Here is a 110,293-nt window from a genome sequence, read left to right as displayed (position 1 = left end):
CTGTGCATAAAGTAACAAATATTTCAGTTATGCAGCAAATTTGAGCCAAGCATGAAGTATACATAATCCAACATAAGTCAATAAAAACATGCCTTTATGCAACTCTTAAACTTTCTCAGCACCAAGAAATACTACATTACAAAAATCAGTGTGCATTAATAAACACACTTCAGAAAGAAAACATTCTCTCTATTGATTTATTTTCAAGGTCTGATTTACGTAACAGTCTGCTATCAAATACCCATGTTCTCAATGAGATTTGAGGGCATGAGATACTTGGCATCTTTGAGTCCAGGCCTTGGAAACACAGTTCTGGCTCATTTCATCATTTTAATATATACACAGAAGTTTCTTGCAGAGCTTTTGTGCAACTTAAATACGAATACTGGCACATATGTAGACTATATTTCCATTCACACAAAGTATCAAGGGAATTCATCTATCCTTATGAACTTGGCTTCCTAGCAACACTGCCCAACAGAGCCAGAGTCGTGTTGAAGATTTCTTATTGATTCCCTTTCTTATATACCAGCTGACCTTCTCTCCATTTATGGAATACCAAGCCGAAAAAGATTAAAGTATTTTAAAAGCAATTTCTAGATAATTTTAATGCATTTGATAGGTTGAAATATTTTTCTCTATCTTTAATTAAAAAAGATCTTAAAGTTTACTGTCACCATCATTACTGACTACATCCTACTGCAGATTGAAAATTAATTCTAAGATCTTAACTTAAAAGTTACAGATAGTATCTAATGTCTGTCTGCACTAATCAGTGGAACATTGCTGTAAATAGCTGGGGAAAAAAAGGCTGCTTTTTAGTGCTTTCAAGCATACAGTATCACAAATTATCATTCTTCTGAATGCCACTTATCTTCAGATTGTTAAGCTGCCAACTAAATTACTTTTACAATAAAGTTGATTTCCTTCAGTAAGTTTCATTCTACCTTTTTGGATATGTCTAACTTAGAGAAAAGATTTCAGTACAGATGTGGAATCATTACATAATACTAAAAACAGATGCTGCACAAGATCTTCAGTACCAAACTTGTTTGTATGCAGAGCACACTAAAAATTAAATAACTAATATATTAGGTTTTAATACTCTCAGTCACACAAGACAGCTTTAAATGCACTTGCCTGTCATGATGTTCTCTGCTTGTTTTACTATTTACAAAAAACCCTGTTTTCCTGAAAGGGGTTTCTTCAAGCTAAAGACATGACTTGAACAGAAAATGCTTAGATTTCAACCTGTGCCTTTTTGGATAAAACATAATTACTATAAACTGCAAAGAAACCACTGTATTTTTATTCTGAGGACAAGGAAGGGAGCGTATAGCATTGCTTTATAATAACCTTTGCAAAAAATATAACACTACATGAAATTATTAAGCACCAACCTTTAATAAAATCACGTTTACAAAAAAAAACCAAAACACAACAACAAAAAAATCAGAGAGAAAAGAACAAAAAAACACGCTGAAAGCCCACAATAATAGAGAGAGGGCAGAAGGGCATAATCCCTCCCCAGTAAACAGGCTCAGAAACAACTCCTCTGAACTGTTCCCTACATTCATGCTGTATCTCTTGCCAACCACCTTTTCCACTGCTTGCCTGCAGTGCTTACAATACTGAAATTGTGAAATCACCATTATTTCCATGGCAACTGCCTGCAATATCAAAACCACAGGATTATAGCTTGACTACAGAAGAGGGTAAAGAAGCAGCTGGAGTGTGAGAAAGAAAATGCTTACACTCAGAAATCTCAGTCAAGAAAGGTAGAAAGGGGCTTACAAAAAGCATATTGTATAAGCAAGACCTAGGTCAAATCCATGTCTGAGCCCACTGAAATTGTGGCTACAGAAATTGTGAAGTTCCAGGTCCAAAAAACCTCACCCATAACTGCATCGCAAGGCAAAGCTAATAGCTGCAATCATCACTGGTGTTCAGACTGTCAGAGAGCAAGAACTAATTTCATAGCCTGAGATGATTTCCAGACAAAAGCCCTTTTGTCAGGCAATGCCTTCTGCAGTATGCCACACAGTGACTAGGTGACTAACACATATCTTGCACATCAGTAAGTCATTGCAGACAGCAAGAGCCTCAATAGCCAGACCTATTTACAGCTACTAGCAGAAACAAATGGTTTTCACACCAAAGGGTTTTTAAGTTTGCTTGCATTTAGCACAACTGACACTTGCACCAAGTGTCACAACCTGGCAGCAGCAAAGCCATTTCATTAAGAATATTCATGTAAATTACCATAAAAAATGAGTCACAGAAAGTGGCACACAGGTTAGCTCTACACTGAGCTAGCTGATGAAGATAAGGCAAAGTATGGAATACTGCAGAACCTGAGTATCGCAACACCTGAAGAAGGCATAGCTATCCATTATATATATTTAGTATCACTGTTGCCCAATTTTTGTTCTGAATCTCTTCTAGGAAGATTATCATGAAGGTTGTTTGACAAAGTAGTCACAATAATATTTAGGCTATGCCACTTGCCTGAGATCTGTCGATTCTAGGCTTCTGCTCTCAAGTCTCCCCAGAAAACGCTCCACAGGGGAAAGCAGACACTTCATTACTCAAGAGCTTGGCTATCACAGAGACAGACTGAAGAGTAACTAAAACTGTTTGTACACAGTGTGTACCAGCTGGAGATCCCTTTAGAACAACATCTGTAGAAACAGCTGCCACTCCACAAGCCAGAATTCTTCCGAAAGAGGCACATCTGCACAGTAGCGCATGAGTCAAGTTCTGTACATTTAATCAACGCCTTGTTTACACAGGCATCCTGTAGCACCTGCGTGAGAGCCACATCTCCAGGAACTAGGAGGTAAGTGTGGTCACACACAACCTGATAGTGTTTATTAAATAAAGTGTTATTTTAAACGCTCTGTTGATTATGTCATATATCCCAATGTAAGACGGAGATGAACAGGAGTAATCAACAGTCAAACTTCTAACAGCAGTGAGGCCAGGAAGTTTCTAGTATTTCTGAAGGTTCCCAGAATCAGGGAACCAGGACAGGGAACTCAGATTGAGTTGTTATTCTTTTTCCTGCACAACAGCTACAACTGAATCAGTAATTTCAGATTTTAGGGAAACAAACTGAAACAACTGCAGTCACAAAGAAATCCAAATCCAACCTCATCCAAATTTAAGGCTCTGCAGGTTTAGGGGACAAGGCACCAAAGTCTTACATAAATCAGATTTTCAATTCATGAATGGAAAGTAAAACTATAAATAAACCCTGCATCTCATAAAAAGAATCATAAGGGTAATATAACTGCACAGTGGTACAGTTTGCTAAGGCAAAAGTCACTTATAGAAGACAGTTTATTCCCATCCTCTATGATTTACTCAAACACACAGAAGTACTATAGCAATATGTATATTCTGAAGAAAAACAAGAACATGTGCATATTTGTGCATATAATCTAGTACACAGAGGTCCATGACTGACTAAAGGAACCAAATGACATCTCGTGACTAAGAAAAACAAATGCACAGAGAGATAAATCAATATTCTTGGATTTCTAATATGACCCAGTGAGGTTCAGCCTTCAGAGGCAAACACTGGAAGACAACCACCAGCTACAGTTAGAGGTCTGCTCCATCAAACTGTCAGTTTAGGTGAAAAAGGGAGAAAGTTGGCTTGAAAAGTTCAATTAGACACAGACCTTCATAGATTATTATTAAATATCTGTCTAGTCGTTCAGATTGATTTGGAGCAGCATCCTGCCAATTCACACAACTGAGGAACAAGCAGACACTGGAAGCTTTCCTGTTTGTTGATGTATTCTTCACAACAAAAAGTCCTCATACAGCAAATGTGATATATCATCCTCTGCCATGCTCCTCAGCATTCTAACATGGCATTAATCCACAGCAAAGCAAGACCAAGTTGAAACAGAGGGAGAAGTATTAAAACAAAGAAAATCAGCAACACAAATTATTCTGAGCTCTAGGTTAAATACGCATTGCCTGACAAAGTTAAGGATTATTCAAGGAAATTACAGTACCATATGATAAATGTGGGCTGGAAGAAAGATGTATCTTTCTTAAACAAGCACCCCTGCCATCCATTTTTCCTCCTTTATTTCCTAGTTTTCCTCCACCCTGAAGAAACTACTCCCACAAAGAGATCATTTAACCACTTCTCTAGCTGCAGGTATTTTTACTGGCCAAGCAAGTCCTCAAAGCTCCGTGGCAACAGGCTCTGCCTTGCTACAATGCTAGATAATTGGCAGGCACCATAAATTAAAAAAGTTCAAAGGCAACATATTACTAGAAGACAAAAATCCCATGTAAATGTGGGACATGAGCTTAAGACAGTTACAATACTACCTGGAACCTACAAAGTAAAATAATATAAAAACCTGGCTGGATTAATTTTCTCCTGTACCTGAAAAGGCTGGAAATTTTAGAAAACCGTAGTAACAATCTCATTGCATCAGTCCTTTAGGAAGCAGGTATTTCCAAATCCCAGTGAAAAGCCCAAAAAGATCAGTGTTAGAAATACTGAGTGAGTTGAGGGATAACAGTGCATTCATTACCTGTGCTCCCAAAAGAAGCTTTTTCTCTGTTACATACACTGCCAAAATTGCTCTACAAAACCTAACTTTAAGTTGCCACATCCCCAGTGTTTCAGACATCCAAGGACAGAGAACATAAAACAAAAAATAATCCACAGTAGCACCAGGATCATATTGGACAGACACTATAGGGAGAGATATAAGCATTTCTCATAACTTGCACTTCAGCTATTGCTTTGAAACATGCTAAAAGGTACTAATAAAAGTCAACAAGCTGCAATATGGAAATAGGGAATTAACAAAATCTTTGTGCACTGACAAAGACAAATCCCAAAGTAATTTTCATCCTAGTCATAATATTCAAATAAATTACTCTTTTGCAAAATTCAGCACTAGAGTATACAGCTCATACAACATCACATGGGAAATTGAACAAGGAAGGAACATACAGTGAAGACATAAACATCAAGTATGTACCATATGCAGTAAGCATAATAAAACAAATAAGAAATAATAAAACAGGACCCTGCCTCAGATTATATATCCTCATGATTTAGAGAAAAGCCTCGCTATAGGAATCAGTTATTGACTAAAGCTCTGGAAAAAGTCCAAGAACACACTGGTATTAAGAGGGGGAAAAATCCAAATAATTGCTTCTTCCATTCACATATTAAACTCATTTTGTAGTAATTTCTTCCTGTGAACTGATCACATACCATGGCAAAATTTACCTGGATAGAAATTCTTATCTGAAAAGAACAATAAAAATAAAAAGGCAGGCATCAAAAAAAGACTTGACCTATAAGTCACACTATGTTTTGCCTTGTCTCAAATTTATTAACTGAAAGAACAGAACACTTTAGACAGTAGCAATACAGATTTGCTTCCAAACAAAAAAAACACTTCTATACAAATGACTGCAAACTGAACAGGAGGATGCAAAAAACAGATGTTACACATAAAACATTACTGCAAAGTACTCATCACAAACAACTCCCACCCACTGGCCAGTCAGCATGTACTATAACATGCTAGGAAGACTTGGCAAATAATTTCACAGTTACATCATGAATATTGATGCTCACAAGCAGAGATGTTTGGATTATTTGTAGTGATTAATATTCTTTTTGAATTTAGGTACTTTTCTTAGCTTGCAAACAAAGCTTGATTTTTTAAAAGACATTTTTCTTACCTGTTGAATAAATGTCAGCAGCAGACATGCTTGTAAACTAATCAAGGTGTTTGCTTGGTTTCACATACTGTATTTAATTAATCTGTCCTTTGTGTAACTCACAGTTTGAAATGGGGTGGGGGGGGTGTAGGGTGAGGGATGGGAAGACTCAAAACCAAAAGGCATCTACAGTGACAACATCACTCAAACTAAGAATATAATTTGCTTGTGAAAATTACTATTCATGTAAAGGACTGCATTAATGCAGTCAAAAATCCATTTGCATGAATGCTTGCAAACAGTGAACAACAGAGGTACACGAACATGATTCAAACAGCTGTTCAAAATTCAAATTAATGTTTGCAATACATGTTTTGCTGTATTTGGCAGCTCTAATTACAAGCACCAGTTGCCAGAGGTAGGCTCTGGTAGTTTCACTACTACAATCTGTAAAAAAATAAAAACACATGACAAGCTAACTCCACTTAAGAGACTGCTCAGTATAGGCACAGGGAATACCATTAGTATTAATATCACTTCTAAATTTGTGCTTAGAGCAGTGGTCAAGCTATACAGACAAACTAGGAAAAGTCTTTCTCTGCTTGTTTGCTTCAGGCTAGCTAAATCCATAGCACTAAGTAAATCCTGGAGGATAAGGCTGTGCAATTCAAACTGGGGGATCTGTTCTGGCATTGCAAGCCAAATCCTGCCAAGTCTGCTCTTTGCAGGGTTTCTATACCATCACTTTACAGCACTTCTGATTTCACACTTGACTAGTAATCCACTAATCTTCTAGACTGCCTACACATTGTTGTACACTCTTAACACATGCCAAGTGGCTTCACTGGCAATGAATTTAGAATGCAGAAAGGATGTTAGCATATGCTCACCTCCTGTCTCTACATGCAGTTCAGATGCAATGGTGGTAGATCTGGCTCCTTTAGTCCTTCAGATGCATCTCATAAGGTTCTGCATAAACCAAGCATGTAAATATCCCCCTCTCCATCATCCAAATATAAAATTCCTGCATAGAGCAGCAGTGATCCAACCTTTGGATGCCTGACTTCAATTCTTAGCTACATCAACTGATGCCAGCAGTTTAACAAAACACTTGTATAAATCAGCCATCAGAAGAAAATTCTAAGCTAGTCCTCCTAAGTCTTCTCTTGGCACGCTCCCCAGAGAACAAAATGAGATAAGAGGCAGTGATAATTCAACTAGGCATCCCAGAGATTAGCATTCAGATCTCCAAAGACAAAAGCACAATCTGGTAGAAGAGGATTCAGAGGCATTCAACAAGAAGACTTTCCTGTCAAGATGAGATGTGCCCACACAAGCTGTTTAGTTTGAGCTTGTGATTAATTTATAATAATTTTCTAAGCTTGCTGCAGCAAGAACTGCTTCTTCCACAAGAGTCAAAGAGTGAATGACACCAAGTCCTAGAGGCAAACAGGAGATCCAAGGGAAAACTTTGATGAAGCTGGGTCACCAACTCAGGTTCATAATGCCTAACCTCCCTTCTGTGTAATCTAGAACACTTTTAGCTGGGTCTGTCATGAAGTGCTTTCCAGAGTCTCTAGGTAACATGGTTGAAGACCTGGCATTGGCCACTTCTAAGTTTTAAGCTTTGATGATGAAATTTCATAAATTAAAACCTCTTCACCCAAACCCTCTGTGGAAGACTTCTTGCTTCTGTTTGGAAAAAAAAAAAGTTCTTGGCTTCTACTACAAAAGTATCTGTATCCCAGAGCAAGCATATGCAGGTGAGGGGAAGAACCGGTCCATCTGCTGACAGCATACTGACAACACTGCACCTCTTTGCAAAAAAAGGCCAGAGAACATTTGGCTTTCTTAGCCCCTCCCCAGCAATTGGAGTGAGGTTCTGAGACTAGCAGTAGTGGGTTTTGGCACAGCAGCTTTGCATTATGCTGCTCTCAGAATGGCAGTAGGGTCCAGCTCCGCAGTGAAGACTGGAAATGCCATCAGAGTGCAGGAAATAAATGCTCTTTCAAAGAAGTTTTGCCCAGATTATCTCAGGCAGTAATACTAACTGGTGTTCTGCAACCTGTCTTTGTACTTTTCAGTACTGATCTTCCACATTGTTCTTTCATTAACATCTATCTTGTGCTCTGCCCACAGATTAACAGCACAACATGGTAGGTATCTTGTATACCTCAGTATGCTTCTGCCAAACTACAGCATGGTCAAAATTGGTATATGCCAGAGGGGCCTGCACACTGTTACAAGCATGATACATGCTACTTAGCTCCCTGTTGCATGGTGCTTAACACACAGCCTGGCTGCTCATTCACCATTACCAGCAAAGACAGTGTGAATTTAACAGCTATCCCCTTCTGCCCCGTGATCTCTGCATCTTGACACAGGGGTTAGCCATCCTCTCCTCTGAAATCTGTAGTGTTTTACAGAGTTTTGAAAACAAACAAAACACAACCAAAAATCCACAGAAAAAAACCTACAAAGAAAACCCAACACCCTCAAAACCAGAACACCTGAACTCCAAGAAGTGATATGAGCTTATGACACAAAAACATACTGGAACACTTGCTCTTGTACTTGCAAAAGTAACTCTGAACAAGGTTTTCCTCTTCTATCTGAAAAGACAGGACCAAACTCTTCCAGCTTAATGGTTTAAGTGTGGAAGGGTGTGTGTGCGTGTCTGAGTGGCGAAAGTGGAGTGTACATGCAAATGTTACATAACAAATCCTTCATATCTTCATATCTTGCTTTTGCCATAATTATTGACAGTACTCCTTATATGTGACAAGATTAAAAGTGTCTGGTTGTAGGAAATCAGAGTTTAGAAACCAAGACAAATGGATAGCTTGGAGCTTTTCTGGGAGAGTGACAAATGTGTTAAGATAGCCTGTCTTCACCTACATTAGCTGTATTGCACAAATCTCTCTCTTCAGGCATGTAGAAATAATGCTGAAAGAACCTAGTCTGGAAGAAACCTGAGCTTATTTGCTTGCAACATGTTATAAAACCCCAAACCAAACAAAAAAGCAGTACTTCGTGTTACCAACACTATCTTCCACAACCTAGGACATAATGACAGGAAACGTTCTGAGACACTGCAGAAAGGGGAAAAAAAGCCCATTCAATAATGGAAAAATAATCACCAATTTTGATCCATGCTACAACAAATCACATATGTTCTAACAAAAAGGAAAAAAACTACTAAGAGGTACATTTAGCCCACCATGCAGCACTAAGGAAATGTTTGGCATTAGTTCTGTTTTCTGGGCCCAAGCAGGAAGCCATCCAATAGAAATGAAGGAGAGATCAAAAAACCATAAGTAGTATTTTTCATATATACTGAATACCAGCTGAAAACAAAATAAATTGTCATATATGGTAGGAATAAATAATAAAGAATTAGATAAGAAAAAAAAAAAAGTAGGAGCTACACTTAATTGAAAATAATTAGTTTTTTAAAGGATGACATTTCTTAGTAATGCTAAGTAATGTAATGCTATTTCCTGCTCACAACAAGTTCTTCAGCAATTTAGGTTTTGGCTTTCCTTTGGAAACGCTTTTTTGTTTGGTTTTTGTCTTAAACTGGTTTGTGTGGTACTTAATTCACCTACACATACAACTCATAAGGAAACATTCACTGAAGAATCTGCAATTAAAAAATAGAAAAATACTTTTATTTACAAATCCTTAACTTACAAAGGCAGGGCTTAAGCAAACTCTCCCTACCATTGAATTAACTCGGAGTAAGCCTGTATACTCAAATATTACACAACACATAGTTGCTCCATCACCATGAGATTTTTTTTCCCAACTTTCTACCTGCTTTCAAACTCCTTGTCTATCCTACCTCCCACTCACATGCTCCCTTCTCAGTAGGGTCTGGAACCAGGGCTAATGAGCTTATCTCATTTCCACCGAGCTGGTGAATGCTGGCAGCAGCTGATAGGGACTGTTGGACAGAAAATGCAAATCTGTAGTTCACTTAGAATACCTGAATCATTAGGGTACTTCAGAACTAGTAACAACACAGTAGTTTTATTCTATATATTTCATGCTGTCATTATTAAGCAGATGATATTTTTAGCCACCAAAAGCCAAATCCATCTGCAGCAGTGGCGTTTCCAAGGAGACAGAATAATTTAAATACATGTGGAACTAGATCTGTATGTTTTCCTCAGCTCCTCTCTGTTACTGGAGCTGCTTTGAGTGAGATTTCTCATTTCAGAGGGAAAAGTGACTAGAATACGTAGACTGGAGATTGTAATTTAACAGTTGTACTTACGCTTTCAGATACACATCCATTCCCTACAAATAAGAAATGTTAGGATGCAACTCATCTGTTTTTCAGTCATATTTACCAGTGTCCACACACTCCAGTAAAAAGAAGATACAATTCATCAGTCTTTTAGAATAATTTTGTAAATTGCTGACATTTGCAGTAAATAATTAATTTTATGATTGACTGTTTGTTTAGCAAACGTATCAGGCTCCATTCTCTGAAGAAACAGCTAGGAGAAAAGAACACCACTCCAAATGCTTGCAGCTGGCAAGGTGTATAAATAAATGCCCTGATGACAAAGCTTCTTCCAGTCCTCTTTACTACTAAGAGTTGTAATGACTTTGTCCAGTTTTTGTTTAATAACACCACATTTTACTAATTTGGGTTTGCTCTAGGGAAATTAACTCTCATTGAACAAAAATAGATACATGCATTTACTGAAAGCTATTAAAACTAAATTCCAGTATTTTAGCTTTATAAATATATTTTAGTAATATATAGTCTCAAACCAAGCAGAAAGCTTCTAATCTTTTCCTTTATTTCAGTTCTATATAAATGGACTGTGACAACTAAATAATCCCAGTATTGTATTTTCACTGCAGTATAAAAATGAACAATTAATTAAAACTTGTTCAAAAAATAAAATTATATGTTTTTGTATCAATGAATGAATTTAAATACAGCATCCAAAAGATGTGGACAAGTATCATGAGAATAAATAACTGCTTTATATTATTTTAAAAAGAACCTTAAAAAGTATATAATGACTGCTTATAGATTAAATATTTCTTAATAATATATTATAATTTACTTCAACAAATTCCAGAAAAAAAGGTCACATTAGTTAAGTAACCACCATGTATTTCTATCTTAAAGGAACTACTGCAGATACTCAAGAGATTAAATACACCAAATATGTAGTTGTCTAAAATAAATTACTTCCCACCATAATGCTATTTCCATCACTGAAGTGAAATAATGTGAATGTCTGATTTCTTTAAAAACTTTATATATATATATACACACACACACACACACTCACATTAGCAACAATTTAGAACCACAATTCAGTTATTTCAGCAAAGATTTCCGCTTCATTGCAGCAAACCGGGTCCTGCAGTAAAGCAATTATTTGCTACAGGTAAAACATAGAAATAAGTCAACAGAGTGTTGACATGTTGAAATCTTTGCCCCAGTGAGGCCAGGATCAAAATCGCCAATTATTTCAGTGGGCCCAGGACTTCTGTCTGTAATCCTATATCCTCAAATCATGTGGCTTGATAAAACTGTTTTCTGTAGGAAGCAAGTTATTTGCTACTTGCCATCCCCAGCATCTGTGAATAAACAGCTGCTGATAACATGTAAATTGAGCAGAACAGGTTTCATACAAGATATTTCAACATTTTATTAAAATGGGCACACACAAAATACTGTAAGATTTCTCTATGTACACCATTTAATGATAAGCATCACGGTTCTTCTTTATGACAAAGAATTTTATGACTGAATTATAAACCACATGCACTCCAAACTTAAAAATATTGCAAAAATTCACAAGAAATCTTTTAAGATTTGCTCTGAGAAGCTATTCTTACTGTACATTCAAAACTAAATAAAACACATACTAGAAGTGCTTCATGTGTAAGTCCTTTTCCTATCCAAACTCAATAGATATTCCAGAATTATTTTCCTGCTGGTAGCATACACTGTATTTTCAACAGCAAGTATTTCCATCACACAAAAGACCTCTCCTTGCTACAGCTTACTGAACAACTTCAGCATCAATGAAATGTAATGCCTATGCTGTCACATCAGAAAGTTGTCAGATTGCATCAGGCATGCCTATGATTTCACTGTCTGTGGATCTCGTATCGGTTGAAACCTCCTAGGCAGGAGAAATAATACCCTGAAAAGCTTCTTCAAAGTAATTAATGAGGAACAAACAATAAAATGCTTGTACGTATACTTTTTCTATCCAATAAATGTCATAGTAAGGATCAAGAATAGCTATTCAGAACAGGATTTTTTTTCCACCCTTACCTGTAAATCGGGTTTCTGTGTTTTAGCTCCGTCAGTGCAGACTAAAAGGTTTACTCCTCCTTTTTCCATCCATCAGAAAGCAGTCATCCAATAACTGAAGTCATCCTGGCATCCTCTAGAACATGCTCTCTCCCTTATTTCCCACTCCCCACCCCCATCTGCATGCTAACAAAGTGAGAAAACAGTGAGAACAAAACAAAAAAGCACATCTAAAAAACAGCGTTAATGACCTTTTCAGTCATCAGTGAGCACACCCTGTACTAGAAGGTAATGACAAAATATAAAAATGAGAAAAAAGGTGTCTCTCTATTAATAACCTTCAGCTCCACTAATGAAAAGCAATTCTCCCTTTCAGCTGCTTTTGAAAATAAAAAACAAGCGAACAGCTGTAGGAACATAGTTATAACCTATGTTCTTTGAGACTGACTTTGCTATCCAGACTTTGTGAAGCCTGCTGTACATATTTACAAAATTTTGTGATTATCAAAATAACAGTGGTGCTTTTATACAAAGCAAGAATCTGAAATCTCAGTGCAAGTTAGAATAATTGAGAGAGAGATGCCAGTAATTTCCTGCTAAATACTTCTCTTTTTTTCCTGTTTAAGACAGTATGTATACAATACCTGAAAGAGGATAATTACTAGATACTTTTTCTTGGAGTTCTACCTATATAAAGCTCTACCTGTATAACTTATGAGTGTGCCTTTATTTTACTGTATTTATAATACAGTAGTCAAAATCCAATGTGCTGCATGAACTTTTTCTAAACAAAACTTTCTATCTAAATAAGCCTTCAAATGCAAAAAATGACTGTGAACAATTTTCAATTTGTGTGCCTCAAATACACTATGAAGTTTATTTGCAGCCTCTTAAATCTAGTTGAAAAAAATGTTTTCCAAGATCAGGGAATTTTTATTTTCTATATATACATAAAAATCAGGTATCAACTCAGCTGAAGACAACAGCATCTGATTTATTTTATGACAGGTTGAAATAAAAATAAAGAATGAGTCTTCAGTCTTAGCTAAGGAAACACTTACTGCCTCACCAAAGCATTTGTACTCCAGAATTTCCCATTGAAAAGAAAATGTTAAGTAGCAGAAACTGACAAATACTTGTGTGTTTACAAATTTCAGTCTTCAGCTATGGCTTTCCAATAAAACAAACTGTGAATTCCTTTAAATAAGAGCATCTATCCTCTTCACTGAATTATTGATCTTTAGCCACAGCACAGTAATAACTGTTTTAGCTTCTGAAAAAGTTAGCTGTCAGTCTTATCATAATGAACTGCCAATGTGTAACATTCAGACTCTGTCTTAACAAATAAAGCAGGAATCTTTTTAACCGAATTAACTCAGTTTAACATAAAAGCTCTTCCTAGATGAGAAATGGAAATCCATTCCTGCAAGCATTAAAAACTAAAATAACTATTAGGTTTCCAATCCAGACAATCAATAAAATTTTCTTTAGTGGGAAGAAACTGTGTGGAACACTGAGGAAAATCTAAACAGACACTTCACCATGATAAGCAACTGGCAGGAAGACATCTCCAACTTTATTTTCTTATTTATCTGCAGAGTGAAATTTGGAGTTGAGCACCAAAGGCTTCACCTCTAAACCAGCCTGACTGCTGAGGGCGATGCATTGACATACAAAATCGTAGTCTTATAACTGGTTTTAATAACAATCTTTTCAATAACGAGGCAAGGTGCAACACCGCTCCAGCCTTGAAGAACTATTAGAATAACTAAACACAGAGAAATGGTCAGTACAAACAAGTAAGTTGAAATGCCTTGCAAAATCTACTAAAAAAAAAAAAAGAGGTTATGAACAACAAAAAACCAAACATCTCTAAAATATTCCCAGAATGATGCCACTGTAATACAGGCAGTGTTTTTAAAATAAAACACATACAGCCTTCCTACAAAAAAGTGATCATCATTAAGTAGGCTGATGTTGCTCCCACACTTCACAACCCTGCATATACAAGCCGATCTCTGCAACCAACATTTGCCAGTTTCTTCAGAATTCCACATAAAATGACAGTCGATTTGAAATTTGCTCCACTTTGCACACCAAAAATTAAGCAAAGTCATTTACTTGATTAATGCATTGGACATTCCCCTGTGCAGGGTGAGTGGGTTTGGCTGCCTGGGCACAAGGCCAACCTACAGACAGCTCAGCTGGCAGCCATGGAAGATCTGTAGGCCTGCCCTCCATTTGCCAGGATGCTGCTTGCAATCTCCTCCTCTTGCCCTTGGCCCCTGCCTGAGCCATGCTGCCTTGCTGCTGCAGCCATGCCTGGGCCTGGCCACGCATCCCCTTGACTCAGACACTGACCACAGACCTGACCACCAGTCTCAGGGATTTGCAGACCTGCCTCTTCACCACATCCCAGGCCAGCGGGCTCCTGACGCAGCCTTGGCAGCTGTGCCAGGCCTGGCCCCTCAGTACTGGGCTGCTGTTAGCTGCTGGCTCACCTGCCCTCTCCAAGCCACCTGCTGCCCTGGCTGCCCCTGGCACCCTGCCTGAACCCAACCCTTCTTTTCCAGAGCCAGCACCTGCAAAATCTTAACAGTGCTTTCTGGCTCCAGAGTGCTATTATTGGACTAATTAGTAACATATACACAGAGATGGAGAATGGGAAATGGCATCCTTCTTGAATCCAGGTTTGTATCTAGTCCCTGCTATGACTCAAGTGATTAGTAGGTGTGCTTATATTCGTTTGGCTACTTCAGTTTGCTTATTTAACTTCTCTACACTTAATACTCCTTGCAACATGTATTTTATATTTTTCTTCAGAGCTATTATAAAGGAAGGCTCCATGAGGAAGCAGATTCCTGCAATTACAAGAAGGACACACTGAGGTGGTGGAGCATGTCCAAAGAAGGACAACAAAGCTGGTGAAGAGTACCGAGCACAAGTCTTGCAAGGAACAGCTGAGCAAACTGGGGTTGTTTAGCCTGGAGAAACAGAGGCTGAGGGGGGATCTTACTGCCCTCTGCAACTACCTCGAAGGTGGCTGTAGTCAGGTCTCTTCTCCCAGGTTAACAAGCAATAGAAGAGGAAATGGCCTCAAGTTGTGCCAGGGCATTAGAAAAAATTTATTCACTGAAGGGGTTGTCTAGCATTGGAAGAGGCTGTCCAGGGAAATGGTTGAGTTACCATCCCTGGAGGCATTTAGAAGACATGTAGCTGTGGTGCTCAAGGACATGGTTTAGTGGTAGACTTGACAGCAGTGGGTTAATGCTTGAACTTGGTCTTAAAGGTCCTTTCCAAACAAGATTATTCTATTTCTTTCTTACTTTTTCTTTCTCTGATTACATCTGTTGCTACTAAAATATTAGCTTCCATTTTCTCCGACTTTACAAAGAATGAAGCTTCTTTTGGCAATCCCTTTATGGAAGGATAATACGTCATAAGATCACCTCCTTCCTGAAAATGCTTCAGAGAAAAAACTTAGAAAGTACATATAAATTATATCTCAGTAATCCACTCAGGCCTACCATATAACAGTACTGACTGAGAAAATTAAAAGAATATAAATAAATTGAAATTGGAAACCACCAGGCTGCCAGTGTCCTTTGACTAAATCTCTACAGCTATACTATCAGGGCTGAGGGCCGCTCCAGCCTTGATTTGATTCATTACAAACCATTTACAGATCTCTGTTTAAGTTTCACTGGCAACTCATAGTTCTTTATAACATTCAGGCTTATCAGGCAAGATTTTTACTTCACACTTGAGAGTTAATGATAAGCTATAGTGGAAACAAAGTTGAAAGGTGCTGCACAGACCCACAGTTGAGAAAAAAAAAATATACTTGTATAGTGCAATTTATTTATGATGATGATCAAATCATACACACTTCCACACTCAAGAACGCTGGAAAAAAAACAAATAAAATCTGCATTTATCTTAACACTTTAGACAACCCTGACTGTAAAGATGAACTGACACAGCTTAGTAAATAATTAGAACAAACAAATCTCATGTCTTTTATAACATACGCCAAAACAAAACATGATTACTCCCATGATACCTGATTTCAGCCTCTCCTTTAGCAGAGGTAACTGTTCCACTCCCCTCCCTTGGTTGGCTCTATGTGTAGATCAGGTATCTTTCTCTGGAGGCTTTATGCTTTTTTAATTATTATTTTTGTAATAAAAAAGTATTTGTAGCTGTTTTATATTATCAAATTGTCTTCCTCTCTCTCCTTTTTTCTGTCCTATCTCTAGCCCATACTTGCTTCTTTAGTGCACATTCCAGTTTTCTTCCTTGAACCATGAAAAATTTGCTTACTACAAACAGAGAAGGTAAAATTCTGTAAAGCTAAAACATTAATAAAAACTGCAACAGTGTTTGGTATCAAAAAGGATCCTTGATTTGTTAAGTTCTGCACTGAGTTTCCTGTCAGCAGCCTTTATTTCACGTTTTGGGGGAAGGTCTATAGTAAGATAGGGATGATAACTCATCAGTAACTGTAGCTTCCTACAGATCACATGTACATTCACTTTAAAACTAGACCACTTTTTCTTCCTGCAGTCTAGTATAGAATGTACTAATACCTTGCCTGCTCTCATGTTCAGGATACGGGGTAGGACTGGAGTGTGCACTGAGGGCTGCTGCCTGGAAAAATTTTGCATGGTCAAAAGAACTGGAAGCCACTGAAATCTAATAATAATTAATAAGGTTTCCTTAATTTGTAGCTTTTGCCATTGCAAGAAAATTACTTATGATTTATGAATGAAAATAAATGGCTGAAAATAAATTGATGTGTCTTTCTCATAAATGGACAGATGCCATCACCTACTAGCCTCAGAAATTTTCTCAAGTCATGTAGGATTCCAGTAGTCCAAGGTTTAAATAGGGAGAAGCTATCAAATAGGAGGCGTGTAATACAGTTTCCATGAGTCTCGGAACAAACCAGAACTCCACAGCCCAAAATAGCAATGTATTAAAAGGCAGAAGCCATACAACAAGCTATATTGGCTTCAATGCCCCACTGACTACATTTAATGAAGCCTGAAGGGACGACAATTAAGGTTGAAGAAGCAGCTGGATAATTACAGGCGATGCACAGTGAAAACATCACCCTGTAGTTTGAAAATCGAAATTGCTTCAGGAAAGAACAGGATTACTTCAGCAGAGCATTCATACATTTTTACTCTTTAATAGAATCTAGGAGACTCTGCCATCACCAAAGCAGCTGTGCTGAACAGTTTGTTCCAACTCAGAACAGTAACAAACCAAGCCCTTTTTAAATGGCACACAAGGATGCTAGAAAGTGACCATACTAGTTGGTGGATCTGACACTTGAATACATGTGCCTTCAGAAGGAATTACATATCAAGGAGCTGTAAAAACTATTCTACTATGGTGAGGGAAAAGAAATTAAACAATTACTACACTGGTTGTTGTGCAGCTGAAGGCTGAAAGCAGAGTACATCAGTTCCTTCCTTAGTTTTAAGAAAAACAATACTGCAGCACCCCTGTTATAATAGTTACGTTTTTCTTTATACCTTGATAAACAAAATCAAGCAAAATGAAATTGTGTAAAAAAACCAAACAAAACAACAACAAAACAAAACACCAGAAACCTCCATGAAAACAGCACCACATGGGAGAAACTCTCAGGACAAAACTGAGAAACATATTCAAGGCAGACTACTTTTCACCTCTCAGAAATGCAAGTTACATAAATTTCAACTTCCCCAGCCTCCCACTCACTTACCAACATCCATTTATATTCCTTCTATCAACTCAAGAGTACAGTCATCTGCCTTGAGTGAAATCAAAAGTGGTATATTACATCACACGAATGAGAGAAAAGGTAAGCAACGAAACGTTGTACAAGAGTATACATGGATTTCCACTAATTCATCTGTGACTATCTTATAAAGCAGCTTTCTAGCATGGAAATTATTTCCAATTTTATTTACATACCAACAACTAAGTCAGTTAAGTTCTTTCCACAATCGGGAATTAAGTTTTCATGAAAAAGTAACAAACAGCACACAAGTCTAAAACATGAAACTTTTTATTAAAGTTTCTTTTAAACCAGAATCTAGACTGACTGGAAGACAAATTTAAGCTAATCTGAACAAGTTTACTAACCCTGGTTTTACTAGCTGTAAAAAAAAATAATCTTGGTCTTCAGCCGTATCTTCTCCAGTAAGGAGCATAATGCTGATACAGCACCTTTAGGAAAAAAACAAAAAGACAGACTTTCTTGGAAGTATGGTGTGGTTTTTTTTAAGTAATAGACATAGACTGACAGCTAGGTCAGGGAGCAATACCACTTCTCACTACTGGGACAGGCACCTTATGAGATCTTACTTAGTTACCACAGCAGAGTTCCTGAAAGACTAACAAGTGCTCTATTTCTTTTTGCGTATTTTGCAGGTAAGACAAGTTTCTTCTTTTATTTATATTCCTTCTTCCTCTACCAATGCATCAACCTGATGAGACCTTTAAGTTGATTTTGAGTCAAGCCAGTTCTGACCTAGCTGGCAATTATGCATAAAGATGCCTGAAAACAAAAATGTTTCCAAGTGTCCCAGGTTGCCTGGAAGGTTTTAATTTTAATTAATAATTACTTTAATAAATATATGAGACCATCCATATAAAGGGTAAGATACATTTCCCCCCTGTCCCTCTATTAGGGCCATGAATAAGGGATTTTAATTGATGAAGGAACTACATCAGTCCTTATTACCTGAAGTTCTCAAGGGATAGAAGTTCCTATCCAAAAAGCATAAAATCAGCATTTCTTATACATAGTTAAACCTTAGTTACAAACAATGTTTAACACAGTGACAGAAACTCTTTTGCATCGTTGTGAATACATAATAATTCTGGTGAAGTTAATGAGTAACTGAAGCTGAAGAATGGGCTTTCATTCAATGTTCAAAGACACCAAGTCAGAGAGTAATGAAATGAGAAGTCACTCAAGCTCTCCTGTATTTAGGACTTCTTATATATGTTTATTTTCAGTATGTCTATGTAAGGGAGAGGTGTATGTTAGCCAATGGTCTATTTTAATCTCTGCAATCTTCCTACCACATCTCTTATGGACTTCTTAGATGAACTAAATCAGAATTTGTCTTAAAAACTGGCCAGGCATGTAGCTGCATCCCATGATGAGAGATGCAGTGCTTAAATATAATTGCATGATACAACAAAAGGACAGTGGGGGAGGGGGAAGAAACATACCTTTGTATGATGATTTCTATCAGACATTTAAGGGGTATGAATAAACAAAGATGGCACCAAACATGGTCCTCTTATACAGCTACAACAATAGGGAACATATTGAAGGTTGGCCATTGAACAACCACATCAGTGTTTCTGCGGCATTCCAAATATGGAGTAATGTAATGTTAAGTATGAGTGAAAAAATGTGTATTTGTAACCAAACTAACATATATTAGCATGAGTATTAACACTTCCCTTAGGGTATCAAGGGATAGTGCTAAAGACGACCTCACTTGTAATTGGATTAGATATAAAAGGGTAAAATGTAAATAGTTTTACCTGTCACTAAAAGCTAATATATTAAAATATCACAGGAAAAGTTAAGTACGAACTGGGAGACATAGGAGAGCCATTTCAAATATTTGCATTTATCAAGTGAATTACTAGCTTTGCTATGTTAATCTACTAATGTACAATTCTCAACAAATACTGTCACATCCAAGACAGAAAGAAACCATAATGGAACAATATAAAATTCTAGACAAATGCTGATCACTCTACACAGATTGAAAAGATACATTCCCTAATCCCCTTATCATCTATTACTAAAACTAGGCTAAATAGTATGAATTTAAATCTGCTTAAATATAAAACAAAAATCTAATATTGAGATGCAAGTAATACAAGACATTCTAAGAAAAATGTTTCATCCTAGTAATATGATATGGCAAGAGCTCAAGATTTTGTTAACAGAAAACCAGGCAATTTTAGCTATATTTATGGGGTTCTCCTCCACTTCAACTGACATTTACAGACTTGATCTTTTAAATCCTTGGGGAAAACAATAGCTTTGCAAATAGCTAAGTGTATGTCTTCGTGTTACAGATCATGTATCACTATGAAAACTGTAATTTTTCCTCATCTTAATAAGAATTTTAGTCACACCCAAGATCAGCAGCAGTATCAGTGTCTCATTAGTAAGATACCAGACTATTGACAAGAAAGCTCAATAATGATCAACACAGGGGCTATTCCAAGTATTTAAATTACCTTTCTTAAGGCCAAAATCTGTTGGTTGATTGGTTTTTGTGTTGTTTGGTTGTGGTTTTTTGTTGTTTTGGTTGTTTGGGTTGTTGATGTTGTTGTTTTTAATTAGCGATTTGATCAGCCTGCTCCTACAAACAAGACTGAATTAATTACTTTTAATAATTTGATATTCTTAAATTTAATCCAAACTACATTCTGGAGACAAAAGTAGGAATTTTCTTTAAAACCCCTATTCATAAGGGAAGTAATACCACAATCATTAAAAAACTCAGCAGGAGCATCAGTTCAGTGTGATCAGGCACTGACACCTAGTGAATACTTGTAGATGATAAATCCTGTTGCTTACCTTCTCACTGCCCATGCAGGACAAATGTTACCAACATATTCATGCTGACAACGTGTTTAACATTTGGACTATGTTTCCCTTCTTCTAATTAGAGAGACAATAGGATGTGCAGTACACAAGCATGACAACACATGTACAGGATGCAGTATCTGACCTGCTTGAAAAATATATGTCCCTGTAAGTAAGTCACCATGTCATTTTGGTTTTCATCCATGACAGCCTAGTGACTAGTGCACAGTGTGTCAATGAGAGCAACCACACACAGCTTCTTAGAGACAACATGTATTTTGCAATCCTCTGTCTCCACGCAGGGAGTCAGCTGGCTCCACACACAGCACAATTGTTCTGTTTCCATTATGTAACAGATGGTGATGGAGATGATCTGAAAAGCCCTTAAACACGAAGAGCACATGCTGTGGAACAGTGGAGACTGCAACCAGAGGATTTATAGCTGAGAACAATCTGGGGTCAGTGATTATGTCATCGCATTGTCACTCCTCCTAATGCATCTCAACGGAGATGCAGAAGCTAGCTGTTTGACCTATTCATCCAGCTTCACACAGAATCACCAGCTCCACGTTCTTGCTATAGACACAATGGAAAATACTTGACATGGCAACTCACAACTATTCTTATTCTTTAATTGCATTTAAGGGATCCTTTCTCCTAAACTTTGCACAATGCTCAAACATTAAGCCCAAGCTAGCAACTATATTTTCCTCTTGAATTTTCAGGGAGCACTGGACAAATTATTCAGTGAAAAACAGCACTCTGTAGGATCACAAGCAAAATCAGAAACACAAATATCAAAATAAACCTTCAAGATCTTAAAACTGGGTTGAGGTTGTGTTGGAAGGTGGAAGAGGAGGTACACAACGCACTGCCAGATTCTATCAGACACTGTAAATCTCTGAAGAGTCATGTTAAAAATGCCAATTTTCATATACCAACTTGAATTCTCAAACATAAAGAGGCCCCAAAACACATGCAGCATTCTTAACGATACACTACTGCAGGCTATAAGCTTTTTTACAGCATAAGCACTGAACTGATTTGAAAGTTGTTTTTCATGAGAAGGGTGACTACTACACACACCTACCAAGTTCAATCCACCTCCTAGAAGCCACTATGGGAGGAGGTTCTGTGGAGAAAAAAATAAAATTAATTTCAGAGCTTCTAGATTCACATAAAAAACTGATACTGTTGCACACTTCAGTGTTTTCAGGGTATTCATGCCTGGGTATGGACGTGAAGCTCAATTTCTCTCTCATGCATCTGTAATTTATTTTGTCACAACTATGACATACACAGGTTATAACACTAGTGAAAAGTCCTTTACAAATAGGTACTTGGATGAAGTTATTACCTAAATACTAAGTTGCCCTACTCGTGTACAATACTTCTCCAGCAGACTTGCATGACTTTGCACGAGTAGTTTCAGTTGCAGAGAACAATAAGGGTTTTTTTCATTTTCATGACTCCGTAACAATCCTATGTGTGTGTATGGTGACAGTGGCAGGGGAAGACCGAGGGTCTCCCAGCCCTAGATCCATGAAGATCAGCAGGCCACTGGCAGCAGACTTTACTTTCCAAATTAATTTTTAATGCACCTCTAAATTGCCTTTCAGATGTCATTAAGATTTCTTTCTTAGTTGTACTATTCAGAGCCTTTTACAACATAAACAGTAGCTGCCTAGTTAACCTATGCTGTTGGTTTCAGTAACTACATCCTTCCCCCTTTCTTTTTTACCAGTTAAAAAAAGAAAAAAGAATAAACCCAACAAACTAACAGGGGATGCGTGGAGGCAATGTCACAAATCTGAACTGGCTTCTTTTTTTGGAAAGAGTTCTCTACAAGGAAAATAACAACACAGAAAATCTATCTAATTTAGAAAAAGTTACCCCTGCCCTAAGCGTAGTTACTCTATTGAGGCTTCTTCTGTAACAATTTGGCTTGTGATAAACATCCCATACCTCCCATCTGTTCATCTGAGAAGATGGGAGAGGGACATAGACAAAACTAGGTAAGATTATTGCCATTGTTAACGACTTTTCATTTCTGAATCAGGTACAGTGGTTTGAGAATCTTTAGATAAAATGTGTCAAACCTTTGCAAAAGTAACTATTTTATGAGTACATTTTCAAAACAAGTATAAGCCAAAGAAAACATTAGCAGAAGCCAACACAAATCCTGACCAACTTTAACTCTCATTACTTTTTATATGCATACACAAAGTTAACAAATGTATTCACATACAAATTTATATGCATAGACAACAATGGCCTGTTTGTAAAGGCTGCAACTGGAAGATGTTTTCCATGCTGTTGCTACAGTAAGCCTTTACAACTTTTCCACTGCCTCTTATACTGTCAGAAATTAGAACTAGTAACTGTATCCTTGTCAAATAGGAGTTTACCTTTATATATCCAATCTTACAGGCAAAACACAGATTATTAATGAGAGAGACAGGAGGGTGGGACAGCAGGGTGCCAGATCAGCTTTGGTCAATCAATATTTCTTGTGTAAAAAAAAGAAAATCTATACCCCCTCAAACCACGTACAGTATTCTGCTTTGCAGATCAAAAATCCTTGTTGCCATGGAAACTGCAAAAAAAAAAAAAGCCAGTCATGACATAGCAAGGCTGCAAGAGAAACATGTCTGCTGGGAAATTACCAGAAGTCCAGGTTTAATATAAAAAATGCTTGGGTATTTTCAACCAGAAAACAAGACATTCCACCAAATCCTACTTCCGAGCTTTCCTTCCACAGATATTTTGCAAATTTTCATTAAAACCTGCTCACGTGTATATATACATATTTAATACAAATTAAGGTTAAAAAAAAAAATAATCAGTGTTTAAGACGCACAATACGCAAAGCAAGAATACCAATTTCTGAATGTGTCTTTTTCAGATATTCTTGGTACAAAGTGCACACTAATGATTTACATTGCTCTGTTCATCTACACACCGGATAATAAACAGATCTTTCAAAAAACCCACAAACAATAAAGCACTCAATGAGAAGCACACACAAAAAATACTGCAAAAGACAGACTGTACAAAGCAAGATTTAAAGGCAATTGTTTAAAACAATATTTCAAGGTTAGTTACACATGCAATTTGCCCTTTGCAACTGTGTTCTCACCAGGTAAGAAAAAATAATGTTTGATGACTAAAACAGACTATCATGCCTTTTGAGAAGGCTGCTGGCACTTCAAAGCAAAGCGAAAAATCAGTGTCAAACCTAGAGTCACACAATATCCACTTGAACACAAACAGTTCCCAGATGTGTGAATAAAAAAACCCCACACTAACCAAAAGATCCATGTAATACCTTAGGATTCATGCTCTCAAACATATGCTTTTCAGTACCGCCATCATAATCTTACAGAAGTGCTAATTTATTTTCCCGTCAAGCATGTATATTATATAATAATATCTCAAGAATACCACATGAAAAGTACTACGTAGATGTGCTGTTAAAATGATGTGACCTCTTGGCCATATGCTAATTTGTAACTCAACAGTGAAGTTGGGAAGAACCCTGGAGAAAATAGTTTTGCAAAACAGTATAGGCAAAAATTGCTTTTGCTCATCAAAATACACATTTTGCAGTCTCAATACATATTTTAAATTTTTCTTTTAACATTACAACTAATTAAGTATCATATTACAACAAGCTACTTAAAAAAGAAACTGTGGAAAGCAAGTACAAATTTTATCTGTGGCCTGGTTCATGGTTCCTGATGGCTCTGCAGAAGAGTTAATTAGGAACCAGTATTTTTTATCTATTCTTATATATATTATTTTTTCTCTGTTCTAACAACACTTGCTTATCAGACAGCACATTGCACAGAACATCGTAACACCAAGACCAATTAGTTTTGATTAACTCTTCATTTGACTCTCCTCCCTGGGGAGCAGATGAGGGCAGCTACCTAAGAGCGAGCCATGCCCACTCTCCTTTTGGACCTAGCCTGCACAGAACTGTACAGGTCTTGTGAAATGCTTGGACAAATCACCAAATAACTGAGGATATTCAAAGTAATGAAAGGCACTTCCAGTGGAGAGAGTATTCATCTGGAAAATGCAACAGGCTTTTTTACCTGTCAGAGCCATACAGCAAACAGGATGATGGAGGTGTGTGTAGTACCTGGATATTTATTACAGCTTGCAAACATTGCAAGTATTTTTTTAAATTGGGCTCAAGTACTGAACCAATTTACAACAACAAAGTGAAAGAATTAAGTGTGCAATACTTCTATGGGGAAAAAAAAATAAATCTATATTTATAGTACTATGGCATAATTAATTTGACAAGTTTGTAGAACTAGCAAAAACACAAGTGTCTTTTCCTCAGAGGTAACCAAGAAGGACTGTGGAGTAAGAAAGGAACGAAATGAATACAATGAAGTATATTACAAATAATAAAAAGCAGGAAAATATTTCATCTTCTAGATAATTTTGTCAGCATATATATCAGTCCTTCACTTTACGCTTCACGTATTTGATGTGTCATTAGTTCAGTAATATGGATAGTCTGCATTTCTCAATTCATACAAACATTAGGCATATGCCTTTCCTGCCCGGGATGACCAATTCTCCTTTTCCCCCGGCTCACTGTTTCTCTAAACTGGTCCCCATCAACCACTTGTAGAAGATTCCCCTATTTATATTTAGCTGTTTAGAAAAGAAACCAAACCACAGTTCAGCTCCATTCACCCCTCTCTCCGCTTTGAGCAAACAAATTGATGTATTACATCAGTGCTGTAACGTCCATCTGTGGTGAATGCAAGCTGCTACTCCTACTACTGTACTATCAGTGTGACAAATACCAAACCAAGATGTATTCTGATCTGTAGCCTCTCTACAAGGACATTTGTTTCTCAAGTACAACAATTTACAGTAGCAGATGCATGTTGCAACAACACAGTTACACCCACCTGCCGTTGCTTCCCAGTTACTCCACTATCCCCGAGGATGACTGTGGATAGAGCAGCTATCACTAGCTGCCCTCACACCGTCCTGCCACCCCCTGCACGCCCACCCGGCACGGCACAGCACGGCACAGCAGACCCTCTTCCACCAAGGGGCCCTGAGCTGCTCAGCGCAGCTGGGAGCGAAGGTGCTAAAGCACCTGGAGCCTGGGGACAGCTAAAACCCAGAGCCCTGAAAGGTGCCACAGGCCACCCTGCCTCGCCCCTGGGCACCTCAGGTGTGTGAAACCCAGGAGGGGCAATTTTGCAGACGAGGATCCAGTAAATCTTCAATCTGCAGACACCTGCTCTCTCTAGACAACTTACAAACTCACCTACTAGCAGAGCTCCCTCTCTTCCTCACAAAGACAGCCCCAGCTCCCAGGCTCCTTAGGGACGCACCTTTTGCTCAACAGCCTCCGCTGCGGTTACACACCCCTAATGTGCTTACAGTTCTCACCTGAAAAAACTGGCATTTCAGGTAATCCTGCCACCACCCGGGTTACCCGGCCCCTCGTTGGCCGTTATGCGTAACACAGGTAACAGGAAGGCCCGGGCCCCCGCCCCCATCGCCAGGGGCGGGCCCTGCGCTCGCGGCTCCCGGAGGCCGCTGCCGCCGCGCGCCGCCCTCACCTGCCGCCGCCTCCGCTGGCGCAGCCCCCGCCACCCGCGGGGCCGGGCGCGGCCTCCGCCAGCCCCTGGGCCCGGGTCGCCGCCTTCCCGGGCCACCGTCGTCGTGCCGGGGCCGCTCGCAAGGCACCGCCCGGCCGGAGCTCGGCGGCTCCTCCGGGAGAGGAGCAGCCCCCGGCCTGCGGCCGGAACGCCCCGCGCGCCCCTCACCTGCCGCCGGCGCTGCGGCTCCCGAGGCGGCGATGGCGCCGGGCGCGGCCGCCCTACCTGCCCGCCGGGGAGGCAGCCCGCAGCCCTCGCTCCATCCGCGCCCGCCGCACGAGCGGGGGCTGGGGCGGTGCGGAGCGCGGCGCAGGGCGCGGAGCGGCCAGGGAGCGGCGCTGCGCGCACCTCGGCGAGGCCGCGCAGCCCCCGGTAGCTGGAGCTGCCTGCCGGGCCGCCGCGGGGGAGAGCCGGGGGGCGGGCGGCCGGTCCGGGCCGCTCCCCGCAGCCCGGGCTCCCTCCCTGAGGCAGGAAGGGCCGTACGGGGCGCTGGCTGCGGCTTCATAAACCGCAGGAGCGAGCAGGCTGCGGGGCTGCTCGGCCGCTCCTGTCCCCGCGCCGCGTTACCTGGTGGGTGACGTGCAGATGATTGCTGGATTGAATAAACCTGTGCCTAATTGGGTCTCAGTGTGTTAGCAGGTGTTCTTAGTAAATCTACAGCCAGCCATCGCTTTGGTCCTTTAATAACAGAGTTTCAGATTCTCTCCTGTCTTCCTTTCTTGGTCCCACCCTGAACAGTTTTTCCGTAAGCAGAGGTAAGAAAACCTAATTGCACCACGGGAGTCTAACAGCTTGCTGCATTAGTAGTAGAGCAAGACTCTTCTGGAGTAAACAATCTCAACAATCAGTGACTGAAAACTGGAGAAGGAGAAATGAAGGGCACCACCATTTCGAAGTGTTTCTCCAGGTCTGGGGGCTGCACCCAAAACTAGGACTTGCAGGTCACATGTATGATGGGGTACGTCTGGTTTTTCTGATGCGCTACAGGGATACACGCCTGCACATCTGTATTAGAGTTGGTGCATGTTTTCCTTATTTTTAATAATTTGTTCAGTGTGTCCTATTTCAAGGCTTTATTTACAGCAGGAAAAAAAAATATTTTTTAGAAATAGCACTCAATAGCAATGACTTTGGTCATTGCGACCTAAAAATTTGGCTTTACTGCTTCCACTGTCACAAATACTATTTTATTCAGAACCAATTTTCGCATGTTTTACAAGATCAGAGATTACTTTGCAATAATGTAAATGAAATATCATTTTAATGCATTGAGAAGATAGAAGACTGACACAATAAAAATTCATATTATTTTCCCCAAAATTCAGATTTCTTCCCAGTTCCATTGCCACCAGTCTTGCAGTGCCTGTTCTACACCTACCTCCTGTATTCTGGTATCAGCCCTTCCATGAGCACCACTCAACATATGTGCCAGATCTTTGGCAGTGAAAAGTACTGTCTGTAACTTCACTACAGAAGTTTAACATTACAGAATTTTTCACATTATAATTGCATTCAGCACCCCCAAGATTTAAAAAAAAATAATAATTTGATGCTTTACCAAAACTTCCAGCAAAGATTCTGCTGATTTCTACCCCTCATGTCTTAAGCAAAATAACATACCATAAATATTTTACAAATTGCGTAGTAAACAGGACTTTTCTTATAACAAAAGGATAATTCTTCACTTCAAATGTAAAATATCATTGAAACTATACATACTGGTTTGCAGCCTTGATAGCTAGTTTCTTTAACAATCTGCTTTTCTAGTTGTCCCAGAATACCTGACATGAAAAAGGGGCTTAAGCATCATGTACACATAAACTTCATCCTCCAATAGAATAGTTTTAAATAGGATTAGTAACCCAAAGAATGTAAGCGCAAATCATATTAAAAATATTTCTGACAGCATATGGCTTCATTTTTTTTTTTTACTTTTTTGCAAATCTAATACTATAATGAGTTTTAATCACTTCTCCTTATTTCTAACACTTTATATATTCATATTTTATTTTCATAGCACCTCTTGATAGCCAATAGTGATGAAAACAAAGACAGAACAATTAAATACAATAAAAAATGAAGTCTTTATTCTTTTGGCTCAACTGTAATGTGGTTTACTGTTCTTTATGGTAATAGCATTTTCCTGCATGCAGTTCACTGACACACAAGTCAATAGTTTTGTAAAAGGAGGATTCAACATCGAATTTTTGCTTGTGTAAGAAACACAAAAAATGTCCTGATGTGATCAATTATACAAGTTTTCGATTTAATTCCTGTGGAAAAAAAAACAAACAACAAACCTGAAACAAAACAGAAACCAAAAAACTAAAAACATTGTGGATCCCATATTATATTTAGAACAGTTCTAGTGCAGCATGAATCAACAAGAATAAGAATAGTCTATGTAAACAAACACTGGTCAAGATTTCATGAATAAAAATACTACTTTGAAACTTCTGATGCAGGCAGTGCTAGAGTTTTAAACAAATCTTCCCCACCACATTTCAATTACAAGTTATATCTATTTGGAAGCAAGTGCATTTTGGACTCAGTTTGAAACTTATTTCACATTAAAATATGTGCAAAAATACAGTACTAATAAAAAAGCAGAAACCTAAAGCTACCCCATTCTTTCCTTTGTTTCTTCTTTTGTGAAATTCTTGAATTAAAAAGTGCTATGGATAGAAAGTAACAAAAGTGACAGTGACATCAACCTGAAGATAATTCTCATTTCTTATTTTATGTACAAAATGCTGAAAAATAAAATAAAATGGTATTTTTTTTACAATATTTATATTTTCTTAGAAAATTCTATCTATGTATTTTTCAACAGATTAAGCAGTTTGCAACATACCCTGTACAGTCTGACTATACACCGTACAGTAGTCACTTAAAATGGTAAAATGCAAAGCAAGAAGCTCTTAAAATAGCTGCAAACTATTGCTTGATGTCATGAAAGAATGATGACCAATTAAACAACTTGTTTCACTTAACCACTGAGATATGGCTTCCCATATTAGACTTTTAACAGTGGAAGGAGGAAAATTACAGCAGCAAAGGCCAGAGAAACATGCATCAGTGATAGCTTCCAAACTATCTATAATGGTACAGAATACTTCATCTTAAGCTGTTGAAAGCTTGCAAACTACACTTATTGTGGTACATATTTGATGCAATAAATATTGTGCACGGGTCATTATTTGTTTGCTCAAACATGCACCACAGATAAAATAACTATTTACATAGACGGTACTTTTTTAATCAACACATACAATGTCAACCTTACTGAGAGCAGAAGATGGCTAAACAATACTGCAGGGTGAAGCAGAACAACTTCATAATCCTTAAGTTTTGCAAGTTTTTGGTAAATTCAGTTTCTGAAGTTCAGGTAAGCTCTTTTCTACAAAAGAATATTGAAACATGGACTTTATGTCCCTCAGTAATTATTTTTTTTTTTTATGCAGAGTTTGTTCAACTACAGTTAAATGACTTATGAAAAAATAAAACATCTGTTCTATTATTGTAGACTCTATGGGACTTTACAGGCACGTTAAGATTTGTCTGGATGAGATACTAGATGGATACTGTTATTAAGCACCTCAAAATATAGAGCCACCCTGAAACATGGAAGTAGTCAGACTCTGCTGCTTTGTGCGACGTCATGTTTCTCCATGCATGAACTACAAGTGCAGCATGCCTTCATGCACATCACTTCTGTCTGTACATTAGAGAGAATCCGAGAGTAGAACACCAGGTTCTCATACCCCCTTCCCCAACATAAAACCCATTTACAAAAATAGTCACATATAATAGTAAACAACCTGTGAATTAAAAAATGATACGTTCACCAACACTGATTTTTGTAAAAATATGGCAAATGTGACTGTTGAAATGCAAACAGTGGATACGATTTTTGTACTGTGTGTTTCATGTTAAACACAGAGATTCATAGGTTTGCACCTTTTTTTAAACTGGTCCCTACAGTCTGGCCATTTTATCTCCTCTTCAGCAGTGTCAGCTGGTATTAAAAACAACAACCTCCTGTCAAGATGTTACCCTGTTTTACAGAGTTGCAGTTTGATGACGAGGGGTCACTGTCTTGTTATAGGCACTGACCTTTTAGATATATATATATATATAATTATATATATATATTTATATACGTGAAAACTGTCAGTTTGGCGTGTACCTCCTACAGGAGTCCCGTTGACACAAATACATACTTTCTCAGGCTGTAAACAGTTTATAACAAACAGAATTCTGGGTTACTTTTTACTTTCCCTGCTGTCTTTACCTTTATCTTCTTTTTCTGATTTGTCTTTTTCATATTTATCCTTGTCTGGCTTTGTTACACTATCATAGGATGGTGGGGAGGTTGTGGATGGGGTCATATCTGTTTTTTCTGGAGTAGAATTCTCATTTAGTTTATCCATAATCATATCTTCTTTCATGGGCAGATCATCCTCCTCTTTACCTTTATCTTGATTAAATATACATGAAACCTTTTTGACTTTTTGCCTTAAAAGGTGACGTCTGTAAGCCCGTTGAATAATGACAGCAGATACTTCCTCCTGTTTCCGTTTTAATGTAGTTGTGATTGGTTCATAGGACACTTTTGAAGGATTGGCTGCCATAAACCGATCTTCCATCTGTATTCTGAGGGCATCCATCTCCCCACTTTCCCCCAAAACACGCTTTGTGAAAGCAAACAGGATGTCCAGGCAGTGAATTCTGTCACCGCTTACCATGGGCAGGTCCATTGCAATAAGCTGGACTTTGTTTGGCTTTGCTATAAGAAGAGGAGGATCTAATGAAGCTGCAAAGTCTGAGAGCTTACTGAACTCTATGAATTGTGTTGCATCAGGATCAAACTTCTCCCAAACTTCATAGAACATCTCAAAGTCATCCTCACTCAAAGGCTCAGCACTTTCTTCAGTAGCAACACTGAAGTTCTCCAAAATGACAGCAATGTACATGTTCACCACTACCAGAAATGATATGATAATGTAGCTGACAAAGAAGAAAATCCCAACGGAAGGGTTCCCACAGTCTCCTTTCACAGAGCTCCCTGGATGATCTCTATGCGGGTCACAGTCTGGCTCCCCACTGTTAAGAATTGGGGCCAGCAAACCATCCCAGCCAGCAGATGTGGTAATTTGAAAAAGGCAGATCATGCTGTTGCCAAATGTTTCAAAGTTGAACATGTCATCAATCCCAACTTCCCTCTTAACATAAGCAAAGTTGGACATGCCAAATATCGCATAGATAAACATGACCAGGAAGAGCAGCAGACCAATGTTGAACAAAGCAGGAAGAGACATCATCAAAGCAAAAAGAAGAGTGCGGATCCCCTTAGCGCCCTTAATGAGACGCAGGATTCGACCGATTCTGGCAAGTCGGATGACTCTGAAGAGTGTGGGGGATACAAAATATTTCTCAATCATCTCTGCTAAGAACATACCTGTTGAAAAATAAAAGCTAAATGAGTAAAGAATATGATGACATTCAAAAGCCACTGCTAAAGACCTATCCTACAAATGTTCTACAATTTTAAGAAGAATAGGATATTTGAACAGACTTTAGAAATCAGTCATTTAGTTGCCTTTACAAAACCTTAATGGTTTGGTTTATCCATAAATCCCAATAAAAATTCAAAATCACTTGTAGAATAATGAAAAACTCCATCAATGACATTTCCAAGTATTAATTGTATGACTACCTATGCAAACAGACACACAAATAAACTACAAACTGATAACTAGTGCATGCACACTAGCAAATGCTTAGACCAGAAGCATGACTTTCCATTTAATGATAAGAAAATTCATCTCAGTTAATCTGAAGAAAGATCATATTTACACTAGTACTAAAATGCCATGTAATCAAGGTAAGGTATTCAAAGGAAACAGGTATGTTTGGAAGAGAACTGCACCTTCTTAATCATGCATGAAATAACATGACCATAAGTTTAGAATTAATGACACAGCAATTCCAAACATAAACTGAAAATAAAAAGGCTTCTTAGAACTGACTGAAGAGGGAAAGAATTGAGAATTATATCACGTGTCTCAAAGCAGAAACATAACCACATCCTTTTTCCATACAAAAAAGGCAAAATCAATTTGCATATGAAGGAGTTCTGAGAAGTTAAGTGACATAATTTTTGCTCAAGCTTTTTCAGGTTTTCGGCCCTAGATAGCACAAAGACTAATGGAGCCATGTATGTGTTACTACATCTACTTCAGCTCTGCTCCTCCAATTGCTCACTCTAGCTCAGGCATAAAACCATAAACTGAGATTTTACCCTACTATCTGGGATGCTTGCATGCTACCTGAACAATAGTCCCACGTGGATTTTGCCCTTGGATTTTGGATTGCTGGTCTCTCTTCCTGCAGCTGCCACTGTTAGTTTATATCAAAATCGCCTTTCATGTATGGGTTTATTTTTATGCTGAGAAATTTCTACTGAATTCAGAATAAAGATCTGATTTCCACTAATATATAAGTGAGCATGTATGAAACCTATGACTAGAAAATTTGTTACCATACTGTTCAATTCTTTTATGGATAGTATGAAATCAGAAGAAAGAAAAATTGACAGACTTTCCAGGGACAATGCTGAACCAAAATACAAGTATGCGCCAAATAATTACATGCCAAAGTTTTTTAGTTTACACAGAATTAGCCATTTCATGAAAATGAATTGTTCTTACCTACTATGGAGAGAATCACAACCACAAAATCAAAAATGTTCCAGCCTATAGTGAAGTAGTAATGGCGAAGTGAAATCAATTTCAGGACACATTCTCCAGTGAAAAGGACAATGAACACCAGGTTAATCCAATATAAAATGTTTTCCATGTCTTCACTCTGATCATCTGTTTCTACCATCATTGTGACCATGTTAAGGCAGATAAGTATCATAATACTGATATCAAATGCTTGTTTTGTTACAAAATCAAAGACCATGCCTTGGAATTTGTTCTGGGGAGAGAAAAATAAGATTCATTATGATATGTATTGGATAAAATTTCTTTTTTGAAATCGCTACAAATTACTTACATCTAGTATCAAGGGGATTTGCTATCTTGCATGAAGTGCTCCGTTTGTATGAATTTTCCAGTTAATACATATAAACACAAATTAAATAGAAATACAACTACTGTGTTTATAAGCAATAAAGCAAGAATTTCAAAAGATGCACGGAGCAATTTTTTTCAAGTTTCAAAGGAGACTTTGCCACCCTCAGCCAGTTCACTGTAAGCTTTTGAGACACAAACTACTCACTGAACATTTAGCTTGGGAAAATTTTTTAAAAGTAAGGGGGGGGTATTTAAACAGGCCGAGAGTTACTAGTACTTTGTTTGCCAGAAACTTAAGAAGTTTTCAAGCACAGAGTTCAGTGTTCTTCAGGCTCTTTCAATAATCTTTAAAACATTAACTTTCATTTTTCAGCTATAGAGAATTTACTGATGCAGGTTTCACAATGCAAAGCTAGAATCACTCTCTGCTCAGCCAAACCTGGCTGGGTAGGTGGTACAGAAGCCCTGCTCATTATTTGGATTGTGCAACAGGAATGTGAGAGGCAAAGGACTTTTTTTCAGGCAATGATTCTGTAACTTGCCCCTGTACTTCAATTTCAGTCTTCCTTGACGATTGAAAAAGCCTGTACCCTAAAGCTTTAATGTATTTTGACAAATACATGGCCGCATTTAATCATTCTAGTCAAATCAGTGATTTGAAAAAAAGCCTCAGGAAATGTCGTTGCCATCAGCAGAGATAAAACAATGGAGGAAAAAAGGAAAGGGAAAAGTCCTCCATGTTCAGACTACAAAAGAGAAGAAAATTTATTTCAGATGAATAAGGCTTTTCTTGTACCACTTGTTATGACTTGTTCACAACTTAATCAGCCTAAGACCTCATTGAAACAATCAAATTTTTAAATAAATGTAAAAATAACAGATTTTTTTTTTTTTCTTACAGCTGGCCGAGGTATAGGCTTTTGTGGTTTCTTTGAACCCAACTTTTTCATTGCATTGTAGTATTTCTTCTGTTCTTCTGTCATAAAGATGTCTTGACCTCCAAAGTAAACAAAAGAGACAAAAACTGGTTACACTCATGTATCTCTATTGATTACTTATAAACAAAGATAGTGAATAGTAAACTTGTTCACATTCTCATCTGTGGGAAAAGTTAGGACAGACATAAAAATCCCTTTTTATCATGATTATCAGTACTTTAGTAACAGAAGAATTTGTTTACATATTCCGCTCGATGTTTAGTATGGTTTTTTGAAAACTTTCATTGTTTGTGGTATACCTCTGCTTCTCATTGGGAAGAGGGGAGGTACAGAGGAGGGAAGCCTTTAGGAAGGAGAGGTTATTTTTCTTTGTTCTACTAAATCCCATCAGTTATTACAGAGACACAAGCTGATAAAATATTCCAATCCTCTTCTTTTGTTTGTACTTTAGAGTAAATTTTGGCAAAATTTCAGAACTGACATGTATGATACCAAAGGAGAATTAGAAGGTATCCAGGCAGTCATATCTCACAATCTCTTCCCCCTCCACTGGGGCAGGATTTGAAGCAGGAGATCCTGGAACTACTATTTGAATGAGTAGGAAAAAAATTTCTATCTCAACCTGTTTCAGCACACGTATCCAATCGCACTTCCATCATTCCAATAATGCTTTGTGCAGCCAGATAATTTAGTTAAGTTCTGCAGCTGAAACACTGGTAACTTTTGAGGCAGTGTTGGCAAAATAAAAAGACCAAAAAGAGTACAAATAAAGATAATGCAATGTTTATTATTAGAATTCCAATATCTACACTGCTGAGCTCTAAAACTTGAAGGTTGTATAGCTAGGAGTTTTTATAGCTGCATTTAGGTATTTCAATGGGTAGCCTTTTTATGAGTTACTAGCGACTCCAGCCTCAAACCTACATCTTACAAAGATGACATTGGGTATTTCACTAACCATGGGCAGACATATTGTGTCATTTGTCCATCAAACCGTCAAGTCTAAGTGTAATCTTTAATAATTTAATATACTTATTATGCAGAGCACATGTTAATATATAATAAAAAAGAATATTTTATGAATAAAGATATTGTGTGTGGACCAAAAAAAAACATTTCTTTAGCTTTCTTTTCAGACTAATGATGAAGTACTTATCTTCTTTTTCTGCTGGTTGAAATTGTCTATGATGACACCAATGAAAAGGTTCAAGGTAAAGAATGATCCAAAGATTATAAAGATGACAAAATAAAGATACATGTACAGGTTATCTTCATACTTAGGCTGATCCAAAACCTGCAAAAGGCATAGAAACTCTTAGTTTAACTGTGAAGACAGAATCAAATATTTGCTGGACAGCTCTGTCACTGTGATCTTTGATCCTTATGGTCAAGTTCCCACATACCCATCCCACTGATCTTCACATTACGTAGTTACATTCTTAGGAAAGAACTTTGCTGTCAAACTTGACATTTCACATTAAATAAATGAAACTGGCCTATATGAGTGTAGAATAGATACTGAGGCCCCAACTGGTTTAATAGTAACATCTATCTGAATCTACAGACAACCAGAAACACCAGCTTGTGAAGCTGCAGACTTTTCTGTGTATCTGATGGAAGGCTCCCGAGGTGGACTTGTGGAGCTTTCACTGCTATGGTCTCTTAGGAAACTGCCCTAAATTATGGAAGAGAGAGGTATTCAAGCCATGTTTAGAGTAAGCATTATTTCCTTGATACAGCTATACACATTGACTATACTACAACAGGCCTCCTGCTGTGAGTGTAGCTTACCAGAAAAGCTGGAGCTTTACCGGTATAGTTTATTCAGTTGTCTACTCAGAAATAGAGGATAACTTGGATCAAGTCAGCAAGGGGAAGGCAAAAGAGTACAAAAATGCACAGGCTGAGTTAAGAATAAGAACTGTGCTCTGAAGAGGGCGCCAGGCAGCTTGCAGAGCACAGGGAATGTCTGAACTTTAAAAAAAGATCAGTGTTACAAAAAATAATCTCAAGGCTGTGTATCAGTACCTGTTTCCAAATGCAAATAATGCCTTAATGCACATAATGAGAAGAGGAAAAGGCATGCTATGGCAATAGTTAAGTCTGCTGTGGAATTAAGGATTTTTGGCTCAACTGCCCTGTAGAAAACATGAAAAGCTTCAGGACTGCTCCTCTGCTATCTTTGTCTCTTGTATTTTTCCTATGGCTTCTATTTTCCTTAAGTAAAAAATTATAACAACTCCTTCTTCTCTCATTTTTACTGTTGTTTCTGAAAGATGTTAAAATTACATTCTTAAATCTTGGAGCTCATACAGTAAAAAAATGGAGTCAAGGGACTATACTTACATTACGAGAATCCACAGCTGCATACATTATATCCATCCATCCTTTAAATGTAGCCTACAAACAGAACACTGGGGTTTATGTCATGCTTTTTCTGGAAAATGTTTTTTTAGAAGCACTGTTTAAGAGCCGAAGCCTAAGTGTCTTTAGGGCTCATCATAAACACTTGCACAGGGCAAAGTTAATAGGTAACTTGCCTTCTATCGTATGTTTTATTCATATACAAGAATTGCAAGCAACTTTTAATATCTGACTGTAGGGGAGACAGCATCTATTAAGGACTTTTCACAATTATGAGTAACAGCTGGTATAAAACTCATTAAGCAGGTGTTCTTGATACAGATTTCAATGGAGCTAAGGTGAATTAGGTTTGAATTGTGTATTTTTCTCCAGAGTCAGTGTAGTTTCTACACTTTGTATTATTTCTTTAGAGTCATGGATTTATTCCACACTTTATAATTCCAAACCAAGATGTGAGAGACAAGATTTCTATATGAAAGCAACAGTGAAAAATTACTTGTTTACTGTTACAAGTAAGTAATAGAGATACTGAAAAAGAAAGAGAAATAGAAATTAAGAAGTGATGACTTACCACTTGGAGTAGAGAAAGATAACCAAGGCCTACATTATCAAAGTTAACCTTCACATTCTTCCATCGGGCAGTTTCATTGTTTTTTATGAGCTGCTCACATTGACTATAATTGTTGATTTGGCTGATATCAAATCTCTCATCAGTTGTAGTGTTAACACAGTAGTAAAATTTTCCAGCAAACAGATTTACTCCCATGATACTGAAGATCAGCCAGAATATAAGGCAAACAAGAAGCACATTCATAATGGATGGGATTGCTCCTAAGAGGGCATTCACAACCACCTAGAGTATGAATGAAAGCAAAGAAAGACTGTGTAAGTACACAGGCACAGTACCTTACAAATGAAGAACACACAGTATCTTACAAATGCTTCATCAGCCTTTCTTACATTTCTTAAATTTAAATAACATTTTTAATTCTAATATCACGTGTTAAACTGTTGAGAGCAACAAGAAAAGCAGTATAGAGGAAAGATAAAAGGTCAACATAATTAGAAGGAAAAACATACAAACAGTAGTGAATGGTAGCTTTAAAGAATGAGAAAAAGATCAGGTAAAACCAACTAAAAAAAACCACAAACAGAAAAATCAGCCTTTTTTTTTTTTTTCAGAGCATTTACTTAATGTGTGTCTGCAAAACCATGTCCAAAATTTTACTATTAACTGCATCAAAAACAAAACACTTTTTCTATTACATGTTTACTGGATAAGCAGTCAAAATCAATATTACTAAGAAAAATTTTAATTAAAGTAATTTTAAGACCTCTTTTAAATAAATGAAAACTCAAGGATATATATACATGTTCGCTTGGATGGTTATATATAAAATCAGAAAAAGAGGTATGTTCAAATCAGGAAACCAGCTGAGTATCTGAACACAAAAAATCTGGAAGTGTTGAGGTGAGTGGCAAATAAGATCTGAAGAAGGAAAAGACTTGATTTAAATCCCAAATGAAGTTTTGGAAAAATCAGACATTAGGACAGAAAAATATGAAAATTAGTTCATGTATGATGATGAAAGATGATTAAAAACATGACAGAATAAAAACAAAATAGAGAATAAAACAAAATTAGGGAGAAAGTAGGTCCATTATGAATGAGAATGAGGTATTTAAAGATGAAATTGAGAACTGGTAAATTAGGTAACTCCTATTTTAAATCTGTTTGTAAGTCTAACTATATAAAATTTAATAACTATGGAGCACCATTAGCCATTTTGCCAAAAATTACTGAATCAGATCCTTAGAACCTAATAAAGATTTTTTTTTTAAAGTGCAGGACATCAGGTATTATGTAGATCAGATTTTTAAATAATTCTTTCAGTTTGTATGATGTAGGTACTACAACAGATCCTCTAGCACACAATGCAGTTTGTTTCTATTTAAAATACAAATGTATAGCTCAAGCCTGTAAAATATTTTGGCATTGCATTTATATATACAATTAATAGGTTTCATAGAATCAATAACTTGTAAAATTAGTCATCTAGTTAGATCACCTTTCATTTGCTGCCATTTTATGGAACAGATTAGAGTAGATGGTTAACCACCACCACACGTATCATATAGGAGACTTTGGCTGAAGGAAAGAAGTACTACTTGTTTTACTTTCAGGGCTCCATTCCTGTCAAAACAATCCTCTTTGGGTGATAGATGTGACAATATAAAAGATCCTATAGGACTTCAATGAAATTGTTATGTTACATTTAGAAACTGGAACAAATGAGGTTTCTTTCAATTTAAATTACTTTATGACTCTAAAAAAGCACAGAATGGTGGATGAAGTCAAAAGCTTCCATGCTTTTTTTGCCACACATTTTAAATCACATGTTGTAATAAGTGTTTATTTCTAATGAGGAAATAAAATTTAAAAAATCAGAATAGAATAATAGAATTATAGAATCTTAGAATGTCTTGTGTTGGAAGGGACCTCTAAAGGTCATCTAGTCCCCTTACAATAAGCAGTCACAGCTCACACTAGAACAGATTTTTCAGAGCCCCATCAAGCCCGACCTTCAGTGTCTCCAGGGATGGGGTCATCACCACCTCTCTAGGCAGCCCATTCCAGTGATCCACCACCCTCATATTAAAGAACTTTTTCCTAACCTCCAACCTAAATCTACCCCTCTCTAGCTTGAAACCATTATCCCTTGTCCTATTGTTACATGCCCTAGTGAACAGGTCTTCCCCAGCCTTCTTCTAGGCTCCTTTCAGGTATTGGAAGGTCACTATAAGGTCCCCCCAGAGTCTTCTCTTCTTCAGGCTGAACAATCCCACCTCTCTCAACCTGCCTTCGTAAGAGAGGTGCTCCAGCCCTCTGATCATTTTCCTTGCCCTCCTCTGGACATGCTCCAACAGGTCCACATCCTTCTTGTGTTGGGGGCTCCAGAGCTGGATGAGGTTCTCCAGGTGGGGTCTCACAAGGGCAGAGTAGAGGGGCAGAATCACCTCCCTTGATCTGCTGGCCACACTTGTTTTGATGCAGCCCAGGATGCAGTTGGCCTTCTGGGCTGTAATTGCACATTGATGGCTCATTTCCGACTTTTGATCCACTAGTACCCCCAGGTCTTTTTCCACAGGGTTGCTCTCTAGCATGTCTGCCCCCAGCCTGTATTGATGTCTGTGGTTGCCCCGGTCCAGGTGCAGGACCTCATGAGATTCAGCTGGGCCCACTTCCCCAGCTTGTCCAGGTCCCTCTGGATGGCATCCTGTCCTTCTGGCATATTGACCACACCACCCAGCTTGGTGCTGTCAGCAAACTTGCTGAGGGTGCTCTCAATGCCTCTGTCAATATTGTTAATTAAGATATTAAACAACAGTGGTCTCAGTATGGACCCCTGAGGGACACCATTTGTCATCATTTTGAATCTGGACATCAAGTAATTGACCACTACCCTCTGGATGTGACCATCCAGCCAATTCCTTATCCACTGAACAGTCCACCCATCAAAACTTATCTCTCTTCAACTTAGAGAGAAAGATGTTGTGGGGGGCCATGTCAAAGGCCTTGCAGAAGTCCAGGTAGATGACATCCAGAGGTCTCCCTTTGTCCACTGATGCAGTCACTCCATTGTAGAAAGCCACTAGGTTGGTCAGGCAGGATTTTCCCCTACTAAAGCCATGCTGGCTGTCTGGAATCACCTCCCTGTCCTCCTTGTGCCTTAGTATATTTTCTAGGAGGATACGTTCTGTGGTCTTCCCTGGCAGAGAGGTGAGGCTGACAGGTTGGTAGTTCCAGGACAGGTCCTCCTTTCCACACTTTTTAAAAATGGGTGTAATGTTTCCTTTCTTGCAGCCACCAGGGACTTCACCTGACTGCCATGAGTTTTCAAATATCATGGAGAGTGGCTTGGCAACTACATCAGCCAATAGTTTCTTAGTCATACTATAAAATCTCCTTGGCAATACCTCTTATAGATCAATAAGCAAAAATAATATAGCATTTTACCACTCATCAGCTAGGCAAAGAAGATTCCCTGACTAATGGATAAATCTCTTCTAGCTATTTCAACAGTTCTGTCTTATGTTGACAGACCTGTGCTCTCACCTTTGTTAAGGCCTGTGGAAGGCCCTGAGGAGTAGTTTAACTTAAACAAATGAATAGTTTATTAATAATGCTGAATTAGTTTAAATTGGAAATCCATGAACTCGCTGATTTTAGTGGGAAGTTTAACTGGAATAATAAATGGTAACATTTTTTTCCCAATTAAGGAATATTTTCCAAATATATTTTTAAAAAATTATTTTTATTTACAGTTGTCTCAATTCCTCTGCTTTAAAATATATTTTTAAAATGTAATAAAATAATCCATTAGAAATCATTGAGATATAAAAGTATTTTACAAAGAGATACAGTTAGAAGATAAATATCAAAACAGTTGGTAAATTTACATCACCATGGAGGTTATGGGATTAAAAATTACCTAAAACCTTCATGACAAAGTGATTGTTTTTTCCTCGCCACATTAAATTGCCATTAAGCAACTAACTGTGCATGTAACACTTATATTGTCTTCAGGTTTTTGCTAACCATTCTCATAAAAAAAAAACAGCTAATGTGTTTTTTTGCAAGATACTACTGAGATTTTAGATAGGCCTTATATCCGATATAAACATCCCAAAATTTCAAATTTGCTTCAGCAAAGTTCCAGAAATTTGTTGGAGGCAGGAAGTGGCACTTTCTGTTTGAATTTCTAACCTTTCATAAAAGCCCAATTCTTTTTGTTGAAGTGTCTTACTTTACACACAGAGCATCACATTTTCTTCAGAAGCTCTCCAATTGTGCTTTATTTCTAAGTTTCCTAATCAGCTTACATATCACAGGGGTGCCAAATACCAGTGATTGCAGTAGGGTGCTCAAACAAGGATCCCTCTCTATTACAGCAATAGGGTTTCAGCTCAGGTGCATCTGCCCATTAGGTCTGTGGCAATAAGTCCAAGGCAGACTGATGGGCCCTGAAGGTGTTAAGTCAGACATCTTGTGGCTGGAGCTACAAGTATCTGCCATCTCCAACTGTTGACTTCTGCCCCTAAAATAAACATTTCTAGAGCTTTGGTCTTTGACCATTTCAGTGCACTAAAGTGACCTAAACTAATCAGGCTGACTTTGCACTGCAGTAGACTGAGGAGAGCCCAATTGGACAGCTCAGGGTCTCAGCTGTGGTAACTGATACTGTGATAAAACACAGCTGGGGAAAGTAACAAATATACCCAACTCTGTCAGCAAAAGTCTTCTGATACGTTTTCAGGCTGCTTAGTGCTCTATAGATGATAAGCAACATTTTAAAATCAATATGGAAGCAGCCAATTTAGGCCAGAAATCATAATACAAGCTCCTTCTTTGATATTGTAGAAAGTTTTCTTAAATAAAAAACAAGAATTCTAACCTAAAAGAGAGAAGGTATTTTAACACTGCCAATTTACTTATTAATGTAGGATTTAATTACAAAACTTTTAAATTGTAACAGAAATTCCTAATTAACATTTAAAGAATAGATGGTTAAAAGATATTTGATAGACTATGCATTATATTCTATACTTGTAAGACCTACATATATCTATTTATATGTCTATATGTGCACTCACTTTTTCGTAGAATTACTGTTTTTTAAAAACTATTCTGACTATAGCAGGATTTATTTGTATGGGATAAATTCATTTTTGTAGTAACGTTGCATAGATCCATGCAGTTGATAAATCCTTGGGCCCTCCAGGAAAACATGAAATAGGGTGAAAGGCCAAGGAGCCTAAATAAGTGTAGCAGTATATGCAATATCACATGAATTCATATAAGCAGATGAAGCCTTTTGCTTATATGTTAATGATAAATGTAAAATATATAGGATGACAGTGTGGCATTTCTGCATGGATTTGTCATTGATTATTCTGCATGCATTGCTTCTGTCTATGCATGCATTATTTCAGATTCTTTCACGTTGTCTTACCCTCATCCCTTCAAATCGTGACAAGGCTCTTAGAGGTCTCAAAGCTCTTAGTGTCCTAAGGGATTTAATCGCACCAAGTTCTGAGTAGCCCAAGGCATTAGCAGTTAAGCTAACCAAAGAGACCTACACAAAAACAGAAAGGCAATATTGCTCATTCATCTTGTATATCTTTTTGATACATATGGTGGGAATGATGTGTGCCCTGAACTTCTCAAGAAGATTCAGGGCCGGACCTCTTTCTCCAGGAATCCCTCTATAATGCAGAAAGATCTTTCAAGTTAGACAAAGTAAAACAAAACTATATTCTAGGTACCTGTTGATGAAATCATGTTGGTAGAATGGTATAAAAATGCCTTCAAAATTCACATAAACCAGTGAATATATGGTGGTATTTAAAGACAAATGAAATCACATACAAAAAAGAAAACTCCTAAAAGCTGGGTGAATTAGAGTTGCCAATTTAGGTCAGAACTTCCCCTGATATCTTCAGAACTTGATGAGAATATAAAAACTCTAAAAAACCACATCCAGACCTCGCCTTTGGTCAAAACTTTCTATTGTCCAGAAAATCTTATCTGACAGCCATAGCTGTAGCCATAGCTACCAGTGCTGTTCAGATTTAACCAGGCTAATCAAGACTGCTAACCAACTGTTTGTTAGACATGGTAGAAGCTTCATTGTCAGGCATATCCACACTTCATTACATTCCCTGTGACTCCATTAAACACTTCATCAATCGTGGCTTGCATGATGCTGGTCTGGTCTGCAGGAAGATGCGTAAATAAGCTAGAATAGCAGTAAAATAATTATACAATTATCTTTCAACAATAGTTCTTGGAAATTTATTTACAATAAACCATTGGGAAGGAGTGGTCCCAGGAAAGAAAAAAACCCAAACCAAATCATCTTCTATTTCCCTCAATTTAATGCCCTTCCCTTCCATCCTTCCTGTTGCCTCTTAATTTTTTCATTTCCAAATTAATATTTTTACTTTGTTATCTCAATCTTGTGAATAAAGATTAAAAAATATATATATTCAGAGATTTTTTCCATGAAAAAATTGCACCAGAGTAAGGTTGCCATGAAAAACCAATGAAATATTTATGAAGTTCACAGCAGTTACTAAACCGTAGATTATCTAATAAGAATTAAATGTTGTTTGATAAATACAATAAACATGAAATGACAGTGTTAATTATTGTCCACAGGGTCTCTAGAAAGCTCTGCTGGTAATTTACACATCTGATGATTGAACCAATAATTGTTTTACAAGGATACAGACTCAATCACAGAATACTAGTGTGCATATAGTTATGTTTCATCACAGGATCTACAATGCTGGTATGAATTTAAAAAAGTTTTTCAAGCTCTTTATAGTAAAGACTTCATGGTATATCATAGCATTGTTTCAGGGAGATAGGTAGTGATTTCTATAATATTATGCTGCTTTTAGGAATGAATGAATGAGTGACTCAAGACACATTCTTACCTTGCATTCCATGGGAATTACAATATGTGGAATACATTACTGAGCGTGTAGACTTGAAATTATAAGTGCACTTCTCACAAGGTCTCTTTCAGACAGTGTGTATCTGCCCACTTGTGGTGCAGCCTTTTGAAAATCATTTGAGAATCCATTCTAAGGGAGCTCATCTACAGTTCTCCAAGTATCTCTTTAAGGTTGCCCATGTGATGCAGTGAAAAGTCCAAGAGTACTGAATAGTAAAATGGAACTGAAGAGTTCCTAGCAGTATTTTCCTTTCGTATTACATAGGGTAAGCATTACAACTTAAATAAAACCTACATAAAGCATTACAACTTCATAAGACCAGAAAATATCAGGAGAACACCTCTAGAGTAATAAATATAAATAAATATTTTTTCTTTTCTGAACAGAATTAAAAAGCATTCCACAAAATTAGTTAAAAATAGAATTTCCATTGAATAGAATAGATAGCATATCCTGAAAACATAATATTCTTATTTTTAGAGTCTGGACATGAAAAATAATACATACATCAACAATCAGGAAGTCCAGCCAGCACCACGCATTAGTGAAATAGGTTTGAAAGCCGTAAGCCACCCACTTTAAAAGCATTTCCAGAATGAAGATATAAGTAAAAACTTTGTCAGCATATTCCAACATGGTCTTGATAGTTTTACGTTGTTCTATGTATATATCTTCAAATGCCTGTAAAAAAGATTTTTGAAGATATAGTTAAATGTCTTGCAGTGTGGTATATATCATAGCCAAGAAAGAATTTGAATTGGTAAGATACATGTGATAAGGCATATATCATTCCCTCAAGCACAACTTTTGCTTTCACCCCATACTGTGGTCTTTTCATAAAGCAGGGTCTAAACACAATATTCAGCTTTCAGCCGAGCTGAACAGTGATCCATGTAACCTACTGAAATACCATTCTCCAAATCTCATTTTCATTCATTTCCATGGATAGCAATGGCTTATTGATACAAAGATTTCCTTTGTGGTTGCTGCAACATTTTATTAAAATTATATGAGGGTTTTAAGAATGACTCTGTGATACAGAATTTTTGAGGAACTAATAATTGAAACCAGACTATACACATTAACCCACAAAGCAATCCTGAACAGAGATTAATAACTCTTCTTTCAAATGAAAATTTCTGCATTGACAGCAAGTCCCTGTGCACTGACCCAAGTGCAGTGAGCACACTGTATTTTGTCTCTGCTTATGAGGAACTTAAGTACTTACACAGAGCACCTGATTTATCATCAACCTGGTAAAATACCTGACAGAATCAAGTTGGCACTTTACATCTCTGACAATTCAAGTTGCTGTTTGTATGTTTCTAGCTCAGCTGTGGTTTCTTTTTAAATGGGTATAACAAAAAAAACCCCACAACCCTATTATAATAAATACGAGGACATACAAATACTAGTCTTATATAACTAATTTCTTATTTCCATTAACACTACATTTTGACCTTGCAAAAAAATTAGTTTCATAGCCTGTGAGCAAACTGACATACCTACAACATATGCCAAATAGTTGTTGATATATGTTGACATTAGAACATTTATAAACTAGATATTAAACTCTGACATGTTACACACATCTATATTATAAACTGTAATTCTAAATGTTTGCTGTTTAAAATAGACACAATAGTTCCACATGGAATTTACCAGAGCGCCGCTGCTGAGAAGAATCATGAAGACAATGAAGGTCTCAAACCAGTTGTGTTCAACAATCTTATAGCATGTTTTCCTAAGATTCCACCAGATTTTCCCTTTCCCATCTTCTACACTAACTTGACAGCATTTGAATCTCCGCACACAGCCTAAGTGCAAGAATAGATTTTGAGATGTCAGAATAAGCTAAGTATTATGAATCACAATAAAGAGAGTCATTTGGCTTATTTCAGTATTACTGCAACAAATGCCTGAAAAGAAGTATCTCCTTTTTAAGATTTTCATTTCAATATTTGAAGTTAAAGCTTTGTAACTCTTATACCACCTTCTAAGGAGAGAGACAGAGCATGAGAACAGTACATCTGTGGCATCTGAAGGAGTTACTAATACAAACAGAAAATACAACTGAAATCACAAAACTGCTTCTTGATTTTTAATAAAAATAGAATCCAGCCCAAATCAACACAGCTGGAACTGACTATCTTGCATATATTTTCCGTCACTTACCTTCTGTAAAACAAGCCTCTGGCTCCAGAGCTTCTTCAGGTTCTGCTTCTGGCTGTTCCCCTTCTGGAGGCAATCCAATATCAACTGTGCTGCCTTCTGATGAACTGGACGCATTTAATTTCTGTGAATAAAACCCCACATAATTTTTTTTTTTAATTTATGTTGAATAAAAGTTCATGTTTGAAATGCATACTAATGTATTTTGCATGTATTCCATGCTCTGACATTAAAATAATTTTTTATCTACAATCTATAATGCCAAATTGCTCTAGTACAGGTGAGGTCACAAGATTAGAAACTGCATCGTGTGCATTTTCCCTATTGAAAATATTTTTATATTTTCATACAAGGAATTGCTGAAATTATTAGACTTCTATTCTGAGCCACACATAAGAATTCTGAAATAAAATTTCAGTAAGTTAGAAATGGGTGCCTTCCACCATTTGTACTGTTTAGTTATTCCAATCATGTGGCTGCATTTTCGATTTCACTTCAGATACGTGTTAATACAAATAATTTTCCAACGTCATGACCAAACCAACAGCAAGCTATATGGATGTCTTTTCATGTCTCAAGTAAATGTTATTCTATCAAGTCTGTAAAATCTAAAAAGTTTAATATAAACTTTTAATTATCACTGACATGAAAACACATGTTATGAGTTGTATAGTATAGTTTAATTCTCTTTATTTCCAAAAGAGCAGCACATTATTTTAAGAGCAGTAGCTGATAATTTGCATTCTCATTTGCCATTGCATTTTCTGAAATTATTGTGCATCTTGAAACTACTTATTACTTTGATACAGTACACATACATGTCCAATCACTATAAAAGCCTCCCAAAATTATTTTTTTGGAGGACTAAAGTGAAAACAAATGCTTTTAGAACAATATTGTCATAAAACAATACTGCACCAATGAACCATACTGATAATTCAAATTATCAAAATTATTATTTCATACCTTCACATTATGTTGGCAACAAATATGAGTACTATAATAAGTAAAAGTAGTTTGATCATGGCATTGTATGACTCCTCTAATGTTATCACTATGTGGAGTATAACATCAGTAAAATGGCTGCATTGATAAGTAGCTAATTTTTTAAAGGGAATGATGTAAGCAGATTTAGAATACAGTCTATAGGGAATTAATATTAGACAGAGAGGTGGTCCATGGCAAAATTAAAGATGTATCTTTGCTGACACTTAAAACTCAAGTTAGAGGCATTATTCCTTTAAAATATGTTTGAGAAGCTCCACATTCTATAAAGCTTTTTTTGTAAGGAACATATAAACAATATTGTATGTGAATACAGAAAGTACCATATAACTTCAATGGAATTTTACATTGCGGTCAATACTAAGTATGTTCTTTGAACAAAATAAAGATTAATTCCTTCCCCCCCTGCCCCCCCCCCCCATTTAATCAAATCACACTGACAATGTATCATGTTGTGATTTTGACATAGGCTTAACTTTGATTTTTGTATACCATGGTACAGTATAGCCCATATTTAAGAGGAAGATGAAACAAATGGAAACATTGATTGTAGGGTATATTATGCACATAATTTCAGTGATGATACCTGCACAACTATTTCCTTTACGTTTCTTTGAAAATCTCAGCTTACATATTTATGTCTCATGTTTGGGCATTTGGGCATCTATGAGGTTAGGTCCACTGTACAAAGTCATGGATGCACACTTTTCTGCAGATTATTATTTACAGACTTCCCATTGCAACATATTCAAATTATAGATCACACATGGCAGTTTGGTCACTGTGGAATACTGCCTCTAAAATGGATAAACTGGAAAGTATGGGGTAAATATTGTAGTCCTCAAGTAAGGACCACAGCATTTAAACATCAGTGAAAGTCAATCATCACTTTGAGGAAAGCCCATAAATACCAGGTATATTCCAAAGAAATGTATATATTATGTAAAAAAATAATGTTTATCAATACAGTAAATACTTTTTAAACTCAGAAGTTACTATCTGTGTTATGTAATGTTTTCTTAAAACGTTGCTTGCATCATTCCTATCTGGACAGCATTTCTAGCAGAATGCTGGAGTAGTAGCAGAGCGGAAAAAAAAATAAAATTATGAACTAGTTAAACCATAAGTTTGAAGGACCTACTGTCCATTATTTTAGTGGAAAACTAAGAGTTTGGTAACTCAGACATCACACAGTTAGTTTGATCAGCACATGCTAATTTTAAGATGTAATGAGTTCCTATTACTGAAATTGCTTAAGACTAACAGCTAACTTAAGATAGAAGATCAGAGATATCCAGTAACGAAAGATAAAAAAAATCAGGTAGAAAAGGTAGAAAATTATACAGTAGAACAGTCAATTATCAGGAACATCAGAAATCTGTATTTATGTGTGGCAGTATGTATGGTGAGTTGTATCTTCAAGTTTCTTCTCACTAAAAATCTGGTATGCTTCTTTTAAAGAGCTGCAATAATAATTACAGGAATTAAGCTAAACAGAAAAATCCTAAATTTAATGAACAGCAGTTGATACTTCAAACACAATTAAATGCCTTATCCCACTGAGAATTCATTTACTCTTCTGTAGTTGATGTAACAGAGTATTTCCTTAGCACGCTGTTCTATTATACCTGAATCTAGCTGCAAACTGATCAGTAAATGAAGAAGCATATTAAATTATTCAATAAATTTGATCTGTAGTAATTCAGCATCAATCAGGAAAGAAAAAAAAAATTAAACATAAAGAATTACTTTGTTTGTTTGTTTCTTTGTTGTTTTTAATACTGCATTTATTTTATGGCATTCTATACAATATTAATAAAATTTAATACACATTGCAAACAGCTAGGATGGTTTTATGATACAGCATCTTAAGAATTTACCGAATGAATTAAGTTCAATATGCTAGAAAAAATTTTCAGAAACAAGAACATATTTCCACAGCAAACTTTTGCTCTGGTATAAAGCAATTCACCCAGGGATTTTGTACTGATTTCTGTGTGTTCAACACAAAGTTACCTGAGAATGGACCATGCTATTGCTGATTATGTTTTGTCCATATCCTGTAATATATAGGAAGACTTTTTCTACCACTTACTGTGACTTGCCAGTGTTCAGAGATTTGGAATCCAACTGTATAGCCAGACTTTTGCAGACCCTGATACATAAAGTATGTAGCATATGTCCTAGTTCTTTTCATATATTTCTGAACATACCTCAGTTACCTTTGTACCTGATAAATTCTTCTCTGCTTATAAGCATTATAAAAACTGGATTTAGGCAATGCTATATATACTTAACATGTAAACAGTTTTTTTAAGAAAATGAACCTGTAGAAACAAGATAGTCATCAAACCAAAATGTTCTATTTGATATAATGGTAAGTCCTTTTTAAGCCTTTTTAATACCATGGTTCTAGGTTTTAAAAGTATTCAGTCACCCAGATGAGAAGAGATTTATCAGGATCAAGTATCAGTCACACTTGAAGAGTTATGATGCTAGATTTTTTCTGAATAGAATGCTAAGGAAATTGTTGTCAAAGACCTTTTCAAACCCTCAGAATGTACTCCATCTCCTTTTCAGAGAAGACAATAAATAAGGGGCCCAAAGTACTTACATGGTTCTAAAGCAGCAATATACCGATTACTATAGAGATATATCTCTTTTATGGTACACCTACAAACAGCACTGCAGTCATGCTTTAGTCAGCACTACATTACAGTATGGGATACAGATTTTAGTTTAGCTTTCAAGATAGAAACTGAAAGTGGAAAGCAGCTTGCCTATTACAGCAGCATTGCAAAAAGCAGCAGCCAAGATTAGGTCAGGAAGTTTTTAAAATAATTACTTTCTGAACCTTGACAACATCTCACAGATTCAAACAATTCTGCTTCACTTACAACCAGACCACTTTGAGCTTCTAACATTTATTTATTTGTTTGTTTCCAAGGTGATTATCTGAGAGTAGTTGAACAGCTCTTAGTTTAATTAACATTTTTAATAAACCCTGAAATTTTGTGATTGGCCAGGAGGCCACTAACAGCTGTTGAAATAAGAACTTAAAGGACAGAAGGAGCAAAGAGCAGAACAGACATAAGCAGGAATATGGCACCAAGAGAAACTGCCATTTTGGTTTTGCTTTTGATTTCCTTTTACTCCTACGTGTGAAAGTGTTAAATAATGGAAATGATATTGTTTTTACTTTCTCAGAGCTGCGTGGATGTCAGTATAAAAATGTTTTGTAATATAAAAGGAAATATTATATCCAAACATATCCATTATTTTTCAGTACAGCTATATCACCTAAAAAATCAACAAAGTGCTAAATATCATTTTAGTTCCACTAATTCAGTGGAATCTGGATGTAATTTTTTCTAGTGCATATGTAGTCAGGCACAATAAGTCAATCAGTTCAAAAAACAGAACGTTGTAAATCAAAGCAAAACAATCTGTGATGATTATTGTTTGCCAATACTGCAAAAAAAACCCAAACCAAAACAAGATCCTTAAATTTTAGTCTACTCTGTAGTTTATTGCTATTCATAATTCCTTTGATCTACTTATTTATGAGCATTTCATGAATGAAAAACACTTACAAGAATGTTGGATGAAAGCAAAAGCATCATAAATAGCAGTGGAAATATTTGCAAAAGCAGTCCCACTGGAAGCTACTTTAAAAGACCCTTTAATTTACAAAAGCAATAGTGAAAGGATATTTCTGAAACAGAGCAAAGGACTGCTGTATGTAAAGATTAATTAAGCAAACTCAAATTAACTCTAATATTAGCAGCTTAGTATCATCCACTATGAATCACAACATGCTGATACAATGGAACTTATTCACAAACAAGTCAAAGCCTAAATTCTGCAGAGTATCAAAGGACTTCGAATTATGAATATTTTAAAATAAATATATGACTTATCAAATAAATTTTTCCTTACAAAATATAAGACAGAATACTATGCATTAAAGTATATTTTTAACCTCAAAGCAGCATGATACCACTATGATGTTGTAAATACTATGGCAATATTCAATAGGTGAGAAGTAAATTATACCGAAGCTGGGGACTTTTTGGTCCAAAATCAGTACCTTATTTAATAGACTCCTGAACTTTGCTTATTACTGATAAGATGAGAATAAGTTTAAGTTTCTCAGGGCAGACAATCATAGATATCTAGGGAGGCAGTGAATTTCTGAGCATAAATTAAAGAGCTATGGTAAGATGGAGTTGGGACAGATCTTGTGGTTAGTTTTCTCTTTGCACCTCTATACTTGGAAGTGTGGGCGTAAGTAAAAGCAGAACTGATCTCTGAATGTTTCACCAGCCAAATACCAGGTTTGTATCAGCTTTTTTAACCAAATGATGCTCACATGCTTTGACTGTAGAAATTAAATTAATTTCATGCTTAATGGTGCTTCAAGTACTGCATATTAATCTCCAAAATAACTAAATACTTCTACAAGTAACGAAGAAAATAAGTTCTAAGAAAAAAATAAGAAGAACAAAAACATGATTATCATGAGCTTGCAAGTTACCTCCATTATAAGCTAAAATACAACAGTATGAAATTTATCCAAAACAGCTAGCAGCCTTTAATTATCAACACAATTTGCAGATGGACACATACATAAGCTTCTGCCGAGAATCATAGCTCCCATTACAGATTCTGTCTTTCTTCTAAAGGAAAGAAAACCCTTCAAAAATAGAATCCTGAAAACTTTACCATCAAGGCGGCTGAAAGGTACAAAGCATGCACTACAAAATATTATTACAGTATCATGGAAAAGCATCTGAACCACAGAAATCTTGGGGCTGCCGATCTCGCCTGACCATGCCGTGATGCGAGTCTTGTGACTCGGCAGAGAGCAGCTGTGCATGTTTGTACTTTATTGCAATGAATGGGACAGGATCATAGCTGAGGAGCATGCAGGCCAGTCAATATCCATTAAAAAGTGATTATATAGTATAAACATATAGATGTATAACTTGCTTAGGTAACCTGTGTAAAATTGGTGACACGATAATCTGCCTCGCCAAAAGGCACCAGAGCTGCCCGCTTGACTGATCCAGCTTGATTCTACTCCTGTGAGAAGTAAGAACGGTAGGAAATGAAGTTCAGGACACAGCACCTCTGCTTTTTTGCACTGAATACTGCTTAAAGTAAAATATATGTTATTAAGGTGACTGCAATAACATTAGGAGTTCCCATATTTTTCAAGGCACTTAAAACTGTTTTGTAACCTGGTATATCTCTGTGTAATTACTAACCTAGAAGTTATGCTTTGCATAAAAATCTCATTATTACACAGCTATACATGCACTACAAAATTTTCTACAGAAACCATCCCCATATTATTTAGGGACCTAAAAAGGAAAAAAAAAAGTTTATAGCTTCTATGCTGGATAGTAGTAATGCAGCTCAGGTCTAGGGACCTTTACATATAGGACAACAGGCTCAGCACAGTGGCCTCATATTTGTTTGTGACCCTACTTCCATGGTAAAATTTTATTTAGGGTTTGTTTTTGTTCTCTAATTCCCTTATTGCACTGTATATCCCCGCTACCATTTCACTGGACACAATTTTCCCATAACTAATTCTATTTAGGTTTCAGGCAATTTTCTAGAAAATTCCTTGTAAATTCACACCTACTAGCATGTACAATATTGTATGTATTGTTTCTAGAAAGGCATAATCTAGTTAACATTTGCATCAAAATACTGGAGAAGATGTATGTTATAAAAATAATTCACCAAACATCTATACAAAGAATTAAAACTTGCTAATAAATGATAACTATTTTGTAGAAAATCAGCTTATTCACCTATACCACAGTTAATACCTTAATGTATGGGTGTACATAGAGAAAAGCAAGAGGACACAGACACACACTTATTAACATCGGGCTATCTTGTCCGGGGTGTCCTCACAGAACATGGATGCCTAAGCTGCCTTTCAGATTGATTGACACATAATTGAATGTGGTTTTGTGGCAATCTCTAACTTCAGTTCTCTTGATTTATGGTATAAGCTATGAAGTGACTGGCAGATCAACACTTGGCAACAACAGAATCATATACATGGAAAAACATGAGAAGGCAGAAATACAAAGCATGTTATGGCATGACAAAAAAGAGGAAGTCTTGAACTAAAAGCCATTTGTACTCACTTTCTTAATTTAAAAAAATGCAGTCTTTTGCTATGGATCATTTTCAGTACAAGAGTGTTGGTCCTGTGACTAATAAGCTGTCACTCTTCTCTATATCAAAAACCACGGTGGATAAGAAAATTAGTAAAATTAGAAGAGTAGGAACTAGGACTAAGATTAAAAAAAAACTTTTGTGATTAAAATTTATTTGGCATTTAGGCACTTTAAGAAGTATGCTCACAACGTCTTTGCTTAACTCCTGTGTCTCTCTTGAAGGTGCCAGAAATTTGTAAACACTTCCCTTTAGTTGTTCAACTTCTGCAAAAGAAGAAATTTTCGTCCTGAATATGTTCAGAAGAGTTTCAGGTGCGACCAGCCAAAACTGCTTGGCACTAGCTCATTCCTGACTGAATATGCATTTCTTTGTCTTCTCGCCTGATCAGTTTGCAGTTCCTGAAGCATGATTAACACTCACATTTACATGATTAAGTGCCTCCAAGAATAAAATGAGAAAACTGTTTTCAATATTGTATCTGGAGGAAAAAGCCTTTCTTTTATGGTGGAAGCTTAATGAATGGAACCTATGTTTTGAATGTGGGATAATCTGCTTTAAAATTTTCCCTACAGGAATTCAAACTAATATTTTTGTCACCTTGCAGAATAACCAGTTAGGGTCCTTCCACCAGGAAAAAGAAAAAATTTGCTAAGGAAAACAGTCGGCAGTCATGTTATCCTATTATACACTGAAGAAATAGATGCACTGTTGTCATTGTGGTCATATTCAGTCCTGGTAACCACCAGCCTACAGGTTTGAATAATGTACTCCCTCCAGCTCTTCTACTGACATAAGGGTCTTGTGTGGGAAATAGCTTAAGACTGAATGGACTATAAAAAGTAGCAAAAGGGAGAGTCTTGGTGATCAGGAAATTCATATGGGAAATTCAAATTCCGTTCCCTATTTCAAGGCAGTTTCTGCATTTTAGCCACTGACTACTGACTGTTAAAAACTGTTATAAACAGGTTTTGTAGCAGGAAAACATTTTGTTCTCAGAACAGATGCCTTAATTGTTAGACACTACCAAAAGCCATGTTCCTTTTTGCTACCACTGTTCAGAGAATCACAAATTATTTTCTGCACAACAATTGTAGTTTCAGCATAAGAAGTGGAGAATACTCCACTAGTACAGAACAGCCCTGTGATTACATTTTTAAAAACAGACTTCATCAGCTAATTAATCTAATAATCACTAATGAAAATATTTAAATTACTTCTTTCTCGGTAATTTTAGTATTTAAACTAGTAGAATCCAATTACACTTTACAATTACTTTTTGCAGAGAAGTTGCCAATTAAAAATTATCAGACCTATAATGTATTTTGATAAAACTTCAATTAATATCTATATAACTTCATAACTTTTAAAAAAGAGCAAGCATGGGAAAAGTATATAGGACAATTTAAAGCCCTGTTTGCAACTACTGGAAGTAGTGGTAGTATCAGAATTGATAACACCATCAGAAAGAATCTGATATGGGTGGGAGTTCAAAATAAGAAGCAAAGACAGGAGAGTTCTCCTGAGTGCAAACTTGTGATTGTAGTGGGACCTCACAGTCAAGATCTCAGACTGTAGCTGTATCGGAAGATTTTCTTTTAGTGTTATTCATACATTAATATAACCTGAAACATCCCTGCCAGTTACAATATATCTGCAGAATAAACTTAACAGTATCTTCTTCACGCTTTTCAATTGAGACATTTAGAATGTTTTATGAAACATAATATTTTTAGGCTAACAGCACCCTTGAAACTGATAAAACCACTAACTTTATAGACAAACACAGAATGACAGATGGGCATTTCTTACTCCACCAAAATAGCACCAAATATTTTGTGAAGAACTACCAAGTATTCTGTTTCCTAGCACTGAATTTGAACTTCAGGCACTTTATTCCCAAACTGTCTGTATATCCTTTGGCTATCACTCATTGCTAAGCAGGGAAAAGACTCAAAGTGAGGGATGGACTTGAACATGTTCAGTGGAAAAAATGAACAAACCCAGCAGGACCAGGCCTCTACCAAGAAATGATAGAAAAAGACAGAAAAATAACCTGTGCCATGACTGTCATATGCAGTACTTATGGATGATCTCACTGAAAGGTGGAAGTTCATGAGATTAGCAGTAGAATTTGCTGCCCCTTTGGCAGCAGCAAGTTTTTAAACAGTTAAAAGAGGGATGCTAGAGCAATGGAACAGCAGAACAATGGAAGGGCAGAATAATGCACTAGCCCTGTGTGGTGTAAAGGTGCCTGAAGGGTACTTTTCTTATCCTATGCACAAAGACATAATAGAATCAACCAGAATCCTACATTCAGACCAAGAAACCTCTGTATAATCATCCTCTTCACTACGCAGAACAATTAAAGGTTAAACTACAACTTCTGCTTTGTTTTGCACCCAAGTCACGATTTTGAATTATAAGATAAAAACTAGTATAAACAAGCTGCAAAAAAGAACTCTTTTTAAAAGAACAATAAAGACATTTCTGATAAGAAACAAGAAAATATGACTAAATATGTGATGCAGTCTGTACAAAAAAGGATGCCAGGGTGAGAATTACTAGAATCTTAACCATATTTACAACCTCAGATTCAAGCATGAGGAAACCACTTAGGAAAGCCTTTGTGTTAGTTTATGTCTACACCGTGGCATGCAGTACTGATGAAAAATACCCACACTGATACAGAATGAATTAGCAACAGTACTAAGCATAGCACAGACTTAATCCACTTGAGGTGCTATGCCCCTGCCATGTACCACGTGCACTTGGGCAGGACAGAGCACTGGGTTAACACAACAATAATGGCTTTGGCATCCACTGTAACTCGCTAAGTGCTTGCTCAGATTTGTCCATTTGGCACCACATCGTGCCAGAAAGACGTGCATTTTATTACGGTCACAGTAGGGAAGAGATTGAAATATCTTAAAGCTTTAAAAATCACAATGGGCAGCTCTATGAAAGGAACTTATACTGAGATATGAAGTTCATAACCTTTTAACTATAAGGCTATTACTTCACTTCTTCAGCAGTTCTGCTTATACCAGGTGGATTAGTAGTGATTTATATAAAAATAGCTTAGTGATGCAGTATTCAAATGTACTTTTTATGTATCTAAATATATTTTTACCATATCAAAAAGGTGAAAAGCATCACAGTCAACTGTTAATTTGACAGGAGGCACTCCAGAAAGCATAAAGAGAGTAAATAAACTACACTGATGAAATAAGCATGGAGAAACTTGCACAATGCCCATGCATTTTCTAAGACTTTTGGTATCCAGGGCTATTAAATTGCTTCATTTTCTTCTTAAAGATTTAACTAAATAAAATAGAAAAACAGGTGTTAATTTTTCTAAAAAGTTGTGTTAGGCATCTCTGTTATTACTGAAAATGTACTACCACCTCATTCAAAACCCGCAACCTTACATTCATTTGCCTTAAATATTACAAGTTTGTATACACTGTTATACAGGAATTAAACAGAGATTTTCATTCAACATTAGTGACTGTTGGAAAACAAACAAACAAACATCAGAGTATTTTAAATCTAGAAAAAAATCTTACCTCTTTGCTTTCTTCCAGGTCTGACTCGCTGCTGAACTCCTCTGTATTTAAATTTTCAAAATCTGATTCCCCAACAGCAATGGGCACTGTCACAGTAAGACTCGGGTTGTTTATGAATGACATGTAATCACTTTCATCAACAACATATTTTTCCACACTGCTGCCTATGCCACTGGTAGTTCCATTCCCTTCTTTTAGATAGGCAAGGTTTTTACCTATTTCTACTATTGTGTGGTTGGAAATACAGCTGTCTTTTTTGTTGTTTAGGTCTTCAAGAGGTTTGATTTCATCTAAAACTTTCTGCTTTCTCACACAGGCTTTTTGGATAAATTCGCGGGCTTTTCTCTTCACATAATCTATTCCCTTCTGAATCCTTGCCACAGCAATCTGTAGATTGTTCATTTCATTATCATCATCTGTAGCAGCAAGGTTGTCTGAACTAAATGAGCTCAGCAACAAGGCCAAAAAGAGGTTGAGTACCTAAAAGACAGTAAAGAGAAAATGTACTGGATCTCTTATTTTTAAGTCACAAAAGTAATTAAATGCTTTTATGCTGGATTGTTCAATATGACAATTTTTATTTCACAGCTAGCACTTTATTTCAACCCACTTTACTGCTATTCTTTCCAGTCCATAATCCCTATCCCCCATATTACAACTTCCCAGACTCCTTTTTAGCTTAACTTGACTAATATAGGTGAAAATCTGAGCTGTTTCTTTACTTTGTCCTTCACACTAAAAGTAAAGCAGGTCTGCTCCTCAAAATGAAGAATGACGTAAGGAGGCAGTATAATATATGATGTAGTAATTTATGCAAGCTATATCACTGTTGTCGTCATAGGCAAAGGGAATGCAGACTCCAGCCTTCTACAGTTCAACAGGCCATAGTGTCAGTGTCTCTAATTCATAATATATCAGTCTATTTTTGTTTTGGGTAGGAAAAGTAGCTAAGAGATAAAGAGTCCACAGATGTGATACAACTCCATTTTAGGAAACTATTTTAGACTTTCTTGTGTGGCATTTTACAAACACAGAAGAGAAAATTGGACTATGTGTAATTATGACACATTACATGCAAAACTGATTTTAAATCATATTTAAATTACAATTGTCAAGACTTCCTGTTTAAACTTGCAGAGTCAATTAGAACGTATACCACAGGAGTCTCACATTAGTCCAGTTAAACTTGGTACTTACGCCTGCGGATAAGCGTATTTATAAAATTCGTGGATGACACCAAAACCAGAAGGGATGCTAGTACTCAACAAGAGCAAACTACAGTTAGGCATAACCATGGTAAATTGGTGAAGTGATTAAAAATCTATATGGCATTTAATTCTGCAGTGCTAGTATGGAAAGACTGGTTATGAAAAAATGCATATACAGAAGGTATGAAAACTGGCAAGGCAGAAACACTGCAGAAAAGGGCATATAGGCTGCATCAGGTAAGCAATGCTGGTACGGAAATTTAATGTGTAATATTAGAAGGGATGTGGAGTGTTAGACATGGAATTCTAACCCCCACATAATTATTCCTCATTATTCGGTACTTGTGTGTCTATCCAAAGTGATACTAAGAAGGAATTCAGAGGCCAGTAGCAAAAGGGATAAGTAGTTCAGAAATCATCACCTGTGCGAAAAAATTGAACAGCTAGGCTTCTTTTGGTTCAGAAAAAAAGAGACTGAAAGTGGAAAGAGCAAGGCTTGAAGTAATATAAAAGTTGCCATGGAGACCAACTGTGTTCCATCACCACTGAGACAAGTTTAATTGGCTATAATAGGTGATTTAAGTTGGAATTATTTTTAAAAGGTATTTTTTCTTATAAGCATAATCCAGCACTGAACTTACTAAAGAGCTTATCAGCTTACTGAAGATTTAAAAGAAAAAGTAGATAAACATTTCTCATAAATAATTAAAGGTATATTTGAACCTTGTTTAGAGAAAAGGCAAATTAATTACATTATCTCCTAAAGTCCTTCTCCAGCCTTCATCTCTGATTTCTACATCATTAAAAAATGGGAAATACTTTCTAATGGTTTTTGGAATTCCCCCCTGATTACATACCACTAGGTTTCCAATCACCATGACCATCATGAAGACCGTAAGGCACATGGTTTGGCCTGCAACCTCCATACAATCCCACATTGTTTCTATCCATTCTCCACACAGCACTCGGAATACAATCAAGAAAGAGTGGAAAAAGTCATGCATGTGCCAGCGTGGGAGTTCACAGTCGCTAGAGATCTTGCAGACACATTCCTTGTAGCTTTTCCCAAACAGCTGCATCCCAACCACAGCGAAAATGAACACAATGATGGCCAGAACCAGGGTCAGATTCCCCAGAGCTCCCACTGAGTTGCCAATAATCTTAATCAGCATATTTAGTGTTGGCCAAGATTTTGCCAATTTGAAAACTCGAAGCTGCAAAACAGAAGAATAGTATACAGTTATTCATGTCACTAACTGTAATGAAATTATTGCTATAGGTTTCATAGTTCATATGTCTAAATCATGTTTCATGTAACCTTTAGAAACTTTAGTTACAAAATTTATGTTTCGAGTTCTTTGTACAACACTAGACATCAGCAGTCTTAAGTCTTGATTCAAGTAATAACAAGCCAAAAATACTGTCTCTGTGCTCATTTCAATTACATTGCAATTATCACAAAGTTTTTAGTTTAGACTTCACTGCTTCTGGTGATTCCAGACATCTATAAGCCAATTTTACTTGCTTGGCAAGTTGGACAAAAGAGTCTTTCTCCTTTAGTTACCTCTATGAGAATATTACTAAAAATAAACCAGCACATATGAAATGTGATCAATTTAACAGGATTGTTAAATGTCTAGACACTTCCAGATCTCTTTCATCTTAACTGGCAGAGAGATGGAAGAAATGGTTTTCCTAGAAAGAGAAATTAGTTGAGTTGTTCATGATAGGCATAAAAGTTACAAGTATCTCTAACAATACCTTTTCTGTCATTTAAAATAAGCATAACGTGTATTGCAGCTTGTCATGCAACACTGAGAAAAACAGACAAAGGAAAGTGTTATATTTAAGTACAACTTGAAACACACAAAAAAAATTATTTTCAAAGTTTCAGCAAGTGTTCAGACAATTGAAAGAGGAGAATACTAAAAGCAATCTAAATCTAAATATTATTTCATGGGATGAGACATTAATGAAATATACAGATGCAAACTTAAAAACAGAATTCTATCACTGATGGAGAAGTAATTTCAGAAAGATATTAGACTTTAGGCAAAATACAATACGATGCTATACACAGAACCTGCAAACAGATTAATTTAAACCCCCCTTTTTCAAAGGGAGTTTATTTACCTTTTATTTAAAGTTAAATATTTTTTGCTTTATTTAAGGCAAAAGCTAGGAACTCTAGCTTCATGTCTCTTACTGTGTAGGTCCTTTTAGAAAGAGAATTTGCAAATCAACTTGCATGCTAGCCTAGTCTTCAGCAAGACCAAAGTTTTTCAAGTTCCTATTCATGACAGAGATATTTAATGACCGATGGAGATACTGTAGGGACTTGCAAACATAAAAAATGTAAGACAGTAGATGGACCCTTGAAGGCTGGTAGTGATGGAAAATCCCTATCCAAACCAAAATATTCTAAGCAAACCAATTTTAGCCAAATATATAATGTACAAATGAAAAATACACAACATACATGGACAAATACAAAATATAACATAGAAACTTATTTTATTTAGTGTATTTACCAATCGGAATGATCGAAGGACAGATAATCCTTCTACATTTGCAAGGCCAAGCTCCATTAAACTAAGACTCACAATAAAACCATCAAAAATATTCCATCCCTCTTGGAAATAATAATAAGGATCCATGGCAATTATCTTAAGAAACATTTCTGCTGTGAAAATTCCAGTAAACACCTGCAAGCAAAATACAATTTCTTATTCCAGTTAAATGAGATGATATTTTAAAAACAAAACTAACAGAGTAACTTTTGATACAATATCTTCAGCAAACAACCCACGATCAATCTGAATAGCTTCTCTATATTGTTATACATTTGGTTTAGGAATTAAATTCAGATTTGAAGCTTACATATGCATCACAATGTTTAGTCTTCAAACAAAAAAATGTAAATGGTATTTTTTCCTTTTATTTTTTTAATCTACCCTACTGATATGCATTCATAAATACTGAGCTTCAGAATGTCTTCTGACTTTAATGCTAGGTTTTTCCTCCTTAGATCTCATCTTTGCCCCTGGGACATCTTTTTGCTTCTTGGGATAAAGATACATTTATGAGAGGGATAATTATTTTATTAAGAAAAAAAATTATACTGAAAGCTGAGCAGAACTATTCTGCTTTATGATGACCCGTGGAAGGCACTGTCATGCCATTTCCCTATTTCCAGTGGAGTTGCAGGATATCTGACATGTTTACTGCATCTTTCCCCTCTACAATTCCCTGAACACCCAGGACCTCAGAAGGTGCTAGTGAGGAGCGAAACAGATGTGGGAAGGGAACTGAAAGTTCTTATAATTTTTAAGTATACATACGAGGAAAAGTATTAGATAGATTCCTTTAACCAGCTTCAATGATAGAAGCCAAAGTTTTTAAAAATCAAAATGTGTGTTGACTCAATAAATTTCACTATCTTTTGCTCCATAAAGAAAGAGTGTCAAAATCAATCCACAAATGTCAACAAAAATTGACTCCTCAGTACAGTTTAAATTCAACCATACCAAGCCTATAAATATCTAGTCAACATTTTCTTTAAAGCATACGTACATAGGTCATAGAAGAATTATTTAAGAAAAAATACATTTGACATAGATGGTACATCATGACAGACTTACAAGGTTTCCCACTGAAAGCACACCGCTAAACTGGTCCGTCATTGGATAGTGCTCCATAGCCATGAACAGGGTGTTCAGGACAATACAGATAGTAATGGCCAGATCCACAAATGGGTCCATCACAATCAAATTTACAATATGTTTAACTTTCAGCCAGGGAGTACAGCAGTCCCAGATCAAACAAGTGTTAGCAAATTTATACCAACATGGTGGGCATTTCTGTCTGGATTCTTCCAGTTCTAGAGAGAAAAATGAAAACATTTTAAACATATTTCTCTATTGCAGTATCAATGGGATGTTTCCTTGAGGCTTAAATGCTATTTTCCAAGATACTGTTGATAAACTTTGTTGATATTGTAGACCTTTTGAAACCAAAGCTACTATCATCAAAATAAATTACAAATAAAAGCAATCTGTCCCATTATGTTTTAAATTTTATTAAAAGTAATTCTAAATATTCAATTAATAAAATAACCATTCACAAGCAAATACTACATAGGATGCAAAGTAGAAATTAGTCTTGAAATTTTGTATAGAGGCTGGGGAATGAGTGATTTGAGATGAGCCCTGCAGAGAAAGAATTGAGGGTGTTGGTGGCTAAAATACTGAGTATGAGCCAGCAGTGGGCACTCAGAGCCCAGAAAGCCAGTCTCACCCTAGGCTTCATCAAAAGAGGTGTGGCTGGCAGGTTGAGGGAATTGATTGTCCCCCTCCACTCTGCTTTCACAAGACCCTCACCTGGAGTACTGTGTTAAAGACATATAACTGTAAGAGAAGGTCAAAGGAAGGCCATGAGGATGATTGGAGGGCTGGACCATCTCCGATATGAGGACAGGCTGAGAGGGTTGGTTTGTTTCAGCCTAGAGAAGGCTCTGGGGGAGATTTTACAGCAGCCTTCCAGTACCTGAAGAGGGCCTGATAGGATGAGGCATAATTGTTTTAAACTGAAAGAGGGCAGATTTAGATCAGATATTAGGAAGAAATCCTTTACTGTAAGGGTAGTGAGACACTGGAACATGTTGTCTAGAGAAGCTGTAGATGCCCCATCCCTGTAACTGTTCAAAGGCCAGGTTGGATGGGGCTTGTGCTACCTGGTCTAGTGGACAATGTCCTGCTCATGGCATGAGGGTTGGAAGTAGATGATCTTTAAGTTGCCTTCCAACCCAAACCATTCTGTGATTCTACACACAGAATGAATAAAATACTTGAAATTTTCCTCATGAAAGATAAACATTTAGAACAAAACTGAAGTCAGACAACTCTTTAGACAGTATTATGGTTCACATGTGGAAAACTGCTCATTATTACCTCTTCCCATTTGTTATTTTGGGCATAGCCCTTTAAGCCTCAAAGTACTGTTTTGCCCTTTCTTACAAGTAGTTGCTTAATTCTATGATTCAAATTAATTGTATTTAGCCTTACAGAAAGAACAACATGATCCTTCCTTTGTGAAACAGCATGTCTGGTGAATCTTTAGAAGGGAATTGTTCTGATGCAAGAAGCACAGCCATTTCAGTAATTTAAAAAGAGCTTTTACCCCAAAACATAACTTCTGTAGAGAAACTGCACAGATCAATTGCTTTCTGCTTGCATTTAACTTGGAAGTTTGCTGCTTCCACCTCAAAACTGCTAGTATACTGAAAGCTTGACTGCTTTTCCATATATATCAGTCCATATTTAAAAAAAAACCACGCTAATACTATGTCTATCTACAAATGTCACCTTGCCTGTACATTCAGGCTGAAATAGCTACCTGAAAACAGCACTGCTACTTAATGCATCATAATTTAAGAGCACTTTATGGCAATGTCATACAAAAATTGTGTTACATACCTTCCATTGTGTTTGTAAGCATGCTGGCTATACTCATTGCTCTTTGCCTTGCACTAGGATCTGTTAGGTAGTCCATAGGAACATGATAAGAACTAGACCGTCTCTTCCTTAAGTCAGTTTCTGTAGTAGTGCCCTGAAAATAAAACACTGATAAAGTAGCCTATTGATTGATCATTTTATAAGAATGACACTGTAAATTATTATTAAAGCTTAATGGTTTAAAACACTCTACTGTTTTGCACCATGCTCCATTTATGGTCATGATTTTGCAATAGATGATAGACTAACATACGCCTTTGTATACAGCAAATCAGTAGGATTGCTCTTGTACTTAAATAATTTGTTTTGAAGGATTTTGGTGAAACAGGGCTGAGACATTGAAAAAATATGTTAGACTTTAAGCAGTTTTTAGACTATAAAAAGTTCCATAGTCCTTGTCAATGAGCTCTGCTATGAATACCTTTCTACTTAGGCAGTGAACTCTTTCTAAACATGAAAGTACATGGCCCACACAGCTAGCAGTAAAGGCACAAAGAGTAAGGGTATTTTCTTAGGGTAACTCTTTATCCAGAATAAATTATCATTTGCCTAGAACATGCTTTCAAACAAAATAAAAGAAAAAATATTTAATAATGTTGACATCTCAAAAAAACCCACAAGCAACAACCTAGAAAAATTAACTATGTGTCAAGAACACTGTCACAACCCATGTAAGCTGTACTATCAGTGTTATATCAAAAGTTTCATATATGGCCAGTGGGCAGTCAAATACTCATTTAATATATTCCATTAATTACACAGATTTTTTTTTCATGTCTCATATATGAATACAGAATTTTCCAGTTAAGTCTTCAGTTAGCATAATGAATCAATGGAGATAAGACTACACATACTACATTTATTCAATGGTTTACTATGTTATTCTCTTCATTCCCAGTATATTAGTGTATATTTTCAGTTTCTACTTTAATTTATAACTGGAATATATAAAAGGAGCATTCACAGCTTGGCCAGAAAGGGAGTAATTCCCAAGTAACTAAGTTTTGTACAAACAAGCAGCTGATCATACAGGGAAGGGAGAGGACATCATGCCTGAGCTATTGCAGACTTCCTTACATTGCTAGCAGTGGCTGCTTTATCAATCATCACCTCTGGCAGAAGCTGTCCAGTAGGTGACATCAGAGCTGGCGGCCCACCAACTAAAGAAACCACTCCATTGCAATCCACAGTGCTGTGCATCTTCCCATTTGCTGGAAGTGGAGGTACTATCCTGGATGACCTACTGGCCTGACTAATGTTACTGTTGCGCCGTTCACCATGTCTGTGAGGAACAAAGAGGGAATCTCTTCTGCTCTCATTGTCTTCAAAAGTGCTGTGCTCATCATCAGCAAAATCATTTTCTGATCCTACATCTTTTGCTCGACCTCTGAAGCTGAAAAGACTTGTTCTGCTGTTGCGCCTTGGGGAAAACAGGGAGCCACGAATGCTCAGCAAAGACTGTAGGCAAATAAAAACAGTGGTTATCAGATGAAAATTCTTTGAAATATTTTTTTTCATACAGGGGAAAAATCCCCAGCATTAATGTGTCTTAAAGTGTAAGGTCATCTACAAAGAAATTAACTGGTACACCCCCTTCATACACTTCCTTTTGGATAGCAAAGAAAGAGTACATAAGTGACAGACAAAGAGTAGTTATTTTACTACTTTGGATATATGAAATAAATCAGTTTAATTAGAGTAAAAGAAAATGCTTGACAGAATTGTTTCCTCTGCCATTCTGCCTGTTTTTTTTTACATACTGTTCATAAACTGAGTAAACACATCTAGACACTATTTACCCCAGGTTGGCATTATTAATCTGACGGGCTGACTAAATAAAGGTTTAGGCAAATTTCCTGTGACTCAGTCTGCATACAAAGGTACCTCCCAAATACTGCCTCTTTAAAAAAAAACAACGTATTTTTTCATATATTAGCAAAGTAGGCTACAATAAGGTTTTTATTTCTTTTTTGAAGTCTTACCTATCCTGAATATGTGAAGATATGCCTGTAATTTTGTATAAACAGTCTCACTAATCTTCATCATTTTCCTCATGTGAGTAAATGTTCTGCTATCTTTTCAGGATCAGAGTCAAAATAATGCTCTAATATTGCAAATAATCATACATGTTCTTAATTTTAATTCATATTGGTGATTCTCTTGACTTATCAGCCATTAGCACCTAATTTCACCCAAGACTTCTAGGAACAGCAGAGACTACATATAACAAAGCAGCATCTTGTTTCTTTTCTGCAACTTATCTTTATGGACCTGATCCCCATTGTTCTAGGTACTGCAAAAGGCAGAAAAAGGTTCTCTGCAAATAACTTATCATCTAAGTGTAACACAACAGATGGATACAAAAAGAAAGATAATACAATGAGGCAAAATCGATGGGTATGATAAACAGTGGTCTCACCTGAAGTCACTTCCCTGTCAAGCTTTCTGTAGGCAGCATGGTAAAAGAGAGTTTTTAAGAGGGATTTGAGGAAAGCAATGAAGTGTTCTGTGGAAACTCATGGGAGCTTCTTCCAAGCATGAGGGACAGCATACCAGAAAGAGCTCAAAGAAACTAGCTTGAAAATTTAAGAGGAGGTTAAGGATGCTGGCATGGGTCAGCCAAAGCTGGGACTTGAGATGTTTACTGCAAGTAGACAAGGCGGGTTGGGAAGAACTTTAGGCACAATATGTTTAATGGTATTAAAAATATCTTTAGGTAGATATGTTTACTAGCAAATTAGGTAAAAGCAATGAAATAGGTTAGTGCTCTTTGCAACAACATTCTTGATGAATACAGGAGTAACTGGGACATGAAAAGAGGTCAAAGTTAAAAATGATCCACAGCTGTGGGGCCAGACTAGAGTTAAAAAATAAAGAAAATAAAAAGAGAGAGAGAGAGAGAAGGGAACTAGAAAAAGGTCTTGTGGAAATCCCTTAAACTGTCAAATGGGTAAAAGGGTCTTGTAAAACACAACTAAACAAGGAGAATTGACAAAATCACAAATGTTAGGAAGCATAATTGTTCAAGAAGAACATAATGGTCAGTTACATTGAAGGCAAGTGAAATGTCAAGGAAAATGTCAAAGATGAGATATAAACCAGAATTTTGTCTAGGAAAAAATTATTAAAAGCTGGTGAGTGGATTTTTTGTTTAATGGCTAGAATTGAGAGTGACAAGGAACTACGGTTGGAAAACCAGAGGGGAGAGGATTGCTAGACTGTCATACTAAACAGCTGTAAATGAACTCAGAGATGGAAAGGTAAAAGAAGCAAGTTGTATAAGGAATGCTTCATTTCTTACAAGATGGATGAATTGAGCTGCAGTTGAATAAGGGAGCAGTTTGAATGAAGGCACAACTAAGAATGTGCACCTGAGGGATCAGATGGGTCTTCAAGATGCAGTCAATGGATATATGTGTGAAAATTTGTATAAGGAACAGAATGAATCATGAACTAACTAAATTTAGCAAAGTAGTCTTACAGAGGCTAGTTAGACAGTTGACAACATAAAACAGTGGTAAACCAAGGGGAGAAGGGGAAGGATGCAGTACTATTGAAAACGAAAGTATGTTAGGAATGAGGAGTTAACTTGTCAGAAATAGGAAGCTAGAAACATTATACTCCCACCACAGTTTGGTCTAAGGAGGACCAGAAGAAAATACTGGATAAAGAGTTCTGACCTTTGAGAAGAGGAGCTGCAAAAAGTGATATAGGAAGAGAATATGGATTATCATGATTATTTAGGGATGAAACAGGCTTTTCAGACACTAATAGAAGAGGATTAAAAAGGAATTAGTTTAGTAATAATGACTAAAAAGAGGGAGAAAGAAAGTCATAATGACCAGGAAGAATAGAGAAGCTGAGGATAAAAGGAAGAAGCACATTGAGGCACACAAAGGAGCAGAAAAAGAATGGATATGAGACCTGGACTTGAAGTGCTGAGGGAAGAGTTGGAGGTGGGGAAATGCAGAGGAGCTCTGAAAACTGTAGAAGGAATAATGTAACAAAGCTATCAAATCAAACAAACGTCTGCATGCAGATGGCACTCTGAGTCACTGGTGTTTCAATGTAAGAGAACACAAGGACACATTGCAACAGATAGTTCTGCCTTTAAGATAACACAATTAATGGTCTCACATAAATAAATTTGTCAAATTTCACATGAAGATTTATGTAATTTCTACTGGGTTTTTTGCAACCCAAATTTAGTATTTTTCTGATGTAAAACATGAAATTCCTTTGTACGTGTGCATCAAATTTTGAAGCCACTGATCATGCTGAATACATCCATCTAGATGGGGAGAAAGGTCCATTTTCAACAAGAATCTTGAAATGCAACTCATTTTAATTGATACACATTTTGATTTTTTCACACAAATTAAGGATAAAAACAAAATCTCTCAAATTCTTAGTTTCATCTTCAGCTGTAAGTATTAACACAGTAATACTTTGATTTAATAGTAAAGAATCTGTGGTAACTTTTGCAATAATTGACCAAACTACTTTACAGGGTTTTGTTTATAAGAGGACATACAAAGGTGTTCAAGTGGTAATAATACTATGTTACCTGGTGCGGGGAAGAGAACCTCTTTTCGTATGTCAGTCTGTTCCCCTCAATGGAAAAGCGGAAACCTTTCCTTTTGATGCTGTCCTCTGATTCAGATTTGTGAAATTCTTCCCCATCCTTCTCCTCGCCTTCAGACTGCTCTTTCTGCTTTTTTTTCTTTCTTCTATTCCTCCTCTCTTTAGCACTCTTTGAGCTCAGTTTTGATGCCTCAGAGGAACTTTCGGAGAATCCACCTAGTCCACCTGCTCCACTATAGTCTCTTGAGTCAGCTGCTGCAGCTGCTGCTGCTGCCTATACATACAAGCACATATGCAATTTACATTTATACAAACACACCACTCACTATTTTAAATTTCTTGCCATTCTTTAAAAAATAATGACTTTGAAATAAAAGCAATGATTCCACTTCACTGAACCCAGCATATCATAGGAATATCATTTGTGAGACACCACAGGAACCTTAATTTGTCACTGCTCTTTAAACCAGGAGTCAGAGCAGCCCAAGGGAAAACTGCCATCAGAGAGCCGAGTTAACAAGCATCTGGTTTAGACTGGAGCATTATGTTGCAATGAATTTTTCCTCTGAAATACTATGTAAAAGTAAGGAATCATCTCAAACAACAGGAAAAATCCCTGTTCACAGGAAGCAACACCTTCATACACAATTTTGCTGGATTTTTAATTCCTTCTAGTCTATTAAAGATCTGGCATAACATTGTTTCTCTCAGATTTGCAAATCATAATCAGAGATAACTGCAGCCTAGTGACCTGTTGCTGTTTGAAGATTGAAACAATTGTGGAGAATTTAATAAACACTTATTTACAAGTGGTGGTAAAAAAAAAAGCCCCAAAACAACTAACAGACCAAACAAAAAACCCCTAATTGCTCACTTCAGTCATGTGCTTACAGGGAAGACAAGCTCTATGTGGCCACATGAAAAGCAGACATTATCAATTATCCTATTAAAGATTTTAGTCTTCAAAAAACAAAAAGGAATTTCAAAGCAGTATGCAATCATTATGTCTGTACCACAGAAGCATTCTGTCCAGTTTGTCCACTTTTTCCAGTATTTTTTAGAACTGGAACACTACAGCTTTCTGCTATGAGAGCTGGGGAAGGAGTAGAAAAAGCCAAATGTTGCTGAAGCAAAGTACTTCTCCCACAGCACCTACAATAGTTTTGCTTTTGTTACTTAAATAAGTAGATCTCACACATCTCCATTTCACAGAATCACAGAATAGTTGCAGTTGGAAAGAAACCTCTAGAGGTCATCATGTCCAACTTCCTGGCAGAAGGGTCACCTAAAGCAGGTTGCCTAGGATCATGTCCAGATGGCTTTTGATTATCTCCAAGGATGGTGATTCCACAAGCACTCTAGGAAGCTTGTTCAAGTGCTTAGTCAAAAAAGTGAATCTCCATCTTCAATTTGAAAATCCAGTATTTTATATTGGTTATCATTTTTGTCATAGATTAACAAGATTTCAAGCCAGCAGAAAAAGTGCAATAAAAACATCAAAGATTGTTTGCAAAACAAAGGAATTTATAAGACTGGTAGTAATATATTGTTAGGAGTAGGGGAGTAAAAGTATTCTTATATGTGGATATAAAGCATACAATCATAATCATGAATGAAGTGGGAATTTTACTTTACAGGGATACCTGAGCCTCCTCCTGTTGCTTTTTCAGTTGTTCCAGCATTTGCTGAAATTCTGCTTCTTTCTGTTCTGCTTCTTCCATGGTTGCTTGATTCTGTTCTTCATAGGCCATGGCAACCACAGCCAGGATCAAGTTAATCAGGTAGAAAGAACCCAGGAAAATGACCAAAACAAAAAATATCATGTAGGTTTTCCCAGCAGCCCGCAGTGTCTGGAGAAAAAGAGAGAACACACATTTTTAGTAGACTTTTAAGTACTGTTGCATAATATGGTAGCATCTGTGTTATGATCTAGAAATGCATTATAAGATTACTTTGTTTCAGCACAAAATTAATTTGTTACTTTTTTCCATATAAAAATAGTATATATCCTGGCCACACATGCAAAAAAAACACCAAACCAAACAAGTTTTGTGTCTACTATGATCAAGGTAAATAAGATTCTGTAGCTTGAATACTTCAGAACTTCTACCAATGAGAATCTGTGGTAGCAGTTGCTGCCCCACTATACATACATACGTAATATAGCCTTTAATTCTTACAGTAGTGGGGCCACTAACCAGCATCTTACCTTCTTGTCTCATCAGTCCCAAACTACGATGCCACAGAGGCAGCGCAGTTTACAAGATGTCACTCTGCAACACATTACTGTCCTTCAGCTTAAGGACACGTGCAGTTCAGGGACAAGACGAAACCTTTTCAAAGACAACATAATTGTACTAAACTGCAAATCACTTTAGCATCTATTTACAGCTTAGGGAAGAAGCTTTAACAAATTAAGTGCATTTACTCATTTGTGAAAAGAAACAATAATGCTTAACCACCTTCATAAAACAGCTATTTCTTATTATGTATCTGAGTAGGACATTGGAACCCAAATAATGAACAAGGCCCCTGCTGTTTTAGACAGCTTACATATATGAAATAAAGGATGATTTCTGTCCCAAAGGCCTTTAGGGACATGTGAATGAAAATAACTATGCAAGTACTATGTAGTAATGGTATTGGTGATGGTGCTGTTTATTTTAATAAGTCCTCACCAGCTGGTAAAGATTCTCCCAAAAGTCCTGAGTCATCAATCGAAACAGTGACAAGAATGCCCAACTGAATGTATCAAAACTTGTGTAGCCATAGTTGGGGTTTCTACCAGCTTTCACACATATATATCCTTCTGGACATTGACTACAAAAGAAGAGGAAATGCTATTTTTAACAACTACTCTAAATTATGAAATGCTATAGTAAATCACAAAATTGTTCAGGAGTTATCAGTTGCTAAAGAAATGAAGAACAATTAAAATTTTATTCTGCATGCCAAAGATTAAAATATTTCTCTTACTGGTTTTCATTTTTAAAATTCAATTTCCTAATGATATTTCAATGCTTTAATAGTATAACTTATAGTAATCTATCCTTCCCCGCAATTTGTCACATCAACACATCTCTCCAGGACAAGAGAAGAAAGTCAACTAGCATGGCTGATTATAAACAGTTATCAGCAAGCTAGCAGTAACATTTATGCACACAGCCTTCACGTGTTTACCTTCACAAAATTACCCTAAGATGCTGAAGAAAGTGCCTGTGTAAACTCAAATCACATAGATGGTTATATTTATGTATAGCTTCAATTGCAAACACCGGCAATTTGCAAAACTACAGTACAGTTGGTACTAAAGTTTACCACCTGAGCTATTCTAAGTAGCTGATTATTTTTTCTTGATGCATAGTGAAAAGTGATGACTGTTTTCTTACCCTGCATCTGAGCTATTGCCACACAGCAGAGCATCATTTTGTCCTTCCAAGAAGTAGAAATGACCTGTTTTTTTAAAAAAAATATTAAAAAGGTGATGAGAAAGGCAAAGAAAGAACCAGAGCTAACACATGGTTTAACTGCAATATATAATGATCAGGAATGAAAAAAGCATGGAAAATACTGTTTTGACAGGAAAAAAGCCCTTCTATAGAGTCTTGAAGTTAGCTTTTCTTTAGAAAATAAAAAGGTAGTGCTATGGCTAATTCTCAGCAACCTCCCCAAATACATAAAATACAATGGGTGGATTACCGAATTCTGTGTATCAGCAAATGAGTGAAAAAATACCATGAAAACAAGTCAAAGGATGAGGGTGATTCCCTGCCATATATTTTGTTATATACCATTTAGTGTTATTAATGTATAATTATTTATTACATACTACTGTATCTGAATGTTACTTGAAAAACTGCTGAAATTTTTGCAGCCTGAAAACACAATACAACATGCACAAGAGATTGCTAACTGGATCTTTACTTGAGCAGCTTAAGAAACCAAGCTCTTATTGTACATTACAAAAAAATACTACACTATATTCTATAGCAGAGGAATGTACTTGAAGTATCTATATTTATTTTGTTAATAGGCTAATTATCAAAATGAGGTAAAATATAACTTAAAGAGATAAAAGTCTTAGAAGTCCAGATGCATTCTTTTGTTTACTTTGTTCTGCTTTGAGGCAGAAAGGGAAAACCAGTTTGCTGTCAATTACTAGTTTGGGATTCTGATGGTAAAATGGGAATCTCTAGTGAAGATTTTTGGGTCAGATGGCTTATTAAGCTAAAGTTGCCAAAATTAGGTATGTTCTGGCTGTTCCCAGGAAGCAGATGGTTCCTTGAGATTCACTGCCAGCTGGCACAGACAAGCTTAGATGGCATGAACTAACTGAGGGCTAAAGCTAAAGAGACAAGCAGGGAATTGCAACCAGCTCCTATCAACTGTTTCTGCTTTGTCACCACCAATATACACTAGAGACAGCATAAAATGTTTATTTTAAAGAGAAAGAGAGATTATATGCATAACTTGTACATCTGCAATCTGTTCTCAGATATCAGATAAGAAAACAGTGGATTTTCATACATTCTGGTGTTCACATAGTCATGCCCCATGAGAGATCTAACTCCTACTTAAATACCTTAAAAAGGTTTAAGATGCAGATAGGCACCAGGCCAGATTTTCAGAATTGTCTGTGGGCCTAATTCACCTTCTCATGTGGCACAGCTCCTTCTCTGGTAAGCAGAGCTTCTGGTAAACTACCCAGTCAGCTCAACTCTCAGCCCACCATTTTGGAAGACATTAAAAGAATAAATTTACAATAGAAATATTATAAAGTAATAATTAATATAAGTTTATAAACCATATGCCATATATAAGACCCTTCCTGTCTCCTGCCAACTTAAAAACCGGACATCAGTCATGGGTAAAAGTCAGACACGACATTCCGTAAGCAAATAATAGAGATATGTTCTGACTGGAATCATAACAAAATACTAGAAAGAAGATTCTGAGAGAGTAGTTGCCAGTGGCCCAATGTCAATTTATAAGGGCATCTTTCTGAAGATCCTCCATGGATCTGTGCTACACATGGTTTTCACAAGAAGTTTCATTACCAATTCAAGACATGATATCATAGAAAAAAAATGCATTGAGTATTCTGAAGACATCAAGCTAGAAGAGAAGATGATTGAAATTTGGAATGACCTTTACAAATTGACAAGCTGCTCCAAAAGCAATTGGATTTATTTCAACAGAGACAAGTGGAAAATGCAACAACTGACAAGGCAAAATGAAATACGTAAATGCAAAAAAGACAGGATCTGGCTACAGCCACTGCAGTGACTGTCATGAACTGCATGTTGACTGTGAATCAACAATACAGTGTTGAAATAAAAAAGATGTAATTTTGAGATGTGTTAATAGGAATGTTGCCTATGTGGCACATGAGGTAATGACTTCTAATTTGTACCTTTATTAGGAGAATAAGTGCCAGATTTGAGCATTGAATTAAAAAAAAAACAAACACACACAAAAAAGGCAAAAAACCCCCCAAAACCAACAAAAACTACAATAAATTCCCAGACTAATTGGAAAGAGTCTAAGGAAAAGAAAAACATGTTAGAATGTATATAGAAAAAGCAAAGCAAGGTGAGTGTCGGTCTCTTCTCACAATTAACAAGAAATAGGACAAGAGGAAATGTCCTCAAGTTGCAACAGAGGAGGTTTAGATTGGATATTAGGAAAAAAACTATTCACTGAAAGGGTTGTCAAGCACTGGAACAGGCTGCCCAGGGAAGTGGTGGGGTCACCAGCCCTGGGGGCATTTAACAGACATGTAGATATGGTGCTCAACAACATGATTTAGTGGTGGACACTGCAGCGTGCTAGGTTAACAGTCGGACTTGATGGTCTTTAAGGTCTTTTCCAATCAAAACAATTCTCTGATTCAATAAAGACTAATGTAAAAAAGTATATGATAATCATATTTCTAAGTCTACAGGAGTAATAATATATTCAAAGTGAAACTATGAAAATTTAGGTCAGATATTTAGAAAAAAAATTGTTTTTGTGATATACTGCCAGAAGTGGCTAAAGGGAAATGAAATGGAATCTGTTTTTCAGATTTTTTTAAGAATAGATTATCATCCAAGATCTCGAAGATGACTTTTCTATGGTACTAGAAACAAGCTGAGATGATATAAGATTACAGCCAGTGAGACATGGATCCAAAAGCATTTAGCTGTTAAACTGAGGTTTCTTAACAACGTTAAAACCCTAAAGACACTAAGATAAATTGGGGAGATTGAAGCTATTTACCATTACCAGAGACAAAGCAGCAGTCTATTACAGATATCTTCATAGTTTCTCTATCTTAATTTTAAAACCATTTTTGTTAACACAATAGTGACACTAACCAATGAAAGAGGTGAAAATACCATATTATGAGGTAAAAAGCAAACCAAAATGCTAATTTCTTGATTTCCACAGATAAGAAATAAATTAAAAGATATATGTCATCTACTTCTTATTTTGTTAGAATAAGAAGCATAGGATAAATTACTAGTACTCCCACAAAGGCAGGTCTGTGCTGTGGATGGGAGTGTGGTCCAGAGATACTCAAGAAGTCCCAGAAGAAACAATGCAACTGCATTTACATGCTATGCAGGATTCATGAGCTACCTGATGTTCAAATGTGGATTTATGAAGGTGGGTATTACCTTGCACTAATGTAGCCATACAATTTCAGATCCCATATTACAACTGTCACACTATTTCAGGATCTTAAAGCTAGCACAGAAATTTCTGCTTTGTGCCATGATACGGATTTACCCTAAAAGTCATATTCAGTAAAATGTAAAAATGGTATTTTGGTACCCAGTACAATATTATGAGTATGCTAAACTACAGTATGAGTGTTCTTTTACTTACTATACAAAACGAGTGCTTTTGTGTCTCTTGGCCAGATTAGACCATTTTAACTGTAATAGAAAGATACTGATGCTTTTGTACCTATTTAAAAATATTTTAAAACCCCACAATGTAGTAAATTATATAGTTAACTCTTACTTCTGTCTTCGATGTACTCATCCCAGTTAAATGTTGTCATTGTTGTATTAATATATGTACCATTTTCACCTACAGAGCTATTAAAGTAGGAAATAACAGTTGTTTCAAAAGTAGAATTGTCTGGAGGCCACTGCAGGCATTTATTCCTCAAGTTGCCCATGAACAACTGCAGCCCTATTAGTGCAAATACGCTCAGACAAAACACAGTCAGGATCATAACATCTGAGAGCTTCTTCACGGATTGAATCAGGGCTCCTACAATAGTCTTCAAGCCTGCAAAGAGAAAATATTTTTATTTGGATGTTAAACAGCTACTAAATTCACAAAAAACGTAGTGTGATTTTTCCTGACAAGATAAAGATTTCATGCAAAATGACAACTAAATGAGACTTATATTTGTGATACAATTTTTTTTTTTTTGTGAAAAGCTTTATTACTTGTGAAGATGAATGAAAAGCTGTAACTTTATCTTATAGTGTACAGAAAGAAAAAGTAGAAAATACCAAACACATTGGTTTATGCCAAAACAAGTGATTTTATTGTTCATGCTGTAGTTCAACCCTACATTGAAAAGCAGTTTTCTTTTGCTGATGCTTCTTGCCCAAACCTTTCTTACATGAACCTTTTAAAAAGTATTCTGCATTAATAAACCAATGATAGTGATATTATAGGTGCATATTTGAATGATAACCTCATAATAATGTTCTCACAATATAAGAGGGGCAATGGTTTGGAGAAGAAAGACATCCTTAAAATAATACCCCATGCATGGCCCATGCTATCCTTTAGAGTTTAACTTTTTATACATGACTTAAAACTGAATTAAGTTGCTACATCAAGTGCCTGCAATAAATGATAAAGTTTGCATCAGTATGAAAGCTTAAAATTAACTTATATTTAAAACAAGTAAAGGAAAGCTTGATGTCATAAGATGCAAATCACATAGGCTGTTTACTGCAAATATCTCATGCAAGAATTTGTTAAACTCAAAGGCTGATTTTTTTACAAGAAAATATAATTAATACAAGAAAAGCAAGAATCAATTTAAATAAAATTACATGTCTTGATTCCTGCTTTTTTCTCTTTTTTTTTTTGTTAACAATGTGTAGCAAACAAGGCTTATGCTTTAAAAATTAGAGTACAGCCTTTATGGAACAAAAGTCAGCCTCGGTGTTTAACCTCGCTCTCACCTGGAATGACTGATATTGTTTTCAAAGCTCGGAGAACTCTGAATGTTCTCAACGCTGAGACATTGCCCAGGTCCACAAACTCTGTCACATATCTGTAATAGGGGAGTTCACACACAAACACAATGACAGCACACAAATAACAGCTGGAGATACGAGGGGCCTAACACCTCACACCAACTACTTCTTACCTGGAATTACAGAAATAGTTTTCAAAGCTCTCAATACTCTGAAAGTTCGAAGAGCTGAAACATTGCCTAGGTTTACAAATTCTGTTACATACCTGTAGGATTAAATCACAGTTACTCAGAATTGAGGCAGTTTTTATCCTATTTGCTTGGGTCTTTGATCAAGACCTCTTCCCCGTTCACTGTATTTTGCCTGTGTTATAAATATGCTTCTGACCATTACATTAAATTTTATCAAAATAAACTACATTGACTTGCTGGTTGAAACCTAATATGGTCAGCATATAGCAAGAAGTCAAAAGGATTCCTTTAATCCCGGTTTGCAGAAGGGAGACAGGATATGAACAGTTCAGGCTGATGGCATTCACAATCCTAATGGTCTGGCACACGATGCTGGCCTCTGCAGCACGTGCTTAGTTAGAAATACTAAAATGTGTAAAAAGAGGTAGAAGAAACATATTGAAACTGCAGGAATTCCAGGCTCCAAATGTTCTGGCTGACAAAATATGAGGCAATTTTTAGTCACTGATTTCATGCTATCAGAAAAAATTTTGTTAATTAAAAAAAAAAAAAGACTTACGCAAATGTAATGACGGTGAAATCAAGCCAGTTCCATGGGTCTCGAAGAAATGTAAAATCTTCTAGACAGAAGCCCCTTGCAAGAATTTTAATAAGTGATTCAAAGGTATAAATTCCAGTGAATGTGTATCTGAGGAAAATACGCAAGACAGAGTTTGTAGAAAAATACAGGTTATCTTTATACATTATGTTCTCTAGTTACTTTATTCTCATTTTCTTCTCTTTAAGTGGCAGAAGAATTCAATGGAAGTTACAAGCAGCTTTAAGCATCTGCAGAATTTATACCAAAGGAGGAATCAAATTATGATTAAAAGACTAAATAACAACCCATAGCTTAAGTTCAAATTCTATAATGTATACCAATTCCTGGTTACTTAATTGGTGAATGTCTGCGTTCAATCTGAATCCATGTTATAACAAAATACATAGATGGATTATGCTAGGATTTCAGAAGTTTCTTCCAGACTATACATTTCTTTCTTAAATGTTATTTTATGTTGAAATGTTGCTCCGTATCATGAACTGGCAATGTGTCAAGCCTCATTGACCTTGTTACAGAGTAGGTGTATTCACTACCTCATCTTCAGCAAGACAAGTAAAGTACTGGAATGAAACTAGTGTTTTCAGATGAAAAGTCCAGTGCAACCAAAATTACCTGCAAACACCAACAAAGTTCAGATACTAATTTTGACTAAAAATTGTGGTTGAAATGTAAAAAGTAAAAATATTTTAATTCTGGCATTGTGTAATTTCAATTCTCCATGTCCAAATTACATAATCTTGAACTTTAATTTATATCTTTAATGGAAAAGGTTTCAAATTGAAGTGTTTAGAAGACTTGAACTGGTTTTCACACTTGACTCAACCTGAAATCAATTTTTCCAATATAAAATTACTAAAAAATTCCTTTGCTGCACAACTTTACTCAACAGATGAGGAAGACTTCTGTTGTATATCTGAATGGCACAATATAATTACATGAAGAAACATTCAAGCTAGCTACCTTTATTCATAAATATTTACTATATGCTAGACATATGTATGTTCCTACTGGACTCAAAATGAGGATGCTTCCACTGACTTTAATAGCCCTAAGATTTAACATTTGATTACTGAAGATGAAACATAAAACCCAAAGATGCTAGCAATGAATAAGAAGCAGAAGCATAACATGCTATTGTAGAAATGAAGCCCCATGAAGAGCCGTGTTTCACACTGCGGTTTACAGCCTTGGAACTAACACCAAATATGCACCAACTGTATATCAGCACCAAGAAGATGAAAACATATTGGACCTTTTCTCTTCCTATGGAAAGATTAGGCAACCACTTAAATATTTTTTTAATAGCTTATTTTTCATACAAGCTTTCCATTGTTGGATTGACTTTGGTAAAAGAAAGCTGCACTATGGTGAACACAGCCATCCATTAGACAATTCCTTTATCTGTAATGGTTATTGCAATAGAGATGGATGAGTGTATTTCCTCTGATTTTTGCACAGATGTAACATAGAATGCAGTGGAAATATTTATAATCCAGTTTTTTTGCATGGTTATAAGACTAGCTTCTCTTCTTACATTCCTCATCTAGCACTGCAAACAGAGGATGGGCACTGAACAACTTGCAATAAGGGAAGTGTTGTAAAATACATGTATTTAATATTACACAGAAGAAACCAGCATTACAGTAGCTGTTGAAAGGACATGTCAACAAAGTAGCTGCTGCCAGTGGATGCCATCCTAAAATAAAGTATAGCAGTTTATTTCAGATTACTGATTATTATTAAAAGAAAATCCATTTAACTTACTCTACATTCTTTGTCCAGTCTGGAGGGTTACTCATGGTCATAAATACACAGTTGGTCAAAATAGTGCACATAATAAGCATGCTGAATAATGTAGGTTAAGAGTTAAGGAATGTAAGCCAGAAAATCTCATAAAAAGAGTATCAAATAACATGCTGCTTTGGCAGATTTCTACTATCAGGAGCTATTTATCCCTCCACTGCTCTGTTAACACTCAGGGAAAAGTCCTGCATATGCAAAAGCATTCAAAGTCACATCTTTAAAGCTGAAAGAGAACAATTACATTCTAAAAATAAGAAAATCTGAAAGACAGTAAAAAAAAAAAAAAAATCAACCTTTAGTTTTAAGAATACCTTAGATTATTTTTTCTTTTGAACAAAAATGTGAAAGTTTGAAATAGTAGCATTTACTGGAATAACACAAAAAAGTATTTAACGCTCTAGGCAAATCTGATCAACTTCATTAATACAAAACAGTGAAAAATACATTTTTTTTTTCAGTCTTAGGTTTCACCATAAAATGTGGCTTGTATCAACATTTTTGTTTATCATTGCAATACATATATTGAAAGCTATATATCACATAGTGGGAGAGAGCATGGGAAATTTTAGGGAGAAAATTATTTCATTACTGTTTGCTGTATATATGACTTCTGTAATACAAACACTGGTGGAGGGGAAGGCACATGATATTCTAAAAAAACAAACAAACAAACAAACAAACAATAAAGAATTCCAGAATAGGTACAAGTCATAGATAATTAAAAAAAAAAACAAAACAAAAACAAAACTGCTCTGGATCTACAATCCTCCCTTCCGGAATTATGACACTCTCCTTAGAAATGAACATTGCAACCAAATGAAAACCATACAGATGATGTGCAAGATGTCCACATGATGGCACCATCACCCAAAACTAAGAAGTGGACAAAGCTCGATTTTGAGAAAAGCTTTGGTTTCTGTAACTAAAACGCAGGTTCACACGGTGCTCCTAAGTAGAAATTGGAGTAAAATGGGGTGGGAAGTCCTGTGAGGTTGCCCTCACAAAGTTTTCTTTGCACGTCTACACTAATGAAAAAAAAAAACCAAACAACTTCAAGTGTTGGTAAATACCTCTGCCTTCTAACTGCTGAACAAGTGAGGTATTACATTCCACAGTTCTTCATGTTTTCTGCTCAAAAAACATATTTCAAATCCTTTATTCAGGATCTAACTTCTCCCTAAGCAATTCATATATAAGTGGCATAGAAGACAAAGAAAGCTATTTAAAAAAACCCCAACAAACAAAAATTCTGTTTCAAGTGTTTCACAAGCCTGTATTTTACACAGGTTTTCAAAAATCTTTTTGATTAAATGCCCTCTCAGAGTTGCAAATCCTCCTTATTCTTTTACCAGTGGAGAAATAACTAGAATACACCTTCTCACAATTTTAAACATTTTTTAACATTCTGAGCTTGGTGACTCTTAGCTTGTCTCCACCATCTCTGTCCCATGAACTTCCATTACTCCCTGTAACTAAATAATGCTCTTAGGAACATCATATATTTGACAAATAATTATTGCTAGCAACATTTGTTGCAAGCAAATACAGAACAGGCTACATAGCGTCATAACTGGTCAGGTACTTAAGAGGGTGGCTACCAAGAAGTTGGTACTCCCTATTTAGACGGAGTCACATGGAAAAGGGGCAATAGGCAAAGTTGCTCCTGGGGAGATTCCGACTGGACACAAGGGGTAACTTTTTCACCATGAGAACAATCAAACATTGGAACAATCTCCCAAGGGACATGGTAGATTCCCCCACATTGGACAGTTTTAAGTCTCAGCTTGACAGTGTGCTGAGCCATCTCTACAAACCTTTCTATTACGTAGAAAGGTTGAACCAGATGATCCTTGAGGTCCCTTCCAACCTGGCATTCTATGATTGATTCTGAAGTAATTTGTATGCTAGTCAGTAATAACAGCCTGGGAAGGTGATGGCACGACTCGTTCTGCATGTCATCTCTAAACACATTGAAGAACAGGAAGTTATTGGAAGTGGTCAACATGGATTTACCAAGGGTAAATCATGCTTGACCAATCTGCTAGCCTTCTAAGATGACATAAGTGGTTGGCCGGATGAGGGGAGATGTCATCTACTTTGACTTCAGCAAGTCTTTTGACACCGTCTCCCATACCATGCTCATTAGGAAACTGAGGGAGTGTGGGCTAGATGAGTGAGCAGTGAGGTGGACTGAGAGCTGGCTGTGTGACAGATATCAAGAGGGTTGGGATTAATGGAGCAGGGTCGAGTTGGAGGCCTGTAACCAGTGGTGTCCCCCAGGCATCAATACTTGGTCCAGTCTTGTTTTGACATATTGATCAGTGACCTGGATGAGAGGTCAGAGTGTATCCTCAGCAAGGTTGCTGATGGTACCAAACTGGGAGGAGTGGCCAACACTCCAGGGGGCTGTGCTGCCATCCAGTATGACCTGGGCAGGCTGGAGAGCTGGGCAGGGAAGAATCTCATGAGGTTCAATGAGGGCAAGAGTAGGGTCCTGCATCTGGGGAGGAAGAACCCCATGCACCAATGCAGGTTAGGGGTGGACCTGCTGGAAAGCAGTTCTGAGGAGAAGGATCTGAAAGTCCTGGTAGACAGTAAATTATCCATGAGCCAGCAATGTACCCTTGCTGCCAAAGAAGGCCAATGGAATCCTGGGTTGCCTAAGGAACTGTGCGGCCAGTAGGTTGTCAGAGGTCATTCTCCTCCTCTACTCTGACCTGGTGAGGCCACATCTGGAATACTGCATCCAGTTCTGGGCTCCCCAGTTCAAGAGAGACAGGGAACTACCAGAGTGTCCAGCAAAGGGCAACAAAGATGACTGGGGCATTGGAGCATCTCCTTATGAGGAAAGGCTGAGAGAGCTGGGACTCTTCAGCCTGGAGAAGAGAAGGCTGAGGGAAGACCTTATTAATGCCTCTAAGTATCTAAAGGGTGGGTCCAAGGAGGATGAAGCCAGACTCTTTTCAGTAGTTCCCAGAGGCAGGATGAGGGGCAACCAGCACAAGCTGGAACATAAGAAGTTGCATTTAAAAATGAAGAAAAACTTATTTACGGTGAGAGAGACAGAGCACTGGAACAGGCTGCCCAGGGAGGCTGGGGAGTCCCCTTCTCTGGAGATATTCAAGACCCGCCTGGATGCAGTCCTGAGTAAAGTGCTCTAGACAACCCTGTTTTAGCAGGGGAGTTGGACTGGATGATCTCTAGAGGTCCCTTCCAACTCTGACAATTCTGAGATTCCGTAATTATCAGACTTCCAATATAACCAGATTGAAAAAAAATCCTTTCAAGATTTATTCCACATGATCTTAGGATCCCTGTATGTAATGCTACACAAAACTACTTTCAGTGTGTTTATGTTAGATTCTTATAAAACTTAAGTTTGCAAATATTTTCATTTGTTCCTTTAATAAGTAGACTTGTTGAAATCAATGCCTCAGTTGCTTGTATTAGCATTTGGGATCAGATCAGTGGGTGCCTACTGTAGTCAGCTATTAAAACACCAAAAAAGACAAAATAATAGGTAAGTCATTATAATAATTTAGCCTTGCAAATCTCTACCTGCAGTGTGGAAATCTCATGACCCACCTGAAGACTGAAATTAAAACATCTACAAGATTACAAGTGTGTAACGCAATAATGATCAAGAAATGAAATAGACATGAAAGATGCATATAGGAGTAAGAATGTATAATAAAACAAGAAACCTAAGTTGTTTTATCCATCTATCCTTCAGTTGTTGTGATGTGAATCAGAAAACAAAAAGGAGTAATGCATCCATATTTTCACTAAATGATCATGCAAGCACCAACCTGAGATCAAAGTGTCAATGAAGAAGTGAAAGTGTTTGGAGCTATGTATGTGCAGTTCATAAAAAATGTGGAGGAGGGAGAAAAAAGATGTCATGATTATAGGAAAAATGAGGGAAATGGAAAAATAGGTGGGGGAAAAAAAAAGGCACAGGAAGAAATTTTAAAGGATGATGACTGGTTGTCTGGCTTCTGATATTACTATATTAAGACGCAGCAATGAACACATGTAAAAAGGGAATAAGAAAAAGAACAGAAGACAGAAATAGTAGAGAGAAGAGGGACAAAGCACTATAGATAATATCAATCCTGGTACATGTGCCTGAGAATGATTCAAATACCAACTAACATCTCAGTCACTACAGTTTTAGACTAACCACTTAAAAAGGATATGAATGTACCAAAATCTTAATAGCTATTTTTCTAAGAGGATTGAAAGGAGTTAACATGTACAGGGCAGAGGTGGCACTGAATCGGAATATTGCCTTCCCTTTATTCAATACTATAAAGGTCTGGAAAAAGAAACAGAATAAAAATTAACATTTATTATATAACATGTTGTAAATTCAAACCAAGAAACATTTTCATTTAATAATTAATCATATTTGGTCAAACTCTTTTTCCATTAACACCTCCCTCAGATTTACAATTAACTTGTCCAGCACATACATAGTAGAGTTCAGCCAAATTACTCAAAATAGAATAGAATTAAAACATTTGAGTAAGTTTATTTAGAAATAAGTAATCTTGATATTGTTAGCTAGAAAACAGATATACAAGGTACTGATTTTCGTAATATTAAAAGAATTATTATACTTTTTGTACCATATATACACTAAGGAATGCAACTTAAAAAAAATAGAGCCATTAAAAATTCAACATTCCCTGAATTAAATACCCAGCACTGATTATCACATCAAAGTACTAAGACAATAGCTGTGCAAAGTGATCTGAATTTAAAGAGGGATTTTCATGAAAATTGAGTGCGTTCAGTAACCAGTTTTTCAACACAATGTTAATATTCTGAATAGATTTTGCTGTGCTCTTGGAAAAGAATCAAGTATTGCTTCTCTTTTCAACAATTTCTTCTGAGTTTCATACCTGCAATTCTGTTTTTCTTATATCATGCTTTACTTTTACCTAATACAGAATTTGATAATCCATATATTTCAGTCTCTCCAGTTTCAGCAATAACTCATGCATACTACCAACATTTTAAAAAGCATTTATAAATGTAATAGTTTTCTTAAAACCTAGAAATAAAGAAAAACAAAGCCTTTATTTAAAATGTACCAATGTTTTATAATTATTTATATTGCCAAGGATTTGGGGAAATTTGTATCTATTTCTATAATCTCTCCTTTCTACACATAGGTGAAAGTTCATGCTCATTGAAAATAAGTGGATCTAGCTAGCATTGTGGTAGCCCTAAAAAGCCCAAAGGGAATATAAGCCATGCAAAACTGGAGCACTGCCAGTAGCCATGATCTGCCTCAGCTGGAATCAGAGGGCAGCAGTTGTAGAGATTATGTTGTACTTTCTGAGCAGGTGTGCCAAATATAGCAGCTGAAATCTTGAAAACATGCCTCCCCCCTGCCTAAAATAATGAATGTCAGCTCCTCCAAACTGAACATACTTACATTCCTAGATATCCATTGATTCTCAAGCTGTACTTCGGTCCTTTATTGTAGAGGAGAAAGGATTGGTCTGTAATGTACTATCTTTGCTACCATTGCTTTTCAACTCTGTTACTGTTTTCCCTGGAGTTCAAGAAAATCTGCCCTAAAATCAGAGTTTCTCATAAGTACTCGGTTCCCTTCACTCTGACAAAACCTCTGATGAAACATTTGTGTGATGCTGACTCATCAAATCATATTAAAAAATTATAATGGAGCCTGGCCTAAACAAGGATGTTCAAAGATATGCAATGAACACCATGAAAAGTGATAGGAGAAATCATGATTGTAATGTATATATAGTTTGGAGTCTTGCATCTCCCACTAGAAACCATGATGCTTTTGAAAATGATCAAAACTGCCACGCATTTCTCAATCAGGAACAAACAAATCAGCAGGATTTTACTCTGTATCCACAGTTAATTGGAGAATTACTTTTCCCGTTTTCAAAGCTTGATAATACATGTGCTAGCTTTAGGATTTTCAGCACTGAATTTTGATTTTTACTACTGTAGAACTAGGAAAGAAGGAAGGAAAGGGGTCAGCACTTTGACCCAAATTCCATTTGCCTTACTTCCAGATTTCAACAGGGTAAATCACTTGAGTAAAGGGAGCAGAACACAATATTTAATTGAAAACTTTCTTTTCAAATTTAACTCATGATTCTCCATGGCACGAATTGAGTTTTAAAAATTCTGCAATTAACATTTAAGGTTTTGAATTTTTTAAAGCTGTTCTCTCTTCTTAATTTATCACAGTATGCCTCAATATATTAGGAACAAGGTATACCCTTTACTCATGCAGAAAATCTCTTAATTTGTATTTTTTTACTTATTTCAAGCTTGACTCCTAACTATTCTTAGGGGTTTTCTTCCTTTTTCTTTGAAGTAGCTCTTTTGCTTTCATGTTGTGGAGGTTTTTTGTTTTGTTGGGGTTTTTTTAGCTAATTTTAGCTAATTTCCACAGGAAAGAGAAGAAAGCACAAGAAAAAATTACAAAAAAGAAAAATAAACTTAAAAAATCAATAATTTCTTCTTTACTGGTAGAATAATGATGGTGTAATACATATGATGCCAAAATGTGAAGGATTGGAATTCTGGAGGAAACACCAGGCCATCTGGTCAAAAGTCTAAAGTTCAGCACCTTTGTGCTTGGCCACAACAGCTGTTGGCGTTACTTCAAACAAAAAGAAAATATGTGGGTTGATTTTTCAAAAAAATGTCTGTAAAATACATTTTTTTAATTACATAATATTCTTTGACACTGCATGGGGAACTCCTACCTCTCCTTTATTTCTTTTTTTAAACAATTCCTCTTTGATAACAATCATAGAACAATATAAATCTGGATATGAAAAATTTTTCACCCAGACAATTTAACTTGGATATATAGATGTGTCTACTGAGTAAAAAAATGGAAGAGAAAGATCTTTAGTATATCCTGACTTCCCTGTCCTTCTCAGCAACAAGAGAAATCAACATAGACTTTCCACGTGACAGTGAAGAAAGCTACCAAGAAGGTATCTAGCTGCCTTTGAGATGGGTTTCATAGTAAAGATCTGCTCCTTTCACATCTATAATACAGCAAGTAACAAAATGATAATTCTAAGGATAACCCCTGTGCTACTTCCTTAATTCTCTTCTGTACAAAACACTGAAAGTTACCCATTTTAGTAAAAAGCAAGGTATATAAAAATGAGCCTAAATGCATATTCTATGTGTAGACGAGGTCCCACAAACATCTATTTCTAACTTACTTTCTTACAATTGAGATTCCTGCCAATGAAACCAGCTACTGGAAAAATGTATTATATGTAAAGAAATGGTCCAAAATATTGGAAATACTGTGCCTCTGAGAGGGTTTGTTGTCTTTTAATCTTCTTGAAGTCTGAAACAAAAAAATAGAACACACTCACTTTTTTATTGATATAATATGGGTCCAGGTCTTCCAAAGGCTCTGACACCATTCCTGGAGGTATGTCGCCGTAAATAAATGGCAGCGTCTTCCCTGCCTCCAAGTCACTGTTTGGCTTTGGACCATCTTCATCATCATCATCTTTACGTTCCTGTTTGGATTTTTTAGCTTTTTCTTCATTGACACGCTGCTCAATAGCTGCAAGGGATTCTCTTGTGAAATAGCGGAAGCTGTCAGGTCCTGGTGGTACCAGCACTGATTGTGCCATCTTTTCATCCTGCACCTCTTAAATTACTGCTTAGCCTCTCTCATAAAAATGTGCTAAAAATTAAAAAAACATAGAAATAAATTAGAGCAACAGAAATATCTACAAACAAGGTATAGGTATACACTTTCCTAGAATTTTCTGTGCAACACATTGTAAAATTCAGTAATTATCATCCAAGAGGAGGTTGCTGTGAAATGTTTTCATTTGTCTTTATTTCAAGGCAAACCATTTTCCTTTGCAGCTGGCCTGTTAGAGCTGTCTTGTCTCAAGATATGTAGTTTAAAATTCAGTTAATGCTTGTGATGATAAATTGCCAATTCTACAGACTGTATTAAAAAAAAAAAAGTCATATACAATACAATAAAATCTTCTTGCCTTTATCAAGGGTAGTGCTATCCATTCCCATGAATAAAGTAGAGGATATTTTCCACCTCATTCCATGTGAGGAATCAACAGCTCTGAAGCGTTTCTGGCTTGGCATTGAGGAGTGAGACTCCAGACAATTCATCTCTGTTATTGTGAAAGCTGCACCTTGAACCAACCCTCCTTCTAGCTAGATGGACCAGAAATTACTCTTAGAATCCACTACTGACATTTAGGACCAGAGGGATCAGTTGAAAGCAATGCAAGATGACTCTTCTCTTTAGGTACAAATATGCTGCCTTTGCAGAGCTGCCAGCTCAGGAAACAAGATTCAGGCATAAGCACCTGTATTCGGAACCCCTGCCTGGCAACACACACTGTGCACTGGAAGAATTGCTGAATTAAACAAAAATGATCTTTAATCATAACACACTGCACTTAGATCTTTTACGTCTGATAGCACATTTTTCACAATTTTCACCAACAGGAGCAGACTCTCTATTCTTCATGTCTTCACACAGTTCAGTGAAAAAGAACAAATGGAAAGCATTCCCAATGTAAATACTTTGATCTGAAATCATAAACGGGATCTCTGCTGTAGCCTTCAAGAATTTTTCTCACGAGTCCTTCTCCTTAGTAGGCACATTAAAAATATAGCAAATGCAATAAAAAGCAACAATTTCTGAGTACCACAATATAATATGCAATAAACAGTTATCAAATTAAAATCATACAATAGTTAAAATACAATCAGCATGATCCTATTTTACTGTCTTGCCAAATACATGTACTTCAGCACAGCTGCAACAAATTCCTATTTTAGAAGCCTGCTAAATAAACTGCAACACGATGCTTTCTCCTCCTTTTCAACCATATGCACACAGCCATTAACACCTACACAGACATCCACACATCCCAACTCCTGCAGGTCTCCCTCTTAGCATGCTTTTCCATTGCAGGCAAATGCACCTGGTGCATTCCATCATGGATGGTCTGTAGCAAAGTACTGCTGGAAGATGCACTGACTGGTAGCAGCAGAAGGGTTAATTAGGGGAACAAAAGAGGTCCTACAGCAGAATCCTGCTAGATTTTATTTTTAATTAGAGAAAAAAATCCAAAACCAAACAAAAAAAAACCCCAAAGAAACCCCAAACCCCCACATAATCCTGTGTTAATACTGCAGAAAACAATTAAAAATTCATTACCAGTGAAGAATCTTGCACTTATGTGGGTTTGGAATGGCACCAAGGAAGACAGCAGCTAGAATTCCATCATGTCTTTGCCTTTTTTCTTTTTTTTTAAATATCTTTTTTTTTTTTTTTTAAATATTTATTTAAATACTCCTTCTACAGACCACACCTAACTTCCTGCTGAAGGATCTTGGATACTGAAGTCAAATCGGGCATTTCCTGGTGCGAGCCTACTAAGTGCTATAGCTCTTACTGCCACTAGATGGTAGTGATATACATCCAGACATCCATACATTCTTGTCAGAAATTGTAAAGAATTTTTGCATGTTCGAGCACTTGCTTAAACTGAGACACTGGGACTAAAATACACAATTTTATATAACCATAGAGGTCTCAGGATTCTCAAACATTCTTCTGAATATATAGCAGATACTGCTGATGAGACCATAGCTGTTAAAACTGTGAAGGTGGCACAGAAAGTAGGAGGGATAGCAAAGTAAGAGAAATAGAAAAATGGAGGTTGCACAGTGTATAACCAAAGCATTTGTGGAGACTGTATTATCAGTAGTCTGGATTATTTTTAACTCTGGCTTGTACCAGTTATCTAAAATAAATTTATACAATATATTTGATGTGTATTCTTTCTAAAGATTCTTTCTCTTGCGTGTACCCAAATCTCTTTCAAAAGTTTTCAAGAAACACATTCCTACATCTGTAGATTCTGACCTCGAGGCAATTATTTACTTCTGTCCCACTGCCATCTCCTTTCCTTCAGCTGTGAAAAGGGCTAAAGAAGCTGTGAAAAGGAATAAAAAACAAAGGGTCACTCTACAGTGAGAAAATGTTTGAGAAGGAATGAATACAGTAGCTGAAGAAACACTACTGTAGCTTTCAAAAAAAGGACAATGAAGAGAGGGACAAATATAGATAATCTGTTTATTTGGTAATTGTGGTGAGAGAGAGAATGAACAGTTTAACTGGATAAAAAGAGTGGTTTTGAAATTTTCAGCAATTGAGAAAAACTGTGTCAAATGAGAAATGTAATTTAACCACATCAGAAGTATTGATTTGGTTTTGAATAATTTAAACATTAATAATATTTTAAAACAAAGTACGAAGACTTTTTAGAAAAGTATTTCATTAGATAGGGTTTTCTGTTTTCACAAATTATTCAATAAAATAAACAGAAAATTTGAAAACAGTTCCATGAAACCATTTTTTTGTTGTTAAAAAGCTTTGGACGAAAACGTTGGCTGGCTCTAATTACAACTGTATTTTACTGGGAGCTGCTCTGCAGTCTCAAAATAAAGAGGACTATGAGAAAAAACAGATTCACAGAAGGGGTGAAGGAGCTTCTAACTACAAACGTATTTGGTTTACTTTTATGTGTGTATATGTACATATGCTTTTATGCAGCTGCATATGAAAATTACAATAAACAAAGTACTTTAAAAGCTGGGGTAACTCTCACAATATGGAAAAGGAGCTTCATTCTGCCATGAACAGTAAAATAAGTTAAAGTGTTCTGATTATTTGTTTCTTATCATATAGGTCTGAAATTACCTAAGATCTCAATTTGATTTCCATTAGTGCTGTACAATCTACATGCACAGTGTCAGGTAGGACAATAGAGACGAAAAGGAAACAGCCAATGGGACATTGTGTCCCATTGCCTTAGATGCTTGGGTCTACACTTAATAGGCTGTAAGGTGAAAAGAACAAGTATTTTAAAGAGACAGAATAGGCAGGAAATGCAATATGATCTTTGCAATCTATAAGAGAATTATATGTACTTCTTAAGAGGACACCACAGTGGTACACCTAAAGAAGCTAGGTACGATCCTTTAAATATGTTACAATAATTAGATACGACATAGCTATGGTAAATGTAGTAAAGTTAGTAGAGGTAGGAAGTGAAAATTATCAAATTAAATAGTAAATATCAATAAAAATTTAATCCTACATAACCTACATTTAACAAATATTATTCAAACATGGTCAAAATTTACCTAAAATCCAAACACGGCATAATTCTGGTAAAAGGTAACTTTCAACTGCTGTTTAGCTTCCTAGCTACAGCCACAGGTACATTTTATGAGTAATTTTATCACCACTGGTATCCATCTTCCCACTACTATGGCACATCTGAAAGCTCAAAGTGGACTTTGCTTTTTGTCATTTGCCAAAACACTCATGGCCCACATGAAGGGTAGAGTTGAAGAAGAGTTCAGTGTCCCATGTAAAGAAACTCTACATGAGGGTGAATGATTTTTGACAGGACAGGCCAAGAGAAACTTCCTAGTGCTTTCCTAGTTGTCCAGAAGCCCTTATCTACAGACAAACCTGAATAATGAAACTAGAAGGAAATCAGATTACCAACTTCTCAGAAATCTGTAAAACTTGACTGTCTTCATTCAGCGTTCAAGTGGAGCATTTAAACGCAGAAGTGGCAACTTGCCATCATTCTGTGGTTCTGTGATGCTTTTACTCTCCAGCTGTGCATTCCCATACTATATCAGAATTGTCCCTAAGTGCATGACTTTTCATTTTTAGTTCTGAACTTAATCTCATTCCAGTAACACCAGTCATCAAACTGATCTAGTCCTTTCTGTTTAATAGCTTGCCCCTTCTTTCACAACGCTACGCAGCTTCACGATATGAGCAAATTACGTTGGCGTATTTTCCCTTTCTTTGCTGAAACAATTAATTAAAGAAAATCTGTCCCAAAATGGTAATTGTGATGAGCAAGACTGACCAACATGCAGGTTACTTTGGTATCTGCTGTAGTTTGCAAAATACGTTAATACAATCCTTTGAACTTTAATCTTAAAAAAATTCTGAAGTTTAAGCTCTAAAATGAAGTATTTTTTGCATTTAAAGAGCAAAGGGGGTAGAAGAGGGAAAAGGGAGCTCTTTCTTTTTGTAAATAGTATACATTTAAACTTGTAAACAGTTCACCTTTAATCAAATTCACTGAATATAAAGAAGTTCCTGTCACTTCTTCCCCCCATGCTACTAAAAACACTAAGTAAATTACAAACTTATTTCTGGTGATCTAGGTGACTTAAAACCATGTTTGCTATCTTTGAAGATGACATGAAACTGGGAGGGCTGCAGGTAAACCAGAGGACAGTATTAGAATTTCCAATGTCATGACAAATAACAAAATAGTCTAAAAAAATTATGCAATTCAAGAGCTTCAAATCCTAAATTTTATATTTAGGCAAGAAGAAATAACTGAAACATTACAGGATGAGGAACAACCCCACCAATAGCTCTGCAGGAAAAGATCTAGAGTACTCGCTGCACCATAAACCAAGCACGAGTGAAAACTATCAGTCTTGCAAAAACAACAAACCCAAACAAGTACTTGGGATTCATAAACTTTTGAAATTATCTCCTACTCTTCTATTTGCAGCAGTGTGCACAATTTGAGTACCATATTGCAAAAAATATGCAGGCCACCTGGAAATTATTCAGACAACAGAAATAACAACAGAACTTAAGAGAAAACATCCAAAATTGTGGGATTTTTTATTTTACTTCTGCATTGAAAAGACCGATGGAAGACATAATGATAGTCTTAATATTTCTAGTAAGCTCTTTCAAAGAAGAGCAGGATTTTTTTTCATCTGTTTTGTTGTTTTTTTTAATCTGGCTTATAGGGAAACAGGTTGTGGGATTAAACTCCAGAAAGATTTGTTAGGAAAACCTTTTACCAGAGAAAACAGAGAATGAACAAAACAGACAAACAACAATCATCTTCAAAGGGATTTAAGAAAAGGCTAGGCCTTGTGAAAAAGATCAGTGATGAATCTGGGATTTGTAGCAAAACTGATCAGGATCAGAAACAAGAATCTTGTAACAGGCCCTCACTGCTACAGAGTCCTAATAAGTGTAGGTTTCTCACTGTTTGTGTAGCTCCATCTGTTATGTTTCTCCGCAGGCCTCAAGGGAGCAAAAAGCTTATTGTTCATATACCAGAGAAACAGAAAATAAAGGAATTTTTATTTCAGTCACTGCTGACTGAGAAAACTCTTAAAGAGTTAGTGGGGTGCAGGATAGAAGAAAAGTGAAATCTCAGGCAGGAAAGTCCCATGGACTTCTTTACAGAGAAAGATGGAGTGCCTACAGAAGCATTGGTATGGAATAGGAGACCTGCAGTTTCTCTTTACTCTCCTCTCTCTCCTTCCAGCATTTTCCTTTTCCCCTAGTTTGACAAAAAGAAATTAAAACAATCAAGTTTAAAAGAGTAATTTCATAATCCATTATCTTACTTGTACCTCGCATCACTGCAAGTGATACCCGTGGGTAAAATAAATGCTGGAAAAAACCCGTTTTCTGTCTCAAAGGGCCTTTTGTGGATGTGTCAGCACCTCATGGCACTACATGAAAGATTGCATGCATGACTGCCGTCTCTGAAGGTGGAAGGTTTACAGCTGGTGTAGTATCTCTGCTAAGATTTATGATATCACCACTCCACTGCTGAAATTAGTAGATGCAAATAAAATCAATTTTCCTGTGCTTGAGGTTTGTGTTTCATACTATGCTGCATTGGATCTTTAGTAGTCAGAGCTCTGAATTGTGGTATTTTAACAGTAGGTGTTTCTAAACAACAAATTTTTCCAAAGAGCTCTTTGAAGAGCTATATAAAAATGCAGCATCCTACACAGTGTCCAACATCTTAAATGGATGTACAATTAACAACTCACCTTTGAAAATACATTTACTTAATATCTTAAGCCAAAATATATGAAGTGGTGCTGTCAGAAGGGTCAGTCCCTTTCTTCACCCACTCTTACCCTGGTCATTTCCCACTGTGCTGCCTTAAGCACTTCTGCAGCCCTGCATTTTAACCAAATCAGCTCACTAGTCTGGCTGAAAACTACAAATAAGTGGTCAGATTTCAGCCTGATCAAAGAACTCCTCCATCACACTACAGAAGAAAAGCTAAGAGACTTAATACGTCCCTTCACTTTTAGAGTGCAAAGGACTAGCTGACTTTCTACAGTGTCTTCCAGACTTCAGTGCTTCTCCTAACTGCTTAAGGCACCAGAGTATGAAAAAAATTGATCTTCAATACTTGAATGCCGGAGCAGAACAGAACTCTTAACAACTGTACAGTCAAGTATAGGCAGGATAAAAAAGCAAAAAGGTTTATTACAATGCCCAAACACTAGCAAATCTAGGGATCAAACTGGTCTAGCACTGTGTTACAGCAACCTCAGGGCTGCTTTTACAAGATCAGGAAGTGACCAGGATCACCCTCTGCCTTTCAACACCGACATCATGACGGCATTTTATGCAAAATGTGGCAAAATTAATCTAATGTGAAAACAGGTATACAAAGACCTCTACTGGGAAAGTTTGAGGATTCCTTCAAATCAATTCTCTCACCCCCCCTAAAAATTATTTCAAGGTAGTTCCCATAGGGCTATGGCAAGATATACTCCAAGGGAGCATGAATGACTTGCATTTGTTTATAGTTACATACTCCATTTTCCTCTCTCATCAGAAATGGCCTTAACAATTGCTGATTTTCAATAAAGTGCCAGTGAATGAACAAAAAAGCCCCTTGTTTTTCCAGATAAGAGACCTTGAAGTCCTTCTTCCTAGCATTACACAATTTGTTATTTTGACTTACTGAAAATATCCTTATATATATATAAAAATAAGCTGTCTCCCAGACTCAGATGCACTTCCCTGGTGCTCCATGACCAGAGGAACAAAGAAAGGGCAATTCACACCTAAGAAAGATTCAAAACAACAGTGCAAGTTTGCCTTTATAAAAAGAGAAATACACTGTCTCCAAGGCAAACAGCAATGTCAGAGACCAAGTAATACGAGAAGACCATCCACCAAATCCCTAATGAAACTTGTTAAGTGATTAAGGCCTCTCAGCCATCTAGCTGAGGTGGACTTTTCATCAAATCAATCTTTGCCCTGGTATCCCTTGGGAGAAATTTATCCCCACATGTATATTCTTGTATAAGTAATTATCAGGCTAGAGATATATCCATTTTTAGTGTGTTTGTGCAGGGAGAGTGACTATACAATTCAAAGATGTAATGATAACAGAAGTGCCATATGTATGGGATGAGTTAGATATCTCCAGATGCCTGGATAGGAGAATGTGCTGACTACTTATGCTGTTAATAAAACATGCTGTGATTTCTTTCCTGACAAACCATACCCCTGAGTTTAACATTCCTAGTATGGGCATTATGTAAAGATGTTTAGAATGAAGTATCTCCATGTATCTTAGCTAAAGCATGGCTACAGAAAATGCAAACATATGTAATTCATAGCCTCTTGGAAAAAAGAAACCAGGTAGATCCCCCTGTCCACTGCCTAGCAATTTTGAATGAACAACATAAATAATTATTCTGAACCTACTGACTACCAATTGTGGAGAATACTGTGTCTTTCCAGTTCTATAGCCTCTTTCTATTGCAAACACAGTATGAACAAAGTCACTTTCTCAGCTCTCTCTTACATAAGCTCAGGCCAGGCTCAGACAGCGAAGACGGGGCGGAATCCTCTCAAGTCAAGGACGAAGGGCCAAAGACCCCTCTGCTTCAGTAAACTGCTGCAACCAGCTCCCACTTCAGACCCAAAGCACTCCCACCTGCTGCTTTTAACCTCCCAGAGCAAACAAGCCTGCAACACGGGCGCTGCGGGAAAACCGGAGGGCAGGCGAGGGCGGGAGCGCAGGCCGCAGCGCCGAGCACACCGGGGGCCCCGCCCCGCACGCCTCCGGTGCGGCAGCCGGACCTCCGCCTCGCCACCTCCTGCTGACACACCTGGCTACAACACGGGAAGACAGGCAGTCTGATGTCGCTCGAAACGACAACAGAGCGTGAAAAGCCGGCTGGGGAGACGGGGGGGGAGAGGCGGGGTGGGGAGGGCAGGCGGCTCCGCAATGGCGGCGGGGCGCCGCGGGGAGCGGGGTTGCCTAGCAACCGGCCCGGCGGCTGCGGCTGCGGCACGGCGGGTCCGCGGCAGGCAGGGTGCGTCTTCAGGAGAGCTGCGTCTGCCAGGGGAGCTGCGTCTTCAGGAGAGCTGCGTCTGCCAGGGGAGCTGCCCTCCGCTTCAGCAGCACCTAAGCAAGCGGGGGAAGCAGGAAGGGCGGAGGAGAGCAGGCATTTAGCGGGAGGGCAGGGTTACAGAGTGTGGTTGAGTTTGGAAGGGACCTTAAAAGATCATCTGGTTCCGATTTGCTGTGGAGAAAGGGCCCCGCTCTGCGGGGATGAGGTGAATCCACCTTGCAGAGGCACCAGCGAGAAAGCTGAGGCCCTGGGCAGAGGCTGGAGCCCGGGCAAGCCAGGGCCCCCCTGTCCTGTGAGCTCCGCAGGGGCTGGTGCTGCCAGATCCAGGCTTTACCAGCCAGATGGGAAGGAACTGGGGGATCATCATCCCTCCTCCCGTTAACTTTGTTTATCATCTGTATAGGATACAGAAAGTCCGCCTATTCCCCTTGTTCATGGGGTGTTTGGGTTTTTTTGGTTGGTTGTTTTTTGGGTTTTTTTTTTTTTGTTTGGTTGGGTTTTTTGGGTTGGTCGGTTTGGTTGTGTAGTTTTTTTGTTTTGCTGTTTTTTTTTAATAGGAAATTGTTACTGTAAAACCATAGAAACAGATACAGGGAGAGGGGGTGTTGGGACAGTTTTTATATAATCTCTGCTTTCAAAAAGTGTTCTTTTTTCAAGCTGTTGGTATGTTTTTAAGAAAAAATCATTTCCTCCACTACTTGTCAAATAGCCCTGAGTTTAGGTTTGTTTACTCCCTGTGTGAGAGTATCAGGAGGTATGTATCTAATTTTTAACTTTGCAAAATAAACAAAGAGAATCTGAATCTAAATGGAGTATTCTGTAAATAGTCCTGCAATCGCTGAGATAGTTTATTAGTAACAAACACAACTGCCTCTTGAAGAACTCCAAAACCAAAACACAGAAAACACAAGGGAAAACAGGTATCTCTGTGGATCACATATCAGAATTCTCCACAAGGAACTGCACTGCCACTGACAGGCTCTTTGCAGCTGCACAGCACCAGCTGCTGAGGGGATCCTGCAGGAGTTAATGCAGCTTGAAAAAAGCATTAACTCCCTGGATATCCATCAGCCATTGAGGGCAGGATGCCACAGACTGCATTTCCTCCCTAGCACTACTCGAGCCCCTACCTGCATGTCCTACTACATAGCTGTGCCTGGAAACATAGCAAGGTCTCCAACGCAGACACAACCACCAAAAGCACAACTCCCATCCCAGTGCATTGTCACCATTTGCTTTGCCACTGGAATGGAACAGCTGGCTTTGTGTCAGAGAAGTGCCATTTCAAATATGCCAGACACACAGCCATTTCAGTGATTCTGGAAATGAAGTAATAGATGAGGTCCCATATTTACTTTTAAATACTCTTGTAGTCTTACAATGGTTCATGGGTTAGCAGTTGTTTCTGTATCCTTAGGGAGGGAGTGCAGATGGGTCCAAGCCAGCTACTAGTTACAGGTTGTCATGTTTCATGATAGTTACAGATGGGGCTGGCAGCACTGTTTATTACTGAGATGCCTGACCTGTCCGGTTTTCCTTTTGTTCCCCCCTCCTCCTTTCCCTTACTTGATTATGCCAAACTTCAAGTGCTGGGGCTAAAATTTTTCATTTTTGCCTCAGGCTGATTTATGGAGGGAACCTTCAACTCAAATGATGTAACTATTGCCAGGAAAAAGCTAGTGATATATATTTATCTTTAAAACTTCACAGCTGCCAATTTTCAAAGCATGAATATGAAGTCTTGCAGAATTCTTTGCAGAACAACAATCTGAATGTTGGACTTTTCAGTTGGACTGATATCTATAATAACTGCCCAGACTTGAAACATTTTGGAAAATTAGTTTGTATATATTTGGAAGAACAAAACCCAGAGGTTTAAAGGTATGAGTTCCAGAGATAATGCCTTTCTGTTAATGTTTCGGTGTCCAGCTCTGGGGATTTTCCTGCAGCTGAAGTCTATGTCTCTGTGGACTGTGCTGACCTAATGGTGTGAATGCTTCTGTCTTTGTTTTCTAATGATCCTATATGTTGGTTATTTAAAAAAGTAACGCAGAAGAAGATATAAAAGGGAAAGGTAGAAAGAAGGGGAGACATATTCAGGACTGAAGACTGGCAGCAGAAAAAACCTCCAGGAAAATGATATGTGGCATAACTGTCTGCCTGGATAAAAAGATGTCTCAAAATTAACTGTAATAGTCATCACAGAATCATCATGGTTGGAAAGGACCTCTAAGATCACCAAGTCCAACCATCAACACAATAAAAACCCCACAACCTTGGCCCCTAGAGCATGTCCTGAAGTACCAAATCTACATGGCTTTTGAGTACCACCAGGAACGGTGACTCAACCACCTCCCTGGCCAGACTGTTCCAGTGTCCTGGGGGCTGGCTGAAGACACAGTGAAAGCTCAAAGACTTATAGATTATGACCAAGAAAATAATCTAGGTTGATTAATTTGACCTCACAGGAGACTGGGCTGGAAAAAAGCAAAGAAGAGGGGTAAAGGAGAGCCAGGATGACAGGGCAAACCAAGTTAGGACAAAGCAAAAAAGCTTGGACTGAATGGACAAGAGAGGGAATAAAAAGCCGAGAGAACTAGACTGGAATTAGTTGGCAGGATGGACAATAAGATTTGAAGATGAATTTATAGAAAACTATGAAGATGACAAGTTCAGAGGTCTGCGAATTATATGTAAACTTACATTCAATAACTCCTCATCATTCATATTGGTATGAATATTGTGTCCCTAAAACTATGTAAACTATGTACAAACACTTCCATAAATACACTTATTACTGCAAGGAAGAAGGTCTGAAAGGATAGCATATGCTAGAATAAAAATCTGCCTTACTTTGGGTCCATTTTTCAGTAGGTATTATAATGCAAAATTCACCATCTTCTGTAACAGACATTACAGACAAGCTCTTAAAAGCAGTGAAATGTGATTTGAAGGAGACTTCTTTGATTCATTGGTGCTGCATGTGGATTGGGTGAAGTGACTAGTGGGAAGGGGAAAAAGAACTGTAACTATGTGAGGAAAAAGTATTTTCCTTTCGCACAGGCTGTGTGCTGGCTTGGAGAACTGGATTTCACCTTTGCCTGTGTCACATGTTCGATTCACCTTCCCTAGCATCAGATGTCTGTATCTGTAGGCATCCACATCTAAGCCAATCTAAACTCCTTTCATATCACTGGAGAAAAATGAGTCCTCTAAAAAACAAATCTTCTGACCTATTTTAGATCTCTAACTTAAGATGTGGCAAGTTGTGCCCTAGAAGTGCCCATTTCTCTCTGTAAAGGGACAGAGATGAGATGAATCCTACTCAGTACTCCAGTATGATGGCAGGTAATTCGCTCAAAGCTCACTTTTCACAGGTGGCTACAAGTTGTATGTCTAATTCCCAGAATGTAAAGACAGCTCAAATTCAGTGTCTCATAACTGACTGCTTGACTCTGCCACTCACTAACATATTTTAATGCAATTTATAAATGTGAAATGTTTAGTGGAACCTTGTGCTTCCATATTTCTTTATTAAATATCAGCCACTCCAACTTGTTATATAGCATTTCTTAGACCATCATACAGGAAACACTAGAAAACTTAAGAGCTTCAGCTTCAAACCCCACCACCTCCCATGCAAATCAAGACAGCAAACATCACCACTACTCCCTGGTGACCCGACCAGCATGTTTGTTTCTCTGAGTAATGAAAAGCTCAGTCAGATACGACAACATTAGGAAGCATTAAACAATTCTCTATTAAATTTAGAAGATTTTTTTCTATCTGAAAGGAAACTGGATAGTTAATTGGTCCACAATTAAATAGAAATGCTATAAAAAAGCCCTGAAATGGCTTGCCAGGCCCAGTTTCTTCTTGCCTTTTATAGTGTCCTGATAACCTAACTGTCATATCAAGACACTGAGAATATTCTGAACACTATAAAAACATCTTTAGGGATCAAGCTCTCCTGAGGGACAAAGTGTACATGACAGACACATGCAGTTAGGAAAGAGCAGAAAGGTAATATCACTATTCCATCAACAAACTTGAAAGGCCTGAGGGACCAACACAGATTCATAAATGTAGGATCAGAGGAGATCATTATTAGTGTTTATTCTGACATTCTGCAGAGCGTGGCTTATAACAGTCCTCTGATTTAACATGAACCTCAGCTGGAACATACCTTTCTAGAATACCAAATTCATGACAATCCTTTAGTAGGTTACCGGGTGGCGAAGTATTATTGATATAAAATGGGTGTCTTATTTCATACTTAGCCATCAGTTTCCAAGGTAGTGAAGTTATGAAAACTTCTGTGCCACTTCTCTTTTTAAGTATGGGAATGTGCCAGAAATGCAAAGCTGAGCAGTTACATCACATATCTGCCCCAAACTTAATCTGTTTTAACTCCTGATTTTTTTCATAACTGGGGAAACCAAACCACAGAGAATCAACAGCAGTGAAGTTCAGTCACTGGCTTTGAAAAAGAATATTAAATTTCAAGAAAACTTGAAAAAAAAACAAAACAAAAACAAAACAAGGGGGGTAAGGCTTGTTCATTATAAAAAAAAAAAAATTAAAAGATAAGAAAGATTGCTCAGGACAATCTACAAAAGTCCAGACTAAAATACAACTGGTGCTCATTATCACTGGATGATTTGGAATGCAGATTTGTTCAGTGGAGCTTCACAATTTACTCCAGTTCAGAATCATTTCCTAACTGTACATTTTCTTTGGGTATATTCCATTTGCATAGGTTGGTACATCTGAATAAAGCAAGGGAACAGATGTTGAAAACCTCCTCAGGAGAGTTTTTCCTTTCCTACTATGTTTGAGCCAGCAAAACAGGTTCTGATTAGAGGGAAAAGAAGAGCTCCCCAAAGAGCTCTCACAAGCATTCCCTTCTCACAGTATCACCTGCGACCTGGAGCTGTACCACTGCAAGGAGATCTTCCCATTGGAGCCATTCATATCACACAGCTCATCTCCACAGAGGAACACTGGTACATATTTCAGTATTTGCTTTACAATGGATTCTACTTTTTTTCTCATATGAACCAAATTTATGTACTCTCCTAAAATGTATTCAGTTTCTTTTCCCTCATTGATCTCTCTTCTCTAGGTTCCCAGGGGATAATTCCTTTCCTTATCACAGTTTCAGAGCTGTTTGCCTATCTTCACAATATTTATATCAGCTCACTCAATTTCTGCATCATATCCTTAATCTTTCTCACTAAGGGCAGATTATTTTCAGAACGCGTGAATCCTTAAACTAATTTGGAAGTAAGGTCAATACAGAGAAAAACAATATCATCTCTTTCCCAGCAATGGAGAATGCTTCCGGGTTCCCAGCCTCTGCTGCTCCATAGAGCAAGACATCAGCATGAGTAATAGCACCCAAGAGTCCTATATAATATTAAAGGTCATCATCTTTCTACCCTGAGGCTTTTTTTTTTTTTCTCTCTGAAGGATACTGGTGGAATACAGTAACAGATTTCTCTCTGCCCAAAGGCTAACTTCCCTTCAGCCTGGCTTAGAGGGCTGAAGCTTTGCTTCAGATAAAATACTGTGTAATTCATAAAAACTACAGCTGGCGAAAACACAAGTATCTTTTTACAGTCATAAATGTAAAAGGCTGTGGAGTGGTTTAAATGTTAACTGAAACTGAAAATATTGTAAAAAAAAATAATAATTTGAAACAATAACACTTGAAAACGTTCTGTGACTGTTGCATATGTTTAGCCAACAAAACTACTAAAGCAAACTGTTTGCAAGATGTAAAGTGTTATTCTATTGAAAAGTGATTCTTGTAAATGTGGCCCAGTGACACTCACAATCTATTGCTTCCTTGTGAAAGTAATTTCCTTAATAACTTTAAGATTTGCATCTTAGCATTGCTAATGACAGTAAAATTGGTTAGTTTTGATACTACTAGTATTTTCCAGAACCCTAATTAAAATAAAATGTTAGCTTATTCTACACCCAAGTATTTTCTCATTTTTTCTCTAGGAGAATTTCTCAGCAGTATACCTAGGAGGCTGTCCACCATCAGCACTTCCATGGTACTTCCAGTTCTACAAAATGGAAACCTGCCCCTGCACTGCAAAATCTAACCTGTGCAAATGCATTTACCATTGGGAAGTTTGTGCAGCCATCACCAAAATCTGGAAACACTCGTGCAGAGTTTGCCCTCTGTCTTATTTCAGGTTAACACAACTACAAATGGAAGGTTTTTTGCATTCTGCCTGGTATGAGCAATTGTCTTTTTGCTTCCATGGTTTCATTGTTGACTTTCAGTGAAGAGAAAACATAGGGAGCTCACTCACTCTACAAACACACCTGTTATACTCTTGTGATATGACCTGGTGTGCAACAGTCCCAGTTAAAATAACATCTCAGAGACTGTCAGTGGGGAAAAATGATATATCAAAGCTTGCTTTGTGACCCAAGAGGTAGGGCTTTCCACTGGTGTATATTTGGTAAAAATATTTACTGATAAACAAAATGCAATGAGGATAGTAATAGGTTGTCAAATTTCAAAATATCCCCAAGCAGAGTTCTAGTTTCATAGCACTTGTGATAGTACAGAAATTTGCCATATAGCTCCTTATAAGCACCTGGCTTGTCAAGATACTCCAGTGGTACTTCATCCTTCTTTTAGTTAGCACCTGTTTATTGAACTAATTTTCAAACAGCAAATTCAGACCACAAAGTCTAGGGAAAGCACATTTCTTCCTGACCTTGCTCTGTGTGCAGTTTACAGTGCATTACATTCTGGCCACTATTCTCAAGATCAAATTTCTATGCATGCATCTGACTCCACCTTGTACACATACGTGGAATCTGGTTCCTAATATATCTGTGATCCTGCTGAGACAAATGGATGAGTCTAGAACATAGCATATTGCTTCAGAGAACTTGACTCAGACTCTGAATTTCAGAGTGAGTCATTTAAACTTATCATCAAACAGAACTACACTGGGGTCAAAGTTTGCCAGCGATTTTACAGTTAAAACTGATGAAGATGAGATATTGATGAGGATGGAATAAAAAAAAAAGAACTATATATAAAATTCATTCAAACAGGAAGATGTTTCTGCCCCACTCTAAAAGCCTTCTAGAAATAAATTAACTAAAGCAAAGTTCGTACTGCTGTCAGAGGAATGATAGCAGTAGATGTGAAATATTATAGCTTTAATTTAGTTAGCTCAGGACCAGCGACCAGAAAGTTATGGAGTGATAGGCTAGCAGGCCAAATGACTAGCCAAAATAATCAGGTGGGTTTGGCCAGTTCCATAAAGCACATACACTGCCTTTGAAATCTAGATACTAAGCTGAGAGGCTGGCTAAACCTACTGCAGTCTTGCATTTTACTGCAGGTTGAATGGTACCCAGCTTTTTGGCTGGAGTGGGTCATTTTACATCATCTAAATGTACTCAAAAGCTGTAGCTCAAAAGCTCCATTTAAGACCAGACAAGCAGTACCATATGGCATAAAAATCGGTCATCTCCTGTTGTATAACAAGTCCATGTCAGACCACAAGAAGACCATTTGCTGCATGTTCAAAACCCAGACACCCACCATCCTAAAATGCATGTCTGCTAATGTGACATGTTATCAGTTTGTCCAATAAGGTAATTATACGCTGCATTGAACATGATCCTCTTTCTTGAGGAAGTTTGCATTTTCACCCCATATGGGGGAGGTACCCGTGAGTGTCTCCAGAACCAGGACAAGTGAGAACTGGCTAGCATTAAGAGGTCAAAAGAATTCATCTGGACAAAATAATATTCTGTCACATTTAAGGAAAGCTGAGCTAGGAATCAAGAAGCAGCTGTGATCACAACAACACAAAACCTAAGAAAATTTCACATAGAAAATAATCACAACTTCAGGTAGGGAGACCCAAAAATAAGCTATTGCTGATTTTATAGTATTTGTTGAACTTTTTTCTAGACAGTACGAACAGAGCTGACAGTTTTGTTTGCTTAATAGTTTCCATCATGATAACCTCTTTTCAATGCCTTCAGCTTTGCCAGACCTTAATTGTTGAGGCTGAATTTGTCTATGCTGTTGGCCTCATCCTGAGTTGTTTTTTTTAATGACACTATAAATGGCAAGATACTTCTTTCAAGGAAGTTAGAAAGAAAAGCTTCACTTGACAATGCAAATCCATGTATCCTCATGATACTTATGTCTTTCAGATTCAACACTTATAATAACAAAAACTTTACCATTTAATAGAAAAAGTACATTTGCATTCTGCTTATTGGGAAAAGTTTGAAATTATTATTTCACTAATATACAAGAAAACAAAACATTTTTGTTTAGAAAACAAAACGGAAGACCAATGAATCTATGTAGTTGGGGTTTTTAATAGGAACATTAAAAACTGTTTTTGCAATTATTTAATGAGTATGTTGGTAATACTGCACCTTTACAGTATATTTTCAGATCTTTTGCTACAATATCTTTACTTTTAATTTTGTCAAGTAGACTGATCAATCTCAGAATTTGCACTTTGTTGCTCCTGTGTAAATGTATTGAAATCTGTCCGTTCAGCACTTCTCTAAAATAATTTTTAAATATGCTCAGAAAAAGCTTCTTAGCAGTTTGCAATAGATACTTACAGAGTTGACTTTATTTCTGCCTAGCATTAGCAGCCCCTACAGTGCAACGTTAGCTGCTGAGACATCAAATGCTGAAACTAGGAGTAAAAGCAAAGCCCTGCTAGTAGTTGGTCTCAAACCAGTAAGAGTTAGGAGCAGCCTGACTTAAAGTGGAGGCAAGGGTAGAAAAAAGGTAGGTTCAGGAGCAGAAATGAGAGGGATAATGTAGCAAGCTTGGAAAAAATAGGAAATGGAACTGAATAACATTAATATAGTTATTCAGTGTTTCTTTAAATCACCCTCTCAGTATTTTGGTCTTAAGCCTTCTTTGCTGCATATCTTTCCAAGCATGCAGTGATTATAGTATTTAATTTCCTCCTTAGTTTTTGTTTTGGTTTGTCTTTTTTTTGGTGATTATCTTTATGGTATTTAGTAGTTCACCCAGTCATTTGTCTCCCCTCCTTAACACTTTGAAATAAACTACATTTTTTGTCTTTCAAACACAATAAGAGAAGAACAGAAGATTCAGGACACCATTGGCAGAAGTGTCTTTTAACCCAGCATTTCCAAGACTGGTAGGTGTTGCTGAGAGGAGGGACAGGAAATGGATTCCTTCAAGTGGTTTCAGGAAGCCTCTAGAAAGGAGGTCTCCGAGTTCCCCGATGCCTGCTCAGCAAGCTGAGGCTGAGGGCAAAGGGAGAGGAACAGGGAGGCTCTGATGGATGAGATGGGGAGTACAGGAGCAGAGTCTGCTGCTGCAAGGGATCCACACTGTCCTCTGGAGAAGCTGGTGTGAGTGTGGCCTTAAAACAATGGAAGCAGCACAGTAAAAAGCTCATTTGCTATTTCTATGCTCCAGCTAAGAGCTGCATGTTTAAGGATTATGGTTGCATTCACTGGTGCCTAGTACTATTCAAGCAGATAGGTTAGATTAGATGTTAGTGTCCTCTCTGTCCCCTTGGGGGTAGAGCTTAGGGGCTACTTGGGGCTAGGGAAGGGCTGCAGGTAGTGACCCAGCAAATTAATTAATCAGCATCTGTGATGAGAAACTGAGCAAGCAGCACTGGCTGCACAGCTGCTGCTGGGCTCTTGCTCTGGGTTCAGAATGGGTCTGCTAGTCTCTGCTGCAGAGATCTGATCCTTATATGTGTACAGAATACACCTCAAGAAGAATAATTCAGATTTAACAAAAATAATAAGAAGGTTTAAATATCCCCTGAAATTAAGTTTCCCAAAATGTCGGGAGGGCTGACTTTGTCTTGGGATCAACTTACTCTTGAACTCCTCCAGAAACTCTGACTTCAGCCTTTGCTGACCATTTATGTGTTTGTATTTCCCAAAGTTTGAAGTTCACAATTAATGTACCCAAAACCTGTAAGAATTCAGTTTCAGTATTTTTTTGTAAGGCTTGTAACAACTCAGTGAGTTTTCTTTTTATTTTTTAAATGTAAAGAGTAAATCTAAAGCTTGTCTTTGAAGCTATATGCTACTTTGGCCTACTAACTGTATTTTATGAACAGTGCACTTTAAAAATGAAGCAACAGAGCCAGGTATTTAGCCCCTTGCCTAATATTAAGAATGTGAGTCACCCCATTGAGATGCCTGCCTGTTGTTGAATTGGGGCCTATAGACATAAGAGAGCATTTATTTAATGCATTTGTCACTGGAGGAAACTGCAGATCATTTGTACATGATTATCCGTCTTCTCTCCAGATCTGTTTAAGATTAGATGATCCTTTACCATCTAGTGAAGATATCCTCAGATACTATGATGGCTGAGCCATACCCATATATACATATTGTAAACATCAATCAGAAAATTGCAAATAAGCAGGCAATATGCGTAGATGGCAAGACTGCATGTGAACCTTCTTAAGGTTTCACATATATCTAAGGAACCATCTAAAAACAAGGCAGCATCCAGCATTCAAATCCCAAAAGGCCATTTTCTGTTGTTTCACTAATCACTGCTAAAAAAAAAAAAAGTGTATCTTTACAGAGATGTATGGAAATTTTGATTTAGTGCCTTCCTGCTTACTACCTTGAAATAGAAAGCAAAATGCAGTTAAATTTATCCCATGCTCTTTTTTCTTCACCGAGCCCTTTTTTTCTGATCTGTGACTGTGTAAGTCAGTTTCTATGTTGTTTTTCCTGACTAAATAAATTATACCTGAAACTAAAGGAAGGTAGAAAAAACCCAGAAGATCTGAAGGCAGAGTTAGGGGGTGCTGCATGAGCTTCCCACCTCCTGAGTCATTCTCCTGTCTCTCCCAGTGTGTATCATGCATCCAAAAAATAATGAAAATAATATTTTTTCTTTCTCATGCAATATTGAATGAAGTTTTTACAATAAAAATCAATTCTCATATATATTTAAAATTATTCAAAAACCACATGTGTTTCATACGATATTTGCAGCAGTGCAAAACCACATTTAGTCACAGACAAGTCCTCCATTCCATTTTCCATTAAGGGAGAGGCTGTTTTTGGGAGATGAGGGATGGGAGAATCCTGTACATCTATACCTCACAGGAACAAAATGATGCATTTAAGAAGTAACAAAAGCCTCTGACTAAAGATGGTATAAAGAAGCAACAGTACATATCTGCATTAAAACTGGACAACCCCAGGGATGTATTAATATGCTTTAAAATAAGACTCCAATTTGTATTCTGGCTACAGTACCAATATAACCTCCAGTAGAAAAGGAAAACACTTGTGGATGACCACTTTAAAACAACAACAACAAATCACCACAATTAGGGTGAAAAATACAAACGCTAAAGTAATTCTAATTATAAACACCCTTAAAAACCTCCAGTACCAGAGAACTCTGAAGAACAACATTTTTTTTTATTGTGCTAAGACCTAACTAAATACTATTTAAAAAACAAATCCATGCAGTCACAAAAGTAGCTATTATTTCTTCTCTTCTTGCTTTATTAATATTAATTGAAAACTAGGTGTGGCACCACAAGAGAAGAACCTTGCTACAAAACAACTGGAATTTGACACCCGAGCATTTAAATCAAATATCATGTTGTCTTACCTGATTAAAAGAGAATTACAAATCATAGCATAAGAAACATCCATACACTTGTAGATGATGAGGATCCTTCTACTGCATGTTCTGGTTCCTGAGCAAAGAAGCTTGTAAACTCTTCATTTCACTGAAATGAAAAAGGAAAGAAATGAAGAAAGAACCTCCCCATCAAAGCAACAAAGAAACCTCTGCGGTATTCTGTAGCCTCTTCGCCTGCTTCCTGTTTCGAGATTCACTCTTTGAATCCCAGCATCGATCAGAAAATTGGTTGTGGGGAGAAAAAAAAGGGAGGGGGGAGAAGGGGGAAGAGATGAGGGGGAGGAAACAAGGCGGCAGCACATTACGTGCTGGCTCCACCTACTGGCAAGGAAATGAGCTCAGATGGATTTTTCACAACTGCAGTTCAGTTTTAGATCGCATATGAGCCCTTTAAAAGAAAGTAACCAGGTTAGGACTAATGAATGTTTACGTCTTTTTAAAAAGTAGTTTGAGATTTAAACTTCACAACTAGGTGTGTTTGGATACGTCTGGATGAGATAATTGCAGAAAACTCAAGGTTCTGCCAGCTATCATTAATTTATGATATACTAATGCATCTTGTGTTTAAAAATAAAAGTCATTCTCTATTCAGAAACTACCACTACAAAATGATAGAAAATGAGAGTGCCTGCTTTTTGCCCCCTTTGTTTCTTGGTTCTGCATAATCTAAGTTACATTTATATCTTTATTGAAAGCCAGAGGAAAAATGTTAGAAAAAAAGGAATGGATGCTTGGATTAACACAGAACTATTACATTAATACTCAACAAAGAGTTTTTATTATTATCAGTTCAACTTATTTTCATCCAAGGCTCTCCTCTCTATTTTCTAGCATCTTGAAACTCCTCTTTGGCACTCTACTCTTAGTTACAAACAACTACTATGCAAGTTGACTGGTCCACCCCAGATGTCTCTAGCTATGATTCCCATTAAAGGAAAACTGGACTTACTGTTTCTAAAAGATGTCTTATGTTAGAATGCTGTATAGCTGAGTGTGTCTACTTTTATCTCTCTGTTTCCTTAAATTTTTCTATCACTTACACCTGCTCTATCATGCCAAACAACTGCCGACCACCTGCATGCAGGGCTGGCTCAACAATTCTCAGCTGTGGAAGAAAATTTCCTCCTCCAAAACATGGGTTTGAGGGAGGAAAAAGTGCAAGACTCAATTAGGAATCGATCTGGTGAAAACTATAGCATTTTATATTAGTAACCATGATCTGACTCATCACAAAAATCACTACTGTCACTCAGGGAAGTTGCTTTGAGAAACTGTCCCTTTCAGTAGCAACTAATATTTTCATCACTTAAAACTATTCATCGTGGTTATCACAAACTCCTGGAGTGTCTGTTCTTCAAGAAAAAAATCAATTTATATGTTCATTCAATCCCTACAATGGGATCTTGGCCCATGAAAGAACTCCAAAATACTAATAGTTGCTAATAAGAATAAAACAGTTCCAGTAATGATACTAGCAGGTCAGGACACCTATTGTGTGAACATGGACTGAGTGTTCTAGAAATCTCATTATCACAATTTCCTTTCACCATGTGTTAAGGAAATTTTGCTCTCACATACTATGTATCCATGAAATCCACAAACATTCCCACACGCCCAGCCCGGCCGGGCGCTGTCCCTGGTGCTGAAGCGCAGCTGCGGCCGCGGGGCCTGGAACTTCGGGGTGTCTGGAGTCCGACCTGCACGTGACATTAAACACTTCGAACTATGTTTTGACAAATCTGTATACACGTGAAAATGCAACACGAAGGAATGTAGTCTTGCTGTAGGCCTAAATTGGTGACGCTGATATTCTACAGCCTACTTGAATTAGGTCATTTATTGACTGTTCTTTTCACAAAACAGTAATTTCATGGGAATACCAGATGTTGAAGTTAATTTAACCTACTTCAGAAACTAAATAAGAATTTCTATGCTATCTAAAAAACAAATATAATTTTAATTAATAGCACATGAACTTCCATCTCATATAAACTATAGTGTTACTGTGAAAAGTTGGACCAGACGATCCTTGAGGTCCCTTCCAACCTGGCATCATATGATTCTATGAACCATGAAAATATTATCTAAAAAGTATGTAAGATATTTTGAGCTGGTATGAATTTTTATTACTTATAATAATACTAATTTATCATTCTTAGCTGTAGAGTTCTGGGAAGAAGCAGGCAGTTCAGATCCATTATAAACAATATTTTCTCTCTCCCAAACTCAGGGAAACTTTTTTTTTTTTTTTTTTTAATTCTTCATCCTTCTACAGACTAGTAAACTCACTTCTTTAATCTGTAGCTATATCACAATTACATCTTAATGGTAAATATCCTTGGCAAAGCCAGTTTTGCTTTTTTGTATCCTCTGTGAAGAGTACAATGAAAATGGGATATGATAATATCTCACACGTACCACAATAAAATGCCATGATAAGTCAAAGACAATAAAAAAACAAACTTCTGAAATTCACAGAAATTTTCTAAGTTTATCTTTTCTTAAAAAATTTGCATATTTCGTGGCATAAACTTGTCCATTTACAAGTATGTAAAAAAATAAAGTTTTTGTATGAAAATTCAGAAGAGCATTATGAGAACCAAGAACTTGCAGTAATGTCCTAGCTCTAATTCTAAATTACTGAAGCTCTCCAACAACACCTACAAGCACAGATTATTAATTGTGTAATTAATCATATTAATAGTAATTATATAGGAATTAAAACAAATAACCATTGAAAAAAATCTCATTTTCTCTTCTTTAGTTGTTTTTTTTTGTTGTGGATTTTTTTCTTTAATTTAATTGTCTTAAAACTGGGATAGCTAGAAGAATCCTTCTGCTTATTCAACCATGCTGATAGAGCTTGTTTCTACCAGAAATTTATCTTTGCCTCTCAGAGCATGGCTAACAGTCATCCGCATAAAAAAATAACCATTCTATTGAATCATGCAAAAACATTTACCCAGAAGAGATGGAGCAAAACATCAAACTCCAGTTTCCACAGCGCATGGGATGTCAAACCCAAGGAGTAATGCCAGTAGCTGTACTCTCCAAGAGACACTTATCTGTGCCTGTCCTTTAGGTTCCTCGAA

At 37.0% G+C, this 110,293-nt stretch overlaps 1 protein-coding gene across 9 annotated transcripts; it reads right to left on the bottom strand.

Moving 5' to 3' along the window:
* Positions 1 to 28,334: 28,334 nt before the first annotated feature.
* LOC127386252 (sodium channel protein type 2 subunit alpha) lies at positions 28,335 to 107,443 on the bottom strand. Of its 9 annotated transcripts, none has more exons than XM_051622985.1 (27): positions 107,169 to 107,443; positions 86,638 to 86,957; positions 83,441 to 83,558; positions 79,202 to 79,292; positions 77,396 to 77,524; positions 76,819 to 76,910; positions 75,441 to 75,713; positions 71,819 to 71,882; positions 71,108 to 71,249; positions 70,073 to 70,279; positions 68,413 to 68,703; positions 64,923 to 65,303; positions 63,807 to 63,939; positions 61,974 to 62,212; positions 60,864 to 61,037; positions 59,190 to 59,546; positions 57,125 to 57,604; positions 46,353 to 46,473; positions 45,840 to 45,994; positions 44,685 to 44,858; positions 42,668 to 42,790; positions 37,225 to 37,506; positions 36,636 to 36,689; positions 35,446 to 35,583; positions 34,251 to 34,355; positions 32,983 to 33,253; positions 28,335 to 31,730 (listed from the first exon to the last, which is right to left on the bottom strand). In XM_051622985.1, the coding sequence occupies exons 2-27, from the start codon at positions 86,902 to 86,904 to the stop codon at positions 30,535 to 30,537; spliced, it is 6,057 nt and encodes a 2,018-aa protein (XP_051478945.1). In that variant the 5' UTR covers positions 86,905 to 86,957; positions 107,169 to 107,443; the 3' UTR covers positions 28,335 to 30,534. The 9 variants fall into 9 exon arrangements, with proteins under 9 accessions (XP_051478945.1, XP_051478950.1, XP_051478944.1 ...); XM_051622990.1 differs by having other exon boundaries at positions 64,956 to 65,303; XM_051622984.1 differs by lacking the exon at positions 76,819 to 76,910 and adding an exon at positions 76,631 to 76,722.
* Between the last annotated feature and the right edge of the window lie 2,850 nt (positions 107,444 to 110,293).

This window comes from Apus apus, chromosome 6 (assembly GCF_020740795.1).
Source record: "Apus apus isolate bApuApu2 chromosome 6, bApuApu2.pri.cur, whole genome shotgun sequence".
Taxonomy (NCBI): domain Eukaryota; kingdom Metazoa; phylum Chordata; class Aves; order Apodiformes; family Apodidae; genus Apus; species Apus apus.
Note: the sequence above shows the minus strand (reverse complement) of the source record. Positions and strands in the feature narration are given on the sequence as shown.

Coding starts and splice junctions, on each gene's coding strand:
- LOC127386252 (XM_051622985.1), bottom strand. CDS start 86,904: ATGGCACAATCAGTGCTGGTACCACCAGGACCTGACAGCTTCCGCTAT. Junction 36,690..37,224: donor ATCTTTCTCTACTCCAAGTG/GTAAGTCATCAC, acceptor TTCTGTTTGTAG/GCTACATTTAAAGGATGGAT. Junction 35,584..36,635: donor CAGCTGTGGATTCTCGTAAT/GTAAGTATAGTC, acceptor TGCCTTTTGCAG/GTTTTGGATCAGCCTAAGTA.